Source organism: Struthio camelus, chromosome 1 (genome assembly GCF_040807025.1).
Source record: "Struthio camelus isolate bStrCam1 chromosome 1, bStrCam1.hap1, whole genome shotgun sequence".
In the NCBI taxonomy this organism is placed as follows: Eukaryota; Metazoa; Chordata; class Aves; order Struthioniformes; family Struthionidae; genus Struthio; species Struthio camelus.
The window spans coordinates 9,457,564-9,601,742 of NC_090942.1; positions in this window are offsets into that span (position 1 = coordinate 9,457,564).

Here is a 144,179-nt window from a genome sequence, read left to right on the forward strand (position 1 = left end):
CTGTAGGCCATACGGATACTACACAGTGCCTAAAATGACACCAGGTGCTAGCATTTGGCCAATTCCTCTGCGAGCCCACACACCTACCTCACATGTAGACACTTAAACGTAGGTATCTTAATCTGGAGCTGACTTCCACCTTCTATGAATACTGAATTAAACTATGCACTTACTTACATGGCAGAGCTGTGAGTCTGGCAGAAACCTGCTCCCTGGGGGCGAGAAGAAGCGCATCACCCTCTCCACACACCACCGTTGATGACGGCAGAGCACGTTCTACCCTCTAGCACGTGGAAGTGAGGCAACTGGAAACCATCTGTTGCCTATGCCCAAGACACTGCTAAAAGGGACTATGCTTGTGTTGTGGAGGAGTAGAGGGACCGTGATCGTGCCCGAGAGTTACACAGAACTGATCTTTCTGTTTCTCTCGCCTGCAGAACAGCTGAGCACAATATTAACACAACGGTTCTGCAGGTGAACCAAAGTAACCACTTTGCACATGGAGTGGTGCTATTTCCGATATCTGCTTAGGTTTCTATGCTGATTACTGCAGGGAGACTAACATGCTTTTTGTGCCCTCAGGATAAGTGTTTCACAGATAGTATTATTCCTCGGTGAGAATGTTTCACACAGTTCAGCCAGGGAGTTAAAGACATCCATTACAATAACAAAAATAGTAAATAATCAATTTTAATTTAAGCCTAATAAAAAATTGATCTCCATGTCTCATAGGCACTTCTGCAGGTACCACCTCTAATGGGGAGAAGATAATCAAATTACTGAAATTCTACCCTCAAGTGAGAAGTAGAACAAAGGTCATAAAAAAGGATTTGTTCAGTAGAAACGACATTGCATTCAGTTCTCATCAGAGATTAGATGGCAGCATTTACACTCAGCAGCAGCTTGGGCTAAATTTAGATAAATGACTAATCTAGTAGCTGCACTAGCCTATTTCTCTGCAATGCCACCAGGGACAGCAGTGATGATAATTCAGCAGCCAGAGAGTGCCTGCCATCCACAATAAAGCCTTTCACAAATAAGCAATACTAAACTGAGAAGTTAACATTTTCAAGTTGGCTGCTGAAGCACACCCTTCCAGTTTCAAACTTTTGCATTTACTCTGCTCACGAAAATCAATCCACTTTGACCCACTGATCAGCCTAGGATAACTGAGAACTTTCACAAGTAACTCCTGTCATTGCACACTTTGTAGATTAAATGTTTAATACTGTGCAATGAGGTAATAGGATCTGGTGTAATGTCTGCAAATGGATTTCTTTTCCAAGATTCAAAGTGAATATTTTGGATGGTAATGTGCAGTCTTTTGCCTCTGACTAGTATTTCTAATAACCATGCTTCTGGCTGATACATTAGAGAGCGAAACAAAGGTCTCTGAGGAAGAAAACCTAAGTTTCTGTGGTTTGAGACAGAAGTTCATCACCGAGAACTGCAACAACTAATCTGAACTGTGGTATGGCACAGAAGAGGCCCTATGAAATATCAGTCAATGATTTACTTAAGTATGGAATTTGTACCTATTGTGTATATACAATATAAAAGCCTAATACAATTGTATTCGTATTTTAATATGCTGTACAATAGAGGCTGTGTTACTCTACAACATTATAGACGTGTGGTGTCATGAGATGAAGCAGAAAATCTCCCAGGCCTGTTTCTTCAGTAATGCTCATATTTTAGTTCAGTCCCCAAGGTTTATGGCTTATCAGATGCAGACAAAGTGAAAAGAAACAGTATAAATGAAAACTGTTACAGATCCATACAGAGCATGATGCAGTGTGGAATGAAACCTAAATGTATTCTTTAATAATGAATAGTAAAGTCAACATTTGTAATGGTAACGGGAGATATTGAGTTTTTCTTTCATTTGCGGGTCAAGAGTTAATGTCTTATCCCAGCTAGGGAGCTTAGACATACAGTGCCCCATTTACGACTACTGGAGTGTGTCATTCAGACTCCTGCAGACAGTGTTAGTACCTGGCACAGCTTCATGAGGAGTGGAGTATTTGAGAATACACGGTCACTTCTGTACTAAAGCTGGATAATATTATTTCTGAGGTAAACTGTAACATCTTTGTCACTAAACCTATTCTGGCTGAGCTGTCACCATTGATGTGAATGACAGCATTTTTTGCTTTAAATTTGCATCCATTTCTCATTTGCCAAAAGGAACAGAGGTGGACAATGCTGCCTCTTGTAACATTTACTTAGTTAAGGCCCTTTTCTTCATCCTGGACCCACTATATTCCAAATTAATAAGCTAACAGACCAAATCCACTTGCTTGTGTGTATGCATGTGTATATGTGTGAAAACTCCTAAAAGATGGACATCTGACTGCTCAGTTTTTGACAAACACAGACTTGTAGAGTGAACATCCATTGCATAAATAAGCAGAGTGCTGTGCAGAGCACCACGTGCATACTACTGTGTGCTGCACCAATCATGTAGGTAAGAATAGGACCTTAAATTAAAAAAAAAAAAAAAAAGCTCCCACAACTGTCCTTCCCCTTTTTATTTTCAGCACCATCTGCACAGCATCAGTGTTTTCATCCAGGAATAATGAGAAATGAACTTTTTTTCCAAATTACTTTTGAATGTCTTAGTTAATGCTAACCCTCAACTGTCTGATGCATCACTTCTGTGTTCACTGGTGAAAATTTTCTAGCATCTTGTGACCCTTTATTCTCCCCTGTCTCCTCCTGCAGATGTAGAAGTTTGGAGGAACCAAAATTGCAATGCTTCCAGCACCCATATGGCTGTGCCTATCTGCCTTCGAAAAGACAGGAAATCTTGAGCAGGGACACTTCCAGATGCTTTTTTCAGGTAATAATGTAAGAGAATACTCAGAGGAGGTCAAATCTCCATTTCTTTCTTCTAAACCTTCGTTACTGTATATTTAGTATATTCAGACTGTCCATGGTGGATGCTAAGACAGATGCAGGTGCCTGAAACACACAGAAGTTCAGCCCATACCCTATCCAGAGCCTTTAGGTACCAACTTTAGGGGCAAAACAGTTTCAAAGCTTGTTATATGTACCTAATTTAAGACTCTTCAGAACTTTCTGTTGCCTGAACAAGGTAAAGGTGTAACAGTAAAATTGCTGACATGTCCCAATAGACATCCAAGTCCACTGTAGTGTTGAGAGGAGATGGTGTGAATAAAATCCTTTTAATGTATTTATCCTCACAAGACATGCAGCTTTAGCATATTCCTCCTCAGCCCTCCTATGAGGGTAGGAAACAGGGAGCTGCACAGACGGCAGCTCCAAGGGGCATCTCTGCTCCCGCTCCGTGGCTGCTGGTGGGAGGAGACCTCCCCCCTACTGCGGAGTGTCACAGGGCACAGCTTGCTTTCTGTGAGCTGGGGCCAACGTTTTCTTTCTTTTTTCTTCTCTCCCTGCTCCCCTCCTTCCTTTCCCCCACATGGTGTCTGCTTTCAAGATTGCTTCAATAGCTAGCATTGTAACCTACAGAAGATGGATTTCCACAAAATTAATTTCAGCACTTGGATAGAAACTGATTACCCCTCTTTGTAGTCCTGGAGATGAAGTTATTAAATGAGAACTGAGAGTGGAATGCAGCCAAAGTTCTTAGTAAGACCGCTGCAGTTATGTTCTCTTACTCTTACCATACTCTGTGTTGCTTAGTAAGTATTTTATGCCTTTCATTAGTTTCTCCAAGAAGTCAAAGAACACAAGCACACGTCTTAAATTAAGCTGAGGCCTCTAAAGGAGGTAGCAAAGCTACCTGTATGCTTCAGCAGGATTTGGCAGTGAAAGATATTTGAACATTTCTCAGTTCTTGCAAATCTAGTTGAAACATATCCATCCTGTTGTAATGATTTGCAAGACACTTGACGGAACCATTTAAAGTTCCTAAGGTGTACTAATACGCTATAGTTAAGAGGAATTTAAGAATTGCAATAGTAGATATAATCTATGATTTATCAACTTAACTATGTTACAAAATAGACTGATAACTTTCCATCATATTTTTGATACAAAATAGTTTTGCTCAAACTCACTATTTTCTATCGAAAAAAAAAAAAAACAGTAGAGAAAGGGGAGGGCTATGTTCCTTAACTAAACTAAGTTTTGCATCATGCACAGTTTCTCACGATACTCAGTTAATAGCATTACTCACAACATTCTCTTTGCGTTAGCACAATTTATCTTATCACAGATGTTACATGATTGGGGGGGGGGGGGGTTGACCTGCTGGAAAGCAGCTCTGCAGAGAAGGACCAGGGAGTCCCGGGGGACAACAAGTTAAACATGAGCCAGCAGTGTGCCCTTGTGGCCAAGAAGGCCAATGGGATCCTGGGGTGCATGAGGCAGAGTGTTGCCAGCAGATCGAGGGAGGTGATCCTGCCCCTCTCCTCAGCCCTGGAGAGGCCTCACCTGGAGTACTGTGTCCAGTTCTGGGCTCCCCAGTACAAGAGAGATGTGGCACTCCTGGAGAGAGTCCAGCGGAGGGCTACCAAGATGATTAGAGGGCTGGAGCACCTCTCCTCTGAAGAAAGGCTGCAAGAGCTGGGCCTGTTCAGCCTGGAGGAGAGAAGACTGAGAGGTGATCTCATAAATGTGTACAAGTATCTGAAGGGGGAGTGTCAAGAGGATGGGGCCAGCCTCTTCTCCGTGGTGCCCAGCGACAGGACAAGAGGCAACAGGCAGAAACTGAACCACAGGAAGTTCCATCTGAACCTGAGAAGAAACTTCTTCACTGTGAGGGTGACGGAGCACTGGAACAGGTTGCCCAGAGAGGTGGTGGAGTCTCCTTCGCTGGAGATATTCAAAACCCGTCTGGATGTGATCCTGGGCAATATGCTCTAGAGGTCCCTGCCGGAGCAGGGAGGTTGGACTAGATGATGTCCAGAGGTCCCTTCCAACCTAAACGATTCTGTGATTCTGTGTGATTCTATGATTGAGTTTGTTCTAAAAACGATAGTTTTTTTTTTTTTTTTTACGGTTGGTATTTTACTTACAGAAATTGCATTTTCAAATGCAAAAATACAAAACAATATTTATATCTAGGTTCAGAATCTAATCATTTTTGACCAAATGCAAACTAAAGAAAATGTTTGGGCAAGGTACATATTGCAATATGGATTAATTGATTCCCTTTTTCTGTAATTCTGCTATCCAGTGGGCAGAATTCCATCTTGGATTCAGGAAAATCAAGGTTCAGTTTCCTGATCTACCCGATTTGCACTAGGGATTTTAAACCACATCCCAAGAGAGTCCTTTAAGCACTATAAGGTAGCTAGGATGAAGGGTTCATAAACTGTAACCTGCACAGCACTGGGGATAAGCAAACTACTTCAGGTGGAAAAATGATCTGGTAAATAGGTAAGGGACAATTCTCTTTCTGGAGCTGGTTATACATATCACTGCTGCTAATGCAGTAGCAGTGATACAGAAGAATATATTGTAATTCACTTGAGAGCAAGTATTTCTCATTTTCTCCTGCCAAAGCTATATCCACATATCCTATATTCTAGCTGAGTGACCTAAGCATTTGGCTGTAGTCGCTCTCCTTCGGATATTTAAGTACTCTGTACAAAGTGTAACTGCTCCAGGGGGAAAATCAAGAGCCACTTCTGAATCGTCCTCTGAATGTCAGTGTCATAAATTACAGTGCCTAAAACCAAGGTGTGAAAGTTTGATGTCTTAAGGTAGAAAATGATAGCACTCCCTAATGTGTAAAAAATGTTTCAAAATGTATCAGTATTGCTATCCCATTTCTAATATCTGTCCTGTCTTAAATTCCTCAGTAGTTGAGATGAAGAAATATGATTACATAAAACTACTTTGAATCTGTCAGCTCTTGGATTTATTAAGAAAGTTATAAAATATTAAATGTAAAAAGAATATGTGTGAGAAAGTGCTCTCTAGATGATTGTCACTAATTGAAACATGTTCCCACCAGAGGACCTGAAGGTTATGCATTATTTCTTATGAACTGATTTAATTTTCATTGTGGGTTACATCTACACAATACAATGCAGTGTTATTCAGAGAAATGAGTTTTCTTAAAACCATATGGTGACATTGTCTCAGATCTATACTAAAGCGATCAAAGTCTGCTTTTAAACCGAATCAGCCTTACACTGACTTTCCAGGGCTGGTTTCAGTGCAAGTGCAAGTTTGATCAGCTTGCTTGGATGTCTCTGAATCACACTCCGTTTCATGGCAGCTCAGGTGACCTTGGATAACTCAGATGACTACAGTTCAGCTTCTTGACATAACATCAAGAATGGTGTGGATTCATGTGAATAACTGTAGGTCTCTACAGTTTGGACTTTTGCATCTATGTGGCTCTTCCTGAGCTCTCTTTATGTTCAAGGAAAAGAAAAAGAAACTTCCATGGCATAGTGTATTTCATCCTACTGAAATAGTTCAGATGAATTGCTAACAAGTGCCTTTTTCTGTTGATTTGCTATAAGCAAGGCGTCTGTTCAGCAGCAGATGCCTGTACTGTAAAGTTAGACAAGATGAATCTCACATTAGTTGTCTGTCAACACTAACATACGAAGACCAAGTCACTCTTTTGATCTTAAGTTCCTGAATGCTCCAGGCAGAATTCACTTATGCACCAAGCAGTGAAAAACACAGAGGAAATGAGTAGATGTGAGTGGGGCAAGGTATGGGTCTGATATTAAAGGCTGATTATGCAGGAAAGCAAAGGAGCACCAGAACTGCAGAGACAGAAGGTTCATATATGCTAATATGCCTGTCCTGGCATAGTTTAGCATAATCCACACTATTTGCTTTTTTCACCCTATTCTTCAGTCCTCCCTTCCAGAAGCAGATTTAGGTATCTCTTTATCTCTATGAGACTGTACTTCAGTTACCTTCTCTAGTAACTTATTCCATATGTCTTTTTCTCTGAGAGTGAAGCAACCCTGCTTAAGTCCCTGTTTGCTCATTGTTACCTAATATTTCAATTCGGTCCCTTAGTTTTCCCCTGTAAGTAATAATAACAAAAGCCCACCCTTCGTGCTTACTTTGTATTTTCACTTATCTCTCTTTCTTAATATTGAAAACTTTGACTACACCAGCTCCCAGATTTTTCTTCTCCATGGAGGATAAGACTAGTTCTCACAGACTTTCTTCATTTTATTAAAACAAAACAAAACACAACAAAACACACAACACTGCACTTAAGAATAAGAATGAAAAAATATAATTATTTTTCTTTATCACAGAGGAAGGACCCTGATCCCTGAAAATATAACCTTTTGTCAGATGACTAATTCTGTTAACTTAACCCAGTAGAGCGGATGAAATGTAAGAATTTCTGGATGCTAACTTGGAGAATAGAGAAATAGGACTTAGTCTCATGTCAGGTAGTTGTAACAGACAAGGGCTTCTCCAAGTCACGTCACCAGGAAAAGATGGATTAGCTAAATAAAGGCAGGATTCGCAGGGAAAGACAAAGGGAAGGATTGAAAAGCTTTGAAATTTCTTCACAGAGGAAAAACATGTATTTTAAATATTTTTCCCTTTCATGGTAAAAATTCTATTTCTTAATTATAGAATTACGGTGAAATAAATAAAGTATAGAATTACTAAAATAAGTCTTTTTGTAACAAAGATGATATTTGATATGATTATTTTCATATAGTTCTTAAGAGGGTTAAAATTGAAGAGTTAAAAAATGGAAAGTGGGAGAGGGATAAAACACTTTTTACTGCCTGAATCTCTTCCGTCTTGCACCATGTGTTAGTTTACACTGGCATCTTTCCAGTGGGTTACTAATGATTTATACCTGTATTTTGAACTGCAGGCTTTGAGAAGGAGACTGCTGTTATGGTTAATACACTAGATTCAGACAATCTGACTTTAATTCCTGGCATTGCCAAAAAGGTCCTAAGAAAGAGCAGGCTATTGAGAATGATGTTTTCAAAAGCACATATTTAATTTGAGAACTTCCCTACAATTTGCTAAATGGCTTAGGCATTTTCTCCAATCAGCTTTCATTGAAATAGGGCTCTTAGCTAGATTCACAAGTGGATTTATATCTGCCTCTTTAGATGAGAAAATCTAAATCTAGCTCCTCATGGACCCCCTTTGCTACTGCTCCTAAATTTTAAAGTACTGTAGGTCCATTTTCTTCTTTTTAATATAACATTCTACAACCACCTACAGTTCTCAATAAAAGTATGACTCAACTGCATCTGTCTTCTCAGCTCTTCCATGTACAAATTCATAAATGAAGACCTCCTTCCCAGTAGGGCTGAATACATTGGATGTTCTTCAAACATACTTGGAGGATCAGGTTCTGCACAAAAGATGTTGCCTTGCCAGATATTGCTATTAATCAGTATCTCTGTGGTTAGGTCACTTATATAGGAGGTAGAAAGTCTGAATCTGACTTTCTTTTCAGCTATAACAAATAAAATTGATTTGCTCCTTTTTGCCTTTCCTCTCCTCTCCCCTCTTCTTCTCTGTTTTCCTCTCTTCTCCTCTCCTCTCCTCTTCTCTCGTCTCCTTATGGAAGCTGTTTCTCTTTACACGGAATAATTAAATATTTACTGGGCCAAAATAGTGAGCTGGTTTACTTCTGGCCATTCCCCTACAGACTCCTTAATATGAAACAGGGAATTATTCATTAGACATAGACATAGACATAGACATTCATTATACATAGAACTCAGTCTGTTGCTTTTTTTTCCCCCTTCCCTTCAGGTGAGTGTTGTGGCTACTAAAATAAAGTCGCCTTCTCTTGATCTGGCTTAATTAATATGCAAATATTCCATGCAAATTATAGTTATTTCAACAGGAAGGAATGGGATCATTCTTGCAGAATCTGGATAGTGTCGAGTATTCTCCAAGAGAATATAGGTGAAATGGATTCAGATTCCTCCAAGCAATGTGAAAGAATACCCTCATTTTAGGCAAAGACTTAACTCTTGGAGTCACATAGGAAAAGAAGGGCTCAGGATCTACTTTTCTGTTGGTTGTATTTTGAAAGAAAGAATCTGAAAAAGACCCGGATCCTCAAACTTGGAGAGGATGCCTCTCAATCCTAAGTGGAAGGAGACCTTACAGACCAGGATAAGGTTTTTATGTCTCTGGAGGAGGAAAGAATAAAACATAACCTGGTTCTAATATTTCCTAGAGGCCATACTAGGCAGTCAGAAGTCAGAGGAATTTAGCTATTAGAGGATATTAAGGAAGCTTAGATATCAGAAATGATATATTTTATATTTTATATATATTATGTGTATATATATATATATGTATGTATATGTACATATACATACATACATATATATATATACATGCATATATATATATAACACCTTCCAATGGAATTCACAGCCTCCAAAATAGTCACGTAAGATTCCTGCACTATGAAGAGAAAAATTAAGCATCTGAAAATGGAATTCAGAAAAGACAAGAACTTTGACTGGAGAAGTGCCTGGGGCCAGCAGGGAAATCCTGAGGAGAGGAAGATGAGGATGTTTTCTTCCACTTGTATTCATAGCTGAGAATAGCAAGTAATTCCTTTCTTGCAAGAGAGAATAAACCATTATTCCCTTCATATTAAATAACTCAGCACATAAAGCTCTCTGTCATTAGATCAGAAAGCTCAGATTCAAATCTGGGTTAAAGTAAGGATTTGAACCTACACTGCATGCCTTCACTGCCTAAATATTCAAACTATAAAACATACTGAGGTGCAGCTCCTGTGCAAACTTGTCTAAAATAAAGTCTAAAAGAGAGAGTGAGAACATAACTCCTCTGCTGGTGGCTGAGATACATTCTCAAGAGGTGTGTTTCAGTCTGTGCTTTACTGAATGCTTAAACACTTCATAATAGGAGTAATAATTTAATTAAGAAAAAAAACTCATTGTAGATGATGGGCTAGACCAAAGGATGGAACATCTCTGAAAGGAAGATGTGGACTAACAGTCCCGCTTATAGCAGAATGTGATTTGGCTGCATCGACGCCACTACCTGTGCGAGTCATCTAATCATTTTGCAGTCTAATACAAAGCATGTCCTGAGAAGGCCAATTGGATGGCGGTGGCTGGACACTCTGCATCTCCACACCTTCAGGACTTGCATGCTTAGGTGTTTACCTTGAATGCCTTCTGTAGGAAAGAATGAATTGCCCACAGGAGGTACTTACCTCTTCTGTTTCACTACAGAGAAACCGAGGGTGCAAGGTCTCTGGTGGTTAAAATTACATCAGTGAAATTTCACCCTTAGGCATCTAAGTTCTCCTGTGGATCTGGCAGTTGAGCGTTTTAGAAAATGCCATCTTTGAGCTCTCTGTGTCCTTGAAAATTAGAATGATATCTTGCCCTGCTTTTATCTCTTCTCATTTGGAATTTTTTCTATCCTGTACTACCCAGCAGTAACTCCATGGTACGCCTCTAGCTTGCAGCTTGGGGCTTTGGACAACTATTTGCTACTATAAGAAAAATACTAACAATAGCATCAGCTCCATGGATCAGTGATTCTCTCCACGTCAGGCTGTTTTAGGCTACCTGTGAGGCCTAAACTGTGTAATTAACAAATTTTCCATTTCAGCTTTCACCTAATTTGGCAACAGCTGTTAAAATGTGAATATATGCTGTGAGCTGATGCTGTTGCAAAATGGCTCTGTGATGTTTTTATAGGAAAAAAAATACAGCTTGCTCTTCTTGATTTCAGTGTACCATGATCTACAGTTAACACCTCTGTTTTCCATTGACAGCAAGACCCAGTATTTCCAAATGTTCATTTTACTGATCAGAACTCTAAGAACAGTATAAAAAGCCCACAACAAGCTGGTATTCATTACTGGAAGTGCAGGACTGTAAGATTAAATTTATAGTTGAATAACTCCTTGATACTTTCACCAGGAATGTGTTCACTGTTGGACATCCAGTTAACTTTTCAATTTCATGCAGGCATCAGAAATTACTGCTTGCTCTTCTGAATTTAAACTGATTCATAAACTGCAGAGGATGCACACACACATATGCAATCTCTATCATCTTACACAACGTGCAAATGATAAGTGACATGCCATTGCACAGTCTGTTACTTTAAACCAATATAGTCAAACCCCAAGAGTTCAAAGCAATGGCATACAGGAATTTCAATAATTATATTGTTTCTTCGACTTCTGTTTTTGAGTTCAGTGTTTCAATGATCTCAGTGATGGGAAAATGCTGAGGATGTTCCCTACTATCTAACAGAGCAATTGACAGCAGTGTCTTCTAGCTGAAATAATATCTTTGAGCTACATAATACAATACTTCATACTCAAAGATACATGCAATTGTGCTCATATGCTCATGCACACATGCATAAGTGTGTAAACATGTATATACAGGCTCACCTTTGAATCCTTAAGGCTTAGTTTTTCAGTTACGTTAATCAGTTCCAAACTGAGTAAAGTAATCTAATATAAATAACATCTTTTTGTCTAGTAGAAATACATTTAGCTGTGCTGAATCCGACTGATCTGTATTAGTTGACATCAGATAAAAATTTGGCCCTAATATTCGGAGCGTGACTTTGACAATGTAGCAGTTTGTGAATACGTGCATGACTAAACGAGTATTTTTATGTCAGCTATTAGGTTGCAACCCATGTGAATTGTTTCTAATTCTACTGGTGTGATGAAGAAAATATTTTGATTTGAACACTGTCTAATAATTCTTTCAAAACTAAGGTTACAAAGAGTAATATTAATTCACATTTCCCTTCAAATTAACTTTCTTAGTAATGGAATAACAGACGATGGATTAAATCAATAAATGAGTAGTTGAAATGAACTGTGTAAGTAGAATAATCAATGTAGGAATGGCTCTTTTTTTGTTAAACTGTTGTGAAAAATGGTGCAACTTTCTAAAAAAAGACAAAAAAATCCCTAACATTTCCTATATAGAAAGTTATATGCTAAATGAAGTTTATTTCAAGTTTGATTTGAAATAAACACTGGTTTTGCACTTAGATTTTAGAATATAATTTAGTCTTGAAAAATATTTTGCAAGAAAATAATTTAAAATATCAGAAAAAAAAATCTTCCTTGACTTTCTTTCCTTCTCAAATATGATCGTGTTTGAGGCTGAGTCAGATTTCAATTTTTTGTCAGATAAAGCATTTTATTGCAAGTCTTTGTCCAGTTCAGCTATTGATTTCAGAGATAATTGCATCTGCCTTTAATCTGTTCTTTATTCCACAGACTAGAGACATAAGGATTCCAAGAATTCTCCTTCAAAAAAAAATTGTTTAATAAATATCCCGCTTAATACTTACCAAAAAGCATAGGTTTCACTAATGTAAAACTAGATGTGAATCTGGGTTGAATGGGTTAATGCTTTTGATTTGGCAAAAATTCTGAAAGGATTCCGTGCCAGGTTGACTGAAGATTCAGTTATTCATAGAGCCCGTGGTCTGGAGGAAACGGCTACTTACTTACTGATCCGTGCCTATTTCAGCTTCATTTTAAAAATTAGCTTGAATTTATATAACTTACAACCCATACCACTCCCTATCTGTGAGATGAGTAGACAAGGCTCAATAATTATTGGCTCTATTGACATATCTGGAAAAGGCTTTATCCATGGCTGATCCGTGAGGACCAGCCATGGATTCATGCATGCCTTTAGTGAGCACGATGAGCAGGCTGTTTTTATCAACATGGCTCACCGGAGTTAATAGCAATATTTTATTCCAGTTATGTACAGGTGTAAATATCTGTTCAAGTAGATCATGTGGTGATGATTTTCAAGCTGTATTTCTCTGTCTTCCTATTATGAAATCTCCAAACACATGTTTTCCAATCAGGATCTTATTCTTTTAGAATTTTAAACTTGATGTGTTTCCACTAATCCCAGTCAGTCTATTTTAAACTTTTTCTTCATCTGTCTGGAAAGCATCCAACATACCATATGTTTTCTTTTTCCTCTGCATCAGTTATTCTTATGCTAAGCAGATACATGAAAAACACAGAGAATTTCCCAGCGTCACTTACTTCTTTGCACAGTCTCGTACCCTCCCACACTGCCTTGCTCTGCTCAAAATCCCTTGTCTTCAGTTATACAGCTAGTTAACTAAGTTTCCTTTAGTCTTAAACTATTACCAGTGTAAATTTTGAAAAGCATGATATTGCACCCATTGAAGTCTTTCCAATATCTAAAGATGGCTCATCTGCAGAAAAAAAAAAAATATCACCAAGGGAACTCTAATGGTGGGAGGGATGAACTACAGGCTGGATAAAGAAGACAATACTTCACAAGTGATTGCATCTGAATGTAGATGGCAATGTTGTACTTTCTCTCCCATTGATGCTTCTCAAAATGGCTGCCTCTACAAGACCAGAAACTTTGCTTTACCATCACGTCCTTCTTTTTCAGGCTGTTGTAAATAGATTAGTAAATATATGTTATATATTGTAAATATATAAGTAAATATATTACTTTTAATGGTCTGAGGAGGCTGTTAGCCATGCACTAAAAATATTTTACCTCTCCTTTTTCTCTCGAGGTTCTGTGAAGATTCCCCAGAGCTTGCCCATATCCAAAAGCCTGAGATCTGGCATAAATAAGAATATATCTTTCACCTTACACACAGAAAGTAAGCATGGGGCGCAACTGAACAGTGCTACATGATCATGAGATCCAGCCCAGTAAATTTTTTGCTGAGGACTGTGGTAAAATAAAAAAACATCAAAAAAATCTGAGAAGCCATTACTGACCACTGTTTTTGTTTTCTCCTTTTTGCAACGCTCCAGAAAAGTGGAAAGTATGGTAGTGAACAGTATGGTTGTATGGGTCGTAGAAGCTTTTATATGTTAGAAAATTACAAAGAGAAAGGATTCAAAGTTAGGATTCAAACCTCAGAAAGCATATGGAAGAGCAACAAAACATGCAAGAATAAAATCAGGAAGGCAGAGGTTCATATTAAATTAAAGAGACATAAAAAAGCAATATATAAAGCTTGGAAAGATGCATCAGAATGAAGACAAAGGAAAATGTTTGTCTATTACCTAACACAAAAAGCGAGCAAACAGTCAATATGGGAGATAAAGCTGAAGCATTAAATTCCTCCTTCGTGTCAAAATTCAAAGAAAAGAGATTATAGCAAGAGTACAAGAAGAAAAGGATTATGCTGCACTATTACATTCAACAGTTGCAATGGAATGATTTATTGAGTACTCCCAACTCTGGATATCCATAATTTTATTTTACAAATTACAATTAGGATTATCATAATTATATCAGTTAAGTTATTCAGTAAGCCCAGTAGTTTCAAAGTCAAGCACTAGTATGTCTTCTCAAAATGAAATAGTAAAGCTTTCCTAATCAAAGATTAGGTCATGCTCATATTAAAGACACTGACAGACTATTACCGGGTTCTGTAAATGACTCGAACTTCTAGACACTATAAAAAGTATGGAATATTTTGCAGAAGCTTGGCATATGTATTGAGGATTGATTTTTATACACAAAAAAGTTTGAAATCACCAGTTTGACTGGAAATTATGGGATAACATTTGGGTTATTGTTTTTTTACCTTTTTATATATGTATTTTGAGATTCATATTTTTCATTTTTTCTCCACTATTACAATGATAAAGGTGAAAAATATATACATATTGACTTTGTGGTATAATAAATTTATTCAGAGACTAGAGTCTTATGAGAAAAAAATGTAAAACATGAAACATAATATTTTCTGAAGCATGTTCACTGTTACTCACAGCTTGAAACACAGCAATTTTCAATGGTTCTCTCAATAGTTAGTGTTACTAACCACAGTTCTATGGTAATACTCATTCATGTTCCAGGCATTCAGCTTATTTTTCATTTTTTAACCCATGAAACATTTTCACATATTTTCCAAGCTAAAATGGTTAAAGCCTAAAGCAAACGCTAAGATGTATCATATAACTGATAATACATAGATTGGTGGGGATGATATGTGTTTAACAAGAATTTTAAGCAGCTGAAGCTATTCTTTTAGTAATGCTCCTGCTCTTTAGCTAGCATAACTCCAGCACAGGCAAGTTCGGTACTGCCAATTCACAGCTGATGGATTTGCTCTACAGATTTTATTATCTTATGCTAGATTTGTAAATGGATAGTATGCAAGTGAAATAACTTTGTATCACTGTTAGGATTCTCATATACCTCTTTCCCACAGCTTTGATGGCATTGTTTTCAGTTAATGGCATGCAATAAATATTTTGTGAAATATGGAACATTCTTGTGGTTTTATTGAGGACATTTAAAAAATATACTGCTCTGTAGCATTTCCTGAAGGATTCAACCTTGATTCTGTTTAATGAGCAAATAATGCTGATCACAAACCTGAAAGGCATTACTGTAAATTTTCCAGTAGTTATAAAACACCTTTTTCCCAGACACTTGCTTTAAAGCACTGCTGCGAAGAAACACATCCTGGATTTCATATTTGCTTAGAGAAAGCTGGGGGCTCACATGTTACTTTAGCCCCATTTTTAACCCTCCAAATTAGTAGTAAAAAAATATTAATAATTTATGATTCTGAACAGAGATGAAGTTGACCATCATTTCCATATAACCAGCTAGATTTAAAAGAATATTAATTCTAGAGATATTTTTAGGTTGAAAATAAGTGTATAAATAAATACTTGCTCTTCATATAGCAAATAGAATTCCTGTAGTCATAGAATATAGAAAGAATCTGAATGTTAGAATCATGTCTGCTGGAAGGGACTTCCAGAGGTCAGCTAGCCCAAGCCCTTGCTCAAAACAGGTTGCTCTAAGTCCAGTCAAATTTTATATATCTCCAGGGACAGCTTCACAGCTTCTCTGGGCTCACTTTCCAGTATTAGTCCACTTTTCTGTTTAAAATAATAATAATAATAATAATAATAATAATAATAATAATAATAATAATAGTGATAAGAATAGAAGCAGAAGAAGCAGCAGAAGAAGAATTTCCTTGTTGCAGCTTGTCTCCATTGCCTCTCATCCTTTTGCTGTGCACCTTCAAGAGGCTGTACACCCTCCCATTAGGTAAGTGTAGACTTCATAAGACTGAATAACCACAGATCCCTTCTTGTGCACCATCTACTCCAGCCCCCGACCATCCCAGTAGCTCTCTGCTGAGCCTGCTCCAGAAAGTCAATGACTTTCTTGTACTAGGGAGCTCATAGGTGGACACAGTACTCCAGATGTGGTCTCACTAGAGCTGAAGAGGGTGATGAATCTCTTCCCTTATCTTGCTATCATCTGCCCAGCGTGCAGCTGGTCCAGCATGCATTTGTCCACCTTAACCTGATAAGGTCGTTGTCCACTGAGACCCGCAGGCCCTTTTGTGCAAAGCTGCTTTCAGTCTTTTGCACAGGATTATTCCAACCAGGCTTCCTATCACCACTGTTTGGGAGGGACTGAATGGGCACTTCCAGTGTAGCTATTCAGTGGCTCCTGCTGTGGCTCTGTAACAGCAACAAGGCCATCTCAGGGCTACGCTGAGAAGGAAAGCTTATCTTACAAAATCAGCCATGATTCAAGGGCTTCCCCAGGGGGGAAGCAAATATCTTGAACCTTAAGTGAATGAGGGAGGGAGGTTATTATTGACATTATTCTTGCAAACTACGTGGCTAAATCATGGTAGATATAATTCCAGGATTCATTCCTATTCTCTGTTCTAAGGCAAAAGATGGGAATTTGCAGATTATGCCTAGTGGGAGAAGCCCTAGCTTTTGGCTTTGAAGCTGTGATAATGGTTACCAGCAGTATAGAACTGCAGTAACATGATGGAGTCACAGTTTTGTAAAGTCAGAGCTTTGTAGTCAACTATTTCTGTCACAGAAATTTGACGACTTGTTTTGCTTTTGAATTAAAGCCCTTTATAAACAATAAGACATATAAGCCCTGCTTATATGAGCTTCAGTGGAAAAAGGAAGCAAACAGGAGCTTTTTTTCCTGCTGTAATTTACACGTAATTAGGTTAGCCTCTTTCCTTGAATCATGGACTCAGCCTCAGTAATGTTGCCTGCAGTTCAGTAGTCCCTAGTTCGAGAGCACTATTGTTGGTGCTCCACAAAGCTGCACCAGGAAGCTTGGAACTGCAGTTTTGTTTATTTTTGAAAGATAAAACAAAACCGTGATAAAAAAAGACTATATTCTCGGTGGAAAAAGGTAGACCCCTCCCAACCCGCCCCAACCACTCACACAGCAAAGAAATCCTGTAAAATAAAATGAAGTCCTCAGAAAAAGATAATTTTCTAATGTTGTGAGCTAACTCAACCACTGTGGCATTTCAAAAGTTGGTGAGAAAAGCATGTTGCATGTATTAAAAGTGTGAACTTTGGGTTAAAAATAGAGTTGTCTCCCTGGAGTTCTTACTGATGAACAGATACTAACATGAAACAAGATTTTAGGACTGAGCAGAAGTCTGGGTTGCGGTGCTATCCTCCTTTACAGGTGTTTCCACATGAAGGTGCTGTGAACCCAGTGCTTTTTGCTATGCCATGCACAAGACTTCTTTATTTCAGAATGCAGCTGTATGGGACTTGTAGGTCTCCTCTTTCATATTTACTCTCTGTAGAAGTAGAACTGTAGAGTGGGTATCACCACGGCTGCATTCTCAGTAATTGGTTATTGCTTATTTTATGTTCTTTGCTAACCGACAAAGCAACATTCAGTTTCAAACCACAAAGTTTTTATGGTTATAGCTATTGAAAGCAGAGCTGTCTTAACAAGAAGTCTTTATCTGAATTCTTTCCTAGTGCCATAATAATAAAAATAGATACACTATATACAACCAGATAATCCTTTTATTTACAATTTTCCTTTAAAAATATATTGGAAATTTTACAGTGAAGTTGCACGACAAACTGATCTTTCCTTTCTTAATACACTTAAACATCAGCAAATGATGTCTAAAACATTGCTATTTATCACTATTATTATAAATAAAAACATAAGCTTGTTGGGATATGCTTTCAGGTTCTTGGGCTCATGAGTCTATGAGGAGAAGGCAAATCCTGGGCAAATTAAGGGAAGTTTGAAGAGAAGTTTGGGAAAGTACTAATACACAGCAGTAAAGCTTCAGCAAAGTCAGCACAGATATGTTCATTCACAGCAGCAGGAGATCCGGGAAGAGTTATTTCCTACAGGAATTCCAGTGATTCTTTAAAGATCAGATTACTCCATTCTCCTGGAATTGTATGGAAAATGTTGTGACATGAAGAGAAAGTCATTGGAGAGATTTTCCAATATTTTCTAGTTTTGGACAGGCTGTGAAGCTCATAAAAACACTCCCTCCAAGCCAAACGTAGTAAATGTAGAAATACAAACACATAGCTGATCTTCACTTTCTTCAGTCCCTATGAAAGAGTTTCAGCTCAATTCACCCTAAATTCTCATAGATTTTTCTTTACTGAAAATGTTATCTGCTCTTCTGCTCTATGCACACTCTTGAAATACATTTAATATATTCTAGGTCTCAAGAAGTGACTGAAGAAGTTCAGCTCCTAGTAAATAATTAACCTCCCCTCAAGAGAGAGGCCCATGATCGTAAGTGCTGTTTTCTCATTAACTAGATGCCAGGTTTAAAAATGTTGCACTGAAATCGTACAGTCCCTAAAGCAAATGGGATTTTTGCCATTGTTTTCCATAGCACCAGGATTTCAAACTTCCTTTGACTATATCTTGTAAAATATTCCATTAGAAACTATTTCTATCGGAGTGAAATTCTACCTTTTTTATTAGTATATGCTCATTGTTACCTTTTGCTTGGGTTTGGAATCAATATTCAGAATTACCTTCTATTGCTCCTTGTTGGATGACGCGACAATAATTGTTTTTTCCCACTGGCTGCTCTCCACGCATTAAATAAGTTGTGTTGCAATAGAACAATTGGAAATAAAGCAAAATATTTTCCAAGAACTTAAGGGAAGCAGTATTCAGCCTTCTCTCAGGATCCAATAGCAACTGTACACCTAATTCCTTTAGGCTCTTTTGATTATTTCAGCCTCTGGTTGCTAAGAAAGTAGAGTTTTTTGACCTCCTTTACAAGAAAATGTTCTATAAATCCTAGTCTACCTTCCACTGCAAAGGAGTTCTTCTCTTCTCATTTCCTAAGTTCCCTAATTTCAACCACATGCCTTTCACTAATATATTCAGCAGGACTGAAGAGTGCAATGCGTATCCAAACATTTTACTTCTAGGAACAGTTTGGAGAGCCTATCAGACTCTAAAAATTGATTGGTCATCAGCTGTTCTCTGCAATTCTTTGCTTATTTTTCAACTTTAACAAGATACAGAGAATCTCAAAGCTGAGGTTACAGAACATGCAGCTTAACTCTTTCTCTCCTTTTTTTAAATTTCAGATTATTTTTATGGTGCCATTTTGTATTAACTGTAAGAGGCTTTTAACTCTGGATTTCTGCAGCTGGACCTTTGCTGAAGCACCCTAAATTTGGTAACGCTTGCATAAATGAAGGGGTTAGAACAAAGTTGTAATATCAAGGCCCTGTAGTCTGTTAGGTCTTTCTCCAGGCTGATATATCAAGTTGCTTTTCACTACAGATGGCAGGGACCAAACCTTCCAGTGAAACAGTTTTCTGTCAGAAAGTACTGTTCTATCAGAACAAAAAAGTTCTGTGGAAGTGCTTCAATTTTGACTTCATTTTGTTTGAAGCTAAAAAAAACAAAAAAAAAGGAAAAGAAAGAAGCCTAGATAATGTCTAGATAATGGGATACACTGAAGAAGGGGCAGGACTGGGGTCTGGTGCAACCTTGCCTCAATTCTCCCTTCTTTTTTCAACCCAGTGACTATATACTCTTAGGTATAAAAACAGTCAGGAACAGCAACCTACCTGCAGTGCTCATCTCTTAGCTGAGAGGTCTAGCCATCAGGCGGTGTGATGAGGCTTGTGACCCCTCTGCCCCACGGTGCTAATGACTGTGGTGGTCACTTCAGTGGTCCAGAGAGGGCACAGGCTTGGCTGACTGCTCTGGGCACTTACCTGGGAAAAAGTAACTGTATGTCTGGGTTACTTTAAGAAGATTTATACAGCCTGAATCTTGCTTCTTAAGTAATTTCAAAAATCCCTTCTTTTAATAAGTACATGAGCTCAGTTCTCAGATATTTAATATAGCTAGGCAAAGAGCTGAGTCAAACCCTTTCCCCCAACACCTTAGACTAAAAAGTAATTTAGTGGCCAAATATTTTGCAAATTGACAACAAAATAGAAAATATGTGTACTTCTTGCTCTCCGGTAGCATTAGACTGTGCTGGAGTTACAATTACTTACAGACTTTTACAGATGCCAGGAAGAAATTTCAGGTCAACATTCTGAAAAAGGAAGGAAATTTATCGCTCATCTAGGCTGTCAAATACGTATAGATGTGCTACACTGTAATCCATTAGCCCATGGCTCTTATGTGCATTTTTAGCCTGAAGAGAATTGCTGGTGCCTAATTTACTTTTTTTTAGTATATTTTTTTCTAACTGGAAAATTATTGTGGAGTTAGGACAAAAATGTGACAAAAACAAACATATGGAATACTCAGAGTGGATTATTAACCAGAGATCATTAAAAAGAAATATTATGCACCTCCAGTTCTATATTACGAATAACATGTGTTGAGCAGAAATATAAAGAACATGTGTATGCCTTTGCTTATACTGATCTTGATATGCAGTCAAGTGGTTGGATATCCCAAGATAATATTGATGTCCTGTACATTTTTGGCACGTCAGAATCTCATTTATAGTGACTTGAAATTGAATCAAGTATGTCAAAGTGAACTAGAATTCCCTGTATCATATTTCCTCAAGTTTAGGAAAGCAAACGACATTCTCTTTTCAAGCTTAATTAACATAATTTTCCACTCAATGCCTCATGGTCATTGAAAATTTAATCTCAAAAACATGTACTTTGAGAAAGAAATCGGGCAATAGCAGATAATGCCAGTGCAGATTAAAAAAAGGATATAAATAATAACTGTGAACATGTAAAGTCTACAGAACAACGGTGCTCTGTGGTTAAACTCTCCTTGTTTTCTGTCAAGCTCAACAGTGCTGACCTATAAGCTAGGCTGCAAGGAGCAGTTCCCCCTAAAAACTTCAATTAATGAGTGTGGAGGGCCTAACAAATCAAAAAGTCTGATTGTATCCTTATGACAATGAAAATAATCTCGGGAAAGTATGTTCCAAATGTATATCTCTCTATAAAAAGAAAAACTGGTCTTAATCCCCCACACTTTTATGCAAAGTGTCATAGGATCGAATTTAGTCTCACAGGAAAAGCCTCTGATTTTCCTGACAGCAGTCTGTAGAGCTAAAGTCAAGTGTAACCTATGACTTTTGACCAGATCAGTCAGACACGATGGACCGTGGTAGGATCCTCCACTGCAGAGGACGCAGACATGGAGACGGACCTATTGACTTGCTGGTGGAGGAAGAGGAATGACTGATAGCTCCTTCTTTGTACTACGGTGACAGAAGGTGGACGCTATGCTTCAAACTACGTGCTTTTAGGGATATGAGTCTCAGTTTATTTTTATAGTAGAGACACATCTCTATGTGAGGATCACACATTTTTGATAGGCAAAATTTAGGGGAAAAATCCTGGGAAATAACACAAGGAATTGAATCTTAGTTCACTTTTTTCTGTAACTGTAGAATATAATATCCTAATGTCAAGGCCTTATGTCAAAGTCTTCTTTTAAAGGGTTCCATTGGTATCTATATCTGTAGTTAAAGCGAAATTTTGCAAACACCTGGAAAAATAAATCAAGAAATTGTAAAAATAACAGTTTAAAATGAAATAAAAAGGAGATTGACCTAAACTACAGTGAAACTATTTTTCCTCCCTCACTAAAACATAAGCATGATTGGGTTTTGAGGGTCCCAAAGCTCAGACAATCATTCTTTACTGTTAAATTCTTTCATGCCTCAAAGCTGCTCTAATATCAGTTGAACCTGTTTGAACTCCACATCCAACAGAGTCTTTGGCAGGAGCTTGACTTTCAGCTCACGTGAATGAATATATGGAATAATTAGTCTGTTATTTTGCTTCTACATCTTAAAAAATCGACATGATGTCAAACAGTGGTAAAATCAATTTCTCCTCTTTCTCTAAATTTTGCTTTGCATACTCAGCTTTGCCTTGCACTCCCTCACTGTGTGCAGACAAGAAGTCAGTGATTTCCAGCTACTGAGAAGGTGGTGGCGAGGGGGTGCATCCATCTGACTTCAAACGACATGAAAGGAAAAAAAAAAATGTTTCCTCGGGATAGCTGGCACTTCAGGCTTTTATTTTTTTCTATAATTTTGGTTATGTCTTGCTTTCTTAATATGTGCAATCTGAATACACTGGTATTGCCTGCTTTGGTAATGCTGCTCACTTTGGGAATACTTAAATGGATAGAGTTAAGTGTCAGAATAATAATTTTCAGGATTATGAAAAACCTTTTCTGACTGTTTCATTCTTACAGTCTTGGAACGCATGTTTTCTATAAAAATAAATCACAGATTTTTTTTTTAATTAGTGTCTAATTTTCCAATCTAATCACACATTAGAATCGCATACACCGCAAAATGTTCTTTTTCCTCAATGCTTCTATCCCAAGTATATTTTCAACTGTCATTTTAAATACCCTAACAGTTCAGAACACAAAAATGCATCATGAATTCCTCCCTCTAACTTTGACAAACATTCAAAGAATAAATAAATAAATAAATAAACAAGCTACATCCAGTCTCAAGATCCTTCTACCGTGGTCCCACATGCTTAATTTTGCGTGGCTGAAATAGCCTGCTCAGCCTGACTGTGGCTGTTTCAAAGACTCAGCGGAATTATTCACTTATACAAAAATCTGGGGATGCATAAATGGTCATAAGCCCAGGGCTGCTGTGTTGCCCACTGGAGGCAAGACGTGGGGAGCCTTGTAGATGTCCCGTCGACTTTAGAAGCAGAAATGCTGCAAGGGTTTCCAGGTATATTTCTTGAAGCGGGAGCGTGGGATACCTCTGACAAGTTGCTACAACCTCGATGGAGACAAAGCTGATTTGTGTGTTAGTCATCTGCGAAATAGATGCATTCTGAATCTATACTTACCTATACATAAACAGCTAAATTTATGTACATATAAACAAGTATATATGTAGGTATATATGTAAGTATATAAACATATACACTGATTTATTATGCATTTTATTTGATATATATTATATAGTTGTTCCTAATAACAGTCAGCCACTGATAATCAGTATTGAAGGCATAAAACTTGCTTGACTTTTAATTGTTTTTTACTTATTTCTTAACTTTCTCCTACCACATCGCTTTTATTTTTTTAAGGTCCTTTTACTCAAACATAAGCTGTCTGCTAGTATCTAAACAGGATGGAGACATTTACAAGTAAGAGGGCCAATGTGCCAAATCAAATAACATTTATTTTACTGGGGAGGGGAAAATGTCAGAAGTAGAGAGATCTGTTTTTACATTTAGAATATATTCAAAATGTTTGAAGGGAAGCAGAATAATATCCTGCAGTTTCCTCTGAACCGAACATACCGTGTCACCAGTAACCCCGCATTCAAAAGCAATAGTTTTACCTTTTTTCTTCCACTTCAGCCCCTCTGTTTTTCTCTTCCTTGAAATGGTTCATGGAGAAACCAGAATGCTTGTAAATCAATGAGTTTACAGCGCACACCCAGGTCAGCTGGCACTGAGCGTCTCCCCACAGAGCACTGAGAGCATCCGGTGTGCCGGGCACCTTTGAAAATCTATCCGCTCCCTTTGGCGGATCAGTAGGGGTTGAAATCCTTTGAAAATCACTCTGCCACAACAGGGTACCTAGATGCTTTGGAAAATTTGACTTTAAATGTATGGAATTGCAATAAACACGTTACAAAACTGCAATCGCTAAAAAAGTTTGTTCATTCATTTGTTCAGGCAGGAAAACTGGCCAGCAATATTGGTCCCTTGGCGTCCACTTTCCATCTGAACTTTTTTGAATTGGAATATCCCCTATTATTTCCAAAAACATAAATTACAATAAGATTTGATATTTCATCCTTAAATGTATTCTTTCTGAAATTACATGAAAAAAAAAACCCCAAAGCATCAACATTCCATTTTTACACAGAAATTATTAACACCATTTTAGAAGGAACAGTTATTTCAGAAAATCCTTTATTCTGGCTTCATTCTCCAAGAAACTTTCCAAAATAACCCAAGAATACTATTTTTTTTAGATTGTGTCTACTAGCATCAAATATATCTAAACTGAATCTGAACTTAGTAACACATGTTGATCTGTGTTCAAGTATGCCTGCACTTGCGTAAGCGAAAGGTCTGTGTTGGTGGCCCTATATGACAAAAGCACTGTATTTTTTTATTCCTGTGTGGGGGAAGGATCCTTTACTTATCACGCATAACTTGCTTGTCACAGGTACGTTGATGGAATTTTTGACAGGCAAATACTTCTGTAGATAAACATGCTTCAACTCTTGGAATATTTACAGACTGAATTTTACACATATTGGACCCCTTCCCTCTCATTATTACTTTACTACTAGCTTGTTTTGCCTCTACTTGCTTCTTGACTGTTTGTTTCCAGGCAATTCGGCTATGACCTAAATAATCACTTAAAATGATGAACAGGGTGCTGTCCTGAACAGGCCATTTGTTTCTTTGTCTAATAAAAGGGATCACTGAGGGCAGATTAGCTTAGGGATCAGAATTGCTCTCTTGGGAGCTCATATCCTCTGATAACAAACGTCACTTGCTGTTTCCTCCGTTATTCATTATCAGCAACTGGTCATGATCAACTGTTTTATCCTGACTATCTCTATTTGCCACTCCAGCTCCTCCTCAAATATTTCCATGCCTTAATACCTTGACGTTATGTCTCCATAGCCAGTATCTCCAGGGCCTATTGCTTCCTCTATTATGCTATGTAACTCTTAAAAGCAAACAGCTTTAAACCAGAAAAAGGAAATACAGCTTTTAAGAATGTCATTAAACTCAGCTGCTGGGGACCAAAACACACACGTATGGTTTTCAGAGCATCTCTGATTTCTTCTGCTCCCAGGAACCTCTCTAACTCCCAAAACAAGGTTTCAGGAAGCTCTTTGCTAGGCACCCATGCACCTGAAAGAAAATTTTCTTCTTAAAAGTTTGGGTTCTGCTTAGCTCCTGCTTATTCTGTTTCTTTTTTCTTTTCTTTTCACTTTTTCAGGTAGTTGTTTGTTCTGTTCTGGCAATTTCTTAATCCATGTTTTAATGTGCTGTGTTACTGCCTGAAACACCTACTTTGTTTAATAAAACAGACTTTTTTAATGATCAGGAATATAGAAAATTCATCAGCTTATAATCATAATTTCACTTTTTTTAGTACTGCTTTCAGCACTCCTGGAACTTTTCATTGAATTTTATGTTAATCTATAAATTAACTCATGTAGTCAAAGCACCTTGCAATTGGTGATTTTACTTTTATCCAGGTAGCCTGAAGCTTTCCAGCCTTGTTTCCGTGAGTTCCCTGATGTGGAGCTGGGGCTCAACTTGCTTGGAAAAATTCCGATTTCTACAGGTGGTACAGCAAACACTGTTAGCAATTCAGTGGGTGGCATTTAGCTCCCTGCATATTGCATAGCAGCTCTTTTAGTATAGTACCTAAAGACAGGAGGCATCCTACCGGACCACCAGTCAGACAAGCTGGAAAATCAGAGTCCTGAAAATTTAGCTATTTTGTTGCACTTTTTGGAAGAGCAAAAGGTTTGATATGAATAGTCTGGCCAAATTACAATCAGGATTTTGTATCCAGGATATATCTATTTCCTGCTAATTCAAGAAAAATGTCTAGTGAATTTTCACACTAACAATTTTATTTAAGAATAAAAATGGCAACTGGAAACCCAAATGTTTGTTCTTCTAGATGGCAGAGATGGACTTACTGTCAAGGCATCAGACAAATATATTATACCGTGATATTTCCTTATAAACAGAACATCTTGACTCAATCGCTTTATTTCTTCTTGTTTCAACTTTTATGTTCTACAGATAGATTAGTTCTATTGTTCTACGTAATATGCATACATGATTTAATAAGAAGAACTATTGCATTTTTTAAATTTTGTTCTCAGAATGAAGAGAAATTTAAAAATTGGATATTTTTCAGAAAATCAAATATTACTGTGGAAAAAAATCCAGCAAGTTCTTTAAGTGCATGTGCATAAGTACATCAAGCACTGAAATCAATGGTGCTTTCCAATGATTAAATGTAAGTAACCTGCTAAGTCTGTAGTAATTCTAAAATTTATGAGGTCAAATTCTGATTTACTGACACTAGTATATGGTGTCTATTGATTAGATCATATCTTGTATGATCAGCAAAAAGGGGTTTTCAGCTTGCCAGCTACTCAAAAATTGGCTTGAAGAGAAAGTCACATGCTTTCATAAGCTTTTTCATAATCTTTGCACCAGTATTCCACAAAGCCCTATATTTTGTTCTTTAATGCTGACTTGTTTCACAGCTATAGTCTGTGAGTGCATTTCTGTCATTCAGTTTTACATTTTATTATATTTTTCACTTCTTAAAATTGCTCTTTTTCTTGATAAATACATTTTATAAATTAAATCAGCATGGCCTGACCCAACATATATTAAAATGCCATTTGAAACAGTTCCAAATTCAGGTGCTTATAAAAACAAATTTGAGAAGCAACAGTAATTCCAAACCCTCCTTTGCTATGCTGGTAATTTAAAATTATGGAAATACTTCTAACTTTATAGGCAATTTGAAATGGAAAGCAACAAGGGTTCTGGGCATGTGCTCTGTATATAGGGATTTTGCACATAGAAAAGCTTTTAAAAGCACCTTCCATGTGCTCCCATTTACCTAGTTCTGTATATGTTCCAAATGAAAATTGCACATTTATATTTTAAATTCAAAATACTGCTTTTATTTAAATTTCTAGCCAATAAAAAGAACATCTGTACTATAACTGCAATCTGTCTGTTCAATTTGTACAAAATTTATGTATTATATAATGGATCTATATATTTATTATTCTTTCCATGTAATAGAACACAGTTTTTAGGGTGTGTGTAGAAGAGAGGTTAAGCAATCATTGGCTCTGTAGGCAATAAAATATTACAATAAAAATATATAATCTTATATTTATGCCAAAATACTGTTAAGTGATATGCATACAAAATCCTGACGTATAGGCAGATGTGTCTCTACATATCACACTTAGATTTTCTTTGTTCGTTCCACACATGCATGTAATCTCATTTGATCAGATCATTTTCCTGCCATACTGAATCAGTACTTTACAGCTGATTGCCATGGCGGAAGAATTAGGTTCGGTTCAGCATGAATATCGGAGGCAGAGCTTAGCTTTAGCAGTGTAGCTATTTGTTGCTGTGTTAAAGGACCAGTTAGTGTCCTGGTTTACACCATACGCAAACCCACAGAGTGTGAAAGGTTGTATAATTAAATTCAGGAAGCATTAACCTCCACCGCAGGAATAAATCTTTAGCAAACTAAAACTATCCTTAGTCCATGTAGTCGATGTAGCTCCGCATATTGTTATAGCGATAGCTTTCACTGAGAATAAATGTTGCAGTTAATCATATCAGAAAAAAATAGATACATCAAAGGCCTTTTCAGTCATCCCAGCACGGGACTCTGTAGGCTTACTCTTACATTTTCAGAAGCATCTGATCAATAATGTGCAATTACATGAAAATTGAATAAGAATTTAGTCTCTACCTTGCAGTGAGGAAGCTGTGGTTGTATGTACAAAGGAATTGAAGAAGAGGTTGTTAAAAGCTTGAGCAGGGCAGGTTCTCATCTGGTGTAGATCACAAGACCCCAATGGATGGTTCCCCTGTGCCACGTATCCTCAGCAGAGGATGTTGCCAGTTGCCAGCAGAAGGGGGAAAACTGAGGTTTTTAGAAGGCAAGGCACCAGCCCATCCACTGTATTGGAGGACTCTGAGGTACTGTCAGTATGCTTCACATGACCAGGCAGAAAGGAGGAAAGGCAAAGTATTACGATGCTGCTGAGAAAATAGCTCAGGGAAGAGTGGTTCAGACTTTTCAGGAACTAAGTAATCTGTTGGAAGAGAAAACATTGGAGAAAGGTTTTGTCTAAACCAAAACAGAGCTAAGCTGTTGGCACTTGACATAAAAAAAAAAAAAAAAAAGGCTAAAGGGAAGTTCTTAAACAGCACATTGCTAAGAGACCAAACATGCAGAGCAGTGCATGGCTCAGGACAGTACAATCTCTAACGACAAAGTCTAAAAGCTTTACTCTCAACCAAAAAAGAGGTGGAAAAAATCACATTGTAAATGGTGAAGAATGGTCTGAACACTTAACGTCCTATTCAAACAAAGTGCAGAAGAGTAGAAAAGCAACAGAAAAGATATGCATGTGTCTACAGAAATGCTGATAGTCTGAGTAATAAAACGGGAAATCTAGTTTGTTTTTGTTTTTTTTTTAATAAAGAGATTGCTAGCTAAGCCTATCAGAAACTATCATTGACAAAACTTGAGTAAGACAAACATTAAAACACTGTAATGCTTGGGGCTAAAAAAAAAGTTATGCTGGTGGAAGGATGGTTCTATAGATTAAGAAAGCTTAGAATCAAAACAAATACATGAATTAAGTGTATTGATTCTTGTACTGTTCCATATATTAGCAAATGGTCTAGAAAACAGAAACTAATGAAATCACAAAGATGATTACTAATAGTATCACGCTTTTTACGTTCTTAAAGACTTCTATTAAAACAATCTAAATCTTGTACATACAGCTCGGGAAACTGGACTTACTTTGACTTTTAAAAAAAAAGTCTTGGAGGTATTGCAGATAGCTTTATAAAACATTGATGCTTGAGCCTCAGTCAAGGTAAAACAAAACATAACAAACAAACAAAAAGGATATCAAGAATTATTGAAAAGGAGTACAAACAATAACAAAAAAGTAATCTTACTTTATCCATGGTACCACTGGACTGAGTGCAGTGTACAGTTCTGATATTCTGTGTCTAAAAGGACATAGTAGAACTACAAAGGGTATTTAAGGTAAGCAAAGCTATAGAACATTTTCTCTATGAGGACAGGGACTTTTGCCTTTGGAAAATAAATTATGGAAATAAGAGAGCTGTATAAAATTGCAAGTAGAATGAAGAGGATGAGAACAGACTGATTGCCCACGATTGTAAGAGAAGAACTAGGGAAATATCTAAGGAAAATTAGCAGACTGCAGGTCCAGCAAGCAAGCAAGCAAGCGAGCAAACAAACAAATAACACAAGGAAATGGTTTTTCACAATGAGCTATACAGTCCAGGAGTTTCTTGCCCCTGAAGGTAAACACACTGAACTCTGCTCCACTGATCACAATCCTCTGAGTCAGTTCTCAATCCACCTCACCATCCACTCATCCAGCCCACACTTCCTGAGCTTGCCTATGAGGATGTTACGGAACGCAGTGTCAAAAGCCTTGCTGAAGTCAAGTTAGACAACATTCACTGCCCTCCCTTCATCTACCCAGCCAGTCATTCCGTCATAGAAGGCTATTAGGTTGGTAAGGCATGTTTTCCCCTTCACGACTCCATGGTTACTACTCCTGATCACCCTCCTGTCCTCCACATGCTTAGAGATGGCAACCAGGATGACCTGTTCCATCACATCACTGGTGCAGAGTCTAGTTGGAGGCCTGTAGCTAGCATTGTCCCCCAGGGGTCAGTGCTGGGCCCAGTATTGTTCACCTTATTCATCAGTGACCTGGAGGAAGGGGCAGAGTGCACCCTCAGCAAGTTTGCTGATGATGCAAAACTAAGAGGAGTGGCTGACACACCAGGGGGCAATGCTCAGAGGGACCTTGATAGGCTGGAGAGAAGGGCAGAGAGGAACCTTATGAAGTTCAACAAGGCAAGTGCAGGGTCCTGCACCGAAGGAGGAATAACCTCATGCACCAGTAGAGATTGGGGGTTGACCTGCTGGAAAGTAGCTCTACAGAGAAGGACCTGGGCGTGCTGGTGGACAACAAGTTAAGCATGAGCCAGCAGTGTGCCCTTGTGGCCAAGAAGGCCAATGGTATCCTGGGGTGCATGAGGCAGAGTGTTGCCAGCAGGTCGAGGGAGGTGATCCTGCCCTTCTACTCAGCCCTGGAGAGGCCTCCCCTGTAGTACTGTGTCCAATTCTGGGCTCTCCGGTACAAGAGAGATGTGAAGCTCCTGGAACAAGTCCAGTGAAGGGCTGCAAAGATGATGAGGGGAGTGGAGCATCTCTCCTATGAGGAAAGACTGAGAGAGCTGGGCCTGTTTAGACTGGAGAAGAGAAGATTGTGAGGCGATCTGATCAATGTGTACAAGTATCTGAAGGGGGGGTGTCGAGAGGATGGGGCCAGTCTCTTCTCCGTGGTGCCAACTGACAGGACAAGAGGCAGCAGGCACAAACTGAAACATAGGAAGTTCTGTCTGAACACGAGGAAAAACTTCTTTCCTGTGAGGGTGACGGAGCACTGCAAGAGGTTGCCCAGAGAGGCTGTGGAGTCTCCTTCCTTGGAGATACTCAGAAGCCTCCTGGACACAATCCTGGGTAATAAAGTGCTCTAGAGGACCCTGTTTGAGCAGGGGGGTTGGACTGAATGATCTGCAGAGGTCCCTTCTAACTTCGGCTATTCTGTAATTCTGTGATTCTGTGAACCTAGGAGGCTTGTGTGGATTCTTCTGTCAATACCATTTCCTTTCTTAAATCATAAACAGAAGGAAGCTTAAATAGGAAGAAAGAATTTTTTTTTTTCCCCTGTGACATGGCATTTTCTGTTTATTTGTCAGCTTCTTCATTAGATATTCCATCATGACCTCAAAGCAACTACATGTGTCCTGTGAGATAGCGACGTTCAGCTAGTTGTGGAACCACCCAGTGAGTTCATCGCTCCAACGTCATTTGGAATTTAAAAAAAAATAGCCTTTACTACTTTACTCAGCTCTTTCCTAATCCCAATTTTCAGGCAGGTTTTTTTCACATTTCAAAATTGAGTTCTCAGTTTTGAATTAAGAAAAATATTTGAAATACACTTCTACCAGTTCTGGCAATTGTATTCTTCATTTTTCAAGGCAAGATTTACCCCAGAAAGCAGTAAGCCCCTGGACTGGGCTGCAGTAGCTTTACGTATCTTCTTTTCACTCCTTGTTCCTTCTGCATATAAGCACCATAAACCCTACTGACTTCAACAGGGAGCGTTCAGTGACTTCCATATGGTTTAAAAAAGAAAACCAGCCAGCATCATATTCAAATTCTGCTCTCTGGATCTTGTATTAAGCCTTAGCTTTGCCCACGAAGATGGTAATTCCTCATGCTAGATATAAAAAAAAAATGGTTATTTTCTCTTTTGTAGAATTTATACTGCACCAGGAGATTTCTATGTAGTTGTAAATGGTTTCCCATTCTAACAGTGCTGACATATCCTGCCAGAGACTTACTCTAGAAAAGAAAGGGTTAGCATCTGTGAAGTCAAGGGTGTAAAAATGCGTCAAAATGCTCTCAGAACAGAATCTGTCCTAAAGGATATTGAGTTTAGCCAGCGCTTCCTAGGAGATCAATATCTCCTTGTAAAAGAGCACGTCACACATTCCATTCTACCGTCCTTATATACAGTAGATAGAATTCGTCACCTTACTTAACCTTGATGATCTCAGAGTTGGCATCAAAGGTTAGCAACCCATCTATGCCCCTGAAGCTCACTGCGGAGATACAGGCACTTCTAGATTCATCGGTCTTGGGCACTTGTCTCCGATTGTCCCTGTCACTCTCTGGAGGTTACAGCTGACAATAGACAAAGTCTGGATAATCAGTTTAAACTATGGGCTCACATTTACGCAGCATATTTTACATGACAAAGATCCCATTCCGGAAGCATTGGCTTGGAATGCTTTCATGAATATTGATTTTTTAATGACTTATTCCCATTGCTGTAAAGGATACTTTTAAAGAATATATTTTCCAACTATTCCTATCAAAAACAGTTTTCAAAAGAAAAAAAGATCTTTAGAATATTATTTTCATTACATCTGCTTTGAAAATATTTTCTTACTGCAAAACATTCTCAAGCATATTTGAAAACAGAGAATGTGAAATCCTTTTAATTTCAAAACTAAAACCACTGTGCAATTTCAAAAATCACCATACACACATATCTGGTTTTTTTGATCAGCTACCTCTATACTTAATCCTCCTGAAATAAGAATATTTATGGCTTTATTTAGAGGATTTTATCAAATTGAGACTCATAAAACTCCTCTGCGTTTTTACAAAGCACATTTCAAAAATGTAAAAGAGAAGAAGAAAAGCCATTGTGTATACTAAATCATATTTTTATTAGCTTTGAATTCAGCATATTTAAATACTTCTGGGCTTTGGCTGATTCAGCTAGATTATATTTTAGGTCACTGTAAATGACATAACATTGATTCAGACAAAAGGTAATTAAGAGTCCTATCTGTAATGTTTTACCAATATGTCTCATTATGCCCTGAACACCTCTCTAAATCTCCCAGAATGGAATGGTTCATCTTAACACAGAGAGAATTAACCTAGAATGCTATGTGTGATGAAAAACAAAACAAAACAGAAAAATCATGATAAATGGCCAGAACTGAATTGAGAAAGATATTAGAATAAAAGATGGACATAAAGCCAACCGTTTTAGACACCTTTAGGTGCAACAACACTACTGAAGCTTCCAGTCTTTCTCCACTGACTCCAGAGGAAGACCAAATAACAAGTTAAGACAAGATGACTAACATTGGAATGGCTAAAATTAGGGTGAGTTAAATGCCACCTACGTGCATATGAAGGAAATGTGAGACAAGTTTATGAATTGTTAAAACCACACTCAGACTAAAGATGGTAAGGTCTTGATGAAAGAAGAGGAAAACAAGAAGGAACACTTCAGCGATTTACTCAACCACCCTGTCCCAGACAGCCCTGCTGTGCTTGATGGGGATGATTCATTCATTCATTCTCAATGCCAAGGAAAACAGCTCTTTGCAGTCTGAAATGAAAATGGGCCATCATGGAGCTGAGAAACAGCACATTTCCTGAGGTGGATAATATTCATGCAAAAGTACAGCAGGCAGAAAGGAGACTGTAAAGCATTTGGTAGATTATTCATCATCTTTTCTTTCAGAAATGAATTGGATGACTGCCTTTCAAATGCTGAAGGAAGAAAAATTATGTGGTGTGGATATTTGGAAAAATATACCAGTGACTGATCTGGCTTGGTCATACAGCCTCAGCAGATTTTGCTGAGATTTGAATGGGGACTCCTTATTTAACCATGTCACCAAGGAAAAATACAAATCTTCCAAAAAATGTGGCAAAAGAGCATCTGCAGAACACGGCCAGGACCAGGCTGTCACTGGAGGAAGAAAATCGTACAGCCTAGGAGATAAACCTACAGGTAGTGAATAGAAAGGGACGTAAAAGATAAGTAGGAGATGCAGAGGTTGTCGAGGAAATCTAGAACAGCAATGGTACTGAAAAATAAGGGAAATTTACACTAGTAGACCAATATTATAGCAGTATTACTAGCATACCAGTGTACCAGGACCGGTATGAATATCAGGGGATATTTATGTCCCCAGTAGCACGGAGAATCTCAGCTCAGTTCAGCAACTGAAGGTAATCAGCTTAAGTGTCTTTGGTCTCTTAATGCTCTTTATACACAGAGGTGGAAAGGAAAGGTTGTCGCCTCAGGGTAGCAGGCCTATCGTACACATGCTGCTCAAATGAACGTAAAAGTAAATCCACACTTATGTACAAAACAATCACATGCTTTAGTAAGAGCCTGAACTTTATTGTAGAAACTGCTGCAGTGAGATTAACTCAATTAACAGTGAAGTAGACCTCGCTACGATCTAAACTGACCTAATACACGTATGTCTGGATGACCCTGGGTCCAAGCACCTGCAGACTTGTTTGCATTTTATTTCGTGTATTTATTATGTTTTAATTCTATTTATTTTAACTGGATGGCTTTTGTTTTTGTTCAGTTACACAGAGCCCCAAGTATTTTTGAGACAGGAGTAATATATACATAAATGTTTCATTATTATTACTATGTTATTATCAGTGTCTGTAGGTTCAGGAAGTGGTCTGGAGAACTTTCCCAGATGTTAAGCACAGTTTATATCAGTGAGGAATGAGCAGGAGAAATGGTATAGAGCAAAAGTGACATAAAGGAGCAGCTGCAGAAATGAAGAGAAAAACATTAGAACTATCCAAGGAATAGATTTGACACCTTCTGAATCTGTAACAGAGCATTTCTACTATAGTGGAGAGTAGCTTGATGAAGGCGTATGTGATTAACTGCTTATTATGACCTTAAATTTTTAATGTCACCAGTCAGTCTAAGCCCCATTAACATTATTAGGGAGAAGGAGGAAATAAGGGGCACATGTGTCAGCTTCAGAGGAGGCTCCTGAAGCTTCCACACATGATTTCTATTCTGCTGAAATATTATTTCCTCTGAACTTGTTCAAGCCAGCTGCTTTACTTGGAGTCCACCTCTGAGAGAAGGTCTTTTTCCAGCGATGGGAAGATCAGCAATGGGTTAATTTGAAAGGATGATTGTCTCTTCATAACATAGGAAAGCTTTGACATAAAACTCAGTTTGGGTGACTACAGCACCATGAAATGAAAAAAAGTGTGACTAGATATGTTGGAAACGGAGAGGAATATTTGAAGACATGACTACAAAACTGAGACTTCTAATGAGCTTTTAAGGCCTGAAGTGTAATTGATTATAGAGATAAAATCTGCAGCATGCTTCTGAGGTCACTTTAGGCACCCTTTGGAGCCTAAAACTGGAGATTCTGAGCTGATCTTGACAAAGCCATAAATTCAGGCACTTCTGCCGAATTCGAAAGGATAACTCACCACAGACAATTCTGAGAAGTTAGTCTTTTATTTCCATTCATCCATTCATGATTTTTTCTTAGTCAGCTAGTTCCCTCATACCCACTGCCATCTGCAATTTTCTGATGACTGTGCAAACTAATTACAGGCTTTGGCCCCAGGCCAGGAAAGGATTCACAAATGTGCCTAATTTGGCATATCCCATTAGTTTTAATGGGATATCTCAAATGTTCATTGCCACATTTGGATACTTCTCTGGGTCAGGGCAACTGGTTATTAATGTACTATTAACATGTTTCCAGTGAGGTGATATTTGTATCATGTTATTCATTGACCTAAGCACACAGTAATGTTTTTGTTTTGTGATTTCAAAACCTTTTTCTGCCTTTATGGAAACTATCCATTTTCTAAATGGATTTGCCTTTGGGATTAAATGAATCTCTGTTAACAGTGATTTGGTTTGTATGAAAATCCTCTTAAAAACTGCCTAAAATGCTGGCAAGAAAGTAACTAAAAAGAGATACAAATAGCTACCTCCTTCTTATACCCTACTTCCTTCTCTTTTTACCAGAGATTCTCCAAAAAAATGAAATAAACTCCTACATAAACTGAAACCTGAGTTTCTCTTTTCAAATAGAGAAATGGGTAATGCAAGAAAGAGAGACAGAGAAAATAAAAGCTACATTTAGTTGGATTTCTACATATCTTTTTAATCAGCATTTATTCATACTTGGGAAACCACTTCCCTCTGAATGCTTCCCTAATATTAAGGCCAGAAACTTTCATCAACATTTTACAAGCATGACTGAAACTAAACAGCATACTTTTACTGGATAGGATCAACCCAGTTATAACTTCAACAAGATAAGTTTATTGCAGCCCAAAGTGTCGAAGTCAAATTGTGATGAAAGAAGAAATAATCTGTATATTCTGCTCAGAGATGCACTAAAAAGGTAGTTTGGTTAGTACTTGAACTCAGAGTCAAATGTTCCCAAAGAGTTTAGGGGGCTGTTAACTTTTCTGAACGTCTGCCCCACTGACGTTAATGGAAGTTTTACCACTGATTCAGGAAAGGTGACTTTGGACAGTGTTGAACTGCTACAACCCTTTTGCAGTTTTGGGTTGTGATTTTTGCATAGGAACAAACATATTAGGTCAGACTGAAAGTCCATCTAGCCCAGTTTCTTCTTTCCAATGCGTCAGTCAGTGAACGTGTAGGGGACACAGGGTGACCAGGGCAAGGATGTAGTGACGCTTCGGCGTTACGCTCTTCCAGCTTCCAGGGATATCTCCCTGATTCCAGGACCTTCTGAGATAGAAACGTCTTAGAAATGTATCCTTATGATTTTGAGAACATTACAGAAATACATCCAAAATTTCTAATGATTGAATTCAGCCTTTTTTTCTTTTTTTTTTTTTTTTGTAAATATATTTCATGATCCCCAACCTATTATAAATATGCACAGAATTTCTATATACTTGATCATGGAAAGCATAGATATTTCTCTCTTGTGCCTTATCATATGTCACAAGAATGTACTTTACAAATCTCTGTATTTTCAGGTTTCTACTAGAAGCTGAAGGACTTCAAATATATATAAAAAATAAATATTTTTTTTGGAACAGTTCATGCCTGGCTGAAAGCAGGAATTATCAGATATCTCATGGGAAAACTTGTTCTTGTGAGATTTTTCCTCTATTTGTAGTAAGATTCAGGTACTTTGTACTTTCCTTAGATATTTTATACTTAAAGAGCAAAACATACTATTGTTCAAATATACATTTCAAATTAGATTAAATTAAGACAAAAAGAAAAAAGGGATCAAAGTTTATGTTAAGAAGCTACTTAAAATCGTTTGTAAATGGTAATAAATTATATACATACATCTATATATTTAGGAACATTGCAAACAGGAATCCACAATGATAAAAAGACTTCTGCAATATTGATCTATATACAAGAGAGAGTTCAGTTTTTTATCTTGTGGTATCAGACAAGTGAGTCTTGCACCTAGGCTTGCACCAGTTTCTGTTCCTCCTCTTCTCCTTTCTTTTGGGTTTGATCTCCACTGGACAAGCAGAACAGAGTCCAAATTCCGGCCAGGTCCCTGACCTAATTCATCTGGGGACCAAATCCTGGGAGTCCACAGAGCTCTGCCCAGGGGCGGCGTGTAGCTATCAACTGGCCACTTATTTAAACATCCATTACTAGAAGGTTTTTTTTTCATTTTATTTTGTTTCTATCTAGGTATAATTTTAAATTTTATATATAATTAAGCTAGTAAAAAACGCACATACGAGGGGCTACGATGTTTACATATATATTCTTAATTGGCTACATCTATCTTAGTATAGGAAAAGGATCAAAGCCTGCTCTCCAGCCTGAGAGAAGGTGGTATAGCACAGCTCACATCCACACCCCTGTACTATTTACCCTGAGAAACAAGGCAATGTCCTCTACACGGCTACGTGAGGACAACCCTGGGCCCCTGCTGTCCTCCAAACAGTGGCAAAGGGTTGTCTAGTAGAGGGCTAAATGGCACAGATCAAGCCTTATTGGAGATGGGGTTCACACTTGTGCAGCAAGGGTGAGTGGGGTGCCAGTACCTGAATCCTGATCATTTACCGCTGTTGACATGGTCTATTAACATGCAGCTGCAGTTCAGAGGACAAGATGATTTCTGATAATGTTATTAAATAGCTGTACGTGAAGATCAGGAATTATGCATTTAGGTATGTTATAACCCAGTCTTACTGGAAGGTTTGGGTATACAAGGGCAGCAAGGCCATTATCTTAATCTACATGGCTTAAGAAAGCTATTTCACAACTAACCTTGGAAAACAGACAGTGTAGACCTTGTCGTCACTTCGTTTTCTTTTAGTATAGGAGTGGGTGGCTATGTTTGTTGTGGAAAGCTTGTAAAATTAAACAGTGCAATTATTTTAATCTCTTAATATGTTTGGAATTACAGCTCATGACTGTTCAAAACACCCTAGTCACTGGGGTTTGCATAACACATATGCCATAGAGTCAGTAAATGTCTACCATATGAGCAACAAATGTCAAATGATAAAATAAATTCAAAAGAAGACCTTCCAACCCCGGATACCCAGGAGATAGGGAAAGCAAAAGTGACAGCTGTCTTCAGTAAGAGAAAATCTATTTAAATATTGTTTTTCAAAGGGTTCCTCTAAATAAGGAAGATTTATTTTATCGTGGGCATGCCAGAAATGCCATGTCATTAGAAAAAATATTAAAAGAGTTATCTGAGACCCAAACCTCCACCATACCATGATTCAGTTATTAAAAAACAAATAAATGGACACTTCAGTCCTCAGACACTAAAAAAAAAAAAGAAAAAGAAAATAATTTTTGCAGCATTTTCTCCTTTTCTGTAAGATAAATTATTTTCCTATGTTAACTTACAAATTAAATAAAATCAGATCATAACATCCATATTCACACCTCATAATAATTTACTCCCTCCCATGCAAACCACTAGGACTACTTGTAGGTTAAAAAAATGTCATTCAGTGGCAGTTAGGAATTGTAGTTTTACTGGTAGTATTTAGAAAAGAATAAGACTGTTGGAATAAAAACGTTAGGTGTATCTTGCTAAAAATACGTACATCCTAAGTTGTACCCTTCCATTTATTTATTATATAGTGTATGATAATGATACTGAAATATGAGAACTTTCTCCTCTCTGCCCTAGCTCAGCATGAGGATTTCTGCTGACTCTTTCAGTTCAGTAGGCAGCATTCAGTAAAATAACAGCAAGTACAAGGCACATGTTAGGACTAATAGGATGAATAGGAGATCTATTTATTCATTGCAAGACCCTCAAAAGTAAAAGAATTTTCTGAACGTATTGGTTTTCCATTGCAGTAAGCTCACTTCCTAAACCATAGTTCATGTGCAGGAATACATTGTATCTGCAAACCACAGATATGGGATTGGACCCATCGTACTGAAAGCTGGGCTTTTTCAAGTGAAAGCTCACCCCTACACTCACACTGTTCATTAATTGCTGGCCACTGAGGATACTGTCAAATATTTCCCTGTTCACTCCCTAGCTCACTCTTGGTCTCCTGGCCATCCATCTTGCACAAATACAAGTTTTTTTCCTGAGTTCTTTTTTAGTATGAACCTATTAGTTTACTCCTCCATTGAACCCTTCTCCCTCTCTCTCTATCTTTTTTTTTTTTTTTAACAGAAAATAGCTTTGTGACTCAATAGAACACTAATGAAAATTTTATTTCTTTCATAGGTTTTCTGAGTTTTACTAAAAAAAACTTCAAAAATAATTAATTTATACAAATATGAAAAAGAAAACATAAAATAAAAGAGACAATCAGCACATTTGTGAAAATTAATAAATAATTTCCTAAACAGTTCCACAAGAGTCTTTTCAAAATCTGGAAGGCTCTTTTTTCTATTGATCATGATTAGTACTTTTAGAAAGCAACAAAGAATAAACTGAACATCACACCAGGGACTGAGCAAGGAGACCCTGAGGAAGGCTAAAGATAGATCTCCTATAAATTTACAACACGGCAAGAGAGTACAAATTTCGAAAGAAGGTCATTGAAATAGAGCACTAAACACCTTTGTAAATCATTTTTAGTAGTGCTCTTACAGGTAATTAAGCATAGGAAAAAGCTCGAACAATTTGAATTTTGTTTGGGTCTCTATTTTACAATTGATTGCATAATTTATTAGTCTGTAAGAATAATTTCTGCTTGAAATTTATATCCTAAGTGAAAATAAAGTAGTCTATAAGTGATAGATAGGAGAAATAGTCTGATAAATGGAAGTAAAGATACAATTATTCACCCTTATGTTTGGGATAGAGTTTAAAAAAGTAAGATGGTATTGTGTATGATGCTTGTTTAAAATGTTGCGTAGTTCTGCAACATTAAGGCTAACTGTATCTTTAAGCATTACAGACTTAGTAAATCATTCCCAAGGAGAGAGAAGAGAGGCTGAAACTCAGAAAGCAGTGACATGCAAAGGAAACCATATGACTGTAAGAAAGCTTGCTTCGGATCAGTTTAGTTCATTTCAATTTAAACAATCAAATTGTTAGAGATAATTAAATATTTGTGGTTTTTATACTTCCGTGTTCCTCTCAGGAACTGAATGGTTATTACAAAGTACTCAGTTAATGTTGTTGTGTCTTGTTTAGAAAGAGAAAATATGAATAGTAGATGAGGAAATCTCTACAATAACTAACTAGCAGGTGTCTATTGTCTCTGCTGTAAGATTTAATATAACATGCCAATATCAAATTAAAAGGAAGAATTTGTTACTATAGACACTAGTGAGTGTAAAGGTCTGTGTTCTAACAATAAAGTAAAAAAAAAAACGATGAGGGGAAAGCAATAAAGCTATTCAGTGATTATGAAGACTCTTGCTGAAGATATGCCACATACTTCTTGAATTTCATCTTATAAGGTTATTCTACATTTAACTCACTTCAGCCTAATGCTTTTAAATTGAATTTGGAATAATGTTTCACATTAACGATATTTTGGGGAAATTGAAAAAGCCAATGGCATTACCACCTGGAACGTACTGCATGAGCAAATCATGCTGTGCTCCTGTTCCAGACCAATTGTATTCTGGCTGGAGAAAGATTTGTTTGAGCTAGGACTATCTAAGTAAAGATTTTTGCACATGAAGTGCTGAAGCAAGTAGGAATTGAGATGCACTCAACAAGCTCATTTTCAGCCTCAGCAGCTGGAAATGATGCAGGGCTTTAGAAATTCCTCCACTAAAAAAAATAAGTAGAGTTCAACAGTGTAATGGGGCCTGGCTTTGTGATGGTGTGTTTCAGAAGAGCAGGGTCACGTGGGGCCAAGAGGGAAAGGAGGAACCAGGAAACGTTGGGGGCTTGATGAAAGTTTGAGGCCAACTCCCAAAGATAACCGAAGTCAACAACAAGCCTTCCAGTGGTTTCAGTGGCCCCCAGACATATGCTTAAACTTTTGGAGGCTTATCAGGATTAAATCAAAGCTCTTGAGGTTCAGTTATCATTCGTTCTGGCACAGGTTGCTATTAAAGCCATTCAATAGCTAAAACGAGGCATGGCTACAATTTCTTCAGCGTGTAACTAATGCACTAGAGCTACTTTTTGAAACCATCAGCAACTGTGTTTCATACAGATCAGTTCTTAATGATATTCACTGAGACAGGAAAAAAGGAAAATTGTCAGTCGGGATGAATATTTGGCAAGGCAATTTTATTCTGAAGAATAGAAGGAGGTAATTTTCATAGTTTAATGGCTTCTAAAATATATGTGTGTGTGTGTGTGTGTACATATCTATATACATACATCTACATCTCTAAGATTATAAAAACATTTTTTCTCAAATTGTAACAACTTTCTTCTCTCTGAAAACAAACCATTAAGCACTCTGCAAGTGTGCCAATTGCTGCTTTAAATGAAAAGAGAACCACAGACATTGCTTCCAGCCCGCCAAAATAAACCCACCCTGACTGCTGAGATGTAGACCAATGGGACATATGTGTGTGATAACCCCATTCCAGAGTAAATCCAGCCACAATATTAAGGAGTAATTTGAGTAATAAAAAAGTTTCATTAAGCATAAATCAAAACACATTTTATGCCTGGAAGGCACTTTTGGGCTTTCTTCTTCTTCCTACCCCCCTTCCTGTACCCTTCATTACAATATAATCAATTAGAAATGAGCTTAAACCAAACTAGGATGCCAAATAGCCCTGAATACTGAATAAAATTTGAAATGATAGGTGTGTATCCACAACCACTAGATGATTATATACATCTGGGAGAATTTTCATTAAATCTGAATAAAGCGTGTTTTCACCAAAAGGTAGGTTTCACAGGCCTAGAATGAACCAACTTACTGCACTTTCACACTTGACTCAGGTGATTTGCAGTGGCTTTCTGTGTGTGATCTCTTAGCCTTTTCCACTTACAGAGCAATGAGCTATAGTTTAATTCTCCTTCATAATGGTTTATGCTAGAAAATTTAATTCACGTTTGCAGTTAGCTGGAATGTCATGGTCAGCAACCACAGTTCAGCCAGAAAGCAACAATGCATTAAGCTGTGATAAATTAATCACTTGGAAACTTGTGAACACGTCCTAAGGAACTTATGGTTACCTCTTAGCGTAGTATTTTTTGCACTCTATCATTTTAATGGCTTTAGCCTCTCAGCACTCTAGTGACAGAAGTAACCCTACCCCTGTCCCCTGCCCCCGCCTTTTCCTTTTCTTAATGGGGAAAGTTGAGGCACAGAGAGGGATGAAGATACCCACAGTTACATAGAATATCTAAGTCTGAAAAAGAAATTGATGCTGAATCCTCTGAATCCTAGGCTTGTTCATTAATCACTAGACAAGACTTTCTCTCAGGTTGTTTTCAGCCACCAGTTTTTAGGCATCCGGGGGCAGGGGTGGGGAGGGAAAGGAATCTAGGTACCATTAGGAATAGAGAAGATAAGATTCAGATAAAGTAAGAATTGGCTGAGATCCTTGCTCAAACCTCAAAGTCCTCCTGAGGTTTGAAAATGTTGAGCACACTCCTTTTATTTTTTTCCTCTGCCTCAATGGCACTTCCTGATACTGGCTGGGATGGAACAGCGAAAACAGTATGTGAAAAGCTGTGGTTTGAATAAGTTTTTCCAAGTTTAAACTCCCTTTTTCTGAGATTATTCTTACTGATCTTCTGTAAACAACAAAGGCAATACAAACAAAGTATCCCCAATCTAATAAATAACTGAGCTTCAGACCTAGAGAATGCTGTGGTACATGTACTAGACACAGAGCTTGGTGGACTCCTGATTTGCAGTTGAGTCCTTGGGTGGATCCTCCACCTAGGCATCGTGCTATGACTTCAGTAAGGCTCTGGAGATCACATGCATATCAGTGACACTGCATAATTAAAACCTTACACGGCAGTTGTCAGACATGCGGAAAAAATGTAGAATGTACCAAAGAGAAAGAAAGGAGGTACAAAATTCAGTCCAAACGAAATGTTTTAATTTTCCTGTTATTCTTTCAAACACGAATTTTAAGATTCACAGAAACATCAGAACCACTGCTGGGAGAGAGAGACAGACAGAGAAAGAAAGAAAGAGATCACATCTTTGAAATTCAGAATCAGAAGAGCATCTCCTTGTAATATCCAAGTAAAATTATGTTGAATGATGAAATCCAAGAAAATCCCTGAGCTGTCATGACAATTAAGTTCAGATTTTTATAACAATTTAGACTCTTTCTATTAGGTTGAGGCTTTAAACAGTCATGTATATGTACAAAGCCTTTTAAAATCACAGTGGGTATTGGGGAGTATTTGATAGCTGCATTTTTAGCTGGTAGGTCTGCCTTTTAGAATCAATACATGATAATCACAAGTGAAAGCTTGTGACTGAAAGATCCTGGCAATTTTTTCGTCTATGTGAAATGAGTTACTGCTATCTGCCCACCATCTAGAAACCTCAGCAATTCAATTAGCACTGATTGAAATGGTAATTGATAATGTCAGCTCAAAGGCCACAGAACAAATGAGCCTTAAAGCTGAACCATTCCATTATCTCCCGAATACCCTGGAAATGCTCACTGGCAGAGAAATGTATTTGTTGGAAAGTTGGTTGGAAAAATTATTGGAAATGTATGAAATAAAGCTGGAAGAACAATTAGTGCATGTGCTATAAAGTATAATGCTGTCCTGGTAGGAAGGCCAGTAAAATGGCTAGAAGCTATCTTCATTTCAAGAGAGGATTAACTTTCCTTGACTTTACATGTTTGTAACATAAGTATCTATTTAAAATTAGGTTCAGATTGGTTGCCCACATATAGGTATGCAGTGCCAGTTGAGACATCTTAGGATACTCTGCCTTGCCTCCAGCTGGCCTAGGCGGGCACTGGTCTTCCATACTGGGCATCCCTTGGCAGATGTCTCAGACAACCTAGCACATCTCAAATGGCTCTAGATGTGTGGACAACCAAAATGAGCCCGTATATCTCTGAATTTAGAGCTGCATCTCACTTTCAAAGAGAGGCGAAGTGAATCTTGTCCTTCATGTTCCTGTTTAGAAGTGTTCTCCTTTGATTCAAACATCATTTCTTGTGGCTGTAACCTGAGAGTAAATATCAGGAATACGAAAAAGACAGGATATCAGTTCTCAGGATTGCGGATACAGAACTCCTACTCAGCTTTAAAATTGAGGATTTAGAAGTGAGAATGATGGTAGTGCATGTGGACCTCAGCAGTTTAAGGTACCTTACTGTACTCGCTTTAGAGGGTTACTGAGGAAGCTGACCTGCACAATTCAAAAATCATTCTCTGAACATCTACCTTCAGTGGGATAAAATAAAAGGTAATCATTTATCTTAATATGTTTCTAGAACTGTGAAACTTTGTGTACATTAAACACCTGTGTCAGTGAAAGGTATACAAAAATGGTACATGATGAATGGCTCTTCCATCAAATTATTTGAGTTAAGATCAAAAAAATCAAACTAAATCAAAATAAAGCAAAACAAAATCAGCTGTGTTTGCCTAGGTGCCATTTTAATCTCTGCATTCTTTTTTGGACTACTTCAAAATTATGCACGCGTGCTCATAAGGTTTTGTATATATAATAATAAAGAAATTACAGCTGAATAATGAATGGCTTAAAGTAGATCTTTGAAACCACAAACTAGCTGCTTGAAGTCACTGCTGCATGAAGAATATCTGTAGACCATGTTCAGAAACTTACCTTCAAATAAAACTGTAATACGATCATGGTCTGGAACTAGCAAATTATTTAGGTTTCCATCTGATACTAAGTTTATGAGATCTCTTTGAATCAGAGGGTGTCACTGTTTTATAATAATTATAATGAGCACTGAGTCAAAATTCCAAAAGGATGTGAGACCTGAGGTTCATTTTTGGGTAGAAATAAGTATCCAAACTGTATGTAACAAGCAATTCATGAATAATCTGTTAAAATGAGCTGATAAGACATCCCTAATTTGGCTGGTCTAATCTCAGATTTCACATCCCTCTCCTAGCCTTTAGTAGGCTCTCTTTAGTATTCCATTTAATCTCAGATTTTTATTTGAATTTTGCCCATCTCCCCCACTGAGGTGACTGGTAGATGAGAGGCAAAAGGCCCAGCTTGGTGCACTTTCTATTATCCATACCATGTCCTATGATTCAGTAGGAGCATTTTCTTTGTGAGTCCAGGAAGATTGCTATGGAAAGGATTAGATGAGAAGGGCACCCCTCTCTGCATTCAGTAGATTTTTAAGTTATCATCTTATCTTAATGCCTATCTACACAATGCAAAAGCACTGCCTGCACCAGCCAACTCTGCAATGGTGTAATGTATTAGTGTAATGTATTGCCATGATGTTGTATTGCTGTACCGCTGAATCTGAGCTAAAATAACATGGGTTTACATGAAGAAGATGTGGACATACTCTTGATCACCTCAACTTCCAGAGGCACCTAAAGCCTGTTGAAAGAGTTTAGTTTGTATGTAAGGTCCTGCCATATAGGCATACACAGATATGATCCCATCTAGGAAGAGCAGAGCATTACAAAGGCTAATGTCTTTTGAAATTCAAGTACCTTCATTACCTAAGGCAGACATGTTTTAACAGTGCTGAACACACATAGACACTGATTTTAGCACAGATTTGATAAACTATATTACTTTATTAGAAAGAGCTGTACATGTAATGCCCACCTCACTTGGCCCGCTAGACAAAGGTATCACTGAGGGACTAGTACATCTAGGATCAGCTCTTTTTTTCACTTGGAAAGATTCAAATATGCAGCTTTTATTTCGTATAAAAATGAACAATCCTAACAGTCATAATAATGAATCCAGTCTAAAAATAGATTTCAAGAGCCAGTTGGAAGAGCACCTCAGTTTGCCTTCTACTGAAGAATTTAGAGGGAAAAAAAATCAAACTTTCAGGATCACAGAGGCAGAAATCTAGGCCCCTAGTCATGCCTTGATGACTGAGAAAGTTTTATTTGCTTACTCTAATTTTTTTTCAGTCCAATTGATCAGACAATGCTTTTTGCTCTCTGTTCAAGAAGGATTGAAAAATGGCTGTCAGCCTCATCTGTATGCTAATGCTTAGGATGCTTTTTTCAGATGCCTTTTTTGAATGTCTGAGGTCATCAAAACTAGGAAAAACACTGAGTTCAGACCCTTTTTTACCTGAGAAAGTGATCTAATCATTCTGCTGTCATGCAAAAGGGGACACGACTGCCATTCCTTTTCAGGAATCTGTCTTGCGTACCCAATGTAACAACCGATGCTACTGTGTGATAGGGTGTGAATCTACTCAGGTGCCTGTCAGAAGGATATATTTTAAGTTCAGCAGACAGGTTGGATTTTTTACTAGAATCTGTCATAAATCTGTCTTTGGAATATCCTTCCTGAGCTATCATGGCAAACTTAGACATTCGGACAAAGCGAGTAAATAAGAACACAGAGAAATTAGGATCAAATCTTCAGCTAAAGCAATTTCAGAGGAGCCATGAAAATGTACATGGCTAAGAATCAGTCCCTTTCATAGAAAAACATATAGCAGAAAATCCATCTGCACAATTACTGATGAGATGCATGTGCACACGATGTCTGGTGTTTTTCAGAAGGAAATTGTTGGACAAATTAGTATCCTAAAATTATAACTTATTGAGGCTCTGGTCCAGAAAGGCACTTAGGCATGTGAGTATCTTTCATCACTGCTGTAAAAGAGAATACTCTTGTGATTCTGCACATGTTCAAATGGCTTATTCTAGTTTTGTCTGAAAACTAGTTTGTCTAGTTCATCGGTTAAGCCTCTCCAACTGGCTGGAAAGTGCTCTGCACTTTCACGTCCTATGTCATTCCACTATTCTGTTTATTTTGCTCATTTATGAGAAAGCTTTTGGAGTGGCTTAGATACAATCAAAATGTTAGAATGCCCCCACCTTCAAGGTCTGACAGAGCAGAAAACAGGCCAATTTCACTGATCTGCCGAAGAGTAGATTATCTGTGGTAGATAGACAGTATCCCGTTGCCATTGCAAAACAGTTCCCTGCATGTGTGTGGCAGGAGGTAAAGCATTCGAGAAATAAACTTGCAGAAAAAATAGTATATATTTGAAAACACACTTTATGTATTTGCAAACACTCCTTTAGTAGTTGCACAACCTAGTCGTTTTCTATGAATGGCATTTGAAAACCTGCTAACACACATACACTTTTACATGAGGATTTAATTATAAGAGGAAGGCACGTTTCCTAATTGAGTCCAGCTTCAGGGAATATTAAAGGTCATCAAAGGTGTCAATCCACAAAAGAATGGAAACACATGTTAACATTTTCCAAGATGGTAGTAGCTTCAGACAAAAGGTTTATCTCCACTCATTGCTCACTTAAACAGTTAATAGTTCTATATTTTCCACATAACAATGGAATGGATTTTTCTGACAAGTATCAACTACAGGCTATACTGAGTGCTACACTTGTACTAGAGATCGCACATTTAAATATACATTTAAAGAGTTTAAATATGAACAGTGCCTTATAAAAATAAATGAGATCATAGTGTATATTTATATAGCTCCTTCTCTGGAGACAAGTAGGAGATTAAGTAACTTAATGAACGACAATGAAAAGTCAAAGCACTAGTAAACTCAGTCCTGCTGTAAATACACCCAGCTCTGTTGATGACCAAATCTGTTCTTGCCCAGAGCCATATTTAGAGTGTGAGGACTCCGTCCTCATGCCAAGTTCATTACTTCTGCTTCACACTGAAACAACTCAATTGCTTTCACTAAATGGAGCATGTAATTTTCTTAATAACTGCTTGACCATAAAAAACAAGCAAACACAGAACATAGTGTGGAGAGCACGGTTTCGTATTCTGACTGGTACTTTGGATTTTATCAGTACTATTCCTGTCAATAATCACGTTTACAGCGTATTCAGTTTAACTCCCCAAAGCACCATATTTATATGACTGAACAAACTGGTATTATCAAAACAGGGTCTCAAGCTGGCTCCACAGTCATGCTGATGTAACACCTAGACTGCGGTTCTTGAGAAAGTACAACAGGTGGATTATATCATGGCTGGGAATCCAGGATCCATGAGCCCGTTTTTCAGGCTTAGACAGAAAAGCTGGGAATGCGAAGTTTTTGCTATTGAGTCAAGTTCTTTGGGACCCTGGTTCTGCCTGAGATTTGTCTCCTGCAGCTGTAACCCAGAACCAAGTGTGTCTCAAAGTTTCAAAAAATGTGAGAACTTCGGATGTGAGACTGCAGTTCCTACAACTTCTTGATACCAAAAGAAAGAGATTTTAATTGGCATGGCCCTAGATTCTCATTCCCCAGCTATCAGCACAGCGCTTCTCTTGAGTACGCTGAAGTTCTTGCCTGGGCCATTTGCCTGAATTTCCTTTCCAAGAAGACCAGGGCACAAATGGAAGATTGGTTAAATTTCCTAGAGATAAGAAACAGCTGCTAAATTCAATCCAGATTGCCAACTTAAAATTTGCACGTGAATCAAAATAAGGTGAGATTTCTTTTGTGTGACAGACCATAGTTTTAGACCTGTTTTGCTGCAACTGCATAGCTTTCATAATAGGTCTTGATTCCATCAGTATTATAAATTATCACTAATATATCTTACTATAACTGTTATTCCCTGCTAACTACTAGGAATTTTTGAAAGAATGCCTATCTCTTTCTTTGTGTCCAAAGAAGTTTCATCAATCTCAGAAGCATCTGTATTAGATATTGGGGAGGAAATACATTCATTGTGAATGTCAGGAGGAGACAGTGTTTAACAGATTCCTTAAATTGGCCGAATGTTTGCAGCAAGTCTTCACATCCCATAGTGGGTTCCTCGAAAAGATGTCTTTTCTTCACCACTGAGGAACCGTTTTTATACTCTCAAACAAGTGTGAATGGAATTGATGTGGAAGTAATTGGGATTTCTCCATTCATCTCAGAAAGAGCTGGATCATAAGTCTGATCTTGCAGCATTTAGAAACACCAGTATGAGTGGTAATGGGTACAAATCACAACATCTTGCTGAAAACAGTCCAAGTTGAATAAAACTCAGTCTTAATCATTTCTACATCTCTAATCAGACTCTTCTGAATTTGAATTGCTGTGTTTGCATCACTGGTGCATAAAAAAGACACTAAGATAAACAACTGCATTTGAATGGTTATATAAAGTATACGCAAAATAAAAAACAAAATCTCTGCTGCTGCTAATCTTAAATTTAACTGAAGCATCTGAAACACAGAACAAGAGCTAAGGGAGGGATACATGGCAGAAAATAAGCTATGTAAATAAATATGCATTTAAATGTACGAAGGGGTGGGAACATAAGGTTAATAAGGACTAAGTGATGTTCATTTCTCTCCAATTCAGAGTAAATAAAACAACCGTACTTTCTTTCCAGCAAATCAATCAAACTGCACCACAAGTACAGTGACACCCTATTGTTTCTTATGGCTTCTAGAATGAATGTGAAATTATGAGTGTTTTGCTTGGCACAATTGATTCTTCTCCTGCAATCCCACCAACAGGTCCCAAACTTTATATTCCTCTCTCAGAATCCACTCCAAGTCATTATTATTCAGTTGACAGGTCTTTCTGAAAGCTTTTCTGTGCTTCTCATCTGAGACATCTGCAAGGATATTGTGTGTTTTTGGAGCATAAGGGAAGTGCTGCTTAGCCCACTTGCTGTCCCACCCAGCAGTCACTAGCCTACTTAGAGGAAAGCTGGAGTATTTCCCTCAGTATCCTTCTCCTTCTGAGTTTAGAACAGATGGAACGATCTGTGAGAATATCAATTGAGATATACAAGTATGAATTAATATTAATGGATTTTATATCGTCTAGAAGTAAAGTGGGTTCTATTTTTGATCTCCTCCTGCTGCAGCCTTTTTTCAAGGAGCAACAGAAACAGGCTGCTCAACAAGAGGAGCCGAGAGTGATAGGCTGGGGCTGTAATCTCTCTGACATGGGGTACAGTCCCAGAGTACCTTAACAAGAAGAGCAGAGCACATCCGGTGCCAGTAACCAGGGCCAGACAACAGTCCAGTAGTCTTCAGAGGAGTCTGCTGTGCCGAGACCCATCTGAGGTCAATCCAGGAAGTTAAGTCAGCAAGGCAAAGCCAGGATCAGCAAGGAAGCCCGAGGGGTGCCTACAGAGAAGCTTAGGCAAGGATCAACACCAAGCACCTGACTGAAATGCAGCCCTCGAATCAAGGGGCAAAGATCCGGGATGAGACTTCTCACGTCTTTCACACATGCTTAGCTGCATTTGCAAAAGCCTCCTATAAGAGTTGACCTTGAACACAGCCTAATAAACTTCTAAGCCTAATAAACTTCTAGGAGGGAGAGAAGAGGTTGCAGATCCTGCTGCTGCACTCAGGACCTTGACATCTTGGTCACTAAGCTATTTACTCATGTTGAGATACTTCCTTTTCAGAACACCCTTGGAATGGACACCAGCTGTAAAAAACACATCATCCTCAGTGGGAGTGGGTGAACATTGGTCCTGCACATCTTCATAGCTCTACAAGCTGTAACACAGACTTTTTTAAATCTTCTATATGTCCACAGCTGTGGTACAGAGGGGTTGAGATTTGGGTCTGAGTTATATTCAGACCACCTAATATATTCAGACCTGCAGTGCTTAGGACAGGCTCAAATATTTATTGCACTGTCAAAGCTCAAGAGATGAGTCATGCAGATTCCCCTTGTTTCCACGGACGCTAGGCCATGTAGAGTTGGAGCAGAAGGGCAGGCTCCATAGTCAAGCAGTTTATCATAAGCAATCCACTTACTGAGACAAGGTCAGGAATCATTTGTGATAGTGGTGAGATCTAAACAGCATTGCAGATTCCTAACTCAATTTTAGCAGGTGCTGTGAATCCTTGTGGAACCAGTCTGTGGGACTCATTGCTGTAATATGTTAATGTAAATATCAGCATTCAAAAACTGACAGAATATTTACATGAATAGGAAACAAAGGCCAGATTAGGTACTTAAAAAATCATCCCATTTCAATATTTTAGTGCTTTAATCAATATTCAGATAAATTAAATTATGTTTACCCAATCATTACTTACTTAGCACATGATTATTAAAGATAAATATAAAGTTTATATTACTTTTTAACCTGATGTTTCTTTTTAAGCAGTCCAATACTAAATGTATGCTTATACCATCAATATTGTTTTTACACACTGATTTTCCTGATCTGATTTTTCCTGAATTTTCTGATCTGCTTCAGCCCTGTGTAGAGGCAAACAATACAGAAAGGGACTTAATACTTAATTGGTCTGCCACTGAAGCATGTTACAATAAAATGATAGTAAAGATTAAAGAAAAGGACTATCTGCATTAATGATGGCTAAGTGCTGAACTTCTGTTGTAGAGTTTGTGGGATAATGAATTCTGGCAGAGAAACTCGTGGGATTTTGTGGGTTTTCTATAAAATTTAGCACAGCAGCAGTGGGTGCAGTTGCTTCACTTGAATGACTCTCCTTGTGTCTTAAGATGGTATTTGGTGTCACAGTATGTTTATTTCAACTACATTAATTGCAGCCAAATATTTCTATTTGATCAATTGGAAAATAAGATTGCTGGGAGTCTTCCCTGTGCTCATTCTTTTCTTCCAATTTCTTACTTGCTTCAGGCAAATGATCTTCCTAGAACTTTGTCTGTGAGTAAGGATTCAATAATTTGTCCCAGAAAAAGCAATAGCACCATCCAACAGTTTTGTCATTCATTGACAGTAATCAACATACACATATTTCCTCATAACTATGCCAGGTTCGTTAGGGTATGTGCATATGTGTTTGCCATTTTTAACTCGCGTCCTTCCAAGTATGACATGTTGTTTCAATGAAATGAAACTAGTCTTAAAAAATGAAACATTGTAGCCTTTGGGAAAAGGCAATTGAACTTCTTAGGAAAATTAGGCTTTATGGAGATCATCATCTTTCTTCACTGATTACAGAACAGAAATGTTCCTAACATAAAATTAGGAGATGTACAGTAACAATGAGGATACAAATTATTACATTTGACACATAATGGTCAAATCCTTCTCCTAATATTACTGAATGTGAACTCTAGTTAGTTTGAATAGTGTTACTTTGGGAGGTTACACTGGGAATTAGCATAACTTTTTAGCAGAGAATTTTCATCAGTTAAAAATGGAATGAAAAAGCATGGAGTTTAATGACTATGGCCTAGAGTTTATAAAAGGATTTAGAGAGATGCTTAAAACCCAAACTGAAATTAAAAGTGCTCTGGCCAGCAGCCATATCTGTGGCTAAAGGCTCTTAGAACTAGATTCATCTTGCCTCATTTTAAACATTTAATGGAGACATTTGAGAAAGGAATGTGGGCTTTGTAGACTCTTCATAGAGTTGATGAGGACAAGTAGAGACCTGCAGAGGGAGAAGTAGTTGTTAGGTAGATTGAGAAACCCTCTGGTGCATATATAGCTTTAAAAAACCCTCTGAACCACATCACTTTACTGCTTATCGGCCGGTACTTTGGTTAGGTACCTGCAGTGCGGTGGAAGGAATTCAGGCTCCAGAGTGCTTCTTCCGCCTAAACAGACATCTTCCCCAGCTGAAATAATTCAGCAACTGTGCCCATTAGAAATTGTGCTAATGCTCTCTGGAAAATAGAATCCAACTCCCTCCTAAATCTGGAAAATTACAACTCATTTCCCTGGAAAGTGACCTAATCCCCTATAACTGAGATTGCAAGCAAGCAGTATCTTCTCCTTCTGCTGAAAATATGTTACTTTACAGAGGAAGGATACAAGATTCAGGATGCACAAAAGAGAAAGAAGTCTGACTTTTAGCCTAGCTACAACAGCACCAACCTGCAATATGGGTTGGGGGAAGGCCTTGAAGTTAAAACCAGGAGTTTCAAGAACCTTGCTGCAACTTAGCTATTAGCCTTTGTCATCCAAGACCTTTGTGAATCTCACGCTTAAACACCAGTACTGGTAACTCATGGATCTAAAAGGACAATAGTAGCTGATATTAGCCAAGAAATTACTGTGGTAACTTTATGTTTGAACCACGATATCCCATGATATTTCATAACACCTACCTACTAGTCTAACATGGTGTCCGTCAAATGCTGTATCATTTTTTGTAAAATAAATCACAGCACAAGAGCAAGCTCAGTATTCCACTTCCACAATTTTATATGAATAACACAGAGATCAACTATAAAGCTGCTGTTTATTTCCAGTTACTTCATAATTATTTTTCCTTCCATAATCAAGGATTATGATAATAATAATAAAGAAAGTCCAGTCTACTCAGCTGTTATTTCATAGCATCCTAATGGTGTGAAATACAAGCATGCAAGAGATCATTTACCGTCTGGTGCAAGATTTCCAACAGCCCTGTAGGCATCCTTGTGTACATACTTTTCAGCTGTATAAGCCCATCTAATATAACTGCTTCTCTGACGATGAGACTAAAGTGTAAAACTCAATAGAAAATACACCTCATTGGGAGAAAATAGAATTAATATCTCATTATGTTGTCTTTCTAAAGAATCATTGCCATGATATGCTCTTGGGATCTCTGCAAGCCTTTTCAGTCTATGTGAATACAAACAATAAGGGTTAGAATAATAAGCAGTTGATTAGCTGTTCCTTCAGCATAGTAGCTAGAGGATACTGAAACAATTCAAAATTCTTACATGATCTATTATCAACTTCACTGATTTTTTTTTTTTTTTAAGAGAACATTATGAAAGCCATGAAAGCAAATTCAGTAAGACAGAAGACATTCTGGCCATTTTAAGGGCAGTCTATTGTCCATAACATTAATTTCATACTTGGTTCACAGAATTACCCAGTAAATGTTTGCCCTAAGGACTTTCAAGATAAGCAGTAAATCACTGAATAGAATTCAGAATAGTGTTCAAAATAATACAGATTTTTAAAACCATCATTCATATCAGGTCTTCACTTGAAGATAGTTTTGAAGACAAAGGTTATTTGGAAAAAAAGTGTATAAGTTGTTAGCTGATTCTAAACAATGTTAAAATCAAGGATACCTTATTGCTGTTACACACTGAGGCTTGGACTGAGCTCATCCAGCTCTGGCAATGTAAAGGTTATGCATACAGTTTCAGTCAGCAGTGTAGGCTCATTCAATAGCCCGCAGGAAGAAACGGGGAGATGCAGTGGGAAATTCATCCTATGCATTCTCAAAATCTATCTTCAGATAGGTTAAATAATCTTCTAGAAGTGTCTGTCTCTTTGGATTGATAAAAAAGGGAATCTTATTGATTAGTTTAGTCTAAACATCTGTTTTAGATAACGAATGTATTGGCAAAATGAATCTCACCCTAAATGAGAAAAGAAAGATTCGTAAACATCTGTTTATGTTGTGTGTTTCAGTTCAGAAATGTAGATGTTGTACATATCAGTTGGATATTCCTGTAGGCATTTTGACCTGCAAAACAGCAATTATAGTGCTCATTGCTATGTGTAACATAGGACATGTGCCCATATTTCTGGAATGCTATTCTGGAATTTATAATTCACACATAAGAAGGAAGTGCACTTACTTTAACCAACTCAGTTATCTGAGTGAAGTCAAAATTAAAGTTGACTGGCTTTCTAGGCTCATAGATTTACAAAATAAGTGAAGCTGGAAAGGTTTTCTGAAGATCATCCGGATAGTATAATACTCCTGTTCAAAGCATGGTCAAATAGAGCAGATTGCTCAGAGCTGTATCCAGTTTGGTTTTGACTCTCTCAAAGGATGGAGACTCTGCAACCTCTCTGGGTAACTTTAAATATAAGTTGTTATGTTCCTTAATCTTACTCTTTTAATGAAATTTCGTAAGGATATAATTACTTCTGCAGTAGCTATATCTATATGTATGGCTGCAGCGCCTACAGATATATTCCAGTTACTTTTAAACTAGCTACTTTGGATTCTGGTAGAAGATCAATTGCAATGGCACGGGTGTTGATGAATGAATTCCAGATGATCTAGTGCATTCTGCATCCTTTGGTACCTTGAAATGATTATCAAGACTAGATCATCCGAACTAGCTAACGTAAAATTTGCTTACTGTTTCTATACAAATTAAAAGAAGAACTCTGATTCAAACGGTAGATTATCATGTAAAAGCAGAAGTGGCAAAATCAGGATTGAAATCATTTCCCTATTCCTTGACGTCTGCAGTCTCAATCTCTTCTCCTATGCTCTGGAAGCAAGGCTCGTTAACAATACTAGATACTGACAAATTGTTAGAAATTTCTCCTCACTAACAGAAGTCAACAACTAGTGGAAACACAGCAAAGATCTTACAGAGTTGCTTTTTTTGTGTTGCCTTTTTTGTTGTGGCCTGTGGTTTGTTTGGTTGGTTGGTTGGTTGGTTTTTTTTTTTTTTTGAGAAAAGCAGGCCACCCTGGTGAACTTGGTGAGCAACCCAAGTGGAGGATGTTAAAGGAAGTCTGTCAGTCCTTGGTCTATATGCTCATGTTCTCCAGTTAACTGTAATTCCTCCCTGCAATTGTCTCTCCTCCCATGCGTAACATGTTCCCAACTAGTTCCCAACTAGTTAAAACTTAATATCCATGCTGAGGCAGTTTGCTGGGAGGTCCAAGCTCCGAGTTCAACTGATTGCTGTCTGTGTGCTAAGTCCCCCTGAGTTTTCCCAAGCACGAATGATTAGGCCACTCTTTTCTTTGCATGATCATGTGTAGAGAGGACAAGCTCTCCTAAAAAGAGAGAAAGAATAAGAATTATTTCTGTAAAAGGAAAAGCAAAAAAAAAAAAAAAAAAAAAACCAAGAGGAGATAGACTGTAAAGATGCGATTCATCTGACAGAGTGGTATCAGACTCATACGTGATCTAGTAAGGCTGAGCTCCCTCTACAGATACTGGAAAGAATCAGGCATTTCTAAACTTCAACTCAGTCTGGAACAAATACTTGAAACAGGTTAGATGAATATGTTATAAAAATATTTATTTCTCCTCATTGACTATAAGTGGAACCCAGCGTGACTAGCTTAGCTATTGACACCTATAATATAAATGTTTGGAATTAGGTGAGATGATTCCCAGTGTCTTTTCCAATTGTCTTTTTTCTGATTCTTTGTCTGGGACAGGATGTAATTTCTGAGACACCTGCTCATTTTCCTTTTGCAGGCTTTTGGATGCAGAGAAGGGAAGTTATAATTCCAGTTAAAACAAACAAACAAACAAACAAATAAACAAACAAACATCTGGGTGTATTAAGAGCCTAGGACCGTTTAGGTCTCAAAACACCACTGACAGCATCAACAACAATTTGCTTTTGTTTCCTAGGAAGAAAAAGGAAAATTACATTTTGTCATTGCTGTTGCAGAGCTAGAACCAGAGTGTTGGTTTAAATCTCTTAAGCAACTATATTGCCCTTTACGGGGGAAATAACCAGCAAACCATACGGTACTGTGGATCACGTCCTCTGTCATTAGTTCTCATTGTTTTAACAAAGGGAAACTACGTACGGAGATCAAGACCAGGCTGAGTTACTACTGTGGCAAAGAAATGCCAGGAGGAACCTGTACCCCACCCTCAGTGCATAGGAAAAGGAGTAAGGCAATGAGCTGAATATTAACCCCACTTTCAGGGGGTAACAAAAGCCAAATTTGGTTTAACAGTTCTAGGCTTCTCAAGCACCCTTTAGCCAGGGAAGAGGGAAAGGCCTCTCTAAAGGGCAAAAGAGAAGTCTAACTTTGAGCTGACTTGGAGGAGCCAATTTTTCTCTGTTGAGGTAGCCCACGACTAGGGTTTTTAGATAAATTTAGCCTTTGTGAAGATAAATGGGGTTTTACTTTGAGCACTGAAGGCATATTACCCTCCTGTACCACTTAAATGTTACAAGAAAGCAACAAAGAAAAACTACGTATAGAAAAGGATGTATGTCATATTGCTGCTACTTCTGGGTAAAGGGGTAGCGCAGCAAGTAGTAAAACTATAATTTAGTGATGATGCTGACATATGGCATAGTGCTGGCTAGTTCTCCCTCAGATGGGAATATTCATAAAGTAGATTGACTTCATTAAGAATAGAAGTTAACATTTTATTTTTCTCTTTAACTTTGTAAGTGCTCATTTTAAAGCCTTTCAGAATCTGTTCTTCCAAACCTGCCTGCTGAGAAATACAAATACCATGTATACCGTGTTAACAAGCCATCTGACCTCTTTAAAATACTTGCCTATGTAGTCTAATAATCTTTTAAAAAGGGATTCGAATACAAATGATAGAGTGTTTTATGTCCATGCAGAGAGAGAATCCAGTCATCAGGGACGTGGGATATGGGGAAAGACACAAAGCTGTGTAGGTCTGGGTTAAAAAGCAGCTTCCAATTGCTTCTGTGTTTGCTGCTGTGGAATTTATTAGCTAAGTTCTTGTAAAGTCATAGGAGAACTGGTAGGGCAGAAATATAAAACTGTTTGAACCTACGGCAATACCAGGTGTACAGAACTAAACTAAAACATTTCAAAAGTTCATATCAAGCAGACTCTGTGAAGCATGTAACTCTGATCTAGCTTTCCTTGACAAAAAAATCAGTCATAGAAGGGGGAGAAAAAAAGACGCAGTGTTTAGGTACAGAAAGTTTACAATTTTTCCTTCTATATTTGACATTTAAATTGGATGGACGTGGGCCAAGGACTGGAAGAGCAGAAGTTACACAGGACAAGTTAATATATGTTGGCACTGTGCTTTGTGTTCATGCTTGCTTGCTTAGCTCCTATTGCTGCTACAGAAAGCTCTGCATAACCCCTGCTATAAGATTCACGTAGTATAGCAATCCACTCTATGCAGAGGTCTGCAGAAACAAAATAATAATTTTTTTCTAATAATGGCTTTTCTGACGGCCATTCTCTTGCTCTAGCAATCAAAGTTACTTGAAACTTCCGGTTTACACTGCAACCTGAAACCATAAAAATGGCAAGAATATAGATTATTTTTGTCTTTTTCCCTTTATGTCCAACTGCAGTATGTCAGCCCCTTAAAGCCATTACTCTGACTGACTGCTTAATATGGCATTTCCGTATTCTGGATCGATTGCTGAAATAAAAATATTCTGTGGTCCTTCTCTTGACCACAAGCTAAATTCTACTTTACCATCATAAAGCTTGGATAATCCTTTTCAGTTGAGAAGGTGAAAAATATTCTCCTTTCAATGAATTTGAGCACCTATTTTTGGACCCTTAAAGCTATTTCAGTCTATTTTCTTCTTCCTAATTACTTCCTAATTGCTCCAGTACCACCAGAAGATTCTGTAGTTTGCTTCTGGTCATATGGCTGAGTATGAATATGTGTATATGTGCATGTCATACTTCCAGTTTTTAATGATGCTAAGTGTAATGACTATGGTTACAATTGTAGTAAGGAAACACCTAACAAAGACAGAAATATGTTATCTGGATTTCTTTCTTCTGCAATAAGCTAAACAATTAGGAAGTTTTTTTTTTTTTTTCCCCTCCCTGGAAATTAAACAGGGATTCTGATTTGAAGACTAACTGCTTTGAGATTCACGCGATGATTCAGAATCCTAACTTGGTGGGGCAGGGGCCGGAGGGGTGTACATCTAGACATCTAAATGTGAGTATGGTATCTAAGCCTCTGTTGGAGTCCATGAAGATCTAGTCAATACAGTTAAGAGATCTGGAGAGTGATGGATGTCATCCTACAGTCAACACTTACATTTGGTCAACTCAGCAGTTTTCTAGGCTATGTTGATTTAATGGAATACAGGTGGGGTTCTGTTGCTTAAATATAAATGTCTAATGCCATAGGCAACTTAGGGTATCCAAGACATATGCATAGGGCTTGTAGACGTGGCATAGGATCATGTGAGACCCATGCCCTTATTGAGTGGTAGCTGGTGGTCAGGTGAGTAACCCTAAAGCCATTACAACGGTACTATCTGTTTATGTTTAGGCAGATGAAAATCTCCTTAGAGCTCAGCTAGCTGTGATGGGAGCACAGACATGTGAGTGCATGAAGGAACGTAAACTGAGGAATCTGAAACATTTGGATCTGAATGCCACCTCTTGGGCTCAGTTCAATTACATAATCATCGGTGTTTAGTGCCAGCTGACATATCCTAAGTTATCTAGGACATGCTCTTGATAGGACTGGAGTTATGTCATACATACAATTTTATATTGTTTTGGAGCCGCATCTGGAAGCTAGATGGGAGAACCTAGAGTGTCTCAAATGACATTAGATACATATGTGTCAGCAGATGAATTGAGCCTCATATGTCGAAACTTCTGGGTCAGGACTCGTTTGCCTAAATATTGGTTATTTTATAAGCTGTCAGGTGTTCTATCTGACTGCCAGCTACTTTTCCAGAAAAGCTATTTGTCACACCAGCCAGCCTCATACCTGAGTCCCTATGTTTAAGCAGCTGAATCCCTAAGATTTGCAAGACCATAAAAATGTGCTTCAGTCATTAACAGAAGTGATTTCCCATATTACGGGAGGGCCACACAGCTTGGGGAAGTTCAACAGGTGGCCAGTGAGAACAGTCACTTATTATGCTAAGGGAATGGGCAGTAGTCATATGAATTTCCTTGGTGAGAGCTGCAGAGCTGCCAGACCTCTCTTGCCTTCCCATCAACACTATCTGCCGTAGCAGATGTGCTGAATGCCACAACTGCACCTGAGCAGGAAGGTGATCGTATTCCTGGGGAGCACCAGATTTACTGAATGTGCACAATAGATCCCTTATGGAAACCACTGGAGGGATATAGTATCTGGACTTTCTCTAGTATAGAAATAAAATACTGCCCACCTTCTTCCACCTGTCAAAACACTGTGCACCAGTAACATAGGCTATTAAAAGTCACCACTTGGACAGTAAAAATCTGCTGCAAAGAGGAAAGCAGTGGACTTCTCTCTGTTGCTATTGAGAAATAACAGGTTTAAACCACAGTGAGAGAGATTTAGATGAGACATTTGGAGATCCCTTTGCTCCAAGGACATTTCATTCCTAAGAGAGTGATGAAGGCTGTGGTACCTCTGTCCTTGGGATAGTTTAGACAAATAACTGTCTGGAATGACTGAAATAGAAGTTTTGCTGCCTGCAGGCATCAGGGCTGACTAGATGATTGCTGAAGGTACCTGTTTTCTAAATTTTCTATGTTTTGGCTATCAGAAAAGGACACTAATATTATTAAAGAGAAAAAACAACATAGATAAATACAGACATAGAGAAGGACAAACACTGTGACTGATTCAGAGTATTCATTTAATATCTCTTGTTCATATTCATCCCTTTTCTTTCCCCCCCTCCACAGAACTGAGGTGGAGAGGACACTAGACTGCTTTGTCTTTGAGAACGCCTGGGATCTTCATACGCACCTTTGAAGAGAGACTGCAATAAGAAATGAGTAGAAAATTAGTACCACATAGGCACCACAGCTTTCCACCAGTCCTGAATTTCCCTGTTAAGATACCTGCTGCGCTCTTATCACTTTCATACCTTTATTCCTAACTTTTATTAGGATGCTTTCACTGGCATTTTTTATACTATTTTTCCTCCTCTTTCTACTATCTCCTGCCCCAGACCTCTTACTGATGGTGAGGCAAGGTGGCGACAGCTTTGCTGCAAAGTAGATGCACCAGCATGTGATGATAGCAACACCACCTCGGCCGCTGCTGCCACCTCTCTACCTCGTCCACTTTGATTGCTGCTACATGAGCCCTCTCTCTCTGTTCTGTCTCCATCCCTCTGCAATGCCGAGGCAGTCCTGCAAGGACTGGGAGCTGAACTGAAGGGTCAGAGCTGTGAGAAACCAGCACCTTGAGGTCCAGGCCTAGTCCATGACGCTGCTCTACCTCACCCACAAGTGCGGTCTGGAGGGATGCTGTCAGGTTCTGGGTCATATTATATTAGGCATCGTACAATGCCCATGCTATCCGTCAGGAGTATTCCTGGCCCAGGCTTCGTGTGAAGCATGTCAAGGCATTTCTGGGAGAGGGCCAATTGATGCAAACCAAATACAACCAGTGGAGCATGCTAAAAATGAAACAGTATGTATAGTTACAGGAATGTGCTTGAACCTGTATGTTGGCTCTGTTGCCATAGATGCACCTGCACAAACCAAGGCAGCCACATACTCCCTTTTTTAGTTACATGATCAAAAAAAATAATTTTGGCCTTTACACAAATTGGCCATTCCAATTGCTTTTATTTTAAGGGAGTGGAGGGAGGAAGAGGGTAGATCAGTTTATCCAATAAAAAAACACAGTTAAAGGCTGGTTTTGGCCAGGTCTCTTGTATACTGCCGAGCTGGGGATAATGGGGAAAAGGGGTAAGCAAACTGCTCTGGAAACATGAAGACAACCTTAAAAAAACCTTGGGGGAAGGAGGGAGTACTTTGGCTTCAAAAGCACCAGATTAAATATTTCTCTCATTCTTTCCTCTGATTAAAATTATTTGTTGCAGCATTGATTTAATTGCTCCTAAATTACATTTTTGGGAATTATTCTACTGGTCTAAAAAGCCAATATCAGTTGGCCCAGCTTTAATATTTAAAGCTTACCACGAACTCATCTTTTTGGAAATGATTCTCTTGGGATCCTGATTGTCTGTGGTAATGTGGCAAAGCAGCCAGCGCATGTGTGAACACATCACACAGCTATTAAGACTCAAGCTGTGTCAAGATTCAGAGCAAAATTCACCTTTTTATTTTAACCCATGAGGAATGCATTTTATTATGAATAATGATTATTTTTACTCAGCAGTGGCTTTACTTTTTGCTTACAGAGTATTTTCTGCAAAGATGTACAGTAGCAGCTATTTTGAGTGCTCGTTTATTTTGTCATTATTGGGAGATATGAAGTCTTCCTCCCTTCTGCCTCAGTGGAAGCCTTAGTAAATCCTGCTCCATGAGGGAATTCTGTCTGGGAATTGCGGCTTGGTATATATTAATTTTGGTTTTTAGTTATTTCACTATGGGGCCAAATCACGGTCATGTCTGATAAGTTTCCCTGTTATTTACAATGGATATATACAGAATCTTGTTTCACCTGGGGTAAGAATTACATTATTTATTACTATTTCTGAAACATTCTAGGTGTTCAGAGTTAAGTCATGCGCAAACAAAACATGAGATATTCTTTGAAGTCTTGCCAATGTGCATCTGCGTCCCAGAGAGAGAAAAGAGAGGGAAAGCTCGCCCTTCAAGGTTCTTACTACAATTCCACAACACAGTGTTTATTTTTAGAATGATCCTTAACTAGATATCCTAGATGCAGTGTAGAATATGTACTTAATGTGTGCACATACTTTCCTTAAATTTTCAATTGAAATAGTCTAGAGATGTACATTATTAATTATATTAATTGGAATTAATTACCAGAAACCTTGTCACGCAAAGGTAAGACAAACGTTTTTCCACCTCTGAGAAAATTTGGGGTTTTATTTTTGGTTCATGATCTGGTCCTCTACACCAGAGAACCTCTGGTGCTCTCTTATCACCTTCCTGGCTCTTGGCCTGTATCCAGAGGTCAAACAGTTTGATGCAAAAAGGAGTATCCTTTCTCTCTTCTCTTCTCTTCTCTTCTCTTCTCTTCTCTTTTCTTTTCTTTTCTTTTCTTTTCTTTTCTTTTCTTTTCTTTTCTTTTCTTTTCTTTTCTTTTCTTTTCTTTTCTTTTCTTTTCTTTTCTTTTCTTTTCTTTTTTCGTTATGATATTTATAATAAGAAGCCCAAACCCACAACTGAGACTCCAAAACACAATAGAAATAACAATATGTGAAAGGATTTCCGGATGTCTAAGCGTATACTCAGATCTGGAGTTCATAGGAAACTCGCAGAGCATTTCACAAAGCCCTCTGGGGTGTTCGCTGTCATGACGAGCCTGCTATTAGTGGCAACAGCACCTGTTTGATCAACTCTCTGTTCAGATTTGTGCAAGTCGCACGGTCTCTTTGCACCCTTTAAACCCACTGTATTCATTATCTATGCAACAGAAGGAAAACTGTAGCATAACTAAGAAAACTCAGCTCTGTGCAGCGAACAGTGAGTAAAGGAAATAATTGCTTTTGCCTCCCCTTTTGCAGAACCAGAGCCATGAAATGAATTATCTGATACACACCTACAGCCACCTTGCTTTAATATCACTAAAATAACAAATGCAAAGACCTGGAGTTCACTAAACATACATCATGAGCTTTGCCTGAAAAACATTACCACAATTAGTGGTATAATGGTTTTTAATTTGTCTGCTTTATTTGTCCAGTAGTCTTTGTGTGTGAACAAGCTGAAAATCATATTTTAAAAAGTTCAGAGAAGGACGGTAAATTGCATGATGTCTGCCTAATTTCAGCAGAAACCCTCACGGAGAATCTCCCTCTAGCTACATCTGGTTGCTCTAGTCACGATTCTTTAAAGCTTCTATACAGTAGAAAAATGCAATTTTTTCAATCCTTTACATTAAACCTACATGGGAACTGGTTTAGGTCCCTTTCCTTTTCCAACACGCAGGCAGCCTGGGCCTTATTGCTTATTCTTATTTGTGCTACTGGGAGAAAAACTTGATACTTCAGCTTTATTGTATTCCTCCTTTCGTTTCCCCCCCAGCATCGACCATTAAACATTTAGCTAATAAATACATATTTAAGGCAAGTTCAAACCTACCTTAAAAAAGAAAATTGCTACATAAAAGAGACCAACAGTAGGATAAACACAGGCCACTCACACACACTGTACATAATAAATGGACAGCTCTTTCAGATCTTTTCTGTTCTGCATAGATAGAGATGCTTCATACCAGGATTTTCTAGCCAGAGTGTTGCTAATGCCGTCTTTGCTAGCAGCACTGGAAGGCTAAACTAAAGATGGGCCTGATCTACTTATTATTGGCAAGAAGTTTGTTTACTGGGAAGAAACAAAGACACAAAAAATTATGAATTCATTGGCTACAGGCTGTTGTAAATCAAGATGCAGGTGTGTATGTAGGAGTAGCTTGTTTCAGCTACTTGTATAAGCTCTGGGAGGGAGGAGTGATCAACAAATCAATCTTACTCTAGTCTGTGGTCTTTTTTAGGGCCAGAAAAACTAGCCAGATGTAGCTATAATGCATCCCAGGTACCTCCTGGTTCTCGTGCTGGAATTCCAAGTCTGACTGCGGTTAAAGGCAAAATGAAGCATTCCTCCACTAGCAGACATTTAACCACTATATAATAATTTTGTCCCAGAGGGCAGTTTGGCAAAATGCTATTAATAAAGGAGAGGAATAGAGTGTGGCAAAATGGACAACTTCCTGGCACAGCTTCTGAATGCTGGCTGCTGTTACGTAGCTGTAATTAGAGCTGTCCGGAAATGTTGTGGTACGATGCTGTTCCTTTAGAATGCTAAATTCAAAATCTTCTGGTCATGACATTTGGTGAAGATCTTCCACCAAATCCAGTGCAGTGCTTTGCCATCTGCTCAAGCCAATGGCTGGCAATGCTCCAGGAAATATTGCATCTCTGGGGAAACTGCAGGGGCAAGAGGGACTCCAGACCTGCTGGGGGATGTTTAAGCATAAGGAGATACGGATGGTTGCCAAAGCCAAGAGTCCACTCTGTGGTGTGTGTTTCTCTGGCTAGACAGAAGTTTGTGTACCTTTCTGTTTGGGGAGGAACCTGCACTTCTGCTTGTCTTTGTGCATGTAAATCTTTGTATCTCAATACAATTCTACTCACAATAAGGGGCTTATATATCACGCAGTCAATACTGAGCAGCTACTTGAACACCTCACAGCCCCTTCTTGAACTGCCTCTGGACCAAGGCCGTTAACAGTAGTGCTGCTTTTGCTTTACAGCTATCATTGCAGCCGTCCTCTTTAAGTGACACATCCTGATCCTGCAACATGATCACATCTTTTGGGGGTTAGCAAAGGAAGAAAGGTCTGAAAATTCACTGTCTCCTCTCAGTCTGCAACTCAAGAGAGCCTTTCTGTGACTGCTACAAAGGTGTATCTTCTTGCATTTAAACTGAGGTCAAAATCATGAAAGAAAGTATAGGTAAAGTGTGCAGTGCCATAAGTACACCCCATGATATAAAAAACATACTAAGGCCCTCCCTGCCTTAGAAAGGCTTTGAAGTCCTAATTCTATAAAACTCTATGTATTCCCACCTCTGACTGCCCTTGTTGAGCCTATGGGGTGCTCCACACTTCAGGAATTCCTGTGGAAAATTACAGTTTTTATTGTTGCTGTTGTTGCTGTTGTTGTTGTTTGTTTGTTTGTTTTCAAATATAATTCTTTGACTAGTATGGAGGTGGGAACCTCACCCAGTTATTCCTGCATCATAATTTCTGTATTAGCTACATTATATAATTTTCTTGGGCATTATTCCTATGTTAAAGATTTCAGGTGTCAGATAATCTGCCACATCTTTCAGTGAGCTGTTGCAATGTTTAATTGCTTATGTTGTTAAAAATGCATGCCTACATGAATTTCTAATCTCAATTTGTCTACGATTAGCTTCTAGGTATTAGATCTCACACCTTTCTATTTCTGATGTGTTAAATAATGTACCATCAGAAATCTCTCGCTTTGTGGCACCTTTTATTATCAGGTCTCGAGACAGTCACATACCAAAGAAAAAGGGTTATTTGACTATTTGTGGAATAGGTACCCTGTGCTCTGCGTTGCCCTGCTACCTCCATCAGCTGTCTGAAAGTTATCCAGTCAAAGCTGTTCGTAAGCAATAGAGAGTGGTATTTCTCCCAAGAGGATGGTGTCTCCCCTGACTTTCATCATAAGATAGGGGTCTAGACTAGATTAGATAGATAGAAAATTAACCCGCTGGTCAAATTTTTCTCTTCTCTTCATCTGTAGAGGGAGCCTAGAGAGCTAGTTAGACTAGATAGCTTTTAGAAAGCTGAAGTTGAGTAAGATGAATCCCTCTTTACGTGACATAGAGGCTATTTGAAAGGACAGCTAGTACTTAGATACCACAGTGATTGGCACTCTTCTTTGAACATACAGGGAACTGGTCCAGAAGGCCTAAAAACCTTGCATTCTGACTGTGGGCTGTGGCATTTTAAAGTGGGAGGCCCGTGGGAGAAACTCAGAAATTCTTACTGGGGCATAACTGAGCGATCCATGAATGGTTTAGCTTTACTAAAGTTCATTTAACTTTTATTCCTCGATCTGTTCAGGCACACGCAGCAGTCACAGGTCCTTGATTCAGCTGAACAATAGCTACCGTGGGGTGAACCAAGAGCATTGTGGAGGATGACCGCAACCATTCAGGGATTTGTGCCCACGTGCGGCTGGCTAAGGGAGACATTGGCACAGGCAGACTGAGGGCCATGTGTGCGCCTACATGCCCTGAGGAGTCTAACATAGAAACGGAAGGAAGGGGACCCGACATTAGCCGCAAAACCAGACAGTGACCTCATCATATTTACAGTGGAAAGTGAATGACTTAGGAAAACAAGGCTGCAGCTTTGTTAGGAGCATAATTTTCAGTGTTCTACATCAGAAACACTGTGAGAAAGGTGTGGTGAGGGGCTTTCTCTTGGCATTTTGTATGAGAGGTTGGTGGCTCTCCTCAGAAAGCTTCTTAACATGTCTTTCTATATCTCTTAGAACAAAAATGTTGACCCTGACTCTCTTCTAAAGGATCTTTCCAAGATCAAAATTCTCCTTCACTGAAGCATTGTGTGCTTGAGAATGACCAGAGATGTTCAGGGCAGGGTGGAGTTCATATAGTAGTGGGTAGCTGAAAGGAAGTGCCTGATTCCAAAGCCTTGAAGAAACAAGCCAAAAAGCTGATGGAGCCAGGCCATAGTTAGAGTGAATCTGCCTATTGTCACCACCTGCAACTAATTTAAATCCTGAAGGCCTGCTGGGACCTCAAGGCAACCCATGAGGCATAGCTATGCTTGACCATTTTAGCGATAGCAAAGACCTCCTTTATCGCAGGTGTTTTGCAATCTTTAAAGTGAAGATCTGATTGCAGGGCAGTATCCTGGGAGGTAACAATCAGTGGACTGTATAGTTTTATGTTATGGAGGAAAGATCTCGCTAAAGCCCCTACTGATACAGTTGCATTTATTACAGAGAATTCTGGATCACAGCCTGAGGTTACCTATAAACTGATGTTTGAGTATCTACAGAGGAGTAAGACATCTGGGTTTTGTTCTCATTTTGCCTCTTAGGTGAGTCTCCTGATCACCGGACTACTGAGTTTAACAGCCCGGGAATAATATCTATTCCCTTCCTCAACTTTCTGAACCCCCTTTTGTGTCTAGCACTAAATAAAGTATTTTCTTTCAGCATCTCAAAATTTATTATCTGGTTTTGGCTGAATGAAGTCCAATTTTCAAGCTGCAGCAGTTCCCCAGACCCGCATACTGAGTGAATAAATAATTTTCAGAGGGAGCTGCTCTGCTTGCAAACAAACTGTGACTGTGCAGTCAGGCAGCTTCCCTTGAAGCAACCTAATTCAGAAGTATGATGCATGCCCTGCCGATCTGTTTACTTTTCCTATAGTAACTCAAGATTTAGGCTGTGAGAGTGCTGGGATTATTGTTTTACTGTTTCCATGCTGCTGTCCTGCTGATTTCTTTTCCCTTTTTCTTTCATCAATTGCCTCTTATTATAATTACATAATTAATGCTCCTGAATTTTGACAGTCTTTATTGCATACAGAGAGCACTTAGCATGATGGGCTCTTATTTGCAGCGTTCAGATACTACCCAACACAGAGCCCTCAGCATAGCTGACAGATGCTATACCTATACAAGTAGCAATCAAAAAACTTCAAACGCTGGTAAAAATAAAACAACCCAGACCTTCCCAAATAAAAAGACAATAAGGCTGCTTCTGTGCTTAGAGACTACGGATGGGAAACTAGAACAGTCAGTAAAACTCAGTGGTGGCATTGCCCTACAAATCTAGTTTACTGTGCAGTACTTTAAGGTTGTGGTGTTGGCTACTATAAGAAAACATTTGTAGCAGAGAGATGAACAATTTGATCAGCATAAGTTGTTTTTAATACTCATCACATACTCCCGTACGTTAAAACATGAGCGCTATAATATTAGGAGGCCTGCTTGGACTGATACTGGGCTGCATTTTTCTGTTTATGATCTGCTTTCTGAGATTTACTGCGTGCTCCTGGTTGGAGCTTGGCAGGCTGTAAACGCAGGAGTTCCTGCAAAGAATGAGTCTTTATCTCTGCCTGAGTCACCAGGGCAGGGTGGGTGACCGCAAGGCTGTGCATCCACCCAGCCGCGCTGCTGAGTCAGGAGACACAACCAGCCAGCAGCCCGTGGCCTGGCCGGTCTGACGGCACAGGCTGACACCTCCGCGCAAAACCGAGTCTCAGAAAAAAGCTGAAGGAAGGGGACCCAGCTGAAACCACAAGAGCAGACTTCCCCGGTCAGCACCAACTCTCTGCTGGACACACATATGAGACAACCACGAGGAGGGTAGGAATTACAACTAGAAATATGCACATGTTACTTTCCTGCAGGCACTTACTGGGAGGAAAATGCATGCCAAGAGAGTAGTAAACAAAGACAGACAAGGAGTGTACTAGTTTGCTCTGTAAAATTAATCTCCAAACACAAACATACCAGAGTTATTATAAATTCTAAATCCAGCGATGTTCAGGGCTTTTCCAGCTTATTTACCACCGTCCTCTTGTTAGCAAGTGTGGAGAGGTGTGAAGACACAGACTTTAAAAAAATGAAGCAAATCAGAAAACAGAACAGAGACGGTGGCTGATACAGCTTTCAGCTTAGGCTGTAACAGCAGCATGGCTCTGCTTGTAAGGGTATCTTAAGCAATTCTGTTTCTCCTTTCTCCCATTCTCCTCAGCTCACAAATTGCCCTCACTCCTTTGCCTTCTCTTTTCCTGTCATCTGTGGAAAAAAATAAAAATAAAAATAAAATAGCCGTCTTTAACCTGGATTTGTTTCTAACTCTAATTCACAATCCATCCTCTCAAACAGATGTCCTGCAAAAGTGAAGGGGCGAAGCATGGGCAGAAACAAACAGTCCCAAAGAAGCTTATGAGCTTATGGTAGCTTATGAGGTCACCAGTGAAGGTGAGGGAAACATCTACAGCGCATCAGTTTAGATGGCACTGCTTTTTCCTCACCCCAACACACTGTGAATAGCATTGGAGGGAGGCACTAGATGTCCCAGTAAGGGACAAGGACGACTTTTATACAAACTTATGAAAAAGATGGTTCATGACCTGATTTGTTTAGAACCGAAGACTGTAATCAGTCTTGCTTTTTTGGATGCAGAACAGTCATTTAAGATGCCACTGCCTCCTGCTGGGTTTTAAGAACTTTCTCATCAAGCCGGCTATCCTTCCCACATCTGTAAATGCCACACAATGCTCTTATCCAGCTCATTACAGCTTGCAAAGCCACTCGGTTAGTTATGCTTCTACCTGATCCTTTACAGAGTTTCAGTTATAGAGATGATGAATTCTAGGTTATGGACAGTCACAGGCATCTCTATACTTTGGCTGGTTCAACATATCTACTAGATCTACCAGAGGATATCTGACTATGTCCAAAAGCATAGGATAAAGTAGCAGGAAAATACTTGGTATGAAAATTAATCATAAAGGACTACTCTAAGCACTGGAGTTGAGAGACATCCCTGTCTACCATCTAAACGAATAGATCAGATAAAATATGTTGATTGTCCCTTTAAAAGGGATGAGCTACACTTACTATTCATAAAGATGGCGCATAATCAGTGTCATCCTGCATCAGTAACTCCATTCCTGTAGGATGCAGTCCAACATGTTACCTATGGTGCCATACTTGCCTAATGCAGGCATGGATTGTGAAGAGCAGAAGCTCCAGTATCAGGGAACAAGTTCAGCTCACAGATCAAGATGCCTCAATGGAGCTATCTGAATGTAGGTGCCTGAGCCTCCGCTCTCACCATTGGAGATTTGGTCCACACTGTTTGAGAGCAAATCAGCTGGTCCTAAAGCACACAATTTTCATAGCTGACAAGCTCTGTCAGATGCACTAACTGATTAGGAGCTTGCCATGAGTCCGTTGCACACACGCGGGTAGCTAGTTTCACCTGAGATACGCCAGGGTATGCTGCTTCAGGGTATCCTGATCTCCTGCTGCCGCTCCTGAAGACTGAAGTGTCCCTTAGGGGTCTGTACCTTTCCTGCCAACTCCGTGCAGATGTCTTAGATACCATTTTACTTCTCAAGTGGTACAATGCACCCAAATTTAGGCAGTTAAATCCCATCCCAATTATCTGTCTCATCTTAAGAAGTATCATGACAAGGGGCAAGCAAATCAGAAGAGTGAAACAGGCCTATGGAAAACTTTACTTATGGGGTGCATACATGTACTCAGTTGTACAGAGCCTGTTGTAGGGGTGGGGATCAGAGAACCATACACAGTCCATGCCTTTAGGAGTTCGTACCCCACAGTCCTGATCCTGCTAGCATTGCTGTGAATAAATCCAATGAATGATCATGCCTGTATGAGTGGTTATAAGACCAGCAAGACCTATGAATAATGAACCAAGAACCAGTTTGTGGTTAACAAAATTCTTATAATAACTCTGGGAAGCTTACATTGGAGCATGTATTGATGCCTAGCTGAAAGTTTTCAAATAGGAGCCAAGCATCTGTGCCTTTGGTGCCAGAACCAGGATCAAGTACACATTAACTTTTATGTGTTTGGTGTGTATATTGGCTCAAGGATGCAGTTATACCTGAGGTGTAGATAAAAATCACTGGCTATATCTGCTCTGGAGGTGCAAAGGTCTTTAGAGCTAGCTGAATATTCTGCTAACATGATGTGGAACTAACGGTGATCCTATTGGCATGCAACACAGCACACAGTATATTATGAGGTGCCGTGCATGCACTGTGCAAATACATGGTAAAGGTGGTCCCTGTGTCAGTAAATACAGTCTTCCAGAAAATGTTGGGAAACAACAGCTACACAAGCAGTACTGTGGGCAAGACGACTAGGGTAAACTAAATACGGTCAATCAATCAGCCTTGTACGCACATCAGCTCTTCAGGAGGACACTGTTAAAAATGTGCATCACACCTTTCAGGAGCTGTACCACCATGAAGCAACTGGTACTGTGTTAATAAGTATAATTTGTCATCACATCTTTCTTACAAACACCGCATTACCAGACCAAAAAGACAAAGTTGATTCCTGAAACTGAGAATCCAGATACATGTTAACAAAACAAAAAAATAGCCAAAAGCAGTTCAAGTTTACTGAATACTTCCTAAAACAGGTAAGCATCTTCAACTTCATGTGTACGCGCTTCTGTTGAGTGGCACCAGTGGTTGGCTCTGTGTTAGCTATAAAACTTACTATCGACTAGATAAGATGGGACTTGGACTTCTAAACAGGAAAAAAAAGTGGATGGTAAGCCCCAAAATCCAAAATTCTGATTCTAAAATCCTTCACTTGGAACCACAGCTCTCCTTTGATGTGAAAGTTTTGTAGGCACCTGCAGCTTTATTTTCACATATATATTTAGGGGTAGCTACTTTCCTTGTGAAATGTAGGGTTTTGTTCTATCTTTTGGAAAACTTCCTAGTTTCCCTAATGGGACATCTGGGTTCAGTTTTCTGATTAGTCTCAGGGGACTCACATCTACATCTCCCACATCACTAGAGCCCCTTGAGCAGTTGAGTCAATAAGGACACTCTCCATCTTACATAAAAAGTCCGGGATACAGTACAAGAAGTGCAAATTCTGTGATAAGAAAGGGATTTGAGTTGATAGCTTGGTCAGGAGACTTAGTTGAGAAATGAGAGTCCTATCTATGAATCCCTATTTCAGTATTATGTATTTTTACATACGTGAAAAAATTAAGGACAAAAAAAGAAAAAGAAAAAGAAACCCTAATGGTTAAAATTTCAGCCCTTGAGGTTTTAGAAAGCCTTAGCTGACTCCACCTCAAAGATGCTCAGCCTTTGTGGGCAGGCCACATAACATATTTTGGTGGCAGGGAAGGTCTGTACACTGTCATCCTTCCTTTGCCTATGACTAGACTTATTGTGGATATGTGCAATATAAGCAACCTACGTTCATGCAAGAGATTTCATGTTTCTCAAGCATGCTGGGCTAGCTGCATATATGGTATATAGTCCATGCATAGAGCTAGCTCCCTCTTTGTGTCTAGTCACCCTCTTCCTTAGTGGCCCAATCATAAGTACTTAATTCATATGTCCTTTTCAAGAGTGTGCTGGCACCACCAAAGGTTTGCTACAGATGTCCCCCAGATGTGTTCTGGCTCATCAGCAAGTCTGGGATGATTGGAGACTCACCAGCACTGCCTCCTCACTGAGGCTGGAGTTTAACCAACCATGGACCAATTCCTTGTTCCTAATAGCACTCTTCTCTGCTGATTGGTTCCCACATGTCCCAGAACTTTAAGCAGAAAGTTGCCACCTGGCTCCTGGTTGAGCTGGAAAGCAGCAACTAACTGGAAGGCAAATAGAAATAGTTTTGTAAAAGGTGACTCAGCTGTGATAGCCCAGGTTACGCATGGCCCAGGGCCAGCCACCTCTTCATTTCAAGACCCCAAGTCATTCCAAGGTATGGCCAGAGAACAACATAGCCCAGATTTAAGTCTTTAAAACATGAACGGCAGGCAAGTTAAGGCTCTAGCCTCTTTGTATGCCAGTGTGGAGAAAGACACGGAGATTAAATTTTATCATGCCTAAGTTGTGAAGTTAGAACATTTTGAACTGTATTCATTTACACACACGTTTCAATTTGGCCTTCGTTTAAGTTGCGTTATATTCCATGTGCTACAGATTTGCCTTATGAAAAGGTAGAGATAGCATCTAGCAATGTAACGATGCAAGCTGTATATGTCACTCCAGGCATTTTATGAGCAAACAGATGTGATATCAGAATCTGTCTGTAAGTCATATTAAACTGGATGAATAAACATCTTCAAGAGGTATTTATTTATTTATTTTTCTATTCAGACCACTTGGGAACTTACTACATGGAAACTAATTCCTTAAGAGTTGCTAAACTGCAGAAGATTTTGCAAAGTCTTTTTCCATATAGAGGGAAATGGAGAAATGTTTAATTTCTATTTCCTCTGAACATTGTAATGAAAACCAACCAGTGTGTACCATAATAATAATAGAACGATTTTATTCCGGAAATAACCGTAATGATTGTGCCCCTGTAATATTTAAGTACAGAACTGCTACTGAAATGCAGGGTAATACTAAGTCAGTTCTGTTGTTCCACTTCACTTCAGTATTTTAATGCAGCGGCTGCTAAAACAGTGGGGAAAAAGTGTATTTCCTAGTGCACCTGCTGGGATTATGTGTGAGTCACTGGCTGAGCTCTCTTTAGAAGCCAGCTATCATTTAGCTGTAACATTAACAAAACATCTTATTACTGTCTTCTCCTGTCAGGAATATGAGTAATATGGCAAGACATACAAAGAGAATAAACATATACTTTTGTTTATTTACAGTAAAAGTAAGTTTTCATTTCAAACAGAAGAAAACAAAATAGCTATTTCCAAAGGAATTGCACCCCTTGTATAAAGCACCCCGCATAACCTGCATCAATACCATGACTAGCTTATTTGCCTTATAAAGATTACCTCAGTGCTATAGAGGCATCATTCATGCTGCTACAGTTTGGGTTACGACATTGCTTCCAATAAAAACTTCACTTTTCAAATATACAAGGTTCAGCTGTGCAAATCTAGGAATTGCAATGAAACTAAGTGTATGAAACTGCTGCTATGGTGGGGTCTCATACGTAAACCTTTGCAAAGAAGCATCATAGATCTGCTAGTTCTGTGTTAAAGGAATGATCTACATGGACAAAGAGGATGAGGAGGGACATTGCCACCACCCAGCAGAACTACCTTGTGCAGAATATGTTCTGTGTCCCAGCATATGAGAGGCGGCACTCTGCTACACTCTCCTCCTTCCCTCATCTCCCACATGAGCGGTGGGGTGTGTCAGCCTGTTATCTCCCAGCCTGAAAACTTTTTGGTTCACTGTTTAAACAGGAGCAGGTGTCTAGAGTATTTTTGCCTTTGGATTCTGATTCATGGACAGGGACCACAAAATGCAAGAGTGTCCAAGGCTGGCCACCCTGCCCCAGAGGAGCAGGGCATGAAGGCAGAGGAGCAGCTCAAGAAACAGCTGTTCAGCTACCACAGTTTACAGAGCAGCATATTAAGGCAAACCAAAATTGCTGACATTTTATTTTAAAATACTACATATCAAACAATGCTGTCCCTTTTACATCAGCAGCTGACATGTTAGATCTGTTACAGAAACTTTGATGTTCAACCTCATGACCTCTCTAAGTGCATCTTTATTAGTATTTCAATTCAGATCAAGAGTACAAATTTGAAGTAAGTCGCCTATTGTCCCTAAATATTATGCTTTGGTTTGCCCTGAGGAGCAGTCTCAGGGCCAACAGACTGGTTGCTTTCACTGAGCCACAATTGCTCTGCTAAACCAGAACAAACGCTTTGGCAACGAACCTAAAGCTGAGGGACTTCCTGGCCATAGCAGCAAACAAGAACTAGCATGACACTGGACCTTCAGTGTTGACTGTTTGGTTGTACAGATTCAGCCCTATTGAGCTGGATTTCAGGTAGGAAAACAGTGCTGATACTTGAAGTTCACATTTCTGATTTCTGGGAGGATACTTTTTTTAATAGCGTTAGTTTAAAAAAAAAAAAAAAAAAGCCATCTCTCCATGAAAGTCTATCATTTCCGGCTGATAAAAGACAGGAAGACATCAAAGAAATATATTTTGATTGATGTGGTTGAAAAATAAACGTGTTGAATAGAATTATATTAAAAACCTGTCAAACACTAGCTTCTAACATTCTATTCTCTTTCAAGGAGTTATTTCTGTTTGCCCTAAAAAGACAATGTTTTAACTGCCAGACTCTCATAAAGAAAGGAATAAATTTAGAATCTTCTATATTCTGTTTCCCTAAACTCAAGTACACCTCCTCTGCCTTTGATTAAGTTATAATAGTGTAAAGATTTTCTCTTGATATAGATTTCTTGGCATATGTTCGTATTAAATTCAATCCACAGTCCTGTAATTTAACTTAGATTCAGCAGATGGAGAAAGGATAACCCTAACCCTAAGAGAGGGCATTGCAGGTGAACTAAGAGGCAGGACATTCTTACGCAAAGGAGTAGCAGCCTGAAAATTGCTGTGCCTGCTGCTGTAAATATGGAAACCATCAGAAAGTTAGAGATACATCTAAGTTTTGACAAGACTTTATTTGACAAAAGAGAAATATAATCAAAGTCCAACAATCTGCACTTATGTGGTTGTTGTCGGCCATTTAATGACATGTTAACGAAGCACAGCTGACTAAAGCATCACTAATTGGTCAAACATATATAGCATACTTCTTAGTACAGTATAATATAGCCTTTAAGGGTACATATGGTTTATATCAAGCTTCAGAAGCAATGTATGCAGGTTCCATGCGGCATAAAACGCTCTGTGTAGCTCTAGAGTTTGTAGAGGTGCCATATAAGGGAACAGAGTGTGGCACAGGTCCTGTCATGTAAAACTTTCTATGGAAGCATTCTAAACAGAAATAGCTCTTTCTCCATTATATATACCTCATAAGACCTCATCGTGTTGTGCGGAGTGACAGGCTGAACTTGCATTCTAGCTATGTCTAGAAGTGATTTTAAGAAGCAGATAGAGTCTTTTGGAATCAGGAAAATGAAATAATAATTTTCTCTGTTCAACACAAAGACACAGATGAGTAAAAAATTTTGCTGTCCACTTTGTTAGGAATAATTTTGCCTATGGACAGAAGTAAAAATAATCCAAAAGGCAAATCAGAAAGAACTGGAATCTGAAGGAAAATGCAACAAGTAGGCGCAAAATTGGTGTGCATGATTTTTGGACGTTAAGAGTCTGTGGGTTTACTGCTAGCTGAAAAGGGGATTTTGAGTTGTCATGAAAAATGCTCTTGTAGTACCCTCATTGCACTCAGAGCTACAAGAGCATTCATTGCTTTTAAACAGAACTTTGTCAAGAAATTTCCAAGTCCATACATTTCTCTTGAATTGGACAACAAACCTCTGACTTCTCAGCTAACTACTCAAGTTAAAAAGCAAAATTTTTTAATTGTCACTGAAAACAGTACCTAGGTCATCAAGCCTTAGAAAGCATCCGACCCCCACCTTAACAGCAATATCCTTCCAGACCAATCAAGAGCATACAGTGGAAGACACAGGACTGAAAGGGAATACATTTGTGCTGTGGTCCCTGCTCTTGCATGCACAGATGCTTTGTTCCTTTTCTCCATGTTTTTTCTTCCTGCCTTTTTTCTCCGTGTCTAGATTTCGGGAATAAATTTGAGGCAGGCGTTTACTACTATCGTGTACTCAGGGCCTTGCCCTTCACAGACCAGTCTGATCTGCTCAATAGCAATAAGAGCTATTAAGAGAAGAATCATTAAGAGAAGAATAAAGGCTGATCTGGGCCTGCTGGACTATTGTGCTGTAAAGGCAGGTGGATTTTGTGCGAAATAAATCTGAGATCACGGAAGCCTCTTTGAGGACACGGTGGGACTCAGCCCCATTGTTCAAGACTATTGTCTTGTCCCTCCAGGAATAGAATAGTAACCCCTCCTTTAGAAAGGATTTTTTTTTTTCCGCTCCTTGAGGCTGAAAAGCGATTGGGAAGCTCCTGAAAAGACCAAGTTGCTTGTCCTTTTCACATATTTGCTAAAACAAACCTCCCACTTGCATGATGCATGCCGTGTAGGTTGCACTCTGCGTTATGTTCCTGTAAGACTGGGTGGACCGCTTAGGAGTGAAATTGTGTTTGACATTTTCTGTCACTGTGATGGTATGGTGGAGCAGCCTTTTAGTAAGCAGGGGAGAAAACACGCTTTTCAGAGTTAGCTCACCCACTGTTACCATATGTAGGTGGGAAATGATGGGGTGCTGACTAACACTGTGGGGAAGCTTGGAAAATCCTATGAAAACTGAAATAGGAGACTATCTTAGGCATTTCCTTCACCTCTGTCTTTTAGGCGTTTTCTCTTCCCATCTGTTCAGTCCACAATTGCTTCTATGTTCTGCCGTTTACATTGCTTATTTTGGGCTTCTGCTTGAAACTGATTTGAAACCAGAAATGTATTTATTTTTCAAGCTAGACTAAACATTGGGAAATATATGACTATACAGTGACAGGGGAAGAAATAACTATTTGAATTTTTGAATTTGGAGTTTTCCTATTTGCAGCTTTCATGATTTTCTATAACTTAAAAATGAATTTAAAAAATATTCAGAGACATTTAAAAATTTACCTTAAAATTTAATACCTTTGTTCCCATAGGAGCTAAAGAGAAATAACCACTGACATTAGTGGGACAAAAATAGAAACTTGATTATCTTAAGTAATGACATTTTACATTTCCACTTCCTAGCACACAGAGAGAAATATGAAATGGAAATGGCCACAAATATATTATTGTTATAATCACAGCTATGAGTTACAAATTATAATTGCAATGCAACTTCTCTATTTCTGTACTTCTGGCTAATTCATAGATAACCTGCCAGTGTGTTAAGAGAACAGGCCCAGAGGGAACTGGTTTTCTGAGAAAGTAATGAAATGGAAAAGTTGCTCCTCTCAGAAGGGGAGGAAAGACAAAAGACAAAAGGTTTTTACAGTGAATCACAATAAAATGGACGTTAGCATTGGCTGGCATGGCCAGTTCTCCTATGTCCCTTAACTTTATTCTTCCCTGTATGTTTTCTCTTCTTCCTCCCATGGCTATCCTACAACAGCAGAACCACAACCCCTCCCTCCTCCAGGGTCTAAAAATCATTTATACTGTTCGGAGGAAACTGCTTCTCATCGCAGCTAAAATTTCAGTGATGCTTCTAATGCATAAAACATTGGCACAGAACATTAACAGCCATTGTGTGCCGCGACTAATTTAACAACTGATTTGCTACCCCTCTGAGCTAAGTGTGTGAAGCTTTTAGACAAATAATGGGCAATGTATCAGGGTCCTAAAACTGTCAATTTGTTTCAGAGAATTCTGTTTATCTTAACTGCGTGTCAACACACAAGGAACAGTTTAGTAGTGCCCCACATAATGTTTGCTAGAAAATAGCAGTCTCCCGGCAGTTCAGACCATGCAGAACCTGCTGGGGCTCATACAAAACAATTCAGTCTTGTCTGTGAGGACCACGGCGCTCATGTTCAATACCGGCAACATTTCTGTTTCCCCTCTCCTGATGCCATTTTGCACAGATAGGATGGATAGGACATGTTCATACCTGAAACAGAATGATCCCAAGGTCCCCAGAGCTGGCTCCAGAACTGACTGCAGCAGATCTGTGTCAGCTTAATGTTACAGTGAAATTAAACAGCCTTCGTGAGCAGCAGGGCTTTCTTGGATAAGGTAGCGGTAGCAGTGCTGTCCTGCAACCCAAGCCGGTATCATTGCATATAATGCAAATGAACAGCTCAGCTTGGAAAGATCTCTAGCATCCAGCTCTGAACACTTGGATAGAGATTTTCTGTGCAGATTTTATCAATTTTATCCAACTCCAGAAAAAAAGGAAACATTGTTTGAAAATATGGGTAGATCTTATGACTTGCCTTTTGCTCTTCTGTTCAGAATACAGCCTAAAGAAATGCTATTATCTAGCTGACACGTGGAAACAAGATACAGGGATTCTGTTCCTGGGTTTGTCTAAGACCTGCTGGATTATCTGGAGCAAATTATCTTCACAATTGCTTTCCTGCTAAGATAATGATATCTCTGCCTTCTAGTTTGTGTTTGTACAGCTTCTAGCACAACTCTGGAACCGTAACATTGCTAACGGAAGTAAATCTAAGAAAAAAAATTATGAACCCTTGGAAACATAGAAAGATGTTAAATATATACAATTTTCTGGTGAGAATGTGCACTTTAAAAAGGTAAATTCTCTCCCCTATTCAAAAGGCTTTTCACCTTTTGGAAAATTCTGTTGGCCATGCTACTTTGCATCTTTCTCAAACATCTGGAGAGTGTCTTTTAGGGACAGACTAAAATTGTAGAAGGGAGAAAAGTGAATAGCATAATTATGGCTTTATTTCGGTCCGCTCATGAAATTGAAGGATTAGCTGTAGCAGGCAGCTGTTAGTCAGGGAGGTGGCCCGAGGTCAGAAGGTTATGCTCTTGACTACAAAGAAGGTCTCTGGATTGGAGAGAAGAAATCTTCAGCTGGTAACAGAGTGGTATTTTAGCTTAGTTTCTTAAGAAAAGTGGATTTACAATATCACTCATATATGCACGTTTTTGTATAGCCCCCTTCCCCAAAATACCTTTTGAATTTCTTTGTGGAATTCAGTCCAATTTGACAGAGATTTGGAGGTTTCAGACGTGTTTGGTTCCTACATGTATTGTGAAAATGGGCAGCTGACTAATGGGGAGAGACCATACTAGTTTCCCACTGAGTAACAGACTTTACCAGGGGCTCAGATCTTACTAAACACTGGAAAATCCACAGAAAGCGTGAGGCATTATAAAGATGCCTGCTACGGGAAGAGCTTCTATCAGCGTTCACCCTAGCCACTCCAACTGTGAAGAATACATCAATAAGAAAACAGATGTATTTAGTAGTACAGACTATAGGTCTAGTTTTATATAAAATAAGCGATAGCACGTCTACAGAGATGGGTGCAGTTTGTTGCGATCTGGCTCTATCTGTCCTCCAAGCTGATTAAAGCAGTCCCAGACCAAAAGTCAAATGGCTGTACTAATACAGTGATGAGCTGATGCCTGCCTTCCAGCATTGTTTTTATTTGCTTGGACGCAGAATTGTATGCTTACCTTTTAAATACACAAACAGAGGAGATGAATGCTCAGAATGTAATACCAATAGACAATGTGGCCAACACTCTCCGCCTTTCAGTTTACCAGAGCACTTAAACCACAACTCATTAGCTTTCCCTGAGCAGAGCTTTTATCCTAGCAGCTGTAATGGCTGATGCTTACACAAGGAATGTCATGAGCAATGGAAATAATGAAACATGGCTGGTGTTTTGTGGTTGGAATTTCTTGTGGCTAAAAAGTACAGTGAGGGGATCTGGGCGACTGACCTCACCTCTGTGTGACATCATATTCATGACTTCATATATCGGTGATGATATGGGTGTTGGGAGCAGGGAGAGAAATCAGGAGCAGCCGTTTCTTCCCACTGAGAAGCAGGTTGGGGAACCAATACAAGAAGCTATCAGACTGGATTTGAAACTAGAACTCAGATTCCCAAAGCCCTTTTGGCCTCCCCAGTATCTGAAGTTTTTTCTGCTCAATCTTTTTTTATAAGAACATGTTGTTACCTGTGTCACCGTCATAGTTTTGGTTTGTACTGCTCACAAACTGTGTAACAGCATAAAACATCCAGCAATAAAGAGCTGGGTTAGATCTGTCAACTTCTGTGGCTTTGATCCTTCGAACAAGCATTCAAAGCTGGGTGCCAGAAGTTAAGCATCTAAAATGAATATGTGGCTGGTTCACTGAAAGTGCAGAGCACCTTTAAACATTGTTGAAATCTGAAATCTAAACACAAAAGCTGATCAGAGCCAACACTTGTGACTTGGGTGTGAAAATTAGTACAAATATACAAATATATATAGGCTGATAGAAAAGAACTTAAAATGTATTTATCAATAACATCTAAATTACAGTAGGCTGTTAAAGTAGTAAAACAGCAAACTCAGAAGAAATAATGTATCGGCTCATGGGAAAATGACAGTCATTTATTCTTGCTGAGGATACGCTCCATATTGTTGAAATAAATTACACATTTTGTAATCTGCATTGCTTATCAGGCATGCCTAAAAGTCCAGGTGTTAATGGAAGAAAATGTGGAGATTTCTGAATTCTTTCTTCTGCTCCCCAGACCCTCAAGGCAGTTCTAACTAAAATAAAAGCTCAAATTCCCCCTTAGCACAGGAAGGGGGGTTGCTTGGGATGGTCCCTGAGGGGGTAGTGCCATGCATACTTGAATGGCAGATTCCTGGACAATGGGATACCTGAAAACTCACACTCCTCTTATCAAAGAGAAGAACAGAAAGGTATGAGAGAACTGACAGCATACAGCAGGTAATAACAGCCCCCTTTTCAGAGGATTATCTCAAAGTACACTAACAACTTAAAACAACTTCTGCAATCTGCTTTTCATTTGGGTGGCTGTTGATTGTTAGGTTTCTTTGTTGGGTTTCTGGTTTTGGTTTTTGGTTTTTATTTTGCTTTGTTATTTATTTCTTTGTTTTATTATTGCATTTTAGGGGTAATAAGATTTGCTATCAATGACAAAAAATCAGTAAGTTTGCAGAGATTCTGAAACCTACCAAAGCTGCACCTGGTGAAAGACAGAGTTCCCTAGGCTTGGGTTAATGCGCTTGAATCAGGATTGTCCACTTACAGTAAATAACATCTTGTAAGATGGGTGTTTATCCCTACATTTTCAGTGGGCACGCAGAGGACATAAATGTTTAGTATGGTTTACATAAGATTGAAAGAATAGTAACAGGATTAGAAAATCTTATTCTATATGCAGAGGTGGGGTACATCTCACTGCATTTCATCTCTCTAAGCGTTACACACTGAGTCTAGCTAGTCAAATCAGTATTCTATGTAGCTTATGAAGATATAAGCACCTACAAAGGACAATTCATCTTCTCCAAGAACAGAAGTATAAGAGGGATGGAGGAGAAATCTGTCTTTCATCACAGACTGCAGGGGGAGCCTAGATGATGAGCTGAGACCAGATGCCTAATCTTTAGACAGCTGATGTTAAAGGAGATGAATCTGTGACTTTATCAGCAGATGAGAGATGATTGTACTGTCATGTGACCTGACAGAATAAATTGGTTTCTGAAGAATGTATACAATGGATTATTTTAAAGTTAATTTGATTTCTCTTCTTCTGCTATGAAAAATACAGCAATATTTGGTATTTAATTCACTGGACTACCCTTGCATGAGTTTCTCCATTATTTTTGGATAATGTCTTTTCCGAAACTAGAAATTGAATGTGTCTAGCAAAAACAGAGAGAGGACCAAGAGGACCAAGGAAAGGGAGGAGCATGATGACGACATGCTGTTAAATAACCGCTAACTTAAGGAACAGAATATTATGCTGCTACTTTGAAGTGTCAAGCTTTTAAAGTATTGCTAGACATAGAAATATTTGCAACAGATATTCATCAGTGCTTCATGCAGTCACAGAATGGGATAATTGGGATCAGTTCATCAATGGCTCCAGTTGATCCCAAGGCAGTATTAATGCCACAGCAGAAAATACCAAACACTATAGGGCTTTCTACCATAAACTTCATACAGATTTAAAGCTTGATCTAATAAAGGAGTTAAGGTACCTAGAGAGTGATTCAGGCTCTTGAACTTTCTGAAAGCCCCTTGGCTTAGTTGTATTGTTTAAAGATTCTCATACGCGGGCCATTCATACCCTAAACTATCCAAAACTCACAATTTGGTGCTTCTTCCCAAGGCCAAGCAGCATCTTGCCGCTATACACTCTTCCTCCAGTCTGCTCTGAAAGAATTGATTCTCAAAGTGTATTTAACACACAGACAAAACCCATCCCATCACCCAGGGCAGCTGTGTTTACCCTGTTCACAGTAACAGCTCTTGTCTACTCCTTACATAGGAGTGGCCAGCCTGTGAATCTTGAGCTGTTCTCATGAGACCTCCATGCTGCATTTGTGTCACCTGACTAGTAGCAGGGTCTCCTTGATGACCTGGGAACTACTGGATAACGTAAACCTTAAATACAGGAGCAAATGAAGCAGATACTACTGCTGAGGTCACTCACTGTGACACCCTTCAGCCTAGTGCACACTGTGCAGTGGAGTTACGGGACCTTTTGAGATCTAGTATCCTTTTCTCTCTGTGAATCATCCCCTTCTCGATAGTTTTTGGAAGTTTTCCTTTAACTCTCATATTCAAAAGTTATTGGTCTGCCAGATAGGCAAGGTTAGAGCCATGACCCGTTCTTTGAACTAATATGGTAGACACCCACCACAGGAGAAGGTCCTGAGGACTAGACTGCCAAAAAGTAGAAGGTGACTGCTTGCAGCTTTCAGTCAAGTGTCAGACTTCTCCAGATGCAACCCTATGCTTCAGTTTCTATCAGGTAGCCATAAATGACCCACTTGGCACATTGAGTGTTTTTTAAGGTAATTTGTTCTCCTTGGACTTTCTACTAGAAAGCTTAATTTCTACTGTACTAAGACATGGTTCTGATTTCCACTCCAGGGACTTGAAGCTAAAGCTAAGCACTTTGGCATTTAACTTGCAGACAAAGAAGTCTTTTCTTTGGCCTAGCCCTCTGTCTATAAATCTTGTCAGTCAAGGAGGGGAACTCACTTGTCAGTATCTAAACCATCTAAAGCTACTTTTAAGCATAACTGAGGCAGGTGCGGTGCAGTTGTTGGTTTCGTCTTCTAGGCCTGCAGCCAAGTGATTCTTTACAGAAGACAGACAGGAAATTTATAGCCATGCAATTATGGAATATGCTGCAATGAGTCCTGGGGAAATCTCTGCATACAGGTATATTCACAGAAGGCAGCAATGCCTTCTAGCTCTCCTGCGTTGATAATCAAGGCAGACATTCATTCATTTACTTGGGAGTTCTCTGCTTTTCCCGTCTTCAGTGGAAAAGAATCTCTGTGTTAAGTACGGTGTTCCTCATTCATGCTCCTGAAGCAGTAAGTTTGGTTGCTACAGAATATTTCCCCAAATTCAGCTATAGTCAGATGGCATAATGAACATATATTCAATTCTATTTTTTCTTCATTCTCAGCTAATGAATCAAATGGTTTGGCTAGTCCGTAGTTGTTTCAGTCCAGGCCAAATGCTATGAATCTGTCTCAGAGAGACCAAAGTACAATTACACATAAAGACACATGTGAAGATAAAGGTGTTTCATTCAAAGGACATGGGCTGTGGCTTCATGAGACAATACATCTATTCATAAAAATCTTAATATACGATCAAAAATCCTGCAATCATATGAGGCAAAACACTGATATAGCCTATGCTTCTTGTTTCCTCACTGTGACAGTCACTTTACCTGTTCAAATTTTTTCCAAACAGTTTGACTAATTTTGTGCAAGCAGGTCAACTATTACCTCTTCTTCTGCTGTTGCAGAAGAATTAGCTGCCACAATTGCATGTCCATACCTGACCTCATAGGTCCATACCTGACCTCGCAGGTCATGCAGAACATTGGGTCATATGTAGATCCTGGAGGAGTAAGCCACAGAAGCACAGTTTGAGAGCAGCAGCTGTCTGCTCAGAGGGGCAGTGAATCTGATTGGGATTTTTAATGGACTGTACTGGCCTTTTCTTACAAATGCAGAACTCATAAAGGGAAAATGTAATTTTTCAGAAATGGACCCAAATGTGTATTTGAAGAAGTAGGTCTTATAACATTTTCTTTTAAAGTTCTCTAGGTGAAAAAGGTGGCTTTTAGAACAAAAAACTTTGGTGCCAAAAATTCAGCTTTTAAGTAAAACTAAAGGTGAAAAGGTAATGCGTACTTCTGATAGCTTCAGAAAATTTTCACTCTCTCAACTTTAAAATGTGCTTATTTATAGATACTCAAAAAAGCTGGAGATTTTTATTTTTCATCCTAACTTCTGAAAGGAGCTCTTTGATTTGTTTGTTTAGCTTTCCTGGAAAGTCCGAATCTTACAGTTTGGGGAAAACATTTTCTTCCTGGGTATAATGCTCTCCCTCGACTTTAAAAGCCTGTCAAGCATCTCTCTGTAGTTCTGATTTATCGTAGTCATGCCAAAGGTGGACAGCACAACTCTGAGCTTGCTTGACCAATTCAAAGGGGGTGTTTATGGGCAGACACTGGGGCCTAGAGGATGTTATCGCTTTCCCACCCCCTGCCAGGATGGAATCTGACACTTCTCACTTTGCTAATGTTTTCTTCTCCCTTGCCCCTGGCTGTGGCTAAGTGATTGTTTATGGCAGATACTTTAAATCATTATCACCTCCTGGGCCTTTGAGTATAGCTGCATAATCTGCTTTTGCATCAGGAAACTCTTCTATCAGTACAAAACAAGGCCAAATGTTTATCTGGTGAGATGATAGTCAAAGTGTCTCCTCTAATATTTAAAAACAAACAGCAGTATCTCTGTTCTGTTGCAACGAGCACTGGCCAGCTAGAGCCAAGCAGTACTTCTTACACTCCATGCTGCATGGAGCGGCACTCCTCGGATAGCCGTTCCCTATTTATTTATACAGCTTCAGCAATATCCAGGGAACTTTAGGGATGATAGAATATATGAATAAGCATCACAGCTTTGTTTATGGCGTTGCCTTAGCACTTAAACCCTGGTTCCCGCTGCGGTGGAGCTGCAGTAACTATAACGAGAAATTTGCTGCGGTTACTTTACGGCCAGCAGCGACCCTAGGCACATGCCGAGGGGGCAGCTGTGCAGAGCAGGAGATTGCCAGGGGGCACCAGGAAGGCCATGACCTCTTTGCCCAAGCTCTGGAAAGCAAAGCTCCTTGCTGCTCCCAGGGGAAAGACAGGGGTAAGCAGGACAGGGATTACTAATTAGGAGGGAAAACAGCCTCTCCCTGAATCACCAGGGACCCCAGCTATAGCCCTCTCAAAGCCCTGGGAGAAGCAAGCCTGGCTTTCAGGGTTGTCTTCCACAAACGCTCCCTCCTTCCTTCCCTGCTTGCTCTCACCCTCCAGCTCGCAACCTTCAGCCCTGTTTAAACATTATTGCAAGGTCTTCAGCAGGCTCACGCAACTGCCACCACAATCCTTGCAGCTCACTAAGGGTTTCTAGCAGTTGTCAAGTATTTTGTTGGCAGAGGGGAGTTCAAAGGAAGCAATTGAAGGATACCCGTCAGTTGACTGGTAATAATTATAGAGAGCTCCTTTTATGTACTGAGATCAGGGGTATGTCAGGGAAAGCTATTTGAACAGGAGTTTGAAAACAAAACTCTCACCTATTGAAAGTGCTCGAGTGGGTGTTGAATAGGTGCTGAATGGAAATTGGCCCAAATTTCTAAGTCTTAGGAATTTTAGATGACTTGTTATCAAGTAAATGAGAAAAACACTGTCAAATATCACTGGATGAAATCCTAAACTGACAGTTTGCTTTAGATTCCACATTAAATTTTATACCTGGAATGGAACTTTAATGCTTTGCTTGATAAGGAGTTAGTGTTAATGTAGGAGTTGATGTATAGGCTTAAATCTTGGTCCAAATTAAGTTGCTCAGAGCTTTGGCACTGCCTGGAGCTGTTTGGAGTCTTTTTCCAAAGAAGTGCACGCAGAGAGGAAGGGGGGGAATAGGGGCAGTGTTTAGGAAAGAAATAAGCAGGTTTCATGGATATTCCCATTCTTCAAAGGGAAGCTTGCTGTCCGAAAACATTAACATCAACAGAAATGTAATGGGTTTACATTTCTGGTTAACCATACAACACAGCTGTTACCTCATGTCACTGTTAAATACATTGCAGGTTTAGTGCATGAAATTTCACTGACATCCAAACTAATCTAAAACATGGCAGCAGGGGTAAACACAACTAAATAAAGAAAGCCTGGTTGTGGCTTTAAAAAACTCCTACTGCTATATTGCATTGAAGACATCCAAACTTGTCAGCACAGTCACCTCAAGGCTGACTGTACAGCATGGGTTCCCAGGAAACATCTTAAGCTACTAAAGGAATTGAAGTTACAGTTCTCGTTCAGGCTAAAGACACAGTAGTTGTTTTGTCCATTCTGTTATATCACCCGGTTGCCAGTAGTTGCCTGACAAAGAAAATAGCAGAGAACTGCCCAGGAGCATTTTTTTGACATTGTCCGTGTGAGTATGGTTAAAGTAGAACCAGTGTCTGCATAGGAGTGGTTAAAAGGTAGCATTGTTTCCTGGCTTGGGCTACCCAGCCTGGACTATACTGAAATAGTGAGGTTTACATTTTGGACCCTCAAAGAGAGTGTCAGCCTGGCCCTTCACTTATTCTCTTAGCTTTACCTTTAATAACCTGTCCACATTGGTTACACTACCTTGGCACTCACGTTTCATTTAGAATATTCCTGCTGCTTCAGCTGCACTTCCCAATACCTGATGCAGCAAGCTAAGCCTGAAAGTCTGACATTAAACCACCCAGCTCTGAAACTTTGTGAATCTGACCTCAGCAATCACATTTTCTCTCTTTCAGCTGACTCTGATTTATTCCAAACTAAATTTTATTCTTTATGATTTAGCCAAAGTGCCTAAGCAATATTTTGCATATTTATTTTAGCTGTTTTATAAACAAACTTCCTGCCTCACTGCAGTCTCTAACACATCCACGCTTCCGCCTTGCCCTTGCCTTATTTTTGTTTATATTGTCTCTTTCTACGTAACCTAATCACTGCTTCCTAACCTTGCCTTCTCTTTCTACTGACAAACATCTCAAAATCCTATATAGTCTGTTCCTTTTTCTCTTACTTTGTTTACCTCTCCGAATGACCTCAGGATAAATGACTCCCTTAAAGCACACTACTCTCATTTGCTCTTTTACCTCTAAGCAATTCCAGATCAGAGTGCCATGTGAAGTTATTTTTCTGATATCTCCTCTTTGACACTCTATTGTCAATGCAGACTTTAGCGCTTATAAAGAAATATAAATACTTGTTCCTCTTTGTTTCTCACCTACCTTTCCTCCATGCCTGCTGGCAGCTTCACTTCTCCATGCTCGTATTCTTGAAGTAATTTGAGTTGGACCTCTCTGCCTCCCACACTTCCAATATTCCAATAAATCCTATTATCTCCTTCTTCAATATTATCAAATTGCTCTCTTGCTTCAAGCTCTACTTTTCTGATGTTAACCATCCCCAAGTCTGGATTATCTCTCACCTTGATTAATCTAGCCTTTAGGTTTCCAGCTTTTTCTGAAACTTTAACTATTCTATTTGTCCCTACCTTTTTTTCAGTGCCTTCTAGGGGACCAAACGGCCTCCTACTCTTGATGGGTTGTCAGTTTACTCTCCGTTTCATTTTTCTTTTTTTTTTTTTTTAATTTCAGCATCCGAATGAAAAATATGTAAAGAATGACCTGAAACTAAATTTTGTTAAAGTATTTTTTGTCTTCATTTTCCCCTTTGTTATTAAAAGTAAAAGCAAAAGGCTGATTCACAGCATAAGGAGAGAATATATAAGATGCTACGACATGCTATTTTGCTGAAGAGCTCAGAGTTATTTAGAATTTGAAACATCCCAGTTCAAGTACTTAATGCCTGAAACAGAACAAGGGATTCAAAACTTTATTTCTCACCACCTATTTTAACTTCAGAATATTCTGCTTTCTGGACTATGATTCCTTAATCTTGGTATCTCCTGTGGAACCTGGTCTACTCTTTGAAATATTTAAGTATTCGAGACAGCAATAAATTAGTATCTGGCTATACAAGCTATTAGATTATAGAGTTCTCTCTCTTCCTCAATCCAATTCCTCCCCTACACATCAGGCAGAGAAGATTTTTAATCCAGATAAACCATGTTCCAGATTACCCTAATTCATGAGTTATAAGGAAACTTTTGCTCTAGAGATGCCAAAATGAACACTTAACACATAGGGATCATGATCTTAATAACTTTTTGCTGAATTTGGCTATACTTCCGGAGTGATCAAAACTGACTATATATAGTGAATCATTGTAAGACCCACCCAGCCAGTTGGGTTTTCACTGGCGAGATGTAATCTGACTTGGGGACAATTTTTATATAATAACTTGCTTTAATCTACGTAAATCTAAAGGAGCTTACAGGACAATACAGAATAGAATTATTAGCAATTTTCATCTTGTTGCTAGAGATTTTGGGAAGTTATTTTTAGTTAGTTTGTTTGGGGGGGGGGGGGGGAGTTTCCATACTGAAATAATATTTATTTCCAGAAAAAAAATGACCTACATTTGTGGATTAGTGAACACAAGGAATTGTCAAAAAGCAGCAAACATGAATTTAAATTATGCTTCCAGTGTGGAAAAAAAAAATGTATGAAGCCTAGAGCTCTTTCAGGAAGGATTTAGAAAACTGACATTTCACACATCTACTGTGTCCTCATAGGAACTTGACCTCTATCATGGCCATTTCTTGGAAACTTTAATTGCCCTAAGGAGGAATTCCGCTCTCTTTAAACTCTTATTTGAAATATTTATTGTGATGAGCATGAGGAAAGGGTTATCCTTTCAGTTCTACCTTCTAGCTTGATGAGCATGTATTTTCCATTAACTGTAGTCACAGCTACTCATTAAAAGACTTCAAGCCTTTGATAGTGCAATGGAGTGGAACACCAGCTATTCATCTCTGGAGAGCACTGTTCATACTGCCTTAGATCATAACCCAAAATGAGCTGCTGATCTCATCAGCTGTCATTTGTTTGCATCATAAAACCACCATATGGTTTGGCACTGTAAGCGTTCCCTGTTGAGGGAAAGCTATGGCTGGTGAAGGGGTGTAGCAGGTTGGGATTGGAGAGACGTTCAGAGAAGATAACTGAACACTAGGAACACACTGAAACTAGTATCATTTTTAAGCACTAAACTAATTTGCACATGGAAAGAATATGCTATTTGTATTTTCTGATATCAGATACTTTCATTCCTTGACTATTTTTCCTTGTTCTTTTCATTCTGTGATCCTTTATAATGAACAGTTTCTTATTTTCAACTAGTACTGTGGAAACAGCCTAGTCAGGGTATCTGTGGGTTCGTTGTCTAGATGTTTGCATCATTTACTAATAAGCACAGCTGACAGTGTTTTAGCTGATCAACTCAAATTACACCTTCCTTTCCTAGCAAACAAACCTGACCTGAAAGACCATAACACCTTGATCTATTGCATGGCCTCTCATTATTTTCTGAAATCAATGTTGAATGAATGTTGAAAGAGGTTATTTCAGCTTTTGTGTGCATGAAAGTTGATCCTTCCCTCAACCACTGCATGATAATTAACTCTTCACTATTGGAAGTCGACAAACAATTACATCTTCTATGTCAGTGTTCAAATTCCAGGGAGGAAGTGTTCAATTAGTATTGTCAAATGAAAACGTAGACATCCACCATATAGAAGGAACCTTTTGTTGACTTAGAAGCAAACGGTGTCAAAGGCACAACAGGAAATTGCCACTAGCCAATCTGGACTTTCTCAACATTCAGCTCTACATCCCACAGTCATCAGCTTCTGCTGGAGAGCAATTTAGGTAGCAAGTCAATCACATCTGTAACTTTGGACAACCCACCTACGGCATGCACTTGCAGATGGGAGGAAGATTGCTTACACATTCCAACTCCTGTGCCTCGTGCTTGGCTCTTTTCTTTATCAGATGTGCTAAACAGCAATGCGAAACTGTTGTTACTTTGGAGGCAAGAGATTAATGACTTATCTTTAAAGTTACAACAGCTGTTTCATTTTGTGAAGCATATTTTTTACAAATATTCATGGCTGCATTTCATAAGTAATATTTATTGTCATGTTCAGGAGATGAAACGGTGGAAATTGGGATTAATATTTAAATGAAGAGCTGAAGCATATGGAATGTTTTTAAGTGAACTTAGAAAGATGTGCTGAATATGAGCCCACATGTCACTTCCAAAAAAGGCAACATTGGAGCCATGTGTCATGTGCATCCCATTTTTTCACTCCACAAGTGACAAGCTGTGCCATGGTTGCATTCAGCAACTGCAAAGTTGTAAGCTCTAGCTGATATTGTGAAGAAGATGTATAATGATGGATGAATGAGGTTCCAAATACTCCCTTTAATCAACTTGAGGGAAATCTAGCTCCCATATGTATCCTTTATAGAAAAACCTTACAACAAAATAAAAGATTTTGATGATAGTCCTGGAGTGAGGACAGTTTCCATGTTATATAGGATCTGTAGCTATTTTAGTTTTAACTAAACAGATGGTTAGGCTCAACACTGAAGGATACAATTAGGATTCATTTGGCTTCACTCAAAGATAAGAGGACTCAGGCTAGTTGCAAGCCCTAGAATTAGAATTAGTTAAACTAGTTAATTAATTAAAACCAAATCTGCTGCAATAATGCATCTTCAGACTCATTCTTTCTCTCATTTCCCTTTCTATATGGATGGAAGGACTCATGTCAGATTCCTCTAACTTTTAAACTAAGGTGTAGGACTGGAAAAAATAATATAAATAGCAGATACTTTGTTTAAAAATGTATCTTATCTGGAAGGGGAACTTTGCTGAAGATACGTAGATAACTACGGCTGGTAATAAATATCATGTGGTAATGTTAACTTAAAAAAATTCCTGTTGTGTATTTATTGCCTAAAGAAGGCACATCCAAAGATAAAACTAAATATTCCTTTAGGCTATAGATATGGAGTACCGTAAAAAATTGAGTGTGATCTTTGCAAGCAAACACACTAGCAAGGTTGCCAAATACAGTTTCACTTTATCTTAAACTGACTTGCTATTTTTTCTCATTAATTTGTCTTTACATGGGTTTGAATAACTGCTGAATTGAAAAACAGGAGAATTTTGGCAAGATATATCAGAATATAATTCTGAAAGGACTAACTGAAAGGACTAAATTATGAAATGATAGTATTATGACTCAGCTGCAGGATGGAACAGTTCTGATATGCTGGTCTGTACTTGTCCATCACAAAATCATCCCTATCCGAGAAAAGAAGTTCAAATTTTCATGGAGTACTTTTCAATTAGTTTATAACACGGGACCATATATTCTTACCCTGAATAGCTACAAAGAAAGCTTAATCTAGACCTTAGCAAATTTTTGCAGAGTTATATCTGATCCACTTATTACTACTAACAAAAATGCCAATCTGTGAAAACAGAGTAATGGATGATATGTCACACTGCTGATGGGATCAAGTCACTATTGATCTACATTTCAATAACACAGCAAAAAACATAACTACTTCACTACCTGTGAACTAATCTTCCAGCTCTGAAGAAGTAATAACAAATATTTCACCTTAAAGGGTTAAACACATAGAACAATGAACAGTTTTAAAGGAAGCTGGAAGCATGCTTTCCAAGTTCTACTTCATGCAGCCTTTGACTACGGTATTGACAATCTGCAGTTTTACCTTTCTAATGGGTAGTTGTACTTGCAGTAAAGTAGAAAAAAAATGATGGATTGATTTTTGTAGCATTAAAGGAAGAAGATTTTATTACATATTAACTACCCCCTGAGCACAGTCACCTGGAGAAATCAGATGTATTATTGTATCTAAAAGTTCCCAAGATTTAAATTTTTGTTCTATGGGGAACTTCAGTTTTTCAGGATAAGTTTTATTCCAGATATGAACAAAGCCTCTAAAGTTTCTAATGGAAAGAAAATCTCCTAAAAATTCTCCTAGAATGTCTGTGATTTGGAGGTTTTGCTGATGCCCTAACTCAGGGAGACTCTTACAGCGCTGAAGAAAGCAATCTCTACTAGCAGTGGGGGAGAAGTTTCCCCAGCTACAGAATAAAAGCCTAGAGGATTAAGACTGCCAAACAACTCTCCCCTAATCATATATCCATGGCACAGATTTTGAAAAAGTTCAGTTACCTGCATGGCAAGGTTGTTCCAGAGTGCAGTCCTGCAAACCCCCAAAATACCTGAGCAAGCAGGCTTAGAATCAGGAAAAAATTATCCTGGGAAACTCTCAGTCAAACGAGATTCACTTAAGATCATTTTTTGATGTCATCCACCTTTCTAATCTAAGTTCTCTATGAACAAGATAACAAGATATTTCACAGGGAAAAAGTATGTGTGTATGTGTGTGTATGTAATATATATATGTACACACACGCACACGTGTATGTATGCATATATGCATTGATTCATGGAAACCCATAACAGCCTCCTGGGATGAAAAATGCTCTGGTGGAATCTTTCTGAAAAAAGTCCTATTATAAGTGTTCTTTTTAAGACATTTTCTCCTTTTTCTGTTTCCTTGATTATTCCTATCTGAGCACAAATCTTTAGAACTGAAGTTATGAATTCTTCAGTCGTCTCTCTGCTGATGAAAGCAAATAAAATTTGTTGACTTTAGTAGCACATGGAATGTATATGAAGGCAGCCAGGAGAAAGAAGTAATTCAATGACAGTATTTTACTTGCTCAGGTGTTGTTAAGCAGGGTTTAAAAGCCAGAATGTAGTAGAGCTTTTCATACAGTTTTTTGCAATATGTTTGTGTAAAGGAAAATAGATGTTTTTCTGGCTGTTTATAGTAATGAACTGGTGATGTGCACACCTAATAAAGCTAACCTCTCCTTGCTGCAAATGGGTAAAGACATATATATCTCTTCTTTTTGCAGTCTATAAGGAATAGAATATTTTAGTGTGTGCTTAATTCCTGGTCCTCTTTTTACATTGACAAGTAAGTGTCCATAGAGTACAATTACCACTACAACTGAACACTGTGTCTACAAATCTGTGGAGCAGGTGTCTGAGTTAACTACTGTCTCTCTCTGATCCAATTTACATTTACTCCTGAAGAAGGGAGGGCACTTTTTTTCTGAAAACTCCTATACAACCCCCAGGTTTTTTTCAGATCACTTAGAGCTTTGGATAATTATTAAACAGGGTATGAAGAAAAGGTAGCACACAAGGGCTGAAGGGCCCAAATGAATAGCTTTCTGAGAAGAGGCAACAGGTCTGTCTTTCCAGTAAGCGCTGAGTGATTCCGGTATTGGGACACTATCACCCTTCCAATGTTTATCCTGAAAACAGGTGTGAAAAAGAAAATTCTGTGTATACTGTAGTTTCAACAACTAATTTTCAGGCCCAACTCTTGCCATTACAAATTATGATTTTGAATCACTTTTTTTTTTTGTCTCAGGACTTCAGCATTTCAGGGTTTGTGACATTCCACTCAAATCAGCAAAAAGCATATCACCAGCTGGCTCTTTGACGTTGTTATGCCCCAGTTAAAAATGCTTTTCACTTTACTGACACACTGCCACATGCCATGAAATGAATTTCCTTTCACAGATTCTTGGAGCTATTTGGACAAATGTAATCAGATCTGCACCTTATTCATATAAGTATCCCTATTTAACTAACTTAGCAAGAAGTGAAAAAAATGGGCTTAGAGGCTCAATGTTTTTAACAGTAGCACAGCCATGAGTGGTGCCTTTCAGCAATTCTGAATTGCCTGGAAAACAGTTAAAATCACTTCCTAAAGCTTCTGGCTGCTCATACATGCAAATAAATGGAATCAGTTAGTTATTTGCTTGTGTTTAAGTGTTCCATTATTAGCCTGCTCATACAATTCCTGCAGTAAGCTTGGTAAAACTGACCCAGCTGGAGACTGCTTCCAAAAGACTCCTGACTCTGCTGACTCCAGGGTTGCCTGAGGAGAATTAGCAATCAGGAATAATGCATGGGATATTTTGCTTGCATTATGCAAGATGAATGCAAGGTAAGTTTGTGGGTAGGCCAGGACGTGTGGAGTGACAAGCTGGCAATAAAGAAGAAAGAGTTGACATATCGTGCAACTTCTCTGCAAGGTGAAAACAAAGAGTGTTTTCTCTACAAGGCTATTCGCTAAAGTCGTGATACACTTCTACTGATCTCCAGGAGTGATGATAATAGATCACCACTCTTTGACAGAGATGTTAGTGATGGATACAGAGTTTTGTGATAGATACAAAGGTAAAATTCCTCTACCATTATGGGGACTTAGTGTTTGATACACTGATCATTAGACACGCTGCTTTGGACGCTGCATGTTTCGGTTCTGAGTTAGGTTTTCAAAAGCAATTAGAATTGAGATTCAGTGCATCTCAAGCTCTTCAGTTCAGATGCATAAGGAGCTAGATGCGTACATAACATTCAGAAAGATTTTCAATAAAATTAAATTTCATAACCGTGTGTCACCCTTCCTCCTCCTCCTAGGCTGAGTCTTCCTATTTTCTCTTGAGATCAGTAGATCTGATGTTCAGGTGTGGTAGAACTCTTAGGCACTGGGACCTCTGAAGCTTCACTTCAAAAATAGTCAGAGAGTGTTAATTACTGACGTGAAAATTGTATTTCTAAACCAGTAACACTCTATGGCATTTCACTTTTCTATAATGAACTCTAAAAAACTCAGAGAATATATTTCTTATAAACGAAAATGTGTTAAATATATTGTAGGCCCTAATTTAGTTTAACAGCAAGGTTATATCCACCTAAAAAACAGGTTTGTAAAGGAAAGGCTTCCAGACATTAACTTATAAGAATGATAACAGGCACCATTACATTGGAGACATTGCTGATACAGACAACATCCCAGTTAATACTTTTTTTATTCAAATGTCATGCAATTTAAAACTAGCTCCTTTATTCTTACCTTGTGTTCACAGTGAGGTAAAATCAGATCTCATGATTTTTTCCATATACAATAATTCAAATTTACTGTTTCTTTTTTTCTTTCCTGATGAAATTCCACTTGTTTGGTAGCCATAGTTACTCACATATTAGACTTATAAACCATCTATAAACTGAAAGACAGTGTAGCCTCAGCTGAGGAGGGTGGTGTTCAAAAGTTTGGCTTGCTCTTTCTATCCAAATTTATTATGACTTAGCTGAATACAATTTATATCATTTGATCAGTACCAATAGATATTTTACTGGCCAGCATAATAATATTCATTCTTTTGGCTCTAGCAAGAAAACTGCTCATACTAACTCTTAATGTAAAGACCTTTCATCTTCAATTAGCTCTTGCAGAAGGTTATCATTACTGCTGCTTAAATGGAATCAAGAGCAGTGAATAGCTTGTCAGTGAAGAAATCTTAGTTTACTTTTCCAGTCGTTCTCTCTTCACCCTTTACTTTTTCCTCAACACAATTGGACCAGTTTATTCAGTACAGTAGCCCTGGAAGCAAATATAATAATCATCTTAATAAGTCTGATAGTCATCAGTTCTTCAGCAGACAGTACAAGACTGTTATCTCCCAATTACTCAGGAAGATTCAAGCTGCACTTTGAGGGTATTACTGAAACGAATGTGAAATCTGAATTTGCCTTTCAGATATAGTCTATTTTTTTAATTCTAGAGAAGTAAGTTTGTACCATAGAAAATGCATCTTCCATGGAAATCACTATGTAGCTTCCTGCCCCAACTGGTTATTAAGTCCATGATTTCAGACCTGAGTCCACCAGTGATAACCACAAACAGTTACAGAGCTGCTCTGAAGCCAGTCTCCTTGAGTATGTGCATGCTAATATACGATGGTAATGGGAGAGCTAATATAAAACGGTTGTAAATTCAGCATATAAATCCAGCACATGAAAGGAAAAGGCTTGGAGGATTTAAGTGTGTATATGAACAAATCCCAAGGGTGAGTTTGTTTCATTACCCTCTAAATCTACAGGAACATCTAAAAATTGTTCTAAGTGATAAGAAGGTGAAGAAGGTGAATGTGAGAGAAAGAAGAGGTGTTACGGATGGGATGAGTTTGCTGGATTTAGTGACTTGGCTCCTAAGAAGATGTGTTTAGAAATGAGGAAGAGGGAAGGAAAAATGAGGAATTCCATTCTAGTCAATAACATGTTAAGAAAAAGCATTGCGTGAACAGCTCATTGTTTAGCAGCATGATTCTTTCCTGTTGAATATAATGCCAAGGGCAATAAATATTTGGGGAGTTTCAGGAGACAATGCCCCAGATACTTAATTTTTGACCAGAAAATGTTCCATTTTTTCTATCAATAATGTTGTACTTTGCATGTAAACAGCTAGCAATCCAAGGGGAATAAAGTGAAAAGAAAAGATGCAATTTACAGATGCAAAAACTGCAGGGACAGAGCTTAAAGAAAAATAAGCCTGAGATGTCATTTTGAACTGACTACAGCATGTTGTCTTCTTGATTATCCAAGAAGAGCGACTCTGTTATTCTACTCCTGCAATTTTAGTTTGTGAGATAGAATAAAAAGATCTAAAAGGCTCTAATATAACCTTTTCTAAGCTTTAGTAGTTGGTTTCTTTCTTCCTGTTTCTGAACACCCTGCTCCCATTGGTGAAAGTTCATCTCCAAGATGAGATCCAACAGTCTTTTGGGCCATCCTGGAGATGGGAATGAAAGAAGACTGATGTGCAATGGGGAAACAGAACAAACCTGCTGTGCTGTCCTTTATGCCCAGTTCTTTCCATTCTTGACTGAACATCTTTACATCCAGAAGTAATCAAACCAACCATTTGGTCTTGACTTCTTCCGCCTTCCTTACTCTGATAAAACGCACAGTCATGAACAGAGGTGCAGGTCAGGAAGGACAAGTGGCAGATATAATAGCGAGTTCCAGGAGCGTCGTTCTTTCTACCCCTTACTTATGTAGCATGGCTTATTAGTAGTTGAAGGACTCCATTGTTGAACTGAGATCTTTGACAGGGACATCCTGCCTTTAAGCAGCTAACACTCATGAAGGAGAGGCATTCATTTTGTCATACTGTTCCTTTCTCAGTGATCCTTTTCCTGGGAAAGAGATTGGGCTTTCCAAGCCAGTCTGAACCTTTTTTTTTTTTTCCTCTGCATTCACCACCATGGAATATAACTGCAATAAAGAAGATGAAGCCTTCATCTGTCTGCTCTGTATGAAATTTGACCTGTAATTCATAAGAGAGAGTCCTCACTTTCCAGTCTGCCACTCTTTCTGAAGGCTTCCTGCTCAGATATGTTAGATAAGTGAATGAATTTTCCAGATAGGTTTTCTTTCTTTCTTTCTTTTTTTCCACTCCTCTCTCCTCCCCCATTTCTGAAAAGAAGCCATGAGAGGGAAGAAATAGACTGTAAAAGAAGCACAAAAGCATAGATTTACTAAATGATAAGAATAGACTCAAGGGGCCTCCAGGTAAAAATGGGGTAATTGGACAGCATAATATCAAATGACTTTGAGACATGATGTGACTAGTATCCATATGGCATTCAATTATATATGTCCAAATACTAGTCTGTCTTCACCTAACCTTGCTTTGGGGCCTCTCTCTAGCTCACAGTGAAGGATGTTTTGTTCCTTTAGGCATAGGGAGGGATTTAAGAGATATTCTTCAGCCTCTTTTTAGGAGGAGGTGAGGATAAGAGTTTGCAGCCTTTCTCTCCCCCGTCTCAGCATTATTGACTGTTGTGGCAGGTACTCCAGGTTGGTGACAAGGAGTGCCCACACATCTGTTCAGTTTCCTCTTCTTCCACTCTGGTTTTGATATAATGTTTTCATCCAATCCTCCCTTTCCAGCCATATCAATCTTCCTGGATACACATCCCCTGGCTCCTCGACTTTCAGTGCATTCCAGTGAATGACTTTAGGGTTTATGGTTGCTCAGGATGCATAATTCTCTTCTTGCAGAAGTTTTAGACCACCATAGTTACTCCTCTGAAAATAGCCACAAGAGACTGAGTGAAGAATCGGGCCTAGGATGCAAGATCAAGAGTGGTGTCTAAGAAAAAACTTTTCTATGTGATGCATATTTTTTAACAAGGATGCATAGACCGTCTTTTTTCTTATCAATCTTCCATTTATATTGAAGAAAATGTCTCTACAATACAGGCTTGTATACAGCGTGAGATTCTCAGGCTGCCATGACCAATAAAAACACAGGGGATGGGAATTCTTTTCTAATCGCAATTTCAGATCCATAGCAGCTTTCAAAAAATGTCCTTTTGCGCTAGTGCTGCTCCACTGTTCAGAAATGCCTGAGAAACAGTCAGCATCTATCACATTTTATCATATGCTTCTATTTAAAATTGTGTGGAATATACAAAATATGTTTTGTATATGTAAAACTATGTATAACAATGAAATGGTATATGCAAGATACATGAGTTAGATGCTCTATCTTGGGTCGTTCACATGAGACATTCAGTTTTTTATTATTGTTAAGATGATTTTTTTTTGTCCTAAAGAGTATTTTCCTACCTTTATATACCCTGTAAATGTTAGGAATTTTTTTTTTTTTTTTAACAGAAATCTCTTAACACACAAACTATGCGACAGAAGTCAGCGATGAGTTTTAAATATACCTCTTCAAACATGTTTTATCCAGACCTGGCTCTTGTGGAGGAATTATGACAATTGTTCTATTAGGAAAAAAGCAGCTGCTTACACAAAAACAAGAGATTTTTCTTCCTGTTTCTAAACATCTCAAGTCATTGCCAGACTTAAATGTCCTATGGAAATATCTGCCTCAGGGTAAGGGTGCAGTTTTATACACAGATAAGTATAACATTAAAGACTATGCAGATAATGGCAATGAAATGTACTGCGACTTGAGCAAGCTGCCTCCCTTTTAGTCTCTTCTCTCAGTGGAAAAGGAGAGAAAGCTGCAAGGGCAGCTGAACGTTTGTATGGGGATGATCTGCGCAAGGCCAACATTAACTTTTCTGCTGTCCTCTTTCATGTGACTGAACTACTTCTGAAATTGGTTTATTTGTATCAGGTGAAGCACAGACAGTCCTAGTCCTGCAGCAAAACAGGGGAAAGGGCCCTAGTGTTTACTTACCCTCAGCCCTGGGAGCCCTGTTTTGTTTGTACCTTTCACAGCTCTGTGACTTGTGTGAGCATGCTCCCTTTCCATCCAGAACAGGCAGAAAAGACACCAACTGTAGCTTTCTGTCCACGCAGAAAGCAAGACCCTTCCCTTTTTTTGTGTCGCTCTCCAGAATTCTTCTATTGCATCTACCTTTTCCTACAGCAAAATCCTTGTAGCGTGGTTGCATCCAGTATGGAATTAAGCCTGTCTCACTTGCTGGCCATTATACTTGTTTTGTTTTGTTTTATTATTGTTTTTTTCTATAGTTATCTTTCTGTGACTTCGATTCAGATATAAATGTTTACAGACTTTTGGACTTATTTTTGTTGTGAACAATCAGTATAAGCTGCTGGGAAGTCACTGGTCCAAAGACTGAAATTTACATTTCCCCATCTGTAAGGATAGCAAAAAAGGGTTGTAAGAATCTGTTGCCACTGATCTACTAGTAGTTATCACCTTTGTTACCTGTGCTAACACTTCTCTGGCCTTGGCCAAAATGGGAAAGCTTGATGTCTATTCTGTCTCTTATGCTGGCCCCGCAAAGGATGGGGACAGAGATGTTATATATTTTAGTGAACAAAGATCAGATGTGAAACTAACTACTCTTGAGAGGAGCTACTTTTTGATGATACCTGGTCATTGCTGAGACCAGAACAAGCAGTTGCCTGTATATCGCATCCATATCCCTTAAACCAGCTGCATCGCTATCCCTTCCCAGCTACAGTGTTAGATGGCGTCTCCCTTCTCCCTGCTCCATCTTCATACATGAGCTTAGCCTGTGCCTTGGTCAGTGCTACCACTGAGCAGTAACCCCTGTCAGCTGGTGAGTGGCTAATACCAATCAGGTGATGACAATATTTTGTTATTCTGCCTCCTCAGCCTACTCCCTTTACAGCATTTGGTACAGGAACTTGCAGAAGTCGGAGAACAGGTATCGGACATAGTTGATGACTTTGTGGTGTAGGGTGGGAGGGTACAGGAAGAGCATAATGTGGAGGGCTGTGACTTGTGGGAAAGAGGTGATTGGGTGTGATGTATGAATGAAAAAACAGAAGTTATACGCTGGCTTCTGAAAGCTTTACACAAGGCCAAAATATCCTGGGCTCTCCTGAAAGGTGTTCATGGATTTTTCTATCAGCAGTAGCAGAGCAAATTAAACTTGGGTATCCCTACCTTAAAACTTTCTGTGCCTTGGATTCATGCTCCTCCAACATATTATTTGTTACCTCTGTAATATTCCTAGAAATATAGGATAAATATTGATTACAGCTGTCTATTTTTTCAAGCTGTAAGAGACCACATGCTGATCTCCAAAACTGTGCATCTGCCATAGCAATACCAAGTGGATTTGCAGTGCATTGGTACTTATGTGTTGCCTTCCTGCAGGAAGGCTTTACATTTTCAGCGATGTTCTTGCAATTTGGGTGACCAGTAACCACTGCAATGGTAGATACTGAGAACTTCAGAGATCTGATCTGAAAGATATAGACCTGAATTTTGTCACACACATGAATATCCCTACTGCACTAATTGAGCTGTTCGGGCATTTGGAGTGATAGCCCCAAGGCATGATTGCACATCCCATGTTATTTCCAGTGTTTCGGTGCACATGGATAAATAAGGTTTTAAATTCAATCTTTACTCATGTCTCTCAGTGCAAATGAAAGTGTTGCATTACCTGCACAGATCAGTTAATTCATTAATATATTAAAGTATAAGGTTTTAATGCTTTGAAGCTATTATGCTTAATATTGCACTTGTGGTGCTTTATCCTCGCTTGTTCAGCTCACCTCTGAGAAGTGCAGTCTTCTACCTACAGATAATGTGAATGGTACAGTATAGTAAGTGTTAATCTGTAAAATCTTGTAGCTCTACCTGGCTCAGATCACTAGTCTCCTTCTCTATTCATGTACAACTCCTCCTCATGTAAATGAGGAAAGCATGTGCTTTGAGGAGGAAATATACACATCATGCCTCACATCTTAAAGCACACAAGATGGTTTTTGGACATACCAGAGATAAGTAGCATGATGCACAAATACACATAATGCTTGATGAGGTACCATAATACTTGTTGAGATACCATAATATATACAAAACTATTTTCACTCAGCTGTCTTCTACTACACATGCTGAGACAATCAATAATTATACTTGGTTTGGATTACCTTGAAATGAATTCAAATACAAGTATTACCTGGCACTAAGCCTTTTTCCCTGCACTACAGGAAAAGTAGTGCTAATTCAAAAATATTGTTTTCATTGAGAATTTTGAATCATGTATCTGCAGCTACTTTGCATGACTAGTTGTTCGGGTTTTTTTATGTTATTGTCTTTTTTTGTGTTTTGCACACTTGCTTCTTTCACCTTTCCAGCTTTAACTTAGAAGAGTATAGAAGAGGGAGGAAGGTAGTGTCTAATTTTCTTATATTTGTGAGAAAATTGTAATCAAAGAATAAACTGAGCCTGTTTGTTTTCCTTTGTTTTGTTTTAGAAGTCTGCCTTTGGTCAAAATGTTTTTGAACAAAAATGGTCCAGAGCTGTCCACATCCCTGCTCAGATTTGAAAGTCATACTAGAGCAAGAATCATGAATAAAGAATGAAAATAAAGGTGACAAATCAAAAATATTATGAGTATTTTAATGAAGTCATAGAATTAAATATATATATATATATAGATGGCCAGAATAAGCAGATGGAAAATGACAGTTTGCAGACAGCAGCAAGAAATAAGTAATTCTATACAGCAGTTTACCCTCATTGGTTGCTCAGCAATTTTTGGGGTGGGAGAGGAAAGTAATAGGACCTGTAATCCTTAGCTTTCCTAGCTGGTACTATGCTGTTTTCCATATTGCCAATGAAACTGGAAGAAAATGTTTAAGCTGTGCTACAAATGGTTGTGTGTTTTGTACTCACATTTGAGCAAATATCAGGCTCTTAATTCACCTGTGTGTATAAAACTCTAATTGACACCAATGAATACATGTGCAGAAAGAGTGCTGTATTTGGCCTCATTTCTCCAGAGCAAAGGTATGCAGGCTTTTATGCGGAGCAAAATTAGGTTATAAATGGTATGAAATAATCATTTTAAGAAAATATCTCCATCTGGAGGTACATATATACTACAGTCGAAGAACCACAGAGTCTTATCTGGAAATGGCCGTTGTTTTGAAGACAAGTGGGTAAAACTGCCAAACCTTTAGACAGGTGCAAAAGCACCGCGCATCTGAGTTGTAGGCATGATTAGAAAGGGTAAAAGGATGAAATAGCACATTTTGTTTTAAGTATCTGTTTTTGGCAAGTCAACAGGACCCTGAACGGATTGTATTTTGATAGTTCCTAATATTTGTGCTGTTAAGGTTTTAATTTTCTCCTGAACAGCCTACATTTTTTTATAACTTTGTATGTCTGAAAAAGGCACAACTTCAATTAATAAATCAACTGTGAGGTTCACTCAGATCTTCATAAAAACACTGTCAGGTTTTGATTTTCATTCCTCTCCTCCCTAACAGTATCTCTCGATCATTAAGGCCCTATTTCTGTTTCCAGGAGCTACCTAAAAGATACGCTTACATCTCGCGTTGACGAAGTTACGTACCTTCAGATTAGAAGACTCAGCACCTAGCCATGGAAGATACATATGACATGAAGCCTATACTGAGGGTACCTATGCTCGTGTGATTCCATCTCAGGATAAATATATGTTCCTAACTGTGAATAATCAGGATGAAATCATAGTTAGAGTTTGTTTTCTTTAAGATAGTTAGGAAAAGTATTGATAATGAACTTCAAGAACCAGGAACAGGAAACATAAGAATTTGAGTGCTCTTCATGTGAAGGAATGTCACATAGGTCTGAGCATTGCAATTGCTCCTGGTAAGCCATATCCGTGTCTCACATAGGCTTAGGGTCAGTGTGCAAACTCATGCCTTCTCTCATCTATCTGAGTTCATCCTCTATTGTATCTCCTTGCACATTAGAAGCTAAGCTTTGGCTCATTTTCAGTTTTTGATGCTGGCCAAAAATTTCAACTTTTCTAGTCAAGTATCTTCTGCAACTTGGAGAGAAACAAGAATACAAACAAATATTTCTGATGAAAATAAAATAAACAGGAAGCACTTACTGAAAGAGCCAGGTCAATACATGCCCCCTTCCTCAAGTGTATTGCAAACTTATTTTATTGTATGAGCCGCTATTTCCTGCAGAATGGTTGTATTCATCAAAGCACAAGATGAGCAGTGCTTTGTGAGTGAGGCAGCTGCGAAAATTTTTTTTTTTCATTTATTATCCTCCAGTATAACCTTATGCCTCATTTACTCCATGCTAGCTGAAGTCTGCGCTGAGGAATCTTCTCTGCTGGCACCCTTCTGATGCATGCTGCAAGGGTATCTGAGCACACCTTCAACAAAAATGAACTCCTCCTCAACTCCCAGTATGAGGCAGGAAAGTATTATCCACATTTCACAGATGAAAGAAGAACTTAAGTCACTTTCCCTGTACGATAAAGGGAGCAAGTGCCAAGAGCTCAAAACGTGTCCAGCTCTCTCAGATTACACTCCAGTGCCCTAATTATTATGGCAATTAGCCTCTCGCATGCGTGGTGGTTTAACTCACTATATCATATTATCTGTGCAATGAATGTGAAAGAGCTAAGACTAGCAGACATTATCAGGGGACAATGCTCTTCAGGACAGTGCTAAATTCAACTCTCTCAGTACAAGCAGTACATGAGCATGTGGAATAAGAAATACTGGCTCATGTAACAGGGCCTTAGCAGCAGGGCTACTGCTGCTCACTTTTTTTTTTAACTGTTGCATCCCAGGCGAGTGCCTCACAGAGATTCACACTTTTTTATTGGACTGTGTACATTTGACCAGTAGTAGAGGAAAGGACCGATTCCACAGTGTACCTATATTTCCTGGACAAATGGACAATAAGCTGGAGATAAGCAACACTGATAGAAGTGACTCTATGAATCAGACTGAGGTGGTGATAAAATAGCTACAGCTCCCTTCATGCAGTGCTGGATACTGTCTTGTGTGAAAGAGCTAGTGCTTTGATTAGCCAGCCCTGTACGGAAGGGAAAAAAGAGAAGTTGGCGAAAATGAGGCATTGCCACTTTTGCCTTTTGCTGGCTCCCAGCGCTGGCATCCCGCAGCAGAGCTCAAACTTTTGCCAAATAGTAGTTCTAATGCTGGTCCTTCCTCACGGTGCTCCTCTTGCTGCTCCCTTCGTTCTGCAGTGACACCTCTGACTCATATGGGAGAACAGGATCTCTTCTCCTTCCATGGACCTGCACATTTTCTGCAAGGAAAGAAGATGATTGCTTGACTGTGGCTTGCTTATAGAGAAACCGCTCTGCAGCGTCACAGATTCCCTAATGTGACTGATTGTTATTGTCTAAAAACAGCTCTATAAATCTACCGCACTTGTGGAAACTGTATTATAGATGTCCTTAAAGCTTTGACATATGATTTAGTCTGCACTAGTTTTCCAAAGCTATGTCTCTGAACTTCCTCTCGCAGTTAAAGTTTCTGCTACCCATCTCCTATAGTCCAGAAGTGTTTGAAATACAGTAGCAAGCTTTTTTAATAGTGCAAAATACACAATTTTTATCATCCCTTATTTTTGAAGGTTGTATTTGCTAGAGGAAAAAAAAGTCATTCTGGGCTACTGCATGGACTGAGAAGAAGCAAGAAAACAGAGAGTTACAGGAAGCTGAAAGGCATCTCACAAAAGTCTTTGTGCAGCTTTAGTGACAGGTATTGCTTTACATTTTGCATATAACAAGCCCACATTTCATTGCAGCTTTAACTCCAGCTGGGAGCCAAGCTATGTACACATTAAAGTAATATAGAGTGAAGGGATAGTTATATGGTAAAAACAAAGTACTGGGTGTCGGGAGATATTGGTTTCATACCTGGATTTGCCCTTGACTATGCATTGAAATAATCCATTTGGTTGGTTTCTCTCTCCCTCTGAATAACAACTTGTAAAATTAATGTAGTACTTACACATCTCTTGGAAGTATTGGACTGCTAGGTCAGTTTCTTGGAGGATTGTTTTAGTTGAATGATATAAGTTGCTAAAACATTACTACAGACGTTGAAGGAAGAATCCACCTTCTGCCTCTAGCATCCGTCTGGATTATCCAACTAAAAGGATTTCAGATAGTGCTGATGCTTTGGCAAGCCAGTAGAAGTGATATCGTCAATGACTAGTGAAGTGCATCGTTTTAACTACAGGCAAGTTTTTATATTCTTTCTTTAGATATCTAACTTTAAACTACTGAAAGTCTAAATTTAACTTAGGAGCTAAGTCTTCCCGGGTTATCTGTATTATCCATAGAGAGGCCTATGCTCCTCCAAAAGCACCTTCCAAGGTATCTAAGTCAGGTTTTCCTTTAAAACTGCCTTCCAGAAGAGCCTATTTATCATCATGAACTATGCAGGGAGTAAAGGGTAGTTAGGAATGGGATTCAGTTCACCAGGGTTCAGTGCCTGACAGGTAGATGCTTGCATCAGAACTAGTCATTTAGACTCAGTGGTGAGAAACAAGCGCCTCAAGAGTGCAAAATGCACGTTTCCCACAAAAGATGCCTGTTCCTCCAAGCAGTCATAAAGAGAATTTGTGCAGTTGCTGTTAAGTAAGCCTCTCTATTGAAGACGTCTCAAGTTAGAATCCTAAAGTTTGAATGCTTCCTTCTGGCCTGCTCCCTACCCATCCCCCATGTAAAATATGCATCTATATGTGTGTGTGTGTATATATATATGTATATATATATATGTATATATATATGTATATATATATATATACACACATACACGTGTGTATATATGTATATATATGTGTGTGTGTATGTATATAGGTATATATGTGTGTGTGTATATATCTATATCTATATATATATATATATCATTCTTAGGGTTTAAGACTAGCACCTTGGTTTTCAACACAGCTTTAAGCAAAGATTAGTCCCTAAACAGAAATTCTGGGAGCGAGTAGTTTTGGTCTGTCTCTTACTCTGAAGTGACAGAACTTTTGTTGAATAGACTTCTTGGGTTCAGGATTTAATTTTAAGATAGGAATGCCAAACCCAAATAGGCCAGCGTACAGGGCAATCTGCCTGATTCAGAACAAGAACATAAGTCCTGGTTTTTCTCATGCCAGATGGGAGCCTAATACACTGAGTTGCTGGCAGTTCTTCTGTGGGCCTCTCTCTTTTCCCCCTACCTCTCACTCTCCCTGTCTCCCTTCTCCCAATCCCTGAAAAAAATCTTTGCCAGGTTTGTTTTAGTTTCTTTCTCCATCAGAATAGAAACATACTTCAAAATCTAAAATCTGTGAAAAAACAGAGTTCTTGTTTTCAGGCCAGTGTGCCTAAAAGAATCCTTAGCATAATCAGGTCAGTATAATCAGCGTTGTTTAAGTGGTCAAAAGCCTCTCTGTTTTTAAAGATAAAAATAAGCATCGTGGCAAGCGTCAGATGAAAAATGTTTTAGGAAATGGAATTTAAGTGAGCTTTTCAAAATGACATATAAAAACAAAAAAATGCTTTCTTTCGTTTTCTGGCCTCACTCAGTTTCCTGTTTCTATGTGTTACAATTGCATTTTAATAAAGATATTATTACATTCTTTTTGTTGTAGATACTGTTTTGTGGTGAACAAAATATGATCCTGCTTTTTCCAATACTTTGGTCAGGCTGAATACAATTATTCTAATGCTTTCTGAGTCTGGTTAACAAGAAGTTCACTCACATGTCCTGATTTACCTTCTTTTAAAACATCAAAGGAATGAAAAATCTTTTGATATGAATGTTGCCTCCACCTCCATCCTTATCTCTCTGTAATATTGCTCTTTCAGCTCTCATTGAAATAGTAGGACTGACTTGGGTCTGGGACTTGCTTGATCTGGGACACTGTCATAGAACATCTGGCTCCTACAAGGAAAATTTGAATGACCAGTTTTTTTTTTTTTTTTAATGAGACTGTATTTTATAGGAGAAAGACTCCAGTGCAGTTCTCTTTTACTGATCCTGGAATGACAAAGTATTTCACTTCTTCTTTAATCCTGCTGGTCATTGCCTGTTCCATGACCTCCTTTTCATCTTTTATCCTTCTGGGTCTTCAGAAGCAAGCTGCATCCAGAGCCCATGTTACAGCCAAACCAGACCAATTGCTTGCTCATGCTCACCCTGACACTTCCTGTCTCTTCAAACATTTGAAGAGTGGCATTACTTTAGAAAGCATAATTGATGCACCTGTAGCAGTTTCTGCGGCATGCAACACGCTCTGAAAATGGAAGAAAGTCCAGGTGATTTTCAAGCGAATTCTGCTTCATTCCTTGCAACAGAGCCTGTGCTAGCCATGTTGCATCATTTTGTGCACAACGTATAGCAGCAAGTGCAGGAAGTTTCTGGTGTCTCTGATTCTCAGCTGGGTGCTGACCATGTTCCCAGTCTTGTACAACACTTAAAAACACTTTTTTCTTGCCCAAAAGGTCTTTGCATTTGGATTGAATATCCAATTGCAATAGTAGATGTCAGAAGAGCTCTTTGAAAGTGATTTTCTATCTTTTACTTATAAAAAAGGGGAAAAAAGCCCTGCATTTTTCCCTCTGAACCAAATCAAAAGCAGAATTGGCTGCTCAGGTTCTGCCAGAGATGTTGTCATACTTAGAGCATGGTAGTCATTGAAAACATTGTGCTTTTACAAGAATAAGATACACAGACCATTACCTATATTCCAAATGTAGCTTCAGATTTAATGTTAGATACATAAGGTAATGCCTATTTGAATCAGAATCCTGTCAAGATTATGTAGGTCTACCTAGTTGTTACCCACATACCTCAAACTTTATAATATATTCCTCACTTCCTAATCACTGTTTAACACCAACTACATTTCAGGATTAAATAATGTCTGTGCAAAGCACTTTAGTTGAAAAATCTTTTATATGGTAAATGTATGATAATTTTCTTCAGAAGGGGGAAATCTCCTCCAACTTCTTCTGGAGGACAGGCTTGATATAAAATCCGAATCCAAACACATCATGACTTCAAGAGGTGAACATCTGCTGTCTGGATCTGACCTTCTTCTGACTTTTCTCTGCAATGACAACGTCCAACTTTTCTACAACTTCTGTTTAAATGATTAGTGGGGCATAACATTTTGCTCCCCATACAACTGAAAAGAACAAAGATGTTTCATTCTGCTTTTTCAGATCCTGGGGAAAGAGATGCTATTTCACTATATGTAGTAATTTATACAGAGTTCCTCTCGTGTTACTTAACACTTTTATTTAAATTCAAGTATTTTCAGGACAAGCAATATCTTTGGGATAAACTTACTCACAGACCAAGAGTACAGTGCACTTACATTTTAGCTATTTTCTGGAAGTGCTCCTGAAGTATAAATACCATTATCCTCAAAATTACAAAATCACACACAGGAGAAAACTAGTTTCTGCTTTAGAAATGTCAAGACAGATGCGCAAGTGTGAAATGACTTACCCTGGATTAAAGTTAGACAAAGAAGTTCCTACAGGCTTTTTCAAACTTCATCATTTGTATCACATTTGCAAGGCTAGGACCTTGGAGTAAAATCTTGTTCTCACTGTATTCAGTAAAAATTCTGTCATCCACTTCGAAGTCAGGTTTTCACCATGGGCTTTCCTAATAAAAAGGAACATTCATTGCACTACTTGAGCTAGAGAAAACCTCTGTTAGAAGATGGTAGCAGGAAGGATTTTACTTTATGAAGACAACTCATTAGAAAGTGTTTCAATTATAAACATATAACCAATGCTTTAGTTGTCTTTGGTCTTGTTGCAAGTAATTAAGTAGGGTGATGTATATGGGTCTCATCTAACATGCTATTAGATATGTCTTGTATAAATGTGTACAGCAGATCTGTCCACCTGAGTGTTGTCAATGGAGAGAAATCTTCACTAATCATCACCTAAGTAATAATTTAGGAGACAAGCTATTGGTATGTGTGTATAGGATGAGGTGAATTGCCCCTCAGGAAGGCCTATTTCCTCCATCACCTTTAAAGAGACCTTGTGGTGGTCTTTGTAGTCTGCATCTGGCTTGATGAAGTCTTTTCTCACTATCCAATTTCAGTGTCATGGCCAGCCCACCTTTTTCCATTGCAGTCCAGCTCCCTTTCCACCGTTGCAAACCAGCTCCAAGATTTCTCTGACAAATGAATCCCAAAGCAATTTAGCATCTGTATGTAAGACATATTGCAGACATAGCACTCTAAAGTACATTATAAAAACTGGGATTTTATATGGTACTTTGAGATATTTGAGTGAAAGCACAGACTGTACAATCCAAGCCCAGCTGTTCATTAATCAGCCTCGTATAATTTGTATTTTTTATTCTTTATTGTCCCATTTTACATGTGTATTTCCAGACTAGTTCAGTCATCTCCAAGACAGCTTGAGTTTTCTATTGTCTCTTTAGTCTAAGAATATGATCAGATTCTTACCTTTTTGGAGAAGATACTTTGTCTGAGCAGTTCCATGTGTGCTAAAGCACATCCATCTGTCATCTCTGAAGGGAACTCAGCATGATAAACATTACTACAAATTAGCATAGTTTGCATCCTTGGCTCTGAAAAATGATTTTAATTAACTATATTTACTGAATGGTCTTGAGGTCTGATATTTTAAGACTACTCCCTGCAGAGAAATGGAGGTAAATATGGAGACTTTGACACTGTACACGTGTTTTTGCGTGTGTGCACAGGTCTCCTCTGATCTTGTTTCTTGTCCAAGATATAGGTCTTGTTTTCTTGTTCCAAATGGAATATTCAGCAACTTAGTCATTGCCAGTAAAGCTTTTGGGTGCCTTAGTTTTTCAAAATAAAATGTCAATAGTTGTTTTTTTTAAACACATGACTCAGGGTAAAAGTGCTATTGCCAAGGTTTATCAGTCATTAAACTTTCACTCAGCACAGATACCATCTGTTTGCCTGGGAGCTGAAACAAGAAAGAACATGTATACCAAAGCATAAACAAAGATTTCGTATGACTGTAGTGCTAACTTATCTTTGGTTAAGATATTCCACAGAACAGCTATGGACCACCAGGCACGTACTTACAGATAGGAATTTAGCTGGTAAATTGATGGAGGTTCTTCTCTTGGCAATGGCCAACATTAGGTGTAGGATGAACAGCAGTAAAAAAGCAGTCAGATTTTTGGGAAGGGGTAAATACAGCAGCAGAAGATAATAAAAGGCAGCTGGAACCACTCCCAGGTGGCTAGACAGATGGAAATGAATTCAGGCCGTTTCAAAATTAAGCAAAGCATTCTAACACTCAAATATATGCAAAAATTAAGAAACTGAACAAAAAAGACTTTAGGATGACTCCTCCTGTCCTCCCCTCCTCCCCCCCCCCAAAAAAAAACCCCACAAAAACAAAAAAAGAATTGTTCTGCCATCTCTCTAGATGAAATTGCAGGTGGACCAACACAGAGCTAAGTATACATGGTAAGCGTCCTTCAGATTTAGTCTGATGGACTTCATACTGATAATATCGTGTAACTAAGTACTGCACACTACAAGACTGATCCACCTGCAAAATCTCATACACTCACAGTCATGTTTTCTGGAACAGAGAGAGGATATTGCTTCACAGAAAGATACTGGGTCAGGCCCTCAGCTGTTGCAAATTGGCTTAGCTACCTTGATTTCAGTGGAGTTAAGCCAGTTAATTCTGGACTACATCCTTAGTTGAAGTTTTTGCTTGTGCAAGTTTCAAATGTTTCATTTAATGTCTTCTGTGTTGGAACAATTCTGTCTACCACTCTTCTTCCATACCTCTGACTTGGTTTTGTAATTTTATCAGCCTCTCTTTGCAGCCATTTTTGCCTTTTGATGAAGAAATTCAATTAGAACAAATATATTTTCATAAGACATAACAGAAATGAGAAAATGTATCATTTGAGTTCATGTGTAAGGCAGAGCATGCCCAGTCAGAACTGAGGTTCAGCTATTCACTTTGGAAATCGGCTGTTACACCAGTACTTGTGATTTATTCTTTGAGACCTGGAATCGACCTTTATTCTAATCTTCTTCTCACAGTGCCCTTGACAAGATCTAGGACTGTATAATGTGATATTTGGTATCAGCGTAATTATATATTGATACATATATCATCAGCTTCCCTTCTGAGTTTATGAAAAAAAAAAAAGACATAATTATAGTATATTATAGGTGATAAAATTAGCAAAGATATGACAAAACTCAGTTTCTAACCCAAGGTCTTAAGAAACTGACTTTTAGTTCTTAATTCTAAGATATATTTTCTGCATGATCCTTGGAAACAGCTTAAAAATCTTTGCCTCAGTTTCCTTTCAGCCCAGTTTAACAAGTTATATTTTCCTTCCTTATCAATGGGTAGTAAGAATAAGGTTAGTACTTAAAGTGTTAACTTGACACATACAGATGAAACATAATTCATCTCCCCCACTTCTGCCCTTCTGCACTGGGTCCTTTTGTGCCATAGTCCTTTAGTGAACCTCCACAGGCAGAAGAAAAGGTACTTATGGACGGTGCTTCTTCCCACCTGCCTCTGATTCCTCTCCTATGACAGGGTGAATCAAGCTCTGAGATGTCCATTTTGTTGTTCCTGGGCCATAGGGAAAGCCTAGATTTCTGACTAGCCTAAACCTTCCGATAGTTACATTTAGATGAGATAATCATACATGCTGCATATATTAGTTATACCTATGGCCAAATGTTTTTGAGAAGTCTGATATTTATAATTTGAGATGTATGTAAACCAACTCATGTAATCATTAATGACCATTGCTGACCAGGAATTTTCCAGCATTTCATAGCAGAAGTGTTTGAAGGAGGGGAGGAATTTGAGGGAAAACAGATGATTACAATACACTATGGTTCAGGTCAATCTTTAGGGAATTTTTTGCAAGAAGATCAATCATCAGCTATCTTTTTATTATAATCTCCAAGTTATTAGACATGCCACCTGTCAGTTCCTCTGACATGAAAGATCCTAAAATATTCACAGCTGGAAGCAAAATCTATGTGTGTGATGAGATCACGCAGGCATCAGGAAGACAGAATGAAATTCAGCTGAGTTTAGAGAACCATTACAGACCTATTCTGAAAGCTTAAAAGATGTATCGCACTCAAGATCTATGAGCTTGCTCATTTTGTAGCCAACCTATAAAACTAACCTCTTATGCCTTGAGGGGCTCAACTGTCTCACTCAAGGCTATTTTACTTTATCTATAGTTAGATTATTAGGCAGTCCATAAAATCAAGATCTCTGCCTGGAAGGCAGAAGCTCTCTGTTTGACCTGCAGTTGCTCTGTTTTTGCCAAAGGAGGTTGCAGGAGTAATATACAAATAAGTTAGGCCACTGCCAGCAGAAAACATCTACTTGACCCGAATTTGTTTTGCTTTTGCTGCAGGAGATGACTGGAAATTAAATAATCTTCTTAGTAACCTTGTCATTGTTTTGTATGGGCTGCTTGAGGCCATTAAGAGGACATTTTTTGCATCCTTCAAACACAGAGTTCCTATAACTGTTTTTGGACAGGTCTTGAAAGATTGCACAATATATATGTGCATTCTTCTTTGCTATGACCCTATTCTAATATTTTTATGATGTTTATTGGAAGTTCCTCTTTAACTACCTGAATTTTAAGTTTTTTTTTCTGCCTCCAACAATCTAAGCTTTATGATCAAACTGTACATTCAAACTGGTGATGCTCAGGTAATAGTATCTTTTATTCTTTTGATTCTTTTCTCTTTTATTACTTTCACCTATTCGGCACTGACAGTAACAACTACTTATTGCCATAGAGCAGTTTAAGAAGGTGAATTATTTCATGCATTTATAATTCAAATCAAAAAGCTTCATATAAACAAAATTACGTATCACCCACAGAATTAACTCGATGAGTAGACAAGTCCATAGAGTTAGAGTTTTCTCCTTAAATTATATGGATATGGACTGTTAGAAGCTATTAATTTAAATGTATTCACTTGGCAATACAAAATGCAATATTTTCCTCTGCATGGCCATATGAAACACACTCGGTTTCCCATTCCTGCCTGTTTACAGGAAAAGGAGACAAATACAGATGTTTAGATACTGAAGCTTATATGTGTAATTTAGTTTCCATATAGCTACTGCTGCCTTTATTGACAAAGTTCTCTTTTGTTTCTTATCACTTTACACTAATATCACTATATCTAAATGCTTTATCTATACAGTTTCAAGCTGTGGATTTCGTAACCTGTTCTGCTGAAAGCAAAATGATAAGAGGAAGAAAGCAACCTATATTGCAGGTGAGAGTCATGTAATGGAACAAATCTCAGTGGCTTACAGTGCCAGTGGTCAGAGATTAGAAAATCTGAGCTCCAAATACTGATTAAAAGCCTCTAGCAAAAAAATATTTACATTAACATTTCTCTAATCTTCAGTTCTTTGGTAAAGGGGGATTTTTCTTAGTCTAATTCTGTATTATGGTAATATTGCCATATTCTTTTGCTTTTTCATCAGCTGAAAAGGAAAGGTGCAAAATCCTATGCTCATTTGCATTTGATTCTTGAAATTTAATCTCTGATCAGTACTCAGTGTTATTCCAACTAGTGTTAGGGAGCCCAGCAGGTTCAGGGCATGGCTGGACTTGCAATGTAGATATACATTTAGAGCATCAAGCTGTTTTTTAACATGCCACTCTTGGGAGATCTGCTATGCTAAAACCTGCTGACCAATTCAGCCAGAAATTATAGCGCTATAGAATATTAGTACTCCAACAGTAATCCACTGGGGTTCATAATTTATATATTTATCAAAGTTTAAGTTTAGCAACTGTATGGATGGATGAAATTTTTAGCTTCAGATTAAATTTTAGATTATTCTTTGAAACTCTTTTCTTTCACCCATCTGTTTTCTCCTCTGCATTTCCCTTGCATTCAGAGATGCTACTTGAATTCTATCTCCCTACTGCAGTTCTTCGTGCAAGCCAGCAGTCACTGACATCATCCTAAAATAGAAAAGGGAACTCAAATTAAGAATTCCAAAAATATGAGGAGAAAGCAACTAATAATTTCAGCTTACCTTCTTTACTCCTTACCATAGACCTCAGTTATGTGGAATGTTGAAAGCTTTTGTTAGCTTTCTATGGAAGTGCCTGGTGTTTTCACCCATAAAGTTCAGCAATTAATATCTGGAAATTTATTTTGAAGTAAATCCATTGAAACCTCCCCCGTCCACACACACACATACACATGCACGCTTGTTTACACCATTGTGTTATTTCATTTTAGTTGAAACTGAGAGCAGCTCCAGACAAGTATCCCTAGATTAACTTCACCCTTTCCCACAACTTCTTCCTCTTGATTCTAATTCACTACTGACTAGTCAGATATCTGGCAGGGCCTAGGGTATAAAAAGTATCAAAGTAACTTAAAGCCTCTTTTGTTCTCCCTTTGCTTCCATGAGGAAGTGAGGAAAATACAATCTAACTCATTGTGCCTACACCACCTCACAACCAGCCCTCGTCCAGTTTTTCCCTCACTAATGGCGTAAAGGGGCTCTGCCTAAGTCTGGAAAACTGTGCCCTTGAATGCTGACGGTTTGCTGAATACAATTTAGATGAACATACACTTAGCCTTTGTGCAGCCTGGGATATTGGATTAACCACTAGGAAGTGTTCAAAAGCTTCATTCATATTTCTTTTTTAGCAGCAGAATGGGATATTATGTAGCTTTTGGAAATTTGATAAAGATTCAGCTTCAGAGATTGGTTTGTTAATGAAAGCATTCTGGTTTTGCTCAAAAGAACTATGTCTCTTTGCAACAATCATGGCTGAAAGAGTCCTTCAGGGCTTGGAGTCTTCTTCTGTACTGCTAAAAGGATAATATTTAGAACAGGGACAATCTCCTATTCATTTCCAATCTTGATTTATGTTGTACACTTTGGATAACATTCACCCACTAAGCTTACAAAAGCTTTGTGTATCTTTTAGGTCCTGGGTAAGGATGGAAATGGAACAAGAAACTGAATGAATCTGTGAATCTGATTCTCTGACACCATGCAAAACAGTTGTTTAACGTTTCTTTATGTTGTCTATAGCCTAGCACTATTAAGGCACTTCTCTGGAAATGAATTTGACCTCGAGGTGTTCAGAGCCTCAGCTTAGTACAGCTTTTGACCTGAATAAGAGCTATATGGCTATGAAATTTGCTCTTTGAGGCGTCATAAAGACTGACTATATAGTCCATATACAGTGTGAAGTGAAGCTTAAGGAAACACATGGAATTGTACATCTGGAAGAGGAGAGGACTTCGAAAGACAAAGACGACCGACCTCCTAGCACGGATGAATAAGCAAACCTTGAGCTTGGGGGAAAAAAAACCCATGTAACTGGGAAATAGATGTATGTGCCAAGTACATCTGATGGCTAATAATGATGAAAAGGGACAGTCTTTGTTTAATGCTATAGACCTAGCTGGAATAGGAGTTATGGCTGACAGGTGAGGTGACTTATTTACATTGGGTGTAATAGTCTGGGCATACCTGATTACACAAAGAAAATGCAATTCTCTTCTCTAAGCTCTTAGATATCTATTAGGGTCTTGGCCACCGAGTGTCACCACCCACTAAGTCCCCATAGGAAGCAGCAGGGGGGACTGGAGAGATTATTCTTCAGACAGCAACAACATAGATTTTTTTTCCAGATTGGTCTGTGGTTCTCAAACTATTTTTTTCTTGCTACTCAGTGGCGATGCCCTGGAACAGGAGAGAGGCGGTGTAACTCCGTGGCTCTCGGGAACCATAGGGTTCGTCTGCTCCTGCTGCTTTTGTGGTCCACGTCCTCCCATAACCAAAATGTCTTCTACAAAGATTCTCCTCTACCTAAACTGCAATTTCTTCTTGTGGGAATCTCCCTGGTGGGGTGCCCCTTCTTTTATTTCCATGTTCTTACCCTTAGTTTGATATTTACAGTCTTTTAAGATAGGTTAAGACTGAGTCAGATACATTGCTGACAAGTGGTTATATTACTTACGTAGATATTATCAAGTTAGTTTTGCCAATAAGACATATAAATATTTGCAAATAAATACACATTTTTAACCTGAATGCAAAACATCAATATTAGATATGAAACTTCAAGTAGGTTACTAATTTCTCAGTGACATTAGGGTACCAGCTTTCTTCACAGGGTGATGATCTGACCTTTACACTTCTAGTCCGTGATCATATTTTCTAGCATGCAGGTATGCACATATTCATAAGTACACTTCCACATACATGTACAAAGCACAATAGATTGGACAAATGAACAATGTCTTGAAAAACTATTTTTCTGCTCCTCTACTAAGCCAATTTTGGACTCTACAGATGATAAAATGAGAACTTTCAGCTTTTACCACAAGACAAGTGACTAAAAAGGCAAATGAACATTTTGTTTATGCACATTTTAAGTCATTATTGTATTTCAGACACCAGCAGCATTCATACGTCACAGAAAGTCATTCCAATAATATTAAAGGATCATGACTGGGATGCAGGAAATTATGACTTAGTTGGCATCTTATTTAAAAGGGAATGCATACTGGCAAGTGGAATGGAACTTCTGGAGTTAAGTGGAAATGTTAACAGAAGGTATAAATCATGAGCTTTAAAAGGAAGGGAGAACCCCACCAGAGAGGATATGTATTTTTACTCTGTCTTGACAGACATAACTACCAGCAAGTTAAACCTGGGAGTCACGGGGAGCCCTGCCTATGACTGTTCTGGAGCCAGCAAAGTCGTTTTGTTAGATGAATACTCGACTTTATTATGTGCTACTCTGCCCACCTAATAGACAGTGATAAAACAAGTCCATCACCAGCTAAAGACAAAAAAAAACCCCTTAATAATAGGTGATCAAGCACTGTCAAGAGGTACAAGCAGTTGAAAAATGCTGCAAAATAAACACCAAGAAAAAGATTAAGGAAATGAATATGATCCTGCTTTTATGAGATGTGCAAGCTTTTTAAAGTATTTCCCATCTTTCCTAACATAAGTAAGCAATGCTATTATGGATATTGGCTTGCCTGTTGCAGTGCCTGGCCAGAAGGCTGTAACATACGGAGAAGGATGATGGACCAGAGTTCTGCAGAAGAGGAAAATTCTCCGGCATTAATTAGTTGACATTACTGATCATGATTGGCTTCAGTACTTGCTATGGACTAGCTGAACTTATTTACTCTCTTTTCAAGTGAAGCTGTCTTCTGTTGGCTGTGAGGGAGAAGGAGGAGGCAGAAGAGGTGGAACAAGAAGAGAATGAACTTCTCTGCCTTTTGGTGAGCTGGAGACTGGAACTAGCTGAAGTAGAAGATGACGTTTGAAGGCTTATGTCCATATTCTAAAAAAAATTGCCCTGCTTCTGAACTCATTTTTTGGCTCCTGCTGATCTTTTTGAATGTAGAGAACTTCCATCTCATAAAAAGGATGATCAATAAGAATTCATGCACTAAAAAACAATTAAAAATCTTTAAATTTACATTACTGGCAAGTGCAGTACAACTAAAACTCTGTGACCATTAAAAAGGATGATAAGAAAAAGGGATATCAGTAGGCTAGCTCTGTTTAAACCCCTACACCAGACAAGTATAAAGAAAATTTTAAACAGTTTAAGGTTAGTAGGTGAAGAAAGTATGATCTCTCAGGCAAATTCCTAATTTTATCCATTACGGGTTGCTGTGTATATAAAGAGCAGAATTTTCCATTATGAATTTTCCAGAAGAAACTACTGGAAGATATTGGAGATGGTAAACTTGACTGTGAATGATGAAATATTGAGGCACATTTACAATTATTGCTATAAAGGTGCTCTTTCTGAGTGCTAATTCTTACCAATCATAAGCTTCACCAAGCCCAAACTGCGTCATCCAAGTCTAATCCTGTGCACAAGGGCACTACCAATCATTATACTCAATACTGAGACTGGACATTTTCTACATGAATGACAGAGCTTATAAATGAGGAAATCCACATTCATTAGAACATAGCCAGCTTCAAATATGTTAAACAAAAGGAGGAAACACCTAATTTAGACACACTTTAACCCTCATTTAGCTTGTGTGAATAAATCACTGATTTCTATCGACTCTAAAGAGTCGATATCATTTTTGTTTCATTTGTTTAAATAAGTCAGATGCAAAATTCATTTAAAGGAATCCAACTATTCAAACATTGTCCAGACTTCAATTACACTTTCAAGTGTAGGACCGGGACCAGCATGTCCCAGAACATGTCCCAGTGGAACCATTAAAGACCTTGTTAGTGGATATAGGCCATCTAATCTCACTTACATTAAAGCGGAAAGATAAAACTGCATGGAAAGATCATGACTATCCTGGAAGTCTAACAAATTGAGGCACTTGTCTAATGTTTATCAGTTAAGAGAAAACTCCCTAGTTCTGTAAGTGTTATGTGCCCAGGTTAGTGAGCCATGACATTCATTCTATCTCATGTAACACTTTTAACTTTATGTTGAATGAAGCTGTACAAGCACAAGTTTCTTACAAACTTAAAAAAGAATGGCTAATGGTAGATAGTACAAAATACAGGCTTTTGTGGGAATTGTAATTAAAAAAGCATGTTTAATCAGAAAGAAGGAAATGAAGCAAAGCAGCTCACCTCTTACAGTTCATCATTTTTATATTATCAGTATCAGGTTCGGAAAAGTGACATTGAACTTTGCTCAGTTTGTAATCTAATCTTGGCCAGTGTCTGATCTGATCGCTTAATGCAAATAAATATTTTGTGTGCATCCTATCTGCCAAGAAGATGTTTGTAAACGCCTTATGCTCATATAAATATTAATCCCAGACCTTAGAATTTCACTTGTGCACAAATAAATAAATCATTCTTTGGGAGCAGAAGACATGAATTGCTCAGCCAAGTCATGCATTTTTGCCATAAGGCTTGTCAATACAGTTTTAGAAGGAATCTTCTATTTGTAAACTAAAACCAGACTATTTTCTGGGGGGAAGAAATGGTTTCTTTTGATGTAGCATAAGACTCTGGGTTTATTAGATGTTATTCAAGGGGTCAGCACAATGGATGTTCTGAATAAGCCCAGGAAATAGTGTTCTAGTTGAAAAACTGACAAATTCCTGCTAGCGTGATTGAGCATTTTGAGACACTGGACACAAGAACTGAATCTTATATTGGGCCACTAGTTTCATCCATTAGTATTATTGATACTCACTCTATCCTTGGTAAAATTTAATGCTTTGCTCTCTTCTGAAGGAGAGTATGGCTTAAAATATTAGTTTATTTGGTATCGTCTTTGTATACTTTGAGTTTAAGGATTTGAGTTATTCATGCAGGTTGGAAGTAAGGAAAGAATTAATCTGACAAAATGTAGACACCGAAATCTATGGTTAGTCACCCAAGACTCTCTTTCCATTCAGTAGAGTTAGTTAAGAAAGGTATATTTCATCACATCTTAAAACAGCTGTCAAAAATAGGTCAAGTGTATCACTCCCTAGAAGTGCTTATTTCTATCTATTGACATTTGCAAGCTCAGCTGTTGAGGTCTGTTGCAAAATTCTCAAGCTGAGTAAAATGAATCCGAGCACAAGTGTTGATAGTTTCCTTGTCAGATTTGATTAGGAACTTGCATATAGTGCTAAAGCGATTGAAAAAACATTCCTGAGGCCTCTACTCCAAATCTGCCCAGCTATTGAAGAACTCTATTAATTACATATCAGGAATTTTGAAAGAATCAGTTTAGGGCTATAATGATATTTTTATTTACTCTATTTAGGGATTCAGGTTGCACATGCAGAGGCATAGGTTTGTCTGTGTTGTTTGCAAACTTAATGAGTGGATAATGAAGCTACTTAATGAGTAAACAAAGAAGCAGCATGAGTGCTGATGAGGAAGAAGTTCATATTTTGTTATTAGTAAAGGCTGAACTCAGCAATCAAATGCTAGCTGTGACAGGTGTTCTGTCTAATGTAGAGATGAAAAAGGAAGCAAGAGTAGGGCTCAGAGAGGACTGAATTCCCTGGAGTACCAAAAAAGGGAAATCATATTTAGAATAGTTAAGCGCAAGAGGAAGAAAATTGGTCAGAGAGCAAAAAGAAACTAATTGTTGCAGTGGAGACCACAAAAGGAACAATGGAGACCAACCACCAGTACACCAGTACAGGCTGGGGGCTGACCTGCTGGAAAGCAGCTCTGCAGAGAGGGACCTGGGAGTCCCGGTGGACAACAAGTTAACCATGAGCCAGCAATGTGCCCTTGTGGCCAAGAAGGCTGATAAATTCAATAAATATAAATAATTAATTCAATAAAAATAAAACTACTATTCTACTGAGGTAAAATTTACCTCCTTTAAGGATATAGTACAGATTATGTCTTGCTCTGAGTGAAGTTTACAAGAGTGTGGAGACTGGTTCCAGTGGCAATTCAACCATTGTTGAACACTGCACATTTTCAAATGTGTAATAGGGGAGCTAAACAATAAAATTATTGAACTACATGAGGAAAGAGATAGAGAGAAAGAGCAAAAATGGAAATACATATATGTTGTTTATCCAATACCCTAAACAATAGAAACAGGACATGGGATATGTGACTGAATTATCACAGTTTAGCTATTTACTGTCTGCCAGCTAAGTCAAACTGTTGGTGATGTCTGAGGAATATTATTAACCCGCTCCTAACTCTGAGGTAGTGAAATAATCATGAAAATCTTTACACTGATTTGCATTACCTCACACCTAAAACAATCTAAGAACATACTTACAGATATTATCGTGAATATGCTCAAAACACTCGACTTGGCTAAGTCATGTCAAACTGTATAAGAAGTCCTTGAGCCATAAGATCTACTTGCATTCAGAAGCGTTCAAGAATAAATGATATGGAAAAGTTCACCTTTATTTTCCTCACATACAACTTTATAAATTGGTTAGGAAAATCCTCCTTTTCAAAAAGAAAGATGATTTCTGAGGCGACAAAGAGAGCTAGAGTTGACCAAAAGGCAGCAAATCTGGTTTCTGGGGAAGTTATATTTTTCCACAGGAGTTGATTTAATCCTGTTCGGATCAAAACCATGCACATCCGTATTCCGTGGACCTGAAATTTTGCAGTGTATAGTTCTGAGTTTTACTTTTTCCTCCTTATGCGTAAAACACTTGTGTACAGGCAAACATGTCTTGCAAACTGCACCACTACCAATGGTGGTGCAATTGGCCAAAACGGATTATTTCACTGAGCGGTTGCAGCTCTCTTCAAAGAAAGACAACTATCCCAATACCGCAGACCATGAAAGCCTGAGTAATTACAGATTCTATTTGTGAAAACCTCTCAGAAACATGTTTGAAACTGAGGTTCTGGGGCTACGAGATTCCTCACCGCAGACCTGAGAACTTAGTCCAGTTACAGGCCTGGGACTTCACAAATTTGAGGGTTACAGCCTCCCAGCTGAATCCTTCTTCCAAGAGACAGTATGGAAGTGGTGGCTTTGCTGTCTTGTACGGGGAAAGGGAGCCTAGAATAGTAATTGTCTAAGTGAAAATCCACTCAATCCTTTCTTGGATTTAGCAAAACAGTCATTGAACTGGAAATGCTTCAAAACAGCAAAAAGCTCAATAAACCACTCCTGAATTAATGCTATTAATTGAATTTCCCAACGAGCTCTCAAGCAAAAGCTGAACTATTTCGGCTTCTGGGTCTTTCAAATAGTAAGTGACTGACAGGGAAATATATTTATAAATTTCTTTCCTATATAAATTAGCCAGTTTACTGGACATGCAAAGGTCCATTTAGAAAGAGAAATTAGAAGACTTTTTGATTGTTCAGCAGCCGACAGACTATTTTGCTCCCAGGGGAGTTTGTTTGGTGCTGACACACCATTCTTGTGTCTAAATGGAAAGTGACAACTGATCTATTTCAAGAAAATTCAATTGCTGATTTTGAGTACTCATGAAAGACGGGACTTTATTAAGGAAACGTGTTAGCTTCTTATATTGCAGTTGCCAGTATGCTATGTTTTTTTCTTTAAATCTATTGTTAAACATGAACCTGCTTGGAAACCTATAGAAGAATATAGATGAAGAGATGGAAACATCTGTTACAGTTAGGGTAATCTGTAGTGGTTATTTCATAATGCAGAACTGTGACGGTATTGAATCATCAACAGGTACTGAGCCATCAACATCCTGGAAGCGCATAAACAATTTTAGTATCAAGGAGTCTCTTTTCCCACAAAGATTCATCATGGCATCAAAATTCACACCTGAGGCTGCATGGTAGAGATGTTAACAGCTGAACTGGAATGAGGTATCCTCCAGATAGAGATTAGTTCATTCTACTAGGCTAACTTGTCAGAATTAGTTTCTCTCTGTAAACTTTCTTTGGAGTTCAGTAAAGTGTTTCCACAATGAATATATTAAATAGAACTTGATTCTTTGGGTTTTAAACATAGATCTGGGTACTAATAAATGATTGCAATAAATGTAGGGTTATATTTTGCATGATGTACTTGTCAATGGCATTTCATGTACTTATCAGTTGCTAATGATGTTCTAAAAAACTGCACTTTTAAATGTCAGAATACATGTGCTCATGGAATATATCTGGCACCATTAGAGAAATTCTGTCACACCACACAAGTTATTTTTCTGTGAGTTATCTGATAAGTGGCCCATATCCCTGCAGAGATCTCATGTAAACCTTAGAAAAATGTAAGAAAATCACATTATGATCCCAATATGGTCCTGGATGCCTTGTAAAGCCAACTTTCTTCCAGCCAGCTTACTATTCCAGCCCTGGGAGGGACTCCTCCCTGTGTTTTGGGAGCCCTACAAGTCGTTTCTGAAATTCCAATATAATTACCAGTCTTATACCAGAAATCTCATTCAACATGCCTGATTGGAATGTGTTTACTTTAGAAAACTGTATTTTTTTTTAATTTATTTCTGTAGCTCTTTCTAGTGGAATTGACTCAAACCTCAACCTTAAAAGTACAGAAATATTCTCCTTCCCAACCTGTCAAAATATGGTCACTTGTTCAACTTAAGAATGAGTATATTCATATTCCCTTCCACGCTGCCCCTCATGCCACATCCACAAGGCCATCTCTTTTGCTTTCAAAACATACGTTACAAATGAATGCTGGTCTGCTTACAAAAAAGAAAACTAACATCAAGCTAAGACCTTTGAGCACTGCAGTGACCACCACAGTAATCAATTTTATCTCATCTCCTTAAAAGCCTTTGGCTGTCTATGTATACCTGTTTCATGTACAAATTTATTCTTCAGCCTTTGGTATGGTGGCTTCTAAGTGACTCAGATGCTACACTCAAGATCCTGTGTGCTTCCTTTCAATATAAACACTGTGATGCCTTCAAAACATAGACAGAGCAAGGCATTTAGATCAAGATTAGTATGACTACAACTTCACAGGTGAGACATATTTAACTTCCTTTCGTATTTCGGGACAAGATAGTCAACACCATCAATAGAATTTTTTGGGCAGTTCAGTTCACCCTAAGAGAGACATATAAAGCTCAGTTCGGTAGTCCAGACTTAGGCATGTAACACTATTAGAAATACTTTACAGTATCCAAGATACATAGACAGAACTGGCAGATATGACACACCACCTATGACCTTCTGAAGCAACAGCTGGATAATATGTTACGCCATCTTGATCGACATTGGACAGCTAAGTTACATCCCTAACCAGAAACTGAATTCCACCTTTGCTATGCAGAGTGTAATCCAGACTGTGTAGCTGCAGAGTGTAATCCAGACTGTGTAGCTTTCTTCTATCATTAACAGAGAAAGCTAAAGTAGCTCTGGCAAAAAATTTGGAAAGCTTATATGAGCAATGAGCTACCTGGAACTCATAAAGAATTTTAGCTAAATTCAGATGCATATCCAGATATCTTCCTTTTTATAGACACCTTCATGAGATTATACAGAAGGCATCTCTGTTCATTTGGCAGTCTGTAATGAGGCTACCTCCATACTACTAAAGCCTTTCAGTTCCAGGGAATAATGCCTGATCTTGAGGCCAAGTGCTTATGCCTACGCTACCCAAACCTGCTTTTCCCTAAAACATTGGCTTTGGGCCTAAGTGTCCTCTGAGAGTCCTGTGCGACTTCCTCCACTCAAAAAACGTTTTTTTTCTGTACATTTTTCGCTGTGTTGCACCCTACTAGAGTGATATTTTGCCTGATATATTGCCAAATACACGTTACATGTTTTCAAACAAAGAATGAAGGTGTGTGCAGGTGTTTGAACACACAGAGCCTACTGGGATATTATTGGATGTTGGTTAAGGAAAAAGTATCAAATGTTCTGCAGTCTTATTCACATGGCCTGCAATGGCAACAGCATATTGACATTTGGGCCTCGCTTATAACGGTAGTCCTGCAAGCCTGATCTGATCCCATAGATTCAATAGGTTTCTGGTTCTTCCTACCATCACTCCCTTAGACTACTGTTGTGGTACAAGAAGGATATAATTTCTGGCTTCAGTCTAGAAAAATGAGGTCAACTTGGTTCTTCAGAAAAATAAAAAATATCTATTTCCTCTTTTTTGAAGAACTGGTTAAGTCTGACTTCAAGAAGGATCAAGAATATGGATCCTGTCTGCCTCCCCGTACACAGTATGACACTTACAAAGGCTGTCACCTAAAGACAGCGTCTTTGCTCACTCACTGTAAGGAGTTGCATTCATGGTAGCTTTTCAGAATTGTATTCTGAATTGTAGAGTGATCCTGGATACCTAGTGCAGGTTTTTAGACCCCATAATAAGAACATGGATGTTAGGTATTGCAACATAAGGGTTATCGAGGGTCACTGAAAACAATCTTATAGATAGAATAAATTGTATTGATCACTGTTTCCTATCCAGATGCATTATGTTATTGCAAGTTATAACCCTGCATGTATGACCTATATATTCAGTTAAATAACCCCATCTAATCAGATCTCCTTTTTTGGATATTTTCTGGTGCATGTAATAGAGCAGGTTGTTCAGTCGGCAATACAAATCGCTAGGATTCTCTATATGGTTGCAGAAACCAAAAAGTATTAAATTACCTGCTTTAGAGAAACAAAGATGTTCAGAAAGACAATTTCAGCCCTAATCCACAATGTATACAATGACAAATTTGATAAATTCTACAAGTTTTCAACTTTTTCTTACATTTTACTTATTTTCTACATACTTAAAGGACTAGAAATATTAAGTATCACATGTATTTCTGAGTGTCCTTTATTCCCTGTGCTTTTATTTAAAGCACTCAATGCTCTGGAAGATACGTTCCTGGAGATAAGAAGAGCTCCACTACATACAGGATATAACCCTCTCCTTTACTGTTTCATGAGCTTATAGTGTGCATTAGGAAGGTTCAGAACTGACTTTTTGTAGGATCTGAGATGAGCACCTCATACAGTTTTCTGACCTTGCGGAATGGGGACCTCCGAGCTCCTGCAGTTGAGTCATTAATATGTTAGAGCATGTATTCTTGTGAATGGTTTCGCTGTTCCTCTGAACATTCTCCGAGTTAAACTGCTGACCCTATATACTCTGGTGCAGAAAAAAGGCCCCCCTTTGGATCAGTCTGTATCCTTCTTTCCAGAAGGAAACACTTTCTGAAAGACTACTAAAGAACTTATTCTGATCCAGCTGGTAGATAAACTTGTGCTGATCTAGTAATTACTCCTTTAAAATACACTTGCTACAGCACTGTAGTCTAAATTTAGCATAGTGAATGTTTTTGTTCAAAGGCTGTGCTAGTCAACAATTTCCAGTGCTGGAAAATATTATGAAGATGGCTGGGAACAGCAGGCTGCCTGTTTTTTTCCAGCAGCATTAGAAATTACCAACTCTGAAATGAAACCCAGGCTCCTGTTCAGCCTGGAAAAAAAAAAAAACAAAAAAAACCCCTATTTCTCCAATACAGATCTTGAATTAATTCTGGCTTCTTGTTGGAAGCATAATTCATTTCCCTTTAATTCTGATATTCTTGAAAAGTTTTCTGATTAAAACTGGGAGGTGGTGTGATAGGAACCTTCCAGCTTTATGCTGCTTATTTCTTGAGAACAAGAGAAAAATGTTCCCCAGTGGAGGCCTCATAGGAACTGGTCTGTAAGTTTGATTGTACTTATGGTCTAGGAGAGAGGGAGCGAAGGAGAGAAGGGGAGAAGAGAAGAGAGCGAGAAAAGGAGAGAAAAAAGGAGAGAAACCAGTGGAAAGGGGAAGCTGAAAACAGAAAGCTGTAAGTGAAGGACGAAGAATGACTGGATTGTTGGTTCCAGGGTTTTGTCCTCGCTGAACTTGTGTCCTACAGCACTGAGTACATTCTGCACTCTATGGAAAGGAGCAAGTTTGGGAGGGCAAACAGGGGCAGAAATGCTCTCTTGCCTAACCTTAGCTAGGCTGGCACCGCAAGTCAAATTTACAGTGGAGGTGGGACAAGCTTGGAGAAAGCCTTAAGTATGGACTAGAGGTGAACTCTACAAAAGCCTCAGATTACTAAAGTAAAGAAGGGTGCGGCTTCGGTGTGATGAGCTGGTATAATGTTTTCAAAGCTGTCTGACTTAGAGATCTTGCCTGCACTATTACGTTCTCCTTCAAACACAATCCATCAGGGTCCCCCAGGGATACAGCTATTTTGTCTTCACTGGGTAACACTAACTGAAGTGCTGCTGCTGTGTTAACAGTCAATGTTCTTCTGACATGAAGATGGCAATATTTCAATGCAAGCTGATCATATCTGTCTCTGTACACACTCCTATAATTACCTGTCTCAGAGGGTTTTAGTAAAGCTCAGTATTTGTACAGTTGTAGATTAACACATATAATAAATAGAAAACTGAAAGAGGCATTCTAAAAAGCGTCTTTCAAACAAACAAACAAACAATAAAGTACATATTATACCAAAGTGATTTATTTTAGTTTATTCTGGCCTTGACTAGCATAAAGGAGAATATTTTGTTTTTAGAACATGATTTAGGAATACATCTCTGTTCAAGACAGCACTGGAATAGTTATTTAATTTCCATTGGCACCTGTGGGACTTAAGCACATGATTCATTTTGCACAGATGCTTAGGTTTTTCCCTGAATAGGACTATGACACAGTGACCCAAACCCAAAGTGTTTAATGTATTATATGTCATCTCTATAATATGCCAGTAAACCAAAAACAAAACCACTAGTTATGCCAAAAATCTCTCATGATATGTAGCTTGCAGAATGGTACATTGTGAGTTTATTACTATAATTCACTTTTATCACTACAGTTCAGCTAATTTCCTAAGAGAAAAGGTAAACACAGCAGAAGAATCAGCAGTCCATGATTCCAGTGTACCTAAACACATTTATTTTCAAATAAGCTTAAGAGCATTCCATTAGCATTCTGATAGACGCTAAGCAGCTAAAAGAAAGGCCATGCTATTCCCAGGACTCTTAAACAGTAAAGAAATTAAAAGGTTCCTAAGATATGGGTTGAAACTTTGTCAAGGTTCAGCAGAAAATCCTCAAATGTAAGCAGAAGATAGAAACCCAGTAATCATATCCTGCTCTGAAAAATAATTTGACTGAGATGGATCCTGAGTTCACTAGTTGAGAAATACCCTCCCATGTGACAACTAGGACAGGACATATTTTAAGATTATTTCCTTATTTATATCAACTTCTTTGTAAATATTTCCAATTTTATGATTAGGAGCTTTACTCTTTTGCCCAGTTGGAATGCAGCTTCTTTTCACTGTAAGTCCAGAATTCAAATTTATCAAATAAATCTTGGGGGAACATGACACACAGCCAGGTAAAAATCCAAACAAATCAATGTTACAGGCAGGTTTTTTGGACGGGTCAACAGTTTGAGAGAAATCAGGGGATCACAACAGATGGGATGTTTCTCGCTAAATTCTAGTTCTGGATTTAGGGTCTGGAAGCACCAAGTGTCAGAAATAAGAAGTAAAGTCCCATCTTAGGCAGCCTTTGCTCCTAGATGGATTGCCCTAATACAGAGGCAAACCATGGCTTCTAATCACACTGTCTCAGGGAAATAAGGCTTGAAGTGCCCTTCACACTAAATAGAGCTGAATTTGGAAGACTAGAAGGGCTTGTGATAATTGTGGACATTTGCAGCTGGCAGAGTCCGTGAAGAGTGACAATAGATAAGTGCAGATGTGCAAGAAACAGATTCAGCAAGGTGTAGTCCAAAGTGAAATGTGAAAGGAGGCAGGGGCTGAAAGAGCTCATGGCACTGGGGAGCTCTGATTGCCAAAAAAGCAAGAGCGTGACTTGCTTGTCAGGATGCCACGTGAAAGCCAGTATACTTTGAGAGGGCGGTAAATCGGGAGGATAACATGCAGTAAGAAATGTCTAGAGATCATGATGGAAGACATCATCACCTGGAGGCAAATATTACTGCTATAGGCTCTTCACTTCAGTGCAAAGAGACCAGAAGCCGCTTCTTGCCGTGTAGTTTGCATCAGGGAAGACTTCACTACTGAAGTGGATTAAAGGGATTCAGCCAGACTTTCAAAGGATCAGAGTATCTTATCAATGAAGTTTTATAAAATTCCTGTAATTGCTTTAGTTTAAAGAGGGCGTAAAAATGACTTAGCCTTTTAAAAGTATAGTACTCCAAAGAGCAAAATCCCAGTGAGCTCTGACAATAGACTGACAGGGTCTGAACTGCTTCACATCGCTTGCTAATGGATGATGGGAACTGCTCCTAAAAGAGTGTTCCACAGATCTTACCGCGAAGAGAAATTCATCAAAAACGTGGGGAACAAAAGATCACAAAGAAGCATTACTTGTGAAGCTGGGTGTATCATGGAGCGGCGAGGGCCAACTGCTCCCTGTGGCTTGGGGGTGGTGGGGCGGGGGACAGCCCCAGCCCTGGCATCGGGTGCAGCCATGGTGGTTGGGGTGGGTGTCGGGGGACCTGTGGCCGGCAGGGACAGGGCTCTGGTCGGTCTGGAGGTATCGCGGGGAAGGGAATGATGGCCTTGGGCGGGGGGCGCTCAGATAACGTTAATACAACACCTTCTAACGAGGCTACAGAACATATTTGATCTGACTAACCTGATATAATTGATAATGACCTGATAATAATTGATTTATATTCACGGAAACTGACTCTATTTCATGTTGTTAAGAGAGGCATGAATATAAATTTTCCAAATTTTCTTAATGACATTGAAATTACCCCAACATTCACAAATGGAGGAAGCAGGCTAGATCCTTAGTTTGCTCAATCTAGCCCCAAAGCCTTGGCTTTAGCGTTTATTTCTTTCTCTCAGAGGATTCACACAGGAGCCAACTGCTTCAAATTCCAAGATTGGTGCAGATTAGAGATCATCATCTACTCTTTTTTTTTTTTAATTACCCACAAAAGAATAAACAAAATTCCACACATTCATTTAAATGAGCTTGCATACCGATGTATTGAAATATTTCCCACAAAAGACTCCTTGAATAGAACATGTTCTATCATTCAAGCATGTTCAGATCCACAGTTTATATTTTCTGCTTTCTCACAAAAGCGCTAGTGGGTAATATTTAAACAATACGAGGTTTCTCTAAAGGAAACCTCTCTATGTTCATCAGAGTTACAATATATCCAAGTGTCTAAGACATAACTATGTTGCGTCATAAGATAAGAAGTATTTGTAATTCCAGAAGTTCTTTCAACCAGTAATATAACTTTTAGACAATATGACCAATTTCTTTTCTTCCTTACTTTGCTGTAAGTTGTGGCAAAGTCCTATTTATGTTATTGTGGCACAGAACAAAATTTGAAATATTGTAGTTAAAACTGTGATGCAAGAGAAACAGATTATGAATGTCCATGACATCTAATATTCAACGCTATAGGTTGCCTAGGACAATGGAAGGTGGAAGATGCCTTACATAAATAAAAAGGCACATCATGTTATCTCAGTGTATTTCCCTGGAATTGCAGATCTGCTGTGTTCCAAACCAGGTTAACTGTTCTGGAAGTAGGAGGGAGTGAGGGGAGATTCTTTCTTACTTCATTTGAGCATACTTTATTTCCCTCCATAAGTCAGATTGGATCTTAATTGTATAATAACTACTTGGAAATGGAAAGCAAAATTCTTTCCAACCACTTTCTTCAAAACTATTAGTTTGGAATGAAGAAGATTAACTGCAAAGTAGAATATTTTATTATAGTCCGCGTAGTAAAGCCTTACACTGTGAAATAAATGAACACAATGCATTCCTTTTCTTGAATATTTCTTCAAAAACAAACCTCTTTTAGATTATGGCACTTGGCATGCGATGTCTGTGTTCAGACAAGGACTGTGATCTGCATGATAATATACTTCCAGATGCAGATTTGTTCTCTTCCAAGTTGTCAGATGCTATTTATCCATTTCCCTGCACCTTCGTGAGCCTTAATCACCTATAGGACAACACTTGTATAACCATCAATGGTGAGGGTTAATGTGCTCCAAGCACTTTAAAAGCCTTAGGGGCTTCGTTCAGTGACAGAACAATGTTATCTTACAAACTAAAGGCTTTTTTCCACTTAATGTATGTAACTAGACATGTTTTTACTGTAATGAGCAGAAATGACCACTAAGGACACTGATATGCTTTGCATCTGTAGAACCATCAACAAATATTCCTTTGCCTTCACATCATCCATATGAAAGAGTTTTACAACCCTTTTCTTTCGTCAAGTTAACCAAAGCAATAATTTTTCCTGTAATGGTTTTAGAACATGAGCAGAACTTCAAGCAATGGTCAGGAATTTACATGTATTTGGCTGAGCCGTTTTGGTTTCTTCAGATTTAGTAGAAACTTTGGAAACTCTGTCACAGAGACAGAACACGGTAAATTTAGAGTATACCCTAAATTAGGCAGTTGAAATACCAGGATCAGTCTAGGAGGGATGACTTCAAACGTACATAAGCTAGTCCAGCGCACTGAATAAATTCTCAAGGGACTGGTGTCAAGATGCCATAGCTACTCTGCCACTGGCACTCAAACCCAAATACATTAAGTACAGATAGTAGAGTCATACATTTCCATTTCAGCATGGGCACACCCAGTGCGGAGAAGGGTTCTCCAATTCGAGACTGAGGTGTGTGGGTGGGAAGCTTGTGAAGCTTTTATATGCATTGTGGATAAACAGAGTATTTCAGGATTCAGGATGTCCGTTTGGCAGTTCTTCAAGAATGCAAAAATCAGGCTTAAATGAAAAATTCGATGTTCTAAAACAGCTGAATCCTTCTTAACAGAGAAAGTAATAAGAGGCAAAACACTTTCTGCCATTGCTGAAATCTAAAAACTTGGTCTAACAAAACAGTTCTAAAAGCAACAAAATCTCTTTTTTTTCCATGTGATGTGATCAAATATGATTGTCATGGCTAGTTTGGGAAGCGCATGTCTCTGACACTGTGTTCATCATAAGATTTCTGTGCAGCAAAAGCCCAGCGAAAGCTTGGAAATCAGTTTCTTGCTCATTATAACTGGAGCATGATACCTGAGCAGTAAGCTAACAAGTGACCCACTGCAGAGGTTACTTAAATGTTTAGAATGTAAAGGGTAATGCCTCTTAACATGTTTTGTGAGAACAAAAAGTTACATAAGTTAATGAGAAATGTCCAAACTGCTAACCAATATTAAGACCACATTAACTTACAACCATGTGTAAGTCATTTAACTATAACAGCGTGATTTTTCCTTTTCTGCAATCAGAGTCTAGAATGATCTGAATGTTTTACACAATAACTTTGCTATAGTTTCTCTTTTAAGAATGAGGGAATAATCTTATTTATTGTATGTCATCATGACAAGACTTTGGCAAGAAATGTTACAATTCTACATTTTTCTCTGTTTTTAGATTAGTGTTTTAAAATGCAAATATTAGCAATGCAAGCACTAAAAGCAAACCGTTGCCTCCATACAGAATCTCAGAGGTATGCATCTTTGCCCAAAAGAATCATCCACAGCAAAATCAGGACTCTAATATTCTGCATCATGAACAAAAAAGTGTATCAAATATAGATTTTTTTTCTTTAGATATGAGAAAGTCTGAATTCCAGATAGGAGGTAATAAGATTTATCTTAATCATCTCATATAAACAGTGGAAATCAATGGACACTGTTGTCTAGAATCGCCGTATACAGTGATATTTCCAGAAGGTGATTCAAGCCTCCCATCAAGATATTGTCCATTGAGTACAGTTCACTAAATACAGAGGGAGCATAGGCTGACTGCATTCCCAATAGAGATGCCGGACTACAGCTAGCAGTCTGTATGTTTATAATGCTTTTTATCACCATTTCTGTAACCTAAGTAATATTGTAGGTGATTTTAAAACACAAAGCCAGACAATTGTTCCCTGATGTTTCCCTGTATGTGGAGTTTCCAGAAAACTTCAGTTAATTTACTTTAATGTTGAATATTTTCAAATCACAGCAAAGCCAATAGGATTAGGAAATATTAACACCTGAAAGACTTGGAGATTTGAGTATCATAGTGGAAACTCACATCATTGTCTCACTATGCATCCCTAGGGTCAACCAGGACTCCCTGCTCCTATGCTGGATAGGCAGTTCCACTGATTGGAGTTTGTATTTCCTAAAACAAGATTGTTTCATATGGTTTTCTGAAATCTAGCAGAGCAAGCCAATTTAATAGCTAAGTATTTTACTTCCCTGAAACAACCATTCTGTTTTTTTCCCCTTTTTTTTCCCCCCACTTAGAGACTTGTTCCACTTGGAGACTTGTTTCCGTTGAGGGTGATGACTAAAATTTGGATCGCTGCTTTCTGTTCAGTTAGGCTCAAGTTTTCTTATCTGATGCATGCATACAACACCATATAAACCAATCTAAAATAAAAAAAATAAAATAATCTCTCCCTATGTTCAAGTAAAATGGGAACAGATAAATGGGAATTGAAGGAGCGCTCCATGAGATATGCAGCCTTAGCAGGCTTGCTATGCCAAACATCAATTCAGTTAAAGAGTTGAGAGGTTTTGACTTTTTTTTTTCATTTTTTAATTTTTTTTTATTTCTTCCCATCTATAATTTCATGTTCACTTTTATATCCTGGCCATAAAAGCGGCTGCTGTTAAAGCACATAGAAAATGATTCCAATAAAGCTGAATTTGTAGCAGTAAACAACACTGTGCCTTTTACTTTGTGCAAGTGGAAGGGATGCACAGCATCTACATGGTACCATGCTGGTGCATGACCAGCAAAGTTTGCTTTATAACTGGACTGTAACATATAACAGGTAATAAGCTATGGGTGTTCGGGAAAGCAAAGATTATTTTTGGAGCCATCTAGCTGTAAAATATATAACCAACAAAGTATTAGAAAACTTTAAACACAAGTTGCATTCTCTCTTGAAATTAGACAAAGTGATTTCAGTTCATGCTGACTTGTGGCTATTGAGTGTTCTGCGTCCTGAGCACAGGTTCATCTTTTAGAGCTTTCCACTATTGCTGCCCCATTCAGGGAAAGGCTGTTAAACCAGACTTCATCACACTGGAGAAAAGTAGCACAACATCATTATCTTTCATTTCTCTTCAGATCTTGTTCTTCCATTCATATCTCTGTGTATGAGGTCTGCAACCTATCCAGTAACCAGTTTACGATCATGACTATGTTTACATTTTCTTCTACAGGCCATCTGTGAGCTGTCATCTGCCACTTTTCATCCTCATTCACTTTTTTAATCATAGCATTGAAGGTTCATCTTGACGTTCTGACTTCTACTTTTATGTCTTTAAAACCATTGCACTTTATATCCTGTGCCTTTATAAGTTCTCTTCTATGTATTGTCTCTAGCCTCCTGGTGTCTATTTCATTTTCAAAAAGTACTTCCAAATCACTGAATGGTTAATCCATAATTTTGCCACTTTCTGTGTATTACTTGTATCTAATATACAAACTAGAAAAGAAAATATTTAAGAGAGCAAGCAGAAATTCAGGTTATAAGGAACGAAAGGATAGATTTACTGAAAGGAAGCCACGGAAGTTTCCCTGCTACTGACATAACTTCTAAGGCCTAATTCCCATAGTGTTGTGCTATATAAAGTCAAATAAAAAGGCAAATTTTTACTTTGAATTTAAAGGGCAGAATGAGAGGAAAAGTGGTTTCAATAAATCAGTTAGAAGGATCATTTATTCGTAGGATTCAGGAACCTGACACCTAAATTTACATGTCTGTAATGTAAGTATGTTCAGATGAGTGATAAACGTTGTTTAAACTCTCACGGTAGTCAGTGGAGACCTAGAGCATAATTTAGTGACCTTAGATGCCTGTTGCCATTTGGGAAGCCTTATGGCATCTGCCTGGTCTCCATCTGCCAATGAAAAAGGACACAGTCCTGTGGCAGGTTCTGTGGAGCACCTTCCAGTCTTGTGCAACTATCTTGGATTCCATAGGGCAGCTCAGCTGATGTCACATGCCTAAATTTAGATAAATTAATTGAATATAGCAGATACTGTACAGCTGACCAAATACCTGATGTGATTCAGTTGCCTAAACATAACAGTTTAATGCCACTTTAAATATTCTGTAGTAACCCACCTGGGCTCCAGCTGTCACTCTGGAAGGACACGTATCTCCCCTTGGCCCTGCACCCAGGATGTCTCAGATGGCATTAGGTGCCTATAGTGAGGTAAATGAACCATATCCTAAATATCTACTCTAGAACAAGTGCTAGGTTATGTTGACTGTACTGTCTAAATCTCTGTTGACCTTCATGACAGCTTAAACATCCACATATTTAAAAGTCTGCATATATATTCCTAAATTTAGACACAGTTTAGACAACGCAAATCTCCACTGTATTGTATAAGTGGATAAAAAGGATGTTTTAAGAAGTCTACAATATTTATTTTCATTTTTGCCAATCTTTTGATAGTTCTAAACATCCCTAAAGAGGGATAGTCTTTCCAGCTAACCTCATTTAAATACGCAGATCTAGGCAGACGGAGCTGAAAGTGAGCAGTATATTGGTATTGGTTAGCTGTGGACAACAGTAGCTGATAGTACTCCATACTAGTAGCCTAGAGACCAGCTGACCCTTGTTTTTGGCTTTGTGTTTCACAATCAGAAACATTCTTGAGTGCACTTCATCCAAAAATGTTGTATATTGCTGCCTAATGACTTGTACTGCTTGGTTAGACAACAGTTTCAAATGGAAAACTGCTCAGGCCACCTGATGGGAGGCTGGTCTCAGTTTTGATGGAAGTAATAGCAGGTGTGGAGAGCCCTTTGGCAACAAAATGGTCCAGCACAATTTCTGCATTAATTGAACATGTGTTCTTAGTTTCATTTGCTTGAAACCTTTTCCATTCATGTATATTTCTCCAATTTAAGTGAACTGGTAACATTATATTAAAGCACACAATGCAGCTTTTGGAAAGCAAAGCTTGTATTTGGGAGGTAACTATTCACATCATGGTTAAATCAGGTTTTTGTTTTTTTTTTTAATTATATCGGGGCAACTCAAAAAAGCCAATGAACACATGTAACAGAATAAGATTTGTCCGTTACTCTCTGATTTTTACAGCTGCATTGGGTGCTTGTAAGGATAAGGATTCTCTACTTTTTTTTGTCTCCCCCCCCCCAGCCCCGGCCCCCATTCTCCAAAAGCTCAGCTTTCGCTCAGCAATGTAATGGGAGTTTTGGAAAAAAATGATAAAATTTGGCCAAGAATTTGTTCTTGATACTCTGTTTGTTATACTTGGGAACCAAAAGCTCATCTTTGACCAGTATAAGCACATTATGTTTATATTGTGCCTAACATTGAGCTTTCTGTGAATGTTTGGTCTGATATCACAGAATTACAAAATAGTTAGGGTTGGAAGGGAATTCTGGAGATCATCTTGTCCAACCCCCTGCTCAAGAATGGTTAGTAAGAGCAGCTGAAGGGTCAGTAAGACCATGTCCACTTGGGTTTTGAATAGCTCCAAAGCTGAAGACTCCACAGCCTCTCCGGGCAACCTATTCCTGTGTATGATCATCCTTACAATAAAAAAGCTTTATCTCATGTTCAATTGCAATTTCCTGTATTTCCTGCTCAGTTTGTGCCCGTTGCCTCTCATCCAGTCACTGGGCACCAATGAAGAGTCTAACTCCATCTTCTTTACACCCTCCCATCAGATATTTATATACCTTGATCAGATCCTCCCCTCAGTCCTCTTCTCCAGGCTGAACAGTCCCAGCTCCCTCAGCCTTCCCTCGTAGAAGAGATGCTCCAGTCCTTTACTCATCTTAGTAGCCCTTTGCAGGATTCACTCCAGGAGCTCCCTGTCTTTCCTGTGGCCAGAACTGGGCACAGTACTCCAGGTGTAGCCTAGGAAAAGGATCACCTCCCTTGACCTGCTGACAACCCTGCCTAATGCAGGCCAGGATGTTGTTGGCCACAACACCACAGGGGCAAATTGCTGGCTCATGTTCAACTTGTTTTTCACCAGGACTCCCAGGTCCTTATCTGCAGAGCTACTCTCCAGCTAGTTAGCCCCTAACCTCTATTTGTATATGGGGTCATTCCTCCCCAGGCGCAGGGCTTGGCATTTTCCTTCGTTAAACTTCAGAAGGTTCCTCGTTTATGAGGATGTTATGGGAGACAGTGTGAAAAGCCTTACTAAAGTCAAGGTGATATTCATTGCTACTCCCTCATCCACCAAGATAGTCTTCTTATCATAGAAGGCTATCAGGTTGTTTAAGGTTGATTTCCCATTTGTAATTCCATGCTGACTGCTCTAGATGACCTACCTGTCCTTCATGCGTCTAGAAAAAGTATCCAGATGCTCCATCATCTTCCCAGGGATCAAGGTGAGGCTGATTGACCTGTAGTTTCCTGAATCCTCCTTCTTGTCCTTCTTGAAGACAGCAGTGACACTTGCACTCTTCCAATCTTCTGGAGCCTCTCCCGATCACCATGATTTTTCAAAGGTAATTGGGAGTGTCTTTGCAATGGCATCATCTAGCTTTCTCAGCACTTATGGGTGCATCCCACCAGGGCTCATGGACTTGTGTATGTCTGGTTCATTTAAGTGTTAAAGTCAGCTAAGTTTAAGTTGGGGTGAGTGTTCCCTAACCTGGTCTTCCTCCACTAAGAGCAAGTTTTTCTTGCTCTGAACTTCTCATCTGTTCTCAGAGGCATGGGATTCTTGAAGGCCAGTCTTACCAGTGCAGACTGAGGCAACTAAGGTATTCAATACCTTAGATACAGAATACCTTTTCTGTATCCTTTCTCATCAGGGCCCCACATTTTCCCCAGCCTTCCTTGCGCTGCTTATGTATTTATAGAAGCTTTTCATTCCCTTTCCAGTTTCAGCTCCAGGTGGGCTTTAGCTCTCCTAAGCCCATCCCTCCATGCTCAAAAACTGACTTCATATTCCTCCTGGGTCACCTGTCCCTGCTTCCACCTCTAGTGTACTTCCTTTTAATATTTTAAAAACTCAAAAGCTTGGGGAAAAAAAAAAAAAACAAAAACCCTTAACATTTGAGCTTGCTGTGTCCTCTTTTTGTCTATATTGTAACAGTGCTTGAGATCATTTCTGTGCCTAAAATTCTGGTGGCTGAGACCAAAGGATTAAAAAAACAGAAGACCTCCAGAGTAAAGGAAACCCAGGCATGGAGGAACTCTCTACTGGAACTTTGTGGTGAAGATGGAAGCTGAATGAAAGGAACCAAGGAGAAGGCTTGAAACATGTTCAGTTTGCATTTTTACTGTGTTAAGGTGCTTGGGAACATTTCTGCTAGGGTAAGCTTGTTGTAACCTGGAAGAAATTATAGTTGTAATAATCTGCGAGAATCTGAACAAACGACGTTTAGGCATGCCGAGGCTGAGGTGTTACCCTAATTTAAGGCACCGTTTTGTGGTTTAGAGGTGCAACAATCACAAACTGTAAGGAAATGTGGAATAAACTGTTAAAGAAGTCTCCTTTCAGCCTGAAAAAACTGTGTGTGGTCTTTCATTCTATGTATACCCTCAGTAAAGTGCAGAAACCCTGGAAAAATGAGGATAATTAGTGGAACAAAAACAGCTCAGCAAGTGAATGGCAGCTCAGACTTCTGGATCAGCTGTAGATGAAGTCTTCACTGAAGTGCAGGATTGCTGTCAAAGTCTTTGAAATGGAACGTTAGTATAGAGTATTTGGGAAGCAGCGAGTTGCCCAGGTAGTTGTTCCCAAGAAATTAAAGAAGACTGAAATTGTTTTGAAAAATACTTTGGGAAAAGAACAGCTGCTTCTTGCATATTATCTTATTTATTTTAATATTGACCATTTGTAAGATTTCTTACAAAAGGCTGTTTAGTTGACAACTTGATTCATTGATTGCAAGACTGAAGTTCAACTCATTGAAGTCCTACATAGTTTGCTAGAATTTCACTGAGTTCCTCATTGGGAATATGATTAATACTTATGAATGATCCTTAGAAGCTTAACCTGCTCTGTATAACTGTTTGGCTGAAGGGTGACACATATGTCATCACCTTATTTACCCTCTGCTGTGTATTCTGACAAATATTTAACAGCTGCCTACTGCATTTCAGTGAAAAGCAATTGTTGCACCTCTAGTGACTAAAGAAAAGGTCTCCATTCCCATTTGCTATAGATGCACCAATCTTTACCGAGCAACACTGATAAATCCCAGATGAGTATACGACTAAATGTCTAACAAAAATCAGTATTCTTGAAAGAATACTCTCTTCATAATACTGTAGATCTGGGGAGATGGGATGGAAAAATGGGGGTGGTGTTGCTATTTAGAGTAACAAATTCACATCTCCTGTTACCACGTCCTGCATACTCCAGAATCGACAGCTGACTTATGTCTAACCTGGCAAGGTTCAAACGAAATAAAATGACAAAAACTTCAAACACTGTTGTGAAATGGAGGAAGACTAGAAACAAGCCAGTAGGCCTTTTATATCTGTCATATCTTTCCAGCTATTCTCCGTTCCTATGTTATTGCAGCAGTTACTATGAGTATGGAACTTCCTTTTCTGCGGTGTATGGTGGGGAAATTGCAAATTCGACCTAAGACAAATGCACAAAAAACCTGGGGGCAGTATGATATTATGGGTGAGAAAAGTTCTTTATTCACAGCAAAAGGAGTTTTTCGCATTAGAGCTGTCAGTGACCCACCCAAAATACTAGATAATGGTCTGCAGGAAAGAATTCTGTACTGATAATCAAGAAGAGTGTCATTAAAAGGTCTCTTCTACCTCCACTTACCTGGACTCTTTCAACAGCAGTAGGGTCTAGTGGGTGTCTTAGGGTTTAACTGAAATGCGGTCATTTCACTCACATTCTAGTAAAAACATGTACACCCAAGCACAATCTTCTTCCCACTTATAAAACAAAAATGGCTCCAGAAGAGAAGTTCAGCTCTAAAGAGTTAAGCTGGAGTATCTGCTTTGCTCCTACCCTCTGCGACACTTGAAATTGTCTTTTGGTTTCCCTGTCATCTGAACACTCTCTTGCAAGTGTGGGGAGATGCTGCTCTGATGATTAAATACAGATGTTAGTGACTTGCTGCATGAACAGTGTTTCTATTTCTGCCAAATGTTGTCACTTTGGGATTCTTCAGGGTATACCGAGAGCTGGCACATGCTCCTGCATTTGTTCTGGCACTTTTAAATCCCCACAATGTAGTGGCACAGACACTAGAAGAGTAACCCAGCAAATCCCCCGAGGGAGAGAAACACCAACTAAGCAAAGCCTGACTTTGGTAGTGCAGCCAGAATATTTAAAATGTCCCAGAAAATGAGAGGAATTAGAGAAATAGAATAGATTTTTTACAAAAAAATACAATTAAACAGCAACAACAGCAAAAACTCTGAGCTGAATAGCAAGGCTAGTGTGAGCTTGAGGAAGCAGCAGTGCTTAGCTGCTCCAGACACAGAGCAAGAATCAAACTCTCATCCCTGTTTTCTCTGAGAGCTCGAAAGTAACTGACACCAGCCCTGATACTGGTATTGATTATTTTCTTTCTGCTTAGAATAGACAAAGATAGACCAGACTTTTTCTATAGAAAGTCATCTATTTCTTTAGCAAATACAGCTGATATTTCCTTCCTTGCCTCTCACTAATATTTTGACACTCTTGCTTGACTGAACTCTTTTGTAACACAGAATAACACTCCAGGAATTATAGGAGGTTTGTTTACCCTGAGTGTTTCATTCATCAGTGAGAAGGCAATAGCATCTCTGATACTCATGGCAAACACAAGAGCTCAAACAAATTCAGAAAAAGACAGCTGTGATTCCTACTGTATCCAGCTGTGCTGCTCATGCCTATTTTAAAGCTCTTTTACAATTTTGGTTTAATAGCAAACTGATATAATCTATACGCAATGTAAAGGTGCTATGACTAAACTAATAACCTTCCTTTAAAATTCAGATGTTCTATTAATGGAAGGGATTTTCATATTTGAAAATATTACAATATAAGTGATTCATATTTCAAACAACTCCAAACACAGAGTGCATCTGGAATGACCTGACTATTTTCTTCTGTCTTGCTGAATTAATCCTCACTATGAGAAATTATACATTATCTAGTTTGAGTCTTGAATCTGCTTTAAGTTGTCATGACTGTAGCTGAACATATTTCAGATGTTTAAGTACTTCCTCCCACCTCAACATATCTACAGAAAAGCAATCTCTCAGTTTCTTCCAGAAATTTACTGTCAAAGGAAAGACAGTAGCCATAGTCTGGGGAATCACTGAAGCATCATTCAAGAAGCCTTTTCCCCCCTTTATTTACTCGTTACTTCGATTGTTACCTTGATAGGTAGACTATACACTAATGCTCTGTTGGATCACACAGTTCCTGCTGCTCATTATTCTCCAATTCTATTAAAAAGATACCATCAGTTTGTTTTAAACTCATATGTACTTCAATTTAAAAATGAAATCATCTCACACAGAGGCAAAACTTCTTGTTGTCACCCTAGGGATTGTGCGAATTGGTAGCTAGAGTTTTTTTTTCCTTTGTAACCTTCCCAGTTGTTTATTCCCTAAAGCAGCCACTTGAATTCCTCCTTCTACCTGCATTATTGCTCCCTTTAGAAAAAACTGCTTTCACTCCATTGGAATATGTCATAATTAACTTAATTGAGGCCAAAGGAGTCTTCCAAAAGGATTTATTATGTTTACATTTGAATAATAAAGATTGCAGATAATCTACAGTGTAATTAGAACAAAATCTCTCCAGCCTTCAAATAGTCATTTAAACAGGAACTCAAGACACCTACAGTAATTTCTTTCCACTTCATCAACATTCTGGGAGGCATGCCCTGAGACCTATCCAAAAGTATGATCCCATGGAGCTCTGCTGATGTAAAATTGGTGCAAGAGGGAAAATCAGAGTCAGAATTTTCACTTTTTTTCCAGCAGTTAACTGCCTTTGAATTAATTTCCTTTTCTCTATTAATACAGAAATAGTGTCACTCCCGGCCCCCCACCCTCACCCCCTACTTTCCATCCGGAGAATGAAAATAGGAGGGTAAGATTTATGGCTGTGCTGCAGAAATGAAAGCATATTAGCACAGCCTGCAATTTCCCATTCCTAAGCACCAGGCTTCATTAGTCAATTTGCATACGTCTGTGAAAATTACTGATGTAAATGCAATTAACAGAGAATCTCTTTTTTTGAAAAAAAAAAAAACCCTAAAGTAACATGGAAACACTTTCATCTACTTTCAAAAGTATTTCATTCAATACATTCAGGAAAGATCTTTCGCAACCATACTGACTGAAGTTGGGAAACTTAAGGGCCTCTGAATCAGGGTATGGATCGGCTCTATCCTAGAGGTTCAGTTTCTATAGATCAGTTTGAAGAGCTATTTTTCACATTATCAGAGCTCTTGCCTACATTATTGAGGATATTTTGCAGGGATAACATGGGTTTTTGGTTTCTGCTTCATTAAAAAGCATCTCTTCCCTCCTCTTTAGACAGATTATCTCATACAATTTCAATTTCAAAACTTACCAATTCCATTTCTGTGCAAGAAAATAGGCCTATATAAAGGATACCCTTTAAGACATGTCCATCAAGGAATGTGAGTCCTTAAATTGTAAAGTTGTCCCTTCAGCTACTTGATTTCAGACTGTCAAAAGAATGGCATAAATGCCATTCTCTTTTTGAGGGAGAAAACATTAATTTCTATTACAACGTGGCAACACAGTTCCACATGCAATGTATCAAAGAGAATTTTTGAGAAATTTGTGCAAAATCTCTTTTTTAGGTCAGTTGGTCTTGAGATGCTCTAATCCCCTGCCTTCATGGTTTCTTGGAATCCTCTGTGATAGAGATACACAGTTTTAATTTCTTTTTCTTCTTTCCCATTGCAAACACATTGTAATAGTACGTACACTACCCAGCGTTCTTCTACAGATTTTACATTCTCTGCTGCTATCCAAACAAGTTGAATAAACCGTAGCCGAGGAATGCAGACAAATACATTCCTTTGTTTATAGCAATCACATAAATCTATGTGCATTGATATTGGTGCAGAGGTCTGTGATGATCCTGAAAGAGGGAATTTGGGCAGCATATCAATCTCTTATGATCCTGAAATAATGCTATGGGATCTTTAACTTCCACTTGAACAAGCACTAAAGGCAGAGAGATGGAAACCCGGATTAACTTCTTATTCAAGTGACACCTCTTGCAATGTTTTTGACCCTTACTTTAAAGCTGTCACCGGTTGCAGTGATTTATGGAAACACAATCCTTTTAAATCCTCCTCCCTCTTATCTCTGCAGGCAGTTTCCTGATTTGCTTTTCTTTCTCTTAGATCATTCATATTATTCCTTGACAGGGACTGTGTGGACAGCCACACTTTCGATGGTACTTAGAAAGAAAAATGACTCTTGTTTTCCAGTAGAACAGAAGACATTATGGACATTTTTGAGTAGATTCACATGGAGGACTCTAAGTCTTTCTTATTGTTTCGGGTTAGGGGAAAATGAATAAACAAAAACAAAAATCTTAAAAAAAAACACTTCAAATTGCATTTTATCTTACTCTAGTTTCACAAACTAAGTTTGCCTGAAAAAATCAGAAGCGTATTAATAGTAATAAGATTCCAAAGAGCTGTAGTCAGTAATAAGGAATCTGTTGGTCTAACAGCACTTCACCACCAAAAATAAAAGCTGTTTCCGGCCCTAGAGGTTATGTCTATACTAGGAAATAAAAGCCATGACCAGGGTGCTAGCTCACCAATATGTATGCTGTTTCACAGTTTAGCATGCTATCTGCCACTGTTTTACCTTGTGTCAGTTAGTGTTGTCCAGACAATACCTGGGCACAGTTCAGGAGGCAGCACGTGTCTAGGTCTGTTTCCCACAAGCAGTTTGAGTATTTTCATCCTGGTTTGCTCTGGAGAGAAGCTAGTTTCAGCGTGTGGAGGCAGGCTATGCCGTGGTGTTGGAGGTCAGGAGCACAGACCAGCCTTTGTCCATTGTTACAGCCAGAGAGTGTAAAGCTCAAGTACAAGAAAAGGAGCAACAAAGGAATACAGTGGAGTATCAGGCCACAGTGAAAAAGTTTTGGGAGGCAGTGCATCACCTGGGGAAACAGTGTAAATATTGATGTAGCTCTATGAATGTT